At 38.6% G+C, this 144179-nt stretch overlaps 3 protein-coding genes across 4 annotated transcripts; all 3 read left to right on the top strand.

Moving 5' to 3' along the window:
- The first annotated feature begins 8964 nt into the window (after positions 1-8964).
- Positions 8965-21898, top strand: LIN7C (lin-7 homolog C, crumbs cell polarity complex component). The gene is made up of 5 exons (XM_062494375.1): positions 8965-9006; positions 14038-14156; positions 15262-15333; positions 15682-15891; positions 18364-21898. The coding sequence occupies exons 1-5, from the start codon at positions 8970-8972 to the stop codon at positions 18517-18519; spliced, it is 594 nt and encodes a 197-aa protein (XP_062350359.1). The 5' UTR covers positions 8965-8969; the 3' UTR covers positions 18520-21898.
- A 12434-nt stretch (positions 21899-34332) lies between these two features.
- On the top strand, positions 34333-104725 carry LGR4 (leucine rich repeat containing G protein-coupled receptor 4). Of its 2 annotated transcripts, XM_062494280.1 has the most exons (18): positions 34333-34935; positions 66039-66110; positions 80084-80155; positions 81589-81660; positions 90942-91157; positions 91806-91877; positions 93286-93354; positions 93940-94011; positions 94097-94168; positions 94825-94893; positions 95311-95382; positions 96492-96557; positions 97175-97246; positions 98127-98198; positions 98490-98615; positions 99762-99889; positions 100443-100517; positions 103449-104725. In XM_062494280.1, exons 1-18 carry the CDS (start codon positions 34751-34753, stop codon positions 104723-104725), a joined length of 2859 nt encoding a protein of 952 aa, XP_062350264.1. In that variant the 5' UTR covers positions 34333-34750. The 2 variants fall into 2 exon arrangements, with proteins under 2 accessions (XP_062350264.1, XP_062350267.1); XM_062494283.1 differs by lacking the exon at positions 66039-66110.
- Positions 104726-113008: 8283 nt separating this feature from the next.
- Positions 113009-131560, top strand: CCDC34 (coiled-coil domain containing 34). The gene is made up of 6 exons (XM_062494413.1): positions 113009-113312; positions 116694-116826; positions 119107-119214; positions 129125-129283; positions 129749-129890; positions 131087-131560. The coding sequence occupies exons 1-6, from the start codon at positions 113146-113148 to the stop codon at positions 131296-131298; spliced, it is 921 nt and encodes a 306-aa protein (XP_062350397.1). The 5' UTR covers positions 113009-113145; the 3' UTR covers positions 131299-131560.
- The last annotated feature ends 12619 nt before the right edge of the window (positions 131561-144179 follow it).

Here is a 144179-nt window from a genome sequence, read left to right as displayed (position 1 = left end):
TTTAAACAGAACCTTGCTGGGGTGCTTCCATTCTGCTCTCCCCTCCATTCTACCCCTCTTGGCAGGTGCTTATGGTTGCAGATTTGGGGAATCAGGGTGGAATAGGTCTCAAGCATGCCAACTGCATTCCATCCAGGGAGTAGCAGCTGTCTTCTACCCTGTAATTCCCGTACTGCTGTAACTCCTGTTAGGATGTGAATATAACTTCCAGTTTCCTCTAACTTTACCCCTAGCCATCTTTCCACACATTTCCTGGCTCTCCAGTTCACGAAAAATCTCATAGTGGGGGTTACAGAGTCCCAGCTGGTGCAGTGTTGTTGCTGGCACACTGCTGTGGTAGCAATTGGTGCCTGCTGTTCTTCAACCCTCAACAATGTCACAGCAGAACTCTCTCTCTGAGAGACCATGCAAGGTATCCATTCAGCTTCTAATTTCCTCTGTCTACACAGCAGCTATCCCAAGAGCCCAGCAATGCCCTTCTAGGTCCTTGAAATACCCTCTCTTTAGATAATCTATGCCAAGGATGCAAAGAGCTTCTGGGCCAGTCACAATGGAGTGTTTTGGGATGTGGATGCAGTGCTGCCCTCCTATCCTTACCCTCAGGAGCTACCTTTGTGAGTCCATTAAGAATCATATCCAGTCTGTGGAGGAAACAGGGGGAAATGATTTTCTCCAGCCTTTTACCCCCTTGTCTTCCTTCATGCCTGTTACAACAGCTTTTGAGACTTGAATTCCCTTTCCATGGATGTTAAGGAAAGCATATTCTTGTTCCTAAATCTTCCAGGTCTCCTCAGTGGGGTCCACACCATGTTTAGAGCCTTGAAAGAGATTTCTAGGGAGATTTCCAAGAGTAGATAGACATGAGTGGCATGGAATGTGGAAATGGGTCATATTTTGAAGGATTATTCTGTTCCAATGGTTTGAAAGTTCACCCCTGAACAACTACACGATCCTGTTGAAGTGATAAAATATATGAAGGAAAAATTCTGTGGCAGTTCCAGAGAGGTGAAAAGTTCTGCAAGGTGCTAAGCCCTGGCTACTCCTTATCAGACACTGCCTGATACTAGGAGGAGGAGGAGGAGGAGGATGAGGAGGAGGAGGAGGAAGAGGAAGAAGAAGAAGAGGAAGAAGAAGAAGAGGAAGAGGAAGAGGAAGAGGAAGAGGAAGAGGAAGAGGAAGAGGAAAGGGCAACAGGCACCATGACCGTTCAAACTGCAGCTGAACCACAGGAACAACCTCTGCCAGTAGCAGCTGCACCTATACAGGCAAAGAAATCAAAGACCAAATCAGTGCCTAGTGGGGGACGACGAGGAAACAAGGCCCTCGGAAAAGGCAGGGCCAGGAATAATTCTGATTCCTATCCCCAGGTGAACTGCAAGATATGCAAAAAAAGATTTCAGCTGCCAGTCCATTGAGACCCCGGTGACCTGGCTGCTCCAATGCTGGGATATCACAACCCAAAATATGCAAGTAGATGGTAGCCAAGCAGCTGGGATCCCTGTCCTGGGATGCAGGCATTGACAAGAGGATTGGGAAGAGGACAGAAACTTTCTGAAGGTGGCTCCTGTCAAGGGTGAGGGAAAGCCATCCTCAAAAAGATGGTCTAGTAGTGTGCCCAAGCAGGTGGAATGCCATGGAGAAAGGTACCCCGTAGCTGAGACAATTAGCTGTGCTGGAGGCCATCTGTAGGGACTCAATGATGAGCAGTCCCCTGTGCATCCAGATGAGGTTCAGTGTACACAATCCACGTGGCAGAAGTTTGTAGGGAGCACGCCATCGCTGTACACCAACTCATGGGCATTGATGATAATGAAAGCACAACAAACAGTGCTGACTCTGGCAATATGAAGATGATTTTTGCCCTCCCTATCTGCACCTTGGCTGTGGAAAGACAAGCCCGTGGACAGATTTGAAAGACTCAAGCACAGTAGAGAAGAATGCCCCACCAATACAGACCAGAGTCTCTGCTCCTGGGAGGTAGCACCCCCTGCTCGAGGGGGAGGGTACACACCAAGAGGTAACCTGTGGATTTACCTGCCTGACCATGGAGAAGAAAGGGGGTGGAAAACCTGTCTCTGCCCTAGCAGCACAGGTATGTGATTTGAGACAAGGGACAATCACTGCAAGAAATTCTTCAAGGATAAATGCAGCTCCAGTTTCCATGGGGCAAGTCCTCTGGTCCTCAGACAGAATAAAAGGGCTGATGTTACTTCTGATCCTCTTGAAAGGATGCCCAGTTCATGTCTACAAGAAGTGAGCAATGAGTGCTATGACCAGAACTAGAGACCCTGCCTCCAGGCAGGTGGGGAAAAGGGAAATCAGATCTGTTGGACTGTGTGGGTCCCATGGTCTGGCAACTCAGACCCACAAGAGCATAAGGCTTTAGTTGACACCTGTGGGAACAGTGTCACAAGAGGCCATCAAGATACCTATGGGCAGAATCCATCTCTGTTTCTGGGGTGACAGGGGGGTCCCAACAGCTGCCTGTACTGGAAGTTGAAGTGATCCTGATTGGGAGTGAATGGCAAAATACTCCATTGCCCTTGATGTCATCATGTCATAAACTGATATTCCACAGTACAGCAACAAGGCAATCCTGATCCTTCCCCCTGCTCATAAAAAGAGCACCATGATGGGAACATACTGTACATATGGAAACATGTACAGGGTGAGGTACCACAGCCACAAGAACAGATCAAGAGACACTGTGACCAGTGGCTCCAGACTTAATACAGCAAATGCTTAGATTAAACTTGTTTCCAGCCTGCTCCGGGCAGACCTATTGTCATCTCAAACCTTTGTGACTCAGGTTGGGTTCCAATCAATGCTATAGTGGCTTACAAACTGTACTCCCCAATTTTGTGCCTCCACCAAGATTCTCCTAAACCACACATCACTTACTTACTTCTTCCCCTCCACCCTCTTCCCCATCCCTCTCCACTCCAGCAGGTTGGAGAATTGGAGGAACAAAAGGCAAAGATCACTGGTTGAGATAAAAAAGAATTTACTAGAAACAGCAATGAGATAAGAAAATGAACAGTAACAGCAGCAATATTAATAATAAAAGTATATAAAAGAGAGAGTGCAGAGCTCAACCTGACCAAAGCTACATCACCCAAATTACTCCCTCCGTTCAGGACCAGCATCACCCCACCACTCTGTCCAATATGCTTACTCCATGGGAAGTAATGTCTTTCTTTTAAGAAGCAAGAGAAAGGGAATCCCTTTTTCCTGCCCTGACAATGACAGGGTGGGTGTTGACTAATATCTGGGCTTTGGCCACATCTGCTCCTGCTGATCTGGGCCTAAACCAGGAATAGTACCAGAAAAAGAATCTATTAGGTCTGGCAACATAAAGGCTACTATGTGTTATAAAGCGCTGAAATTATGATATGCAGACAATGGTTGTCTAATACATAGTAAAAATATTTTCCTACAATTATTATTTTTTAGTGTGATTTTTTTTTTTTGTGAGTGTGATAATCAAGATCTGGAAAGTTTTCCTTATGTCTCTTTATGAAAGGCTTTATGGATATTGAAATTATATTTTAGCAGGAAACATCATCCCACTATGAACTACTTCCTTGCAAGGTGTAGTTCAATAGAAAAGAAACTTTGGAACCCATTGCTAACTCACATTTGTATTTGTGCAGGACATACACACTGAATTTGCAGCTTCCACCCCTTTCCCACTCAGAAAGCTCTGACAATTTCAAGTAGGAAGTAGAGCATAATGCAGAGGCAGTTTCTCTTTTCATCAGCCTTCCCAGAGGCTGGGGTTTTTTCACTGGAAGCATCATTGCTTCCAGTGATGACAGTAGAAAGAGATTCAGCATGTTTATAGACTCCTAACAAAAGGCTATTCTGCTAAATCTATTTTGAATGGCTTCAGTTCAACACTAATTCTTTTTTAAAGTAAACTCAAAACTTTAAGGTTCAAATAACTTTTCATAAAGTAAAATATAGTATTTTTTTGAGTTGCCATGTTTCCACGCTGCTTTGTCTTGTAGGTTGCTTTAACAAGACATTAAGCAAACCATGTGAAAGATAGGCAAATGTTGCTAATACAATATGAACTTACCTCTGTGACTCTACAGAAAGACAGAACTTACAAACAGTCCTTTCAAAAACATTCCTATTCCATTCAAGGTGAAATGAAACAGTCCCTGAAATTCACCACTTAATACAATGTCATTCCCTAAATAATTTCAATTTTGTACCAAGGAAAATGTGCTTATAAGTGAGAACTGTGTCAGATTAATTATTGTATTATGGCTTGCATATGGAAAATGGCAAGCTCTGTAAAATTTTTGTTGGAAAGTAGATTTTGGTTCTTTATGGAATTCTATACTATTTGATAATAATATTAATGTATAATAATATATAATAGTATCCTGTTTTGTAAATAGAAACTTGCTCTCCTTTAAAACTTAATAGTGAAGTGGTTCCTGCAGATCTTTACTACAGTGTGTATTCACTACATCATAGAGTAAGGTATGTCTCACAGAATCAACATAATTACAGAATCAGCTAAGTTGGAAAGACCTTGGAGGTGATGCATTGAGTCTCACATGTATGAGGTCTTTCATAGATATTGTTTATTTTATTAAAAAAGAATATTTGCAAGATCAACTATTTTCCTCTGAAACAAAGCAGATGCATTCGATTATTTCTGAGTATTAACTGTAATTAGCACCTAGATGCATCACTGATTTCACAGTTTGACTTTGCTGCTTCTGCCAGTCATGTCATCAGTAAACAGCATTTGCATCTATAGAAAAGGGAAGGGTTTGACACTGGCAAGATTTAACAAATGTAACATGCAGAGCTCTCTATATATCTGCTACATGCTCTCACATTCAACGGAAGCGGCTAGAAAAATTCAGACACAACTCAGTCAATTTTTTTGTGGAAAAAATAATTTTCATGGAGAGTAGGTGACAGTTATAAAATGTTGAACTCTTTCTACATGTTAATCAATCAGTGTGAGAGAGATTTATCAAAATGCATATTCTGTAACAAGTAACAGAGCAAAAAATATTTTCTGCCATATGAAGACAGAAAAAAATTGCTAGTATCTGCATGACCAAAAGGTACCAAGTCTTATAGATACAAACACCTGAACTTTGACAGGGACAATAGCAATCAGTCACAGTGTGTGGCTCAAGCTCAATCGTGAAACTCAAGCTGGTCTAGGTCAGTGAATCAAAGTATTGCTAAAATTGAAAATACTAATTCAATGGTTAATGATTTAAAGAGATTAGATTCAGCTGTATTGATGTAATAAACTTCTATCAACATCACAGTCCCGAGGAAAAGAGGTGTCTTGATAACCTAAAAATCAAATTTGCACTCTCTTCTCTGACATGAATCATAAATAAAAGTCCTGTCGTGGTTAATTCAGCCTTTCAGGTTTTCTGAGGAGACATTGTTCTTCATGGACAGTAAAGAGTTCTCTAGATTGGTTTTTTAAACACATATTCTGATACCCATTACTAGTCTTCTTTTTTTTTTTTTTTTTTTTTTCACATTGGTGTACTGTGTTACAAAATTGCCATTTCTTCCTGAGAGGTAACTGGGCACATACATACCTTCTACAGCAATTACCTAGGTAATTATTTAAGTAATAACATAAATAAAATTCCTTTTGGACTTAATGCTTGCCTAAAAATGTTGAAAGCACTTTGAATGCATGTGAAAACACATATGTAAATACATGATTTTTACTATCTGTGCATTAAATACCTACTAATTCAAGAGATGCATCCCCCACCCTTTGGGAATAATTTCTGAGAACTTTTTTTCTTCCAAGCACTTTCCAAAATAGGGATTTTCTGACCAAAATGGCACAAAGGGTTTGTCATGTTAATCTGTCAGCATCCATTTATGGACTGAATTTTTCTTAAGAAAAATATAGCATGATACAGACACAGCAGTTCATTCTCTTCCAGTGCATTAAGATCGACTTGTGACTTACACAGTGGCTATCTCTTTAAGTACATTTTTTATTATTATTTGAAGATAAAAACCACACTAAAATACTTCTGCCATAGCAGTGCCTACCTTTGTAACTTAAGACACCGCTGGAAAAATCAGGCAGTCCTGTAAAAATGCAGCAGCATGCTTAAATGTTACCTCAGAAAGGAAAAAGCAAGTGGGTATGCATGGCTTTTTCTTTTTCTGTATAATGTGCATCCCTATTTTTCTTCCCTCCACTGTGGTCCTGCACTGGCATTCCACTTCTTCGACTGGAATTTGAAGCCTGTCTCCTGCTATTACATTATCAATATTCTTCACAAATCACAACCTAGAAACCCAAACTTTGTTCTGGTTTGGGTTCTTTGGTTTGTTTTGCTGTTTTTTTTTTTCCTGCAGGTATAAATCAGTGCAAATTGCTGGAGTGATACAGTTTAAGTTGGAGAGTGCTATCAAGTAGACAGTGGCAGCATTACTTAAAATTTGCTTTTCAGACTTTCTTATTCTTGTAATGTTATTGTCCAGTTTGCTGGGTGTACAGGAAATTTAAAGCAGCCACTTTAACTTCTGAATCTTTAGTCTTTACTGAAGTCAGAATAATGGCACTTTAAAGATATGGTTAAACATGTATTGTTTTATATATCCTTTGGAAAAGTTTAGGATTTATGAAATATTGCTGAACACTCATTTTTCTCCATAGGCTAATCTGTCCAAAGTCTGAGCAGGTTATTCAAACTTTCAGTCACTTCTAACAGAATGGTACTTCCTGCATCACTGATAGAAACATCTGGATTTTATTCCAGAAGCATTCTACAATTCCGGCTGCTAAAACATTTCTTCTTGTCGGAAACTAGTCTATGAAGATTTAATTTTGTTCACCTGCAAAATTCCATTTGTATGACCTTTTCATTGAAATGCACATACAGCAGCCCTCAAACTGAGAGGAACTGACATTAAAATAAATCACAGAAAGAAGTGAGTACATCACTGCCACACTGGCAGACACATTGAGACCTGTTGAGAACTATTCTCTTTCAAAGCAAAAAAATACAAAATGCAGGCAAAATCAAAGCCAAATGGGAAGAGTTATACTCTCAGAATAAATTAAGAGCATATAAATACATGTTCTGAAGTAGTCTCCTATTCTTTTCCAGAAGAAACTCACACATTAACTATGTCATGCTTGTACTTGCAGTGATTTAATACAGATGGCAAATTCAATACATTACCCCCACAAAGAGATTAAGCTGGTGCCAAACAGGAAATATAAAGCACATCTCGTATTTCACACATGCAGAACAGTATTTATATGTGTGTATAAATTTATAGATATAAAAATGCATCTATTAGACATAATAAATATACTGTTCACCATGTATTATTAGATTATTTAATATTCTTAATATCTATATTATTATGTTTATTATATAACATTGTAATAGATAATCCAAAACATTAAGTATAATAATCACAGCATAACATAATATTTGAGGTTGAAGGGGCAACTGGGGATCATCCAAGACCTGCATCAAAACAGGATGACCTAGAATAGGTTTACACAGGAACTTGTCCAAGTGTCTTTTGGATATCTCCAGAAGGAGACTCCATAACTTCCCTGGGCAGCCTGTTGCAGTGCTCTGCCACCCTTAACATAAAGAAGTTCTTCCTCATGTTGAGGTGGAACTTTCTGTGGTTTAGTTTATGGCCATTGCTCCTTGCCTGGTCACTGGGCACCACTGAAAGATCTGGCAGCACTCTCTTCACACCTGCATTATCTATATGCATTGATGAGATCACCTTCCAGTCTTCCCTAGACTTAACAGGCCCAGCTCCCACAGTCTTTCCTCACAACAGCTGCTCCAGACCCCTACACTTGCTTCATTAGGCTTCTCTCTGCCCAACTCTCCAGCCCATCGAGGTCCCCCTGAATGGAGCACAGCCTTCAGGTGTATCAGCCACTCCCCCCCGTTCTGTATCATCAGCAAACTTGTTTAAGGTGATTCTATCCCTTCATCCAGGGATTGATAAACAATCCCTGGACTGTTTATCCATTGATAAACAATTATCAGGCCATTGATGAACAGGCTGGCTGGACCCAGAACTGATCCCTGGGGAACTCTGCTGAGTACAGGCTCCAACTGGATTCTGCTCCACCGATCACGACCCCCTGAGCTCTGCCCTTCAGCCAGGTCTTGATCTGCCTCACTGTGCATTCCTCTAACCCACGTTTCCTCAACTACGAGGATGGCATGGGGAGACAGTGTTGTGTGCAGAAAATCACGTTGTGAAAAGCCAGTGTCCACAGAAGAGTCCTGCGACTTCACTGGAATAAATAGAGAGACCTGGTGGACGTAGTTGCCTGTAGGGCTCTCTCTCCCTTTATTTGAATGAAGTTACAGGACTCTTCCGTCTCCTTTGTGGACACTGGCTTTTCACGGAGTGTGAAAATGTGAGTAAACGTCTTACGTTTTCTGACACGGCAAGTCAAAAATCTTGCTGATGTCAGGCAGACATTTCTATCTACGTGAGCACGCGTATGTACATATATTTAACATTATCTACACATTTAACATATGCATATATTCCATCTCCAGAGGCACTCCGGGTGCACAGAAAGACCTGCCCTCGCAATGTGGTGTTTTTAGCATGTAAATAGTCCTCAGTCACGGTAACGGATGGGGGGAAAAAAACGGAGAGGGTATTTTTTGCTGGAATTCCCATCACGATATGTGCATCGCAGAGTCCAGAGGAACGATGTTCCGGTACGCTGACCGGCAGTCAGGCAGCAGCTGGCTTCCACCGTCAGTGCTGCTGCGGACACGCAGGCTTAGAGCCGTGCCCTGCACGCCCCGGCCGAGGTGCAGGTACGGGTACGAGCCCCGGCCCCGTTCGTCACGGCCGGGCCACTGCACCGCCTCGCGCCGAGCACTTCCGGCGGCTCTGCGTCACTTCCGGCGGCGCTGCGTCACTTCCGCCGGGCCGGGCAGGACGAGATGGCGGCGCTGGGCGAGCCCGTGCGGCTGGAGCGAGGTGAGCGCGGCTGGGGCGGGCGCTCCTGCCCCTCTCTGCTGTGGGTGGGCAGGCAGCGGCGCTGGAGACCCTGGCCCGGCCCCCGTAGCGCAGCCGCAGCCTGTCCCGAGCCACCGGCCGGCCACCCCCGTTGCCCGGCCCGTCACGAGACCGCGGGGCGGCGGCAGCAGTAGCCGTGCCGTTCTTCCCTTGCCGTCCTCCTGGCCTGCCGCCGGAGCTGAGCCGCTCTCCGCCGGGCGCAGTCGCAGCTGATTTGAACTGCTGATTTGAATTGAAGAAGCTTCCGCCGCTTCTGGCTCTTTCCAGCGTATCGGTGGACCGACCTCTTTCGGCTTTGCTTTATGCAGCCCCCGGAGGTTTTTCTCGTGTTTCAATTTGGGGCTAAGTTTCCGTGGGTGCACTCGCCTGAGGCTTTCTGTAGCTGCGTGTGCTCTGCCTTCAGTGCTGTTAAACGCTTCAGACAGCTCTTATTCAGCCTGTAGGCTCTTGGTTTCTGTTTCTCTCATGGGAAAACTTCATCTTGAACAGGGCAGAATTCTGAAATCAGTTAGTCGTATGTTAAGAATAATAATTTACTTCTTTTATAGAAGGCAGCTGATGCAGGGGTCCCTCTACACCTGTTCGTGATTGTCCTCTATTACCCTCTCATGTTTATGTTTTCACCCCATTTTTCCAGTAGGTAGTCTTGATTTGTATTGTTAATACATGCAGTGTATAACTGAAATTAAGAGCAAAACAGATAAAATATAGAATCTAGTTGGGTATTTTTGTGTAGTATGTTTGTGACATTTATCCACAATTTTTAAGAAACAATTACAATTTTCCTTCAGTGTGAACATATAGTACTGTGTAAGGTCCACAGAAGCTTATGTAAGAATATAGATGATTGGTTTGTTGGTATGTGTTTAGGACAGTAGGGATTGGAAGATTAAATTTACATGGGAAATGATTATTCATAATTAGAAATCGTGTTTGAAAAGGAAAACAAGTAGGTGAAGTATAGGTGATTGAACAATCTGACTTTTCTCACTGCCATTCCTACTAGACCACCACTTTTGCTTGCGGTGCTAGATGTATTTTTGTAGGTGTATAACAAACTGTACCTACCCACTTTATTTTTCTGGTGCTATCACATTACCTACTGAAGAATTCAGTTTTTCTTTTTTTTTTTGCTAGTCCCGCTTCCCATTCCACAAGGGAACCACTTGTAATGTGTGAGTTGGCTTGTAAATAGTGAGTTATGTAAGGTCTTTGCTTCACACTGTGCAGCTCATCTACTCTCTACTCCAATTAGGGCAGCTGCTTCAGCAGTGGATTAGTGGCTTGGAAAGTCTGCAGACTTAAGACTCAGGTCCTATCCTTCACCTCTTTACCCTGCCACTGTGCTCTGTCTGTGAAAACAAACAAATCTGCAGTTATTTAGGGATCAACTGAACAAAAGAGCTATTTGGTCTTCAGGCATATTGGTCTTTTTAAAGAAAGTAGAAAAAGAGAGCATCTTATAATGGACCTACAAAAGCAAGAGCCTTATTTACAGGAATAAGTAACTTAATGGTGTGGGGTTGACTACACATAACCTGATGATGATTAGCTTGAAGTGGACGCCACTAAAGTTGGCATATAGCATAAAAAAAGAGAAAAAACTGTAGAAAATTAACTGATTAAAAATCATTACCTTATGCCTACCACCAGGGCAACTGGAAATTCTTGTCTTTTTTTCTCCAAGCTGAGTTGCAAACACCACCAACCAAATTCTCTAGAGGGCAGGAATGAAACAGCAGCTAACATTTCAGTTATTCTTGCAGTTTAGTGGTGACATGTGCTAACATACATCTCTACATACATCTTAGGAATCTGGAATACTTGAGCATAAGCAGTGGAGGTGGTTAATCAGGAGTATCTATGAGGAAGCTGTGGGTTTTTCTCTTTCTGTGTTTTGGTTACGCATGCTTGGAGTGGTAGCATCTTGCTGGCTTTTTCCCCCCACATTATTTTAGATTAAATGTTTATTTTTTTTTCAGGATTTCTTATCTAGTATCCATGATCACAAAAAATTATTTGTGAAGAACGGACAGTTTGGTATAAAAAGGAAGAAAAAGTGGAAAGAAAAGCAGTTTTTCCATTATGCATGGATTCGTTTTTACAGTTAGTTTTATGGGTTGGGTTTCTTTAATTGTGCACCTCTGGAGTTATATCTACATCAATCCTTATTGAAATCCCTCCTTGGAGCACTTCTGTACTATTCATTTTGGTCTCTGGTGCTGAACAGTTGGCTAAGCTAGAATGTTTACGTTGTGAGGAAGACAGCTTTCAGCTGATCATATTCCAGCTAGTAATTCAGGAGGAAGCAAATTATATCAACACAGTAGTCAACAAGCTGTTCTTGAAAAATGGAAGGTGTATTTTGCCTCTTATTCCCTAAAGCAATATTGCTGGGATAAGATTGAATATTCAGCTTTTGACTTAGAGTGTGCAATGCAGTTCAGTAGAAGAAAGTTGTGTTCAGTTGCATTTCCACACTGGCATAATGGGATCCTCTCAATAACATACAACAAAACAACTGCTGGGAACAAAGTGTCCTGCTGACCAGATCTATTGTCTCTATCTACCTGAGTAAGAAGTGTGGTGTGATAAAATATCTACTGAGTACTGAGGATATAACTTTCATGCTGTGTCTGACTGCTCTGGGTTTTTACTTTATAGAAATAGTTTGGTCCTTTGATCTGAAAACATTTTTTTATTAAAGTGCTTTAGCTTCATCTAAAATGAATCCAGTTCAGTGTATCCCACTTTTTGACAAGCTGATTCTGTGTTTTTAGTCTGTAGTTAATGAACGACACAGCTGGTTCCCAAACAAACCAGTTTTACCTTAGTGTAAAAAGTACTATGTCATTAAATTTTGTCTGTTAAGAGAGACAGGTAGGAAGCGTATCTAATTTAATGACAAAACATGAAGGTGAACAAAGAGAAATGATCACATGCAATTCTGGTGTGTTAATTTCTACAATTCCATTATTGTACCTGTACATTGCTGTTAGCATTTAAGATGTCTTGCAGTATCCTAATCAAACTGGTAACAAGTTTGTACACCTTACATCTTAACATGGTTCATAGACCATGGGCTCAGGAATGGCTATGTGGAACTGTAGTCTTTATGTGCATGCAATAATCATTTGTCTGAAAACATCTGCAAGTATTTAAATGATAACAGTGTATTTATAGATTTGCTGGATGTTTCTCATTAATACACGATGTGTTGTTGGATTGGAAGTGCTACATTTGCCTTTTGATCATACTACTTCAAGTTGGTCAGTGGGCTACTTCATTAATTTAGTACTACATGAATCAGTACTGCTGTTGCTGAACACAAGGGTTACTTAGAATGTTGGTGATTTGGCATCATCTAGAATGTCTACTTTCCTCAACTATTTTGAATTTTAAATAAAATACGAAATATGTGTTAGGAAATAAATGTATTTTTTTTAATTTTGCAGTTATACTAATAGCAAATATACATGCCTGTGTAAAATGTGTTCTCTCTACAGCATGGGATTATTTGTAGGTAATTTAGGATTTGATATTGCTTTGCTTTAGATAACTGATGCTGGTAAAGCTTGGAAATATTTGCCAGAAAACACCAAGTTCTAATGGCACGTGGAAATGTTAGCTATCATCAGAAGTAACTTGAGTCTCATGGCTGTAGTACTTGACTGTTTTTCCATGAAGGATTTGTTTCCAGTCCATGGATGACCAGTCTGTGTGATTAAGGTATACCTTGTTTAATCAACTGCATGACCTGGTCTCAATCTAGTAGTTTGTAAGATGTGTCTTATAATTCATGTGAGTGGACAGTACATTGCCATGGGCTGTGTCTTGCCAGTGCACTTCACCCTAATTTCAGAACGTGCACCCCACTACCTTTTCATCCTGTTACATAAGTACTCTCTTTTTACAGTTACATTTTACAAGTTCATGGCTATTGCATGTCCTCTGTGCTGATGTGGTACCGTTGAGTAGATGTGCATTCACATGAAAAATGAGTACCTAGAGGTTAATTACAGAAAAAAGGAAGTAATGCATTTGGGACATAGCAGTAACCCAGCCTTCATCCTGTTCTAAAATGATCTGTGCATTATTATTATATAGTAGATTAATCACTGCTTTTTTGTCTTTGTGATAATGAAAGTAATCCTTTCTATCTGCTTTTCTAAGAGACTGTTCTAGTTCTGTTCAGGAACTTCTGTGTTTCACTTATGTAACAGTTTGGAAATACAAGCGAGGGATGTGAATGTGTTCTGCTCTTCTGGGACTGGCCAGAGAATGTCACATTGCGTTTGATGGCAACCTCGAGTCATACTGGTCTGGACTCAAATCCTTCATGGAGTTCAGTCTCACAAAACAGCAATTATGATAAAACAGGCAATGTGAACTCTTAGGAACAAATTTCAAGGAATTGAAAGAGGTTTGTTGTTCAGGATTCTAGACTGTGGTGATACTGTCTCTCAGCTGAGACTATCAAAATGAGTTCTGTTGCTTTTATAAGCACTTGAGGAGGGAAAAGAAACAGGCCAGATAGTTCTCAGCCCTCTTCTTTGGGAAGTATTGAGTTTACCTTATTGAACTAATTTTTGACTATAAAAGGAATGTTAGCGTATTTGATAGTATTATAGCTGGTGTTAACAAAATGCTACCTGTAGAGTATTATGAAGTATACACTACCAATATTTCAGTCCTTTGAGGAAAAATTGGATTGTCTGTGCAACATGCATATCTCAGTGATAGCTCCAGATATGTTACAGGGTTGCTGCCATGGTTGATTTGCAACAGGCTGAAAGTACAGTGTTTTATTGTAGCAGTTTGTAAATACATCATTTTATGGGTAATGAAACTTAAAGCATAGTTTTAAAGTGTATGCAAGTACACACATACAGACTGCTCCATTAACTTAATTTTAAAAAAAGCACCCCCCAAAGACACCTTGAGATTTCTCAGGCATTCCTCATTACGAGTGCTTTATTTTTTTTTTTGTAGACATCTGCAGAGCAATTGAATTGCTGGAGAAATTACAGAGAAGTGGAGAAGTGCCACCACAAAAGCTTCAAGCATTGCAAAGGGTCCTTCAAAGTGAATTCTGTAATGCTGTAAGAGAGGTAAGTTAACTTGCTGTAAGCAGTTACCTTCAATTAAAGACCAGCATGATTTACTTTTTCCTTTTTGTGCTCGGTGCAGTAAGCTGATTTTGAACTTCACAGAGCTGTATTTAATTTACAGAGCTTAATAGAACAAGCCTTATTTTTAAGTGATTTCAAAATAAAATCATTTGGGATACCATAGGTGTATAAAATAATGGCTTAGTAGCAAATCACTGCTTAAAGGTTATTTTGAGAGTCTGTCCTTACTGGGAGCTAACAGGATGATATCCACTTGGTATGTAAGAATAAACAAAGTACCAGTTGCCTATGTTATTTTTAAGTCAAATCCATGCCATCTTTAGGTGAAGTCTTGTGCCACCTCATCTTCATTCCAGGTATTCTTTTGGAGACTTTAAGGTGATTGGATGTGCCTTGCTATTGCTGTTGCTTATGCTAATACTGATGATAACAGCTGGAATGATTTTTAAAAAAAATCTGTTTGTAGACACAGGTGTCATCTTGATGTTTTCATTGTTTTGAGGACTCTGTACTTACTGCTTAGCAAGCACAAATAGTTGGCAGGGAGATGAGAAGATGTGGGTTAGCCTTCAGTGCAATCACCTCCTTAGCATTACTATTCTTATTGTCTCTGTGTCCTCGATCCTATTTTTTCTTAAGATATGCAATTAATTGCTGAAGTTGAAGAAAAATTTGGGAGTTTGCAGGGAGGGATGGGTTGTCAGCAAAGCCTTGAAGAGCTGCCCTGAAGTGTTTCTGCATGAATCCATATTGAAGAGTTCCAGCTTGAATCAAGCAAGAGGAAATAGTCATCATGCCTTGAGTCAGGTGTGCATACCTAGCCATAAGCATTTCCAAAGTCCTGGTGAAGTCTAAATACTATGGAAGGAGGGAAGACTTAGGCTGAGACTGAGCAATAAAGATGCAGACAGTTTTGGTTCTTCATAGAATGTTAGATTGCCTGTTCCCCTTGTGAATCAGGAAGTAACATTAGAGGTGTGTACTTCTAATTCACACAGTTTTGAGTTGCACATGATATTTTGTAACATTACCTAAGCAGAAAAATATCTATTTTTCTCATACTGAAACTGTTTTGTCTCTAAAGGTGTATGAACACGTGTATGAAACTGTGGATATCAGCAGTAGCCCAGAGGTTAGAGCTAATGCAACAGCAAAGGTAAAAGACAAATTACAATTTGCAAAAAAATACAGTAGTTCATTACTTCAGAAGCAGAAAATTATATAAAATTCAGAAGGATATTGTCTAGATGTCTGATAAAATGGATAAGCTTGACAGTTTATTAAAAGGTATAACAAGAGGCTTTTTTAAATTTCTTTCATTTCAGTTTTATTCTCGGAGTTCTGAATTTTTCATAATAGTGTTGGTATGTAGGGAATTAATTGTCTCATTTGTCTTTGGAATTAAGTAACTTAGAGATAAAATACATTTTCAGTCTGCTCACCGTGTCTAGCTGAAGGGACTGTATTTAATTTCTTATAAATGAGAAAGTCCTGCTTTTCACAGGCCACAGTAGCTGCATTTGCTGCTAGTGAAGGTCATTCTCATCCCAGAGTGGTTGAACTACCCAAAACTGAAGAAGGTCTTGGCTTCAACATTATGGGAGGCAAAGAGCAAAATTCTCCAATTTATATCTCTCGAATTATCCCTGGAGGTATAGCTGACAGACATGGAGGCCTGAAACGTGGAGACCAGCTGCTATCTGTAAATGGAGTGGTAGGAACTGGTTTTCTCTTTTCTTTATGTAGCAGTAACTGCTTGTTTACACTTGAGGGAGCACAGAGAACACACATGGTACAAGCTCGTTTTGTCTTCTAATCTTGGCAAAATATTTCTTTTTGTCCTCACAAAACAAATTTGCTTAGGTTTCTGTAGTGTTTTGTGCATTGAGAGTTTTAGGATTATGCTTTGGTTGTCTGTTTCAAAAAGGAACTGTACTATCTATACCAGTATTTCGGATTCTGAGGGGTTATATAAATGTAATCAAAGAATTTTGTAGAATACAAACTGCCTTCCTTTTTCATCCAAGTTTCATGATGCAGATTTTTTCTAATAGTTTTCTGCACCTTCTAAAGTAGATAGTAAATTATGCCATGTTGCTTTTGGCTGACCAGATTCTCATTTTTTCCAGTAAAAATGCTACTGCATTTTGAAGGCTGTAATGAAATGGAACTACAAGGTGATCTTACCTTGTGTGGTACTTTTTCCTTCCACTTAACTATACTGAGCTTCAGAAGCAGACTTTTTACTGTATTTTAAGAAATATATGTCTAAAGTGTTGTTTTGGAATTTTTTTAAGTAAGTATCCTCTTCTGAAGAACTAAAAATACAGAAAGTAAAACAAAGGGAGGCTGGAAAGAAAAAGCTACGGGCAGGGTTTGACTTGAGATAGATTTCAGTCAAATGCATGTAAATATCTCCCAACTACTTGCTTTTATTTACAGAGAGAGGATCTATGCAAGCTTAAAATTAATATTTTTATGCTTACATCTGTAAGACTTAGGGTCAAACTAGATTCTGGGGGTTTTTGACTCATGAAAGAAATAGTGACTGGGTACAGATACTGGGTATCTGTATCTGGGTATCTGGCTGGCACAAATCTCTGACATACTTGGCTCCTGACTATTACCTGGGAGTCCAGCTGTCCTTTCCCAGAGACACAAGAGAAATCATAGCTGTAGTGATGCAACTGTCCTTGCCTTAGCCTTTTGTTATTAGGAAACATTGAGAGACTGGTGCAGAACTGTCTTCAGATGAGTCCTTACTCACCCACAGACTCTTAAGACAGCAGAGCCACCACTCCACCCAGAGCTGAACCTGATCATCAGGCAGTTGGTACAGCTAACAATGACTCTTACATGTGCATGCACATATGTAAATATATACATATACATTGTAAGAATATAGCAGTGCATAAATTGCTGTTAAGAATGCTAATGTAGTCTCAGAGAAATCATTCTTGTCTGGTATTTACAGATGGAATCCTGTCATCATAATACATGACAGGCATTTTCTTGTCATTGTAATTTGTGCTTCAGTACTAATAATAAAGAATGCCACTGCCGAGACTGCAGTGAATATGACTGAAAAACAAGTTTATTTTTTTTCAGGTTGGAGATCTTGAGTGTACTCCAGAATTTTAGGCATTTTGGTATAATTAATCAGAACTCTACAAACCTTTTATTACTAGTTTTGAACTGAACAGCCTACACATCCACTTGAATAACAAAAATTAAAACATTCAAATGTATGTGTTGTCTACGTCTAATAGAAAAGAAATAACTTGGGGTTTTTTTAACTGTTGTTTTTCTTTCTGTAAGTAACTTTATAGTTACGGGGAAATCCCTCCAATCAACAGGTACATCACCTGCCTTCTAGCTTCTAATAGCACCAGTAGGAGGTAGGCTTGGAGTAGTCCCATCCTTGTGTTTAACTGGGAGAAATAAGTTTTGCTGATAAAATATATGCTGTCCAGGAATGTATAATTGGATGCAGTTTTTGAGAACTGTTGCTTAAAAATTGTAATTAGATGAATCTAATATCATTCTAAGAAATTCTGAGAGTTTTTTCAGTAAAGCATTTTTATTCTGGTCTTCCTGAGCTGGGTTAGGCTATTGATAATCAGTTTAGAGGAAATGAACTTGAATGTCTTGGGTTTACTGGGAGACATGTGTAGCACTAAGATAAACAGCACATTTCATGTTAGTTGCTCCATTGCAAGCATCCAGTATTCCCTGTTTTGCCTTGTTGTGATGCAAGGTAACATCAAGCAGGCAGCTATCTTGCAGTTGTCTCTGGCAATTTATTAAGCAAATTGAGGGCGACTACTAAATTTAAAATGGATGCAAAAGGAGAAAAATAATGTTAAATTTGAAGTACATATTCTCCTGAAGCTTTTGATTTTTTAAGTGTAATTTCATAATTGACTAAAGTTGTCATTGCAGAATTTAATTGTTCAGCATAAATCTAAACAAGATTTTTGCACTATTCTTTTACTAATACTAATTAGCATTTTTTATCATCACTTCTCTTGGTTTGTTGAAACACAAGTCCTGAAACTGCGTCTTGACTAGAGTACATATAAATAAATACATAAACATACTTGTTTATATAGAATTGTACAAAAAAATGAAAAAAACTGCTTTCAGTTTATGTCTTTACTAATACAAAATGGTCTCTACTTCACAGAGTGTTGAAGGTGAACACCACGAAAAGGCAGTGGAACTGCTGAAGGCAGCTCAAGGAAAGGTTAAATTAGTTGTGCGATACACACCAAAAGTCCTTGAAGAAATGGAGTCAAGATTTGAAAAAATGAGATCAGCAAAACGAAGGCAGCAAAATTAACACTGTGTGCAATAACTTAAAGTGAATTCCTTTTGCATTTTATAGTTTCTTTGTGACTCAGTTGATCCAATGCCTGTCGTAAGACCCTGTCCTTTTCATAGAATCCTGGAACAATTGAGGTTGGAGGGACTAGATGTAGTCCATTCCCCATTACCCAGCTCAGATGAGGACCAGCTAGAGCAGGTTTCTCAGGAGTGTGACAAGATGGCTTATTAGACATCTCTAAGGATGGACACTCCAGAAGATCTCTGGACAGTCTGTTCTAGTGTTTTGCTCTCCCTTACACTATGAAGATCCATTTCTATGTTTAAGTAGAGCTTCTGGTATTTCTATTTGCACCCACTTCCTCTTGTCCAGTCACCAGATTTACTGGGAAGAGTTAGGCTCTTCCTTTATTCCTCCCTTTCAGGCATTTACACAGGTTGGTAAGATCACCTGAGCCTTCTCCAGGTAAGAGAGACAATCCCAGTTCTTCCAACTTCTTGTCTGTAAGATACTCCAATCACTTAATCACCGTCGTGGCCCTTAATTGGATTCACTCTTGTATGCCCATTTCTGTATTGGTCTGGGGCCAGAACTAGACCCAGCATTTGAGTTGTGTCTCACGAGGACTGAGCAGAGGGGAAGAATCCCCTCCCTCAGCTTGCTGGCAGTGCTCTTTTCAGTGTAGACCAGGAGACTGTTGAGCTTCTTTGCTGCAAGGGCACGTGGTGGCTCATGGCTTGCTACTGTTCTCTGCAAGGCTGCTTTGCAGCTGGTCAGTCCCCCAGTCTGTACTGGAGGATGAGGTTATTCGCCCCAGGGTAGACTTTGCACTTTTCTTTGTTGAAATTTGAGACTTGTTTGCCCATTTCATCAGCCTGCTGAGGTCCCTTTGAATGGTTTGCTGAGAGTGTGATCTGTCCCATCCCTGGGTTGTTAGTAAATACATGCAAGATTGTGGACCCCAGTGTGGGCCCTGGGGTGAATTGATAGTGACTGGCATCTGGACATTTTGCCACTGATCACAACAATCCTCAGCAGTTCAGCCAGTTTCAAAATGTGTTCAGTCTTCTTGTGCTTCACAGTTTAGGAGGAATGTGTAGGTTTAGAATGGCCTAAAATGTCCTGGGAAAGCATATATGGTGAATTCTATTGATTTTTTTAATAAGTCTTGTGTCAGTCTTTCAAGCAAGAAAGTGAATTTACAGATTTTTCAAAGGCATTTAATAACATATAGTTGTACACTCAGCATCTTTTTTTTTCCTGCTTTCTTTTGACATTAGTTAGCATAGAGTCTGCCAGGAGTTTTGCTAACTGACTTTTGGAAAACAAAACAAAACAAAACAAAAAAAAAAAAAAAAAAAAAAAAAAAAAAAAAAAAAATTTCTTATATAACAGTATTTTGGCACTTTTCTTAAGAATATGTTGTATGTCAACTACAAAATGTAATCACAATCTACCGCGTACCTGATAACAATACCAGATTTTGTAATGTTTTTGGTAAGTACATTTTTTTTTACATTTCTGCTAAATTATAATTCACTACTCTGGAAATTTTATTACCTCTCCTGTAAATAATTTACAGTTGGTGTTCTTATGTAATGATGTTGTAATAGCCAACATTTACAAATTTGCAACAATCATTCCTGTAATTTACATTATTTTGTACTAATTTTTAAGCAGTTACAGGGAAAAACATGATTGCTGTTCTGGATTGACTCTAGATATATTTTTGTATTGAGAAACAGAAGATATATAAATGCAGTGCAAAAGAATCCCAGATGTTTCCCTGACTTTCTGCTGTGTAAAAGAAATATTCACCTTAATTGTCATATCATTCTTGTCTTTCCGGTATCTTGTATTTTAGTCTTGTTTGCATATTGAATGTATTGGTTCTGGAATTTTAAGTACCTAAATTACTGATTGTTATTGTTCTAAGACTAAAATGTTCTGAGTCTTATGTGCCAGGTTACTGTGACGTTGAACTTGTTTGGGGCTTTATTACTGACTGCTTTTGACTTGGGGGATTCTTGTTTGTACTACAGAAGTACTACATCATGATAGCCAAGTAAGGACATCTCCATCTGTAAACAATTACTGTTTTATCTCTTGTATTCTTGATGGTGGCATGGATTCTGTGTGTACCAGTTAGAAGATTTCTGGACAGCGATCCACTTTTTGGAATCTACCAGGTTTGATGCTGTACTTACGTAGTTTAGGGTTTGGGCTTGGTTTGGGTTTTTTTTAAGTTTCACCTTTTGAAGAATTAACTTCATTGTCTACTGGGTATCAGTTCACTTGTATGGCAGCTATGAGTACATCCTAACTGACTATTAGTAATTTGATTTTTAGAGGCTTAAAACTGAAAAGTACAGTTTTTGCAACGTGGCTAATCCCTAGTCTTATTTCACATGAACCAATATGTGAAAGAAAGGAAAAGGTTAGTAATCTAAATATGACATCTTGAAGCTTGTGCTTTGTCAGTTGATCTGTTTGGGAAAAGAAAGTGGTTCCTATGGGCAAGTGAGAAATGTGATTGCTTTCTGCATGTTTGTAAGCATGATAAGCCTGCAAAGAGAAGTTTGGGAGATACTGGTAATTTGAAAATGCAGTATAAATATTTATCAGTTAGATGACATTGAGCACTGAATTGCATGGTTGGTTTTATGTCATAGGCCTCTTTTAGAAGGCCTCATGTTACTGATACAACCGTGTTGTTGAATTGTATATTTTTATGAAACACCTAATGTTTAAAGTATTGAGACCAAAATCACTAGTTAGACCAATTGTGGATGTATTTTAATTTAATTGTTAATTAGTAGAGATATGTTATAGAGCCATATATAAATATATATATTACAGAAAGGTATGGATACAAGATAGGAATGTTCATTTTACAAACTGTATCCTTTGTATTACTGAGCAAGAAGTGTGTTTTGTTACTCTAATGAAATATTTACTGCAGCTAGAGCTGCTAAATGCAGTAGCATTTTCATTCTGAATTGTAGCATTTGGTTATGGTTTGTCAACTACTATAAAATGTGGTGAAGTATATCTAGGTATATAAATAGTACGTGTAGAATTTGATGATTTTTTTTTAAATTGCAGTAACAAAAAATCAATAACTATCAACTAATTAATAATAGTCTTTGATACTATGAGAACCCTTTAATAATAAGGAAAGGGTCAATTAAAAATACTCCAAGAAACTTGATCTCTGTTACTACTGAGCAGTGCCTGTACTGTGTTAATATGCAGTCCCTACACACTACTCATACTTGGGTATAGAAACAAATTAAGAAGAGGTATAATTTCTGCAAGTAACTTCTGCATCTGATGCTGCTGTGAAGAATCTTTGAGTTTTATCAACAGAAAAATAAAAATTCAGTTTCACACATGTGTTTGTGAGTTTTTCTTCCGACTTTCCATTTTGAGTACAGCTTACAGACTGCTTTAACTGGCTGTTTATCGTCTCTAGGGCATAATGTAAACACCTGCATGTGTGTGGGCATCCAAAGAGAGAAAATTCAAATCTGTGATTAGTTCATCTCCTGGTTGCTTTTGAATCTCCCCTTTTCTACTCAGTGTTTTGTGATTTGCTGGGGAAAAAGAGTGCTATGAAGTTCAACCTATAATAGCTTTAACTTTTTGCGTTTTTGAGAAGTCTGCTGCATGAACTCAAAGATGCATATTATTCTGAGTCAGATATTGTCTTTTAGTTATTTAAATCAAGTATCTCATGCTGAGTCAGATATTTAATTGTTTGAATCGAGCATCTCATGTAAGGTGATGCTGAATTTCTGTAAGTCCTTCAAAGGACAACTTGTAAGGTTGTTAGCAAAATGTTTCTGGAGTTACAAACTGAGAGTAACATAGGAGAAAATGCTTCTGTTTTGAATGTAAAATAAGTTGAGGCTCTGTTGATTTTTTTTTTTTTAATTTAAGTAGGATGGACTGTGAATTGAAAACACATGGAGAAATATGTGAAAGTTTGATGTAGATGATGGTCTTGGTTTGAAAGACAGGTGCCTGCTAAGAAAGGCAGAAGCCTCTCTTGAAATGGACAGTGTAAACCCCCTCCCTCCAAATTATTATAATTTTGAAGTTAAGGAGCTCTCAGGCAAAAATATGGGAATAGAAATAACAGTTCTTTACTAGGAAAAATTAAAAGTACAGTAATACAAAACAACCAAACACTGCCAGAGTCACAATATAACCTGACACCCCATCAGTCAAGTCAGGGTGTTGGAGCAGTCCCATTAAATGGTGGCTGCATCCTCCTGCAGTGACAGATGTGGTTCTGTTGGAGCAGTGCTCCTGCAGAAGGTGCAGTTTTCCTCCAGAGGTCCAGTGATGATGTAGAAGGGTCTGGTTTTCCTCTGGAACCCAGTGGATAAGGCTGCTGTGATGTCCCAAATCTCAGATTTTATCTAGGTAGGAAATGCTTGGCTCCTCCCCCGGGGTGGAGCATCTCCCGATGGGATGATGGAATTTTATCAGTCATGCAGTGAGACTAAATGGCCCATTAACAGGAGATACCTCCCTGGAGGAAGGATGGGTCCTGGAAAAGATAAAGAACACTGCCCACCTGGTTTCAACAGATGGTGATAGAATACATACTGCTGCTTACATCCTGCATTGCAACCCAAGACAATGATAGGTAACACTTGAAATAAAAACACATTTTCAGTTTTATTTTAATATCAAATAGTCTCCATGAGCTGTCTTATGACACTGAAGTAAGTCAAAAAGCAAAGTTGGAATTGAACTGGTAAAAGGAAAGGACAAGACCATGGTTGGTAGAAAAACATAGGAATTACAGGGAAATTACAGATATGGTGCAGTTTGAGTTTCTGTGATTCTTTGTCTTCCAAAATCCAGATGAGAAGCTGGTTTCAGGGCAAAGTCTGGGTTGCAGTGTTCACTTTTACAGAGGAATTGCTCTAGCTGGGACAGTCTAAGATGGCACGCTCAACAAAAGACATCTGAGATTCAGAAGTGGGCCTCAGGATAAAATTGATTGCTAGTTCTAAGTGTTAAAAAAACCCAGTAAAACTGCCCTTTAAAATTAAGTGAAAAATAAAAATGTGAAGTTTTGATGTGTTACTGTTTCCTGTTATTTTACAGACACGACAGGTTTTGAGTGACAAAATCATGAAAAGTAAAACAAGCTCTGTATCCCTCACCTTTGATGGCTTTGTGTGGTTGTTTGGGATTTTAGGGGGTAGGGGTGAGTAAATTGGGCATTTTATTGGTAACCAAAGGTTTAAAATAAGTCTGCACAGACATATGCTAATAATTTCTTTCCCACTCAAGTAAGAAATCTGAAAAAATGTTGTCACACATTGCAAGGCTTAAGAAACTGCATCTATTAATTCCAAACTGAGCAATCCTCAGATCTCTGTGACTTTTGTATCTGTTTAATTGTATCATTTGATATATTGATAAAGCTTGTCTAACAAATGGCTTCTGTTAATATAAAAGATGGATACCTTCTGATTTTACTGGATGTATGTGTTCAGTCTTTTAAAGCCTTACATGGAAATGGAGCCCTGTGGAGAAATACATTGAAATATTGAAACATGAAATGGAGTTATTTTCTCCATCTAGAGTGACCTTCCATGCCATGTTCTCCTCCTCACCACCCACAATTTTTTAAAATAGAATATTTTTATTTTCCTGTCTGGTTGATCTCATTTGATAGAATAGAATGCAAACATGGTTCTAAGTGTTACTTAGGGTTTTGTGTGAAGTTACTGAATTTTTTTTCCCATCATAACCTGTTTTAGGCACTCAGATGTACATTCTTTCATGTTTCTTTCTGATTTCTCCCTGGCTTTCTAGAAGATAGATCTGTAGAGGGGGGGAAATTTAAACAACTTAAGTACCTCCCTCCCAACCCCACCAACAAGTTATCTTCCTGAACAATGCAAGATTGAGTCATTTAATTCTAAAAGTAAGTAAAACCTCCTGTACCTGGTTCTTAGCTAATCGCAGCTCTGCTTCTCTGCCTGAGCAGTACAGTAGCAATGTCTGAATAAAATCTCATCAGTGCTGGACACTAGATGGCTAACAGCAGTCAGACCTTCCACCTACTTCAAGTGGCTGTAAGCAAAAGGCAAAAGTTAGGAAATTACTGCACTCCTGACGTTGCAGTAGTGTATAGAAGTCCTGGGTTTGAATTTGAGTTGGAAAATGCCCACTGTTCACTGACCATGTATTACCTTCCATTCTTGTAAATGACAGTGAAATACAACAGTCTACTTTGCCTTCCCCTGACATTACAAAAATATGGAAAACAAGGGTCAGAGCAGCCAAGCAGTGTCAGAAAGAGTAATTAAAATGCATATGTAACAGACATTAAGAGCCATCTGAGGCTCAGGCATTTTTAGACTTTTCCTTATTGCAGAATGCTAAACTGGATTGTTGTGGACCTGCACTGTGCACCTTAGGCATTGATCATAATTAGACACGCTGATGCTTTAAGTTTAAGCTTTTCTATTTTTCAGATTCTGTACTGCATTGGTGCGTGACTCTGAACTTCATAGAAAGTGTTAGCAAGTTCTCTTCACAGTTTAGTTAGACAAAACAATCCTTTTCCAATCTGAGAATAGAGGACACTGTTGCAGCTTCAGTAAAAAGTATAAAAGTATAAAACCAGCAAATTGAAAAGAGCAGTCTGGGAGGATGGGACTTCATAACCTGAAGCTGTAATTAGACAATTAACCCAAATATGTAAACGGACCAAAACCTGTAAAAGTGTGAAAACTCATGACAGGTCTTCTATCTAGGGCAGAGCCATGGCCAGGCTCTTGTACTACCCAAGGTGGATCCTTTGAAGGCCTTTTGATGAATACCTACTTTATTCCTTTAACACTGTCTAGCCTCTGTTCCAGGTAGTCTCTTTAGGCATCAATACAATGAAACTAAAGCGAATAATAATTTTGGTGTTTTGAGGATTTTTCTGCAAAATCCTCATAGAGGGTTTTTAGAGCAGTCCACAATCTCCCCTAATCCTCTAAGAACTGGGATCCTGTTCCATTTTGCAAAAATAGAATAAATAGTTTGTCTCCAGAAGGCCTCAATCTATGGCTAAGAAATTTTAATTTTTGTAGCTGGCATCATAAAGATGTGTGATTTCATTTGAGGCTTTTTTTTTTTTCCTTCAAGAAGTACAAAAGTGAACTGTCCCTCAGCATGAGCAGACAGCTTAAGATGCAAAACTCTTGGTGTATTTATTAAAACTTGGGGATTTTTTGGCAGGCTCCTGACTGTAACCTTACTGAAACTGAAAGCCTACAGTAACCATGGGTTTTTCCAGTCATTTCTATGATAAATGTGGAGTACCTAAGAAGTTGTATTAGTCTTGCTGCTTCACAAAAGTATTACAGAATCACAGAATCAATTATGGTGGAAAAGACTTCTGAGATTGAGTCCAACCTACGACCATACACCACCTTGTCAACCAGACCCTGGCACTGAGTGCCACATCCAGTCCTCCCTTAAATACCTGCAGGGACAGCGATTCCACCAGCTCCCAGGGCAGCCCATTCCAATGCCCAGCGTCCCCTTCTGTAAGAAATTCTTCCTTGTGTCCGACCTGAACCTCCCCTGGTGCATCTCAGGACTGTTCTTGTCCTGTTGTTGGCTGCCTGGGAGAAAAGACAAGGCTGATAGCTGGCTGCAGCCTGTTCCAGAGAGCTGCCGAGAGCGTTAAGGTCAGCCGTGAGCCTCCTCTTGTCCAGGCTGAGCAGCCCCAGTTCCCTCACTCCCTCCTCATAAGTCATGGCCCTTCATGAGCTTTGCTGCTCTTGTCCAGACCCACTCCAGCACCTCCATGGTCCTGAATTAAGGGGCCCAGAACTGACAATGGGGAAAATTCCACAGAGAGAAAAGGGAAAACCAACCCCCAACATATGGCTAATAAAATTTACTTGCTTTGCTATTCTCTTAGCTATAGGTCATTATGGTTTCTTAGCAATGGGTGGGACAAAGTTCCATGAGAGAAAGAAACAAAGGAAAAAATCCTAAACCCCAAGACTTGGTACCTGATAGATGAACTTGATGATAAATCCTAATCAGTTAATGTGCTTCCCCTTTTTTTTCCCCAAGATACAAACTGATTAAAATAAAGCTGGGATTCCTCACTTACTCCAGTAAGAAGGACTCTGCCAAAGTATATTGAGTCAGTTGCCTTTTAATTATAATGGGTATTCAAAAGTAGAATTTAAGGTCAATTCTACTGAAACTATGGCACCCATATATTAGTAATGTACTTCTTCAAAATATGAGTAAAATACAAAATATTAATAAAAATACAAATTTTTGCTCTGCTGCAGCATTTGAGAAACAAAGAACAGCATAACGTGTTAGGCAGTGCTGAGGAATCGTCTACTATAACAAAGCAAACACAACACTTCCATTTACCTTTAAAGCTCCTTGTATGGGAAGAAATTAGTTTCATGCAGTGACCTCGTAATTTCAGAGAACATGCCCAAAAAAAGCTATCTGGCATAGGTGCAACACGATTTAAAATCAGTGCATTGTATCCAGAATGTTTGTTGTCTAATTTATACTAATAGAAAATTCTACCCCAAACTTATGAGGTGTGCATCCTCCCAGCCTTCATCATGATATTAAAAAGAAACAATTTGTTATCACTACACTGAAAATTGTTCATTTCTGTTATAGATGGGTAGAATGATGATTGGCTCTCGCAATTAAGAGATTAATATAGTGTGTATGTGTGTGTGTGTGTGTGTTACAGGAAGTTTTGTTGAGATTTGAAGTTGATGTGTAAGAAATGTGCCATTTTGTGGCGTGCCTCTGGATGCAGCTAAGCACACAGCGCTGTCCCTTTTTCCTTATTCAGTCCCTATGTTGTGCTGTTGAGACTTAATAAACCTTTAAAATTTTAAAGTGAGTGGTCACTTTTACAATTACTAAATTATTACATTATGATCAATTGTTTCCTTATAAGATCTGCATTTCTTCATGTGTATTTCTTTTTCCATAGCATCTGAAGTTTACTCCTTTACATGACTTGGTCTCCACTATAAATCTTTAAAATAGGGTTTAAATAGAATTCAGAGCTATGTACTCCTTAAGATGGTGCTCTGTATTTCACCCTTGAAACACTGCCTTGTTTATGTTTTCAATCCCTGCTGTATGTCTTGCCTTCAATTTTATACTGGTCAGCATTTTCGTGACTTTAAAAATGTGATTCTTACTTTTTCCCATGGAAGATCTCAGGGAAAAGGACATTGACAGGGTGGGAGCTGTTCTGGGTGGCTAAGCCCACTCTAGATGTGCTGGAGAGCCCCTTTCTGCGCCGGCTCACTCCCCATTCAAAGTGCTCTCTACTACTTCTGATTTGGCCACGTATGGTGTTGCCTTTTCATGCATTGACGCAATGGCCAGGCTTGGCTTTGAAATGCTCAGCTTTATTCTTGCAGGTTGTCTCCCTGTGTAGGTCTTAGTGGCTCTGTCTTCACTAAATTCCACGTATTTCTTTATAACTCCTTTCCTGTGAAGTATTTGTTCCGCATATATAAACTGCTCCTGGTCACGAGCTGATTTTGTTTCGGTTACCCTTTGATTTGTCCTAATGTTTAAAGTATTTCACTCTAGAATGTCTGTTGAAAGTCCTTATTGTGCTGTGTTTCTAATGAATATTCCATAGAAGAAAATTTATCTTTGCCTGCATTTTAGCACCAAGCATTCCAATTTCTTTCAGAAGAGGGAGGGTCCACTAACTTTGTCTAATTCTAAAATATGTTGGGTTACTGGAAAATGCCTACAAAGTAAAATGATGCTCAAATCGAAACCAGAAGGCAAGTGGTCAGAAGAGAGGAGAGATGCACAGTGTCTGCCCCACTGCGGTGTTCTGCCAAAGGCCTGCAGTTTGGGCTTGGTGTGGCTAGGGGTTTCATCTGAAAGTGGGAGAAGCTTGGATTCTGACCAGGGAAGTGACTGAGTAACTGCCACAGGTTGCACAGAGAAGCTGTGGCTGCCCCAGCCCTGGAATGGTTCAAGGCCAGGCTGGATGAGGCTTGGAGCAACTTGGTCTAGTAGAAGGTGTCCCTGCTCATGGCTGGGAGATTGGAAGTGGATGATTTTTAAGGTTCCTTCCAATCCAAACCATTCCATGATCAGGTCGCCCATTGCTGCTCTGGGTTTGCTGGGTGTGGGAAGCCCAGGCAGGTGCACAAGAAGCAGGGACTTGATGCTTTCTGCCTCATGCCTGCTTTCATACAGTGAGACAGAAATGTTTTGTACTGACTGCTTACAGTGGAATGCCTCTAAAAGTTGCAAAATATTAATTAAAGCCTGTTCTTTTATTACAAAAACTTTCTAGCTAGAATACAGACTGACATGAATATTGGACTAAACCCTGAATTTAATTTCCAGTAATTTTGTCCTAAATTGCTTTTTAATTCCTGTATGGCTACCTAATTTCAGCTGATGACTGGGTTAGAGTGACAAGATAAAATTAATTTGTTGTTATGCTATTATGGTGTCCCTCTTTTTTCAAGGGGAACACATAGTACTGGAGTTAACTCCAGAGTTAATTCTAGATAGCAGGAGACCTGGCACATCTAGGCTGAAAAACTCAAACAAACAAACAAAAAAAACACCAAAAAAAACAAAACCAAACAAACAAAACACCAAGCAACCCTCCACATACACTTTTGTGAGCTGTCCTTTCTTTCTGGCTTTGCTCTATCCAGTTTACAGAAGGTGTTGGAATAAACTGCCTGCAGTCATTCTCTTTTAGCTATGCTACAACATCTCATTTCTACTTGCAGCCCAGTTCACGGCATTTCAGAGGCATCTTTTGGAAAAATCAAGCAAGGATATCATCACCAGGCCAAACTGCAAAATACATTATACTCTGGATCATCTAGGTAATGCATACACAGGAACAGTGGTAGAGACACTGTACCTTTGGGAGTTAAGCATTGTTTACATATAAAGGTAATATTTAATCAATAGCAATTTTAAAATTAATTTTCTTTCAGGTTTCTATTTAGCATTTAACTTGTATATATATTTTTTCCTTCACTCTCCATGTGCTGTTACTAAACTATGGATCTTAGTGGTCTTGCTTTTCCTCAACAGTTTTTCTTGGTTTCCAGAGGCATAAAGTAGACATAGGGAATTAAGTTTTCTGGACAAACTTTTGACCCTACCACAATGATTTTATTCCAACCACTTTCCTGAAGTTTTAAATAATTTCTGTATTTTTGCTATACCAAGGTTTGAATCTTTAGCTTCATTTTCTTAACAAAGCTTTGAACTTGGCTGAGCCTTCCTTCTGTCACTTGTTTCCTGAAGTGACTTTCAGTTCTTCTTCAACTGAATAAAAGTTTCAGCCTTTTCTGTGGGAAGAAGTATAATTCCATTTTAAAGAGAACTTGCTTTGTCAGTGCAGATATTCCAGACTGTTCTTTTTCCACACAGCAGCTCTATGTCACGTTCTCCAGCATAACTTTAATTTCCCTGTGTCGTGGTTCAACCCCAGCCAGCAACCAGCCAAACCCAGCACACCATGTAACTAGAATCCAAATGTTAATTGAATTTCCCAGCAGTATGGGGCTAAATAACAGCAGCAGTGGCTTTTGCACATGATGCTTCTTCACAGTAAGCTTTGGATGAATCCTTCAGGTCCATTTTTAGCCTGTTGGAGTGTAAAGCTTATTTTTGCCACTAGACAGAGGTAAAATTTAAAGCTGTTTTAAGCAGCATACATTTCTGTGTTTGTATATGCATACTAAACTGGATCTGGGCAATCCTTAGGGAGGGGAACAACCCTTGGGGCACATCCTGTCACATTAGCATTTCTGATGTAGGATAATTTGGATGTGTGAAACCATCCAGTGGTGATGGAAACCAGGGATGAAACAGCTCACCTAACACACTGACTTACCCCAATTTATAAATTAAAACCTCCATGCAAAATGCATATTTTTTCTTTAAAGTCTAATAAATTCATAAAAGAAAGCAAAGTTTTTTGTCATGGCTATGATCTTTACACTCCCATTCACCTACCATCCTCACATGGCACACTCTAACATCAAGGAATTCTGATGCTCCAGTCTACCTTCACTTTGTATTTATTTTTGTGTCCATGCTTCAGGTCTTAATCTCCATATTCTTCCACATCAAACTCCCATTAAATCCAAATGAATTCATGTCTCTGAAGTGGGATTTTTGTCAGAAGTGGGTACGTTACTGGACAACGTGGCAATAGGAGAAAAAATCCAATGTCCATACTTCTGTATTTTCCCCCTATATCTCAAGCTTTCCTAATGCCTTTTCATCAAATGTCTGATGAAAGTTTCAAAACCATATGCCTATACATCAGGCACTAAATCCTGAAGATCTTATGCAGTAATAGATCATTTTATGGTGCTTCCCGTTTTCCCTGAAGAACAGAGAATAATTTCTCCACACCTCAACCAAAATGAGCTAGTTTTATCTATTTTTTTAAATGACTTGATAGTTTGACCCTCATCTTCTTCACCTCGTTTGAAGCACACCTCAGGATTTTTCTCTCTTTTACAATTTGATGTTTTTTTAAAATCAAATAAGCTAATTGCTGCCTTATGTTGTATTTTGGGGAATGCTTCTTGGAATCTGTGATATTAAGGATTACTTCACTAGACTAGATTTTCAAACTATGGTAATTTCAAAATCCACAGTATAATTTTTAGATAAATAGGTCATTTAGTAGAATATGGCTACATTTTTTCAGCTTAAAAACATCTTAGCATGTAGATCTTTGTTACATAAAGAAGCCAGAAAATGTTAGGGTTTTATTTTTAAAGGAAAATAAAATTAATAAATGCCTGCAAGCAGGTGTCTGCCTAAGCAGAAAGAGAAGGAAATGGGAGTTGTTGATGGAGAGGGGAGAGCAGTGATCTGTCAGTACTAGCAAGGGAGAGGCAGAGGCTGAAAAACTAAGAAAAGTATTAATTTGCCAGGACAAGTTATGGACTAACTGGAAACAGCAAAACAGTACTGATGGCTCGATAAGAAGGGGAAGTGGATTGCTCCTAGGACAGGAGTTTCAAATATGAAGACTTCAGAGAGCTGCACTAAGGAAAAGAAATCTGAAGTGATGCTGGTAAACGAAACAGAAAGATTGGAATCAGGGAAGGATTTAGAGGAAAAGCTAGACGATTCCAGTGTTTTAAAGCATGCAGAAAAAAAAATAGCTCTGCTAGTCTCCTTTTACTAGGGTCCTTTTGTCCAGAGGACTTCTGGGGGCATTATAGGGTACCACTGCTGCCGTACAAAGTAATCCATGCTACTATTTGTCTTCCAAAATCCAAGCAGGCGCTGAGGGCCATTTCTGCTCCCATTATCTTTGGCTAGTGAAGTGAGACTATTTGCAGAGTGAATGTAACTGCTTTGTTATTTTTCTTTGCCAGTAGTAGAAAGAAAAGGTCATTTTTTTCTTATGGGGATTGGTTTGGATCTGTTTTGTTGAAGTAAGTTGTGAGAACTCCTTTAAATTTTTTTCCCCTTCTATTCTGGTTGCTGGTCCTCCACTGCTATCCCTGAGCACAGGCATGCAAAGTGACATGAATGCATGGTGTCTTTGACCCTGACATTTCTTAGAACAACATGGCTGTGACAACAGCATTTCTCTGCCAAGATCAGCTGGGGAGGACAAAAGATAACCATATGTGTCTGTACTTTTATGGCAAAATTTTAGCATACATTGGTAGATTCAATTTTGAGAACTTCATACTTCTCACAAGGTACAGGACAAGCACATAGCCCGTTATTAAAATGACCTTACTTTTTCACTGATAAGTGATCTTCATAAAAAATCAGTGCATCAGGAGCAGGATTCCTAAATGCAAGAAAATAACAATTTTTTTGCAACAAGATAAAATAATGTTAACACTTTTAGAAGGGAGTTAAAAGTTGAAAAATGATGAGGAGGAATGTAGGAGATGGAGGTGGTGGTGGCTGGAGGATCTGTATTTCCAGGGTTCTCACTGTGCACTCTCTACTTTCCTGGGCACAGATGATTTTAAATCTTCAGGTCTCCACTATGTACATGCTTGATTTTTAATTTTCACCAAGTGACCATTTTTAGGCAGACACTTTTGCTTTTTTCTCCCCATTTCAGTCACCTCAAGATTTAGCATAGACCTCAGCCCCGCGTGGGGAGTCCTCTGGGATGTCAGCAGTCCTTGGAAGGTGAAGTGTAAGGTATGAGCTCAACTCCCAGCTGACCAGCAGATGATCAGAACACCAGCGCCAGGCCAGGGTTGCTGTGAACACTCTCTCTTCACTGTGTGTCTGCTGGAAGCAGGCCTGCCTCATCCCCGACCTCTTTGCCTTACCACATATTTGCAGGTATTTAGAATTTCTAATACGCAATTGCAGGAGCTTGGAGTAACTGCCACCAAGCCATGTGACACCCTCGCACAGCTGCTTTTCCTTTGGATTAAGGGTACAGTTACCCCTGCCAACCGGCTCCTGGCTTTAGGGAGGTTTGGTGGAGCTCTGTCTATACACGGCAGTGAGGTTTATCCCATCTCCTGCTGCTGCAGAGGGAGGTTGACAGCCACGGAGCACTTCGTGTGCTTCTCCATCACTTACCTACAGAATGGGCCTGCCTACCTATGTAGGTCTGTAGTGCGGGCGTTTGTGGGGTTTAGGTTGGGCTGCAGACACCAGCCTGGGTGTGACTCAAGCTGTGCAGCTGGGCAGGCAACTCCCCAGGCAAGCTCAGAGCATCCCAAGGAAACGTAGAATAGGTGGTATGGGTGTGCACCAGGAAAGGATCCGGTGACTTTGCTGTGCTTTCTTCAGCCAGGGCTGTTGTCTCAGAGCCTCCTACGAGGTCTGGAGCAGAGTGGGCCAACAGTGAGAGGTCTCAGCTGGTTACCCAAGTACTGCTGTGACATCCCAGTAAGATGTGGTGACTGCGTGGAGCATGGTGCATGAGTGAGCTAAGCTAAGGCAGCAGCCTTATTCCTGGTGGTGGCTGCAGGTTAGAAGCATCCAAAAGAAAGCATTAAAAAAAATCAGATGATGGAGAGCATTAACAACAAGGATAGATAGGGTTTCAGTTTCGTTTAGTACTCTTTTTAAGGTAGTCGGGAGTAAAGGACCCAGACTAGCACAGGTTTGCTTTTGATGTGTATGTTGTATAAAAGCCAGGTACCACGGCAGTGTTTTGTGTGGGAAGGAAACAGCTTCTTTCAAAGCAAACCGGTTTTGAGAAGAGCTCGTGCTGCACTCACGGCTGCTTTGGGAACAGGAGTGTGAAATGCTTTTGTGTCCCTGAGGCAGAAGGACGGCATGGCCTCCCGAGCTCATTCCCAGGGGACGGATGTGTCGCGCCAGCTGGAATCCTCTAGTACCGGACCCCGAACGGGGTTGCCTTTATCTCCTCCCGCTGCATTGTTGCGGCCTTGTTGGGACCGGCGCCCGCCGGCTGCGAGGGGATGCGGGCCCAGGCGCAATGCCGCGGCTGGGAATGGTGTCCTAAGGTCACCATGCGGCACCGCCCTCATTCACACGCCAGCCCGGCCCCGGTCCCGCGGCCGCTCGGCTCATTCGGTCCCGTTTCCGCGGGCACCGGGACGAGGGTCCCGAGGGTCCCGAGGGTCCCGGGGGTCCCGGGGGTCCAGGCGCCGGCCGGGGAGCGGCCGCGGGGGCGCGGACAAGAAGGGGGCCGTGCCGCCCCGGCCCCGCCCCTTGCGCCCATTGGTTGCGGTCGAGCTTAATTTTGCATGTTCCCTGCCCCCCGCCGGCTCTGCGCCAATGGGGGCCCGGGCGCGGCTGTCTCATTAGCATGCGCACCTCTGCCCTGGGCGCGGAGCGGCGCGGCTGCGGGACCGGGGTGGGGAGGGCAGGGCCGGGTGCTGCGAGCGGAGCCGCGGCTGCCGAGGGACCGGAGCGCACGGCCCGGCACCGCCACGGCCGCCCCTCGCGCTGCCTGCGGAGCTGAGATGAGCGGTGGCGAGCAGCGCTGCGGGCTGTGCAAGGGGCAGGCGGGGGGCGGAGGGCTGACTTCCCGCTAAGGCAGCCCCAAAGCCGCGCCGTACGGAGAAGCCTCTTTATTTTTTTTTTTTTTTTTTCTTTTGGTCGTTGTTTTTGGTGGATTTTTATACGTTTTCCCGGCAGCCGGCCAGACTCGGTACGCGGAGGGCGCCAGCGGAGAGCCGCAGGCCGAGCCTAGCCGGGCCGGGGGGGGGCTGGGCGGTCGGCGAGGTCGGCGATGCGGTGTCTCGCTCTGCTTGGCCTCGTCGTCTGGGGCCTGGGGAGCTGGGCCGGACACAGCGGCGGAGCGTCCCCCCCGCCCTGCCCGGCCCCTTGCAGCTGCGACGGCGACCGCGGCGTGGACTGCTCCGGTCGGGGGCTTGCGGCCGTGCCTCCGGGACTCAGCGCCTTCACGCACGCCCTGTGAGTTCGGGGCGCAGGCCAGGCTGGGGGCGGGCGGGCAGGTAGCCGCGGCGGGTTCCCCCTCTCAGTGGCGTGTACGTGGTTGTTGTGGCCGCGGGTCTGACGCGGCCGACTCCGGGGCCGCCGCGCTCCCCCGGCCGAGCTCGCGGTGGGGCCTCCGGGCCGCACGCAGGGCCCGGCGCCGCCGGGGCAGGTGAGCTTGGCAGGGCCTGAGGCGGCACCCCGGGGCTCCGGTGGGAGGACGTGAGCCGGCCGACCCCGAAGGGATCGGCCTCGGCGGTTTAAAAGGCTGGGAGGATGCTGCTCGGGTCCTGTGGCGGCGAAAGGGGAGGTCTCGGGGGTTCGGTGGGGCCCAAGCCAGTGCCGGTGCCGCCCTGAGCCGGGGGGGAGCTGCTGTCCTCACGTGTGTGTGCGCCTCGGAGTGCTGTCCTCGCCCTGAATCGCCTTTCTCCGTAGTTCTTCGCTAGAAACCGATTGCTGGGCTAGCCAGTTTCCTCACAAAGGTTAAGGCGTTTTCAGTCCGATGAACGCGTAAGTCTGGTTAAATACTCCTTTATAAAATCTCCGCTGTGCCAAAGCACGGGGAAACCTTGGAAAAAAACAGCATAACGAAGCATCGAAAGTTCATTGAGTTTTGTTCGGGAATGAAGATAAACATAAACTCTTAAGACATTTTTTATCCCGTATTCTATAATAAGGTTGTAAAGCAGGCAGAAACTTGTAGATCGTGTGTGGGGTTTTGGTAACTTTAATAATAAAATTTTAATTGAGGAATGAGCGCTGTTCTGTAGAGACATGACCGAGGAGGGATTTGCAGCTTTCAATACGTTAGCTTTGCTAATCCACAAACCTGTTAAGTTTCACAATAAAACCTGTCAGTCTTGCCCCACTTCTCAGCGCAGATTTCACAGGGTGGAGCAAGGTCTAGTATGGGCCAGTGGTCAAGTCTGGTATTACTAAAGCTTTGCCGTGTTTACAACATATAATACAGCACGCTATAGCAAATGATGGTACATAGTTTAAGATCGGTATTGAATTGCTGTTTTGTCAGAATACAACCATGGTGTGTGCCTTCGAAAATTGCTCTTCTTTTTGTTTTCCTACAGTTAATATGCAAAGTGTATTCTTAGTTACTGGGTGTTTAGTTTACTGAGGAGCTTAACAATTTCTCCTACATATTTGGATTGGTTCTTTTAGTTGCTCAGGCTGGGTGCAGAAAGATTACTGGGCCTTTTTTCTTGTGTAGTGTTTGATGAATAGTAGAAGTTGCAGGTCTCAGTTCTTACCTGTGTTTAAATATTTTGTTCCTATTTTTGTGCTTACAAGGTGTTAAGTGGGACCTCACTTTGTGTTGTTTTTCCTGTGGCACAAATGGTGGTTTCTGAATGTTTGGGTTAGAGAGTTAGACGCTGCCATCGTGAATCCTTGGACTTAATGTTAAAGAGTGTTCTCTTTCCTCCAGAGATAAAAAAGGGAAGTTAAAATTAATCAAGTGCTTGGAGTCTCTTTGGTAGAGGCTGCATTTAAGCGTAAGATTTTGTGGCTTCTGTATTGTCTGGCTGTCATATAAAATGGACTGGTACATCCCTGAGTGTCTGCAGCGTGACATAAGTTGTCTGATGGGCACAATTTGCCATAGCCAACACCCATTAGAGATGAGACTACCAAAGAGTTTCAGTTTATAAGTTTCTCTTTACAGTGCAGGTAAATTTCACACAGCCAATGTGATACTTATGGCAAAAGTGAGAGGAGATCTGCACAGCTCCAGTGTATTTTGGAATGAGTTTTTGTAGGTTTTGATTTTATGCTCTTTGAACTTGAGAAGAATCCGTCTGATGCTGTGGCAGTGGAGGATACTCTTGATCCCCGTTTGTGTATAGTTCCTGCTTCCTTATTTACAGAAGGAGAAAAAATGGATGACTTCTTGGTACTTTTGGGCTTAACTAGTCTCTTGTGTAGGGAGGCTGCTAGAAGTTTATGGTATGTAGAAGACAGTTTTGGAGGCAATAAAAAACTCAGTTCTAGCCTGCTTGAACTGGGCAGTGTATAGTTTTGCCAGAGATGCTGAGCTGGTTAGTGTGGAAGAAGACAAGAAAATAAAATCACACCCCTGCATGACGCGTTTGTCTCATGGAAAAGCACCTTAGCTATGTGAAGAAAGGAAAACTTTCCTGTGCTCTATGTCAGGCACCTTAGTGATGTCAGGAAAGCCCCTTAGCATTGCTGCAGGGCTAGTTTTTGATTATAGCCATGGTAGCAGAGAGCCTGTAGCCTGCAGATGGCTGAAAGAGTGTTACAGGTGATGTTCTGTGACACTAAAGCAAAGGTATGCCTAGATTTTTGCGTTGGCCATGATAGAGCAACAAAAGAAAAGTTGTTCACAATTAATGTTGGCAGAGAATGAGCTCCAAGGCAGTTGAGAATTATGGAAGGGACCCGGCATATCATTTTTACTAGTTCTGTTTTTTTAATTTCTTTGTATTAAATCGAATCTTTCAGCCTAGCTTCTCAGGTGCTGCCATGAATGGTCAGGCAGGGGTTTCTGTAGAGCCTTAAAGGCATATCCTTAGAGAATACCCTTCACATTCCTTATTTCTGTTTATTCAGCTCTTGACTGATCCCCCGCTCGTTTCTTGCTTGCTGTGGTGGTTTGAAAGCACGGAGAGAGGGGCTGGTGTGTTAGTGGGGGGTTATATGATTACCAAAGTATGGTGAAGTCTCTTGAGGATAATTCTGTCAGACCGAGCAGCTTGAAAAGATGGAGTCACTACTTTTGAGTCATTGGTGAACTTTGAGAGGTGATATTTGAATAAAGCTGTCCCAACTGCAGACATCTCAGTGAAGAGATTTTTGGGAGATGTACAAATGCTCAGAAAAGACAGGTGACAGCACTCAGTCGGAGCTTTCTGAGGGGATGGGATGGATGGGGAGGAACTCAGAGAGAGTTGGGATGACATGACCAAGGATAATTGCTTGATACTTCTACTGTAGGCGACTGTTCTGTCTAATTTAGGTAGGTGTTCATGTAACTCTTAATTACCATCTGCCAGTTTTTCTGTTTATGAAGAATCAGTTTGCTTGGTTGCAAAATAACTGTCATCTGTGCAAGTGGTGCTAAAATGCACAAATGGTTTTTGTTTGGGTTTTTTTTTCAATGCTGTGTGCTCCTGATTTTTGCTGTGATGTTTCATGTGCCATGTTCTAAGAAACTTCATGCTAGTGACTGGAAATTGTGGTAAGGCATGCATGTGCTTGTACTTCTCATGGATGTCAGTTTGAGAACTGAAATTCCAGTTTGGAGGATTTAATATTTGTGTGAGTCTCGTGCAGAAGAGTAAAAGCAACTAATTGTAGATAATTACTTTTGGAGAGATCCTCGTGGGCTGACAACCATGAGGAAGATAGTCCCTTTTCAGTGTCTGCTGTTATATTTTAGGCACTTGAAATAAGAAAACAATACAGATAGTTTTCACTCTAGTGGTTCTTGCATGTATTTTTAGGGTAGGGCCCCTTGCTTTAATTTTTCTTTCTTTGAGTTGTGAAAGGTGGAGGGGGGGAGCTTAGGAGCTTTGGCTGACCTAGACCAGGGGATAGACTGTCAGGATGAAATTGTCATCTTGATCTTTTGGATTTTTTTGCTCATTTAACCTAATAGTGCTGTATTTCTGTGTGCTGTTATGCACTAGCTGTATGAGGTCAGGATGTGGCAGTTGAAATCTTTTTTTCAGTCGTTTTTAACTACAGGTTGCTTCAGCTGTCACAGGGTTGGCAGTGTGTGTTTTGGTATACGTGCTGTCTAGAAGTACCTACATGCTCTCACGGCTGAGTGAGATGCCTTGCTCTATTTATGTATAAATGGCAAAATGATGTGGTTCTGTTTGGATTGAGCAGAGCTTCCCCCCCTTTTTTTTTTGATTTTTATCTATCCCTGTTATTTTTTTTTTGTAGAATGGTGATAAAATGTAGTAGGGAGGTGTGAGGTGTCTTCTGATATACCTGGTACAAAGATAGAGATATTTGGTGTACTGCTGTGGTCAATCTTAGTATAGTAAGGATTGGGCTGAAGTTTATTAATGATGTCTGGTGGAGTTGTTATGAAAAGTGAAGATGTCCAGATGTGACCTTGAGTCTGGAAAATTTAGTATAACTGCTGTCTCTCCTGAGACAGAAAAGCCTTATCTAATTAGAAGTTTGAAGGTGTTACAGGTAAACTATTCAGTTTTTCACTTGCCTGTGCTACATACTGGTGATGTGATGGCAATTAGTGATTCCATACTTCTTTTAGAAAGACATGGTCATGTCACTTCAATTTGAATATTCCTGTAAGTCAGCAGAAATGGTGTTATATTTGTACAGGCCCATGAAATACCACAGACAGGAGGAGTATTTCAGTTTGCTGAACATGCAGTGATTCCAGCAAAAGTCTTTCCAGCATATATCACCCAAGGATTGTAGTCTTTACCTTCATTTTAAACTGGCCAATTTTTCTGTCAGTCTTGTAAAGAAAGTAGATGCTTTTAGGTAGTGTACATAAAATGTAGTGGTTCATGTTTCAGAGTTGGTATCAAATTTTGTGTTTTCCTCTTTACCTTTTATCCCTCCCTCCAAAATCTCCAATATCCCACCATAGCATGTAATTCTCAGGTATTTGGCATTTATTTTGTACACTGAGCTCATTTATATCAGCAATATGTAATTTCTTGTTTGATGCTTACTAGCAGAGGCTTCTTAGTGTGATTTTTTGGGGACTAAATACTAAGATCAGTCTGCAGCATGTAAAAAAGTTGGACTTCAGAGTAAGCAACTTTATTCTAGTAAATAATTACCATTTTAGTTCTTGAGAGGAATTTGCTAGTAACTATCTACTTGAGAGGGAAATATGGAGGCTGTAATAAAAGGACTAAAAAACAAAACAAAAAAAACCTCCTGGAAGGATCTTTGTTTTGTATTCTACATCTAAGCCAGCAATTTTTGCAGAACACAAGCTCTTATTTACCCGGAGAAAATTACTGGCCTAGATTTCCAAAGGGCTGAGCACCCCATCACATTTTAGAGAGCATGGTAGCTGTGGGGCCCTGGGAGTATCTCTGAATGTCAGAGATAGTCCTCTCAGCCACTCTTGTGCATCTCCTAAAAGCTTGCTTGCAAAGATGAGCCTCTTGTTTGGAACGGGTGGGAGCTGATGTTCTGTTTATGTTTCAGGGGATTTGCTAACAGCCCAGGTTTGCCTGGCCCTTGTTTTACCAAAAAGCAAGGGAGTGAAATGGATGGGACTGCTTTGCTTCAGCAAGGCTGCATGAAACTTCATCACCAGCAGTTACTCTGCTAAGGGGTGAATGTGTTTCAGATGGCAGCTCTGTGCTGCCAAACTGTGGTTTTGGGTCTCTTTAGGGAAGAAGCAGAAAGTCGAAAATAGCTTGAGTAAGAATTAGAGAGATCTGTATGGTCCTATAAATAGGAGACGAAGGTAGGAGAAGGTACATAAGAGGAGAAGCAGCCATTCCCTGTTTGAGGAAACTTGTAAATTGAAGCAGCAGAGTTTTAAATGTTGCATGACCTTTGTTTACAGAGATACCAATAGTATGTCGTGGATTAGAGGTCCCTGGCCATCTTCTCCACCTCGTAGATTCACCTTCTGCTTCAACAGTGACCCAGGATTTTGCTGCAGAGAAATACTCTTCTGTAGTTTATCATATCTGCCTTTCAGGTACTGTTGCAGTTTCTGATAAGCTGTTCTCAAACTTTGGCTTGAAAAGAGATTTCTGGTCATGTGGTGTTGGTTCTCAATGCACTCACACCACTAGCTTGCCCTGCACAACCCTGGAAGTAGCTATTGATATTTCCTTTGCTGATAGGTGGGCAACTGGTTCCATTGATGCAGAATTGAATGCAGTGATGGTTGTCACAGGAGCTCACATAAAGAGGAAGATCTTGATGTTACTGTATAAATACTGTTCTCACTATAAATATGTCTGGGAGATTTTCTTTCAGAATCAGGCCCAGATTTATTTTTTTCCAGATAAAGCTGGTATGTCCAAATTTGAAACATTCAGTAGATATAAGGGTACCTGGAAAGTATAATTAAGTAAAAGTTTATGTTCCTGTCAGTGAGTTTCACTGGAGTTGCAAGTCTCCAATATTTTCAAATCGTATGTCACTTGTTTAAAAATATATACTTAGCAGAACCCATTTTATTTTACTCTTGAATTTTTTAACTGTTACAGGCTTGTGACAAGGTCAGCACTTTCCACTTCCCAGGAACATACTCCTGTTGCTGAAAGATTAAGGGAAATCTGTATTTCAGCTTCACCTTGAATTTGAAGGCACAATGATATTATGTATCTCTTACAAAACCACAGAGACGACTGTAGCGATCTCAAAAATAACAGTTTAAAGTTGGTGTCTGAAAACTGCTGTTGAATTTGAATGGATAATAGCAAACTGGTGGCATTATGCACAGTGTCAGCCAATATGGTAACATGTTTTAAAAAATACAGATAGCTATTTTTGAACAGGTGATGTTGATATATATTACCTGGTGGACTGTGGTCTGATGTGTGTGAGGGGTATGTTTGATTTTGGGAAATAAGAATATCACTTCAGGAGTTTTTATCAGCCTCTTTACCTTCCTGTGTTTTTTTTTTGTTGGGTTTTTTTTTTTTGGGGGGGGGGGGTTAATATTTGGTATTTGCTGAGTTAAAAGGAAGTAATATTTTTCCTTGGTGGCCAGTTTAGTCATGCAGTGTTTTGGAGTTAGTAAAACTTTGGCTACGTTTTGAACTTTTTTCTTTTTTAACCTACTAAAAGGTATACTATTAAATATATTTTGTTTGATTTGATGTCTTCTCAAAAGAGCAATGGTCTCCATAGCATGGCAGAAATGAACATTAATTCCTTAGGTGTCCTTTGTGTGCTTTTTGCATACGTATCTGATGAGTGCAATTCAGTAAGGATACATATAAAGTCATGAGTGTGTGGAAGATAAGAATGATATCTTCTTCATAATTGGAAAAAGTTTCTCATGCTTCTCAAGTCATAGCAGTTTTAAGTGTATTCAGATGTTTGTTGGTATAATGTCAGATAACGCTAAAACATTTAAGATTTTTTGCTGAAATGTGATGTTTAGTGTGCATCAGTATTGAGGTTTTTTGTTGATGTTCAAATCTAATATCGATAAATACATTTAATTAAAAATATTTGTTTATAACTTGTTCACCTTTAGGTAATTGAGACAGTGGTTAGTGACTTTTGACAACTCAGTCTCAAGAGTTTGCAGAGTAAAGATAAACTTGAAGTAATTTCTGAGTCAGAATTTTTTTTAATTTTTCATCTAAAATCAAAATTAAAATGATGAAAGTTAAAGTTCTCCTTAGGACTAGGACATACGTTGCAAAAACTAGGAACACCATCCCTTTATTTCAAATGTAGTAACTAATTCCTGCATGCTTTGTGTTAAAAAAGGAGGAGGAGCCTCAGATCATTATGGTTTGGAAGACGGGATTGAAGTTGCACAGAAGGTTCTGTCTTTGGGGCAGATTCCAGGAGAGCACATGCGAATTATGTACTGTGGAAAAAACCACCAAAATGAAGAAAAATCCAGAGTCAGGTGAAGTTGTTGAGACGACTGTGGAGGGCACCCTCAGAAGTCAGGTCCTTGGGGAGCAAACAGCTGTCTTTCCAGCTGTCATTTGAGCATTTTCTTACTGAAATATGAAGGCTTTTTTTGTTTGGTTGTTTCCTTTTTTTTTTTTCTTTTAAAGTGATGTGATTCCTCCTTTTCTCTCTCCAACCAGTTGTAGTGAAATGCTAGACCTTGCAAGGACTTCTTTCACCCTAAAACTTTTAAGCAAATATGTCTGGACTTTTAAACGATTACATGATTAGTAGTGAATCATAAATGAATGTGCAGTTTCAGAGGTACGCAGGGAAGGCCTAAACCGGTTTTATTTAGCTTAATAATGCTACAGATGTAGTGGTATATTTTGTAAGGTTGCTCTCCAAAAATGTGCTTTAATTTGGGAGTTTTGCCATTGCCTTCTTGACATCTGCATACAGATTAATAGCCTGACCCAGTGCCCCAGTGGGGAGAGCAGCATGGCTGTGCTTTCAATAGGCGTGTCACTAACAATGAAAACATACAGACTATTTCACTCCCATCTTTAAAAGTGATGTATAGGACTGTAAGGGCAGGGGGCTGGGGGCTTCAGACTTCAAGGCTGATTGGTAAGCTAACCATAAGGTTTGCTGTGAGCAATCAGAATGTTTTTGCTGAAGCTGTTGTGCTTTGCCTGGCACTGTGTTGTGGTGGCACAAGAACCCCAGATGGAGAACCATGCTGTTTTGACATTGCAGTAATGCAATGTATTGCAAAAGTATTGCAGAGACCATGCAGTACAGTTCACCGTGGTTGGGTTTCATTCTTTTGTATGTGATACTATACAGTGTTTTTTCTCAATCATTTGGGAACTGTGGTGGTTAGTATTTGGTTTTCAGTAGATGCAAAAGACATGAGCACAGGTATGGGTCCTGCTGGGATGTACCTGGGGGTTGGTTTCTCCTGTGTCCATTGCTTCCCCTTTCACAGCACAAAATGGCACCTGCTGTTCCCTGCTATCCAAACAGGGCATGGCAGTGTGTTAACTTGTAAAGTGGGAATTTGTTTTTCCTTCACTCAGGGCTTTAGGATTGTGGCAAAAAGGCAGAACAGTTTGCTCCTTTTGCTGGAGGACGAGATGGTGCAAGTCAGGAAAGAATATTTGGGGAAGCTTGCTGCTCCTTGACTGGCAGGAGTGTGTAGCATCAGTTCTTTCTTTGTTACTAGAATTTGATATCTGGGATAAACTGACTGTCCTTTTTTAAACTTTGGCTCATGTAATTATGAAAATAACTCTTACTTGAGAAGTTTCTTTGCTGTTTTCTAAATGTTCCTCCAGATTAGTAGCAGATGTAATTTGTTGATCTGGATAAGTGAGGAGACTGAAACCTGTGACTTTGGAGTGCAGGCCTCTCTCTGCAGTGGGTCATTCTGTCTGGAAGCATGCATGGTGTTTTTCACGTGGCAGAACTGGTTGATGTGACCTTCACTCCACTTGTGCACGTAGAAGCTGTGAAGAGGTTGTCATTTTTTTCAGGTACCATGGTTGGAAGCCCTAGAAATATATTGTTTTTTTTTTTTTTAACTAGGGGAAACCTTTCTGAGACTGGGGAACATGTCTGTAGTAGTGCTCTTAGCAGTTCTGTGAGCTGCTCCTGCAAATTAGGAGCCCTTCAACCTACTGAAAGGAGTCCTGCAGTGTTTGGAGGATAGTTGCCGGACTTACTTGTTTTTTAAGGGAATATTGCAAAGCCATTGTCAGCAGCAACCTACATATTTCTTGTTCATCTCCTTTTAGTTTCTCTCAAGTACCTGAGACATGAAATGCTCATCATGCTGCGTGTTCTCCTGGGGTCTTGGTGGCCTTCCTGGAATTAGCTGGGGAGAGAAAAGGAAATGGTCTTTTTTTGTAAAGAGTCCTACTCTGAGAATATAGTTACTGATGATTTGGGCTGCACAGGATTCTGCCTTTTGGTGATGTTTTGCTGCTGTTGGTTTTAACATTTGGGTTTAAAAAAAAACAAACAATGGAAGTGGAAGGGCTAATATTGACCAAACTGTTAATATTTTACAGAAGCTAGTGAGAGTCTTGCTGGGTGTAGAAAATCCATATCTTCTGCAAGGGCAAATCTGCTGTCTCTGTGTTACTATTGCTAAGTGTTTACTGGAGTCATTATATCTCTTCAATATCAGGTCAGTCATTTATTTAGAATTTACTTGCTCTTGCTTGACATTTTTTTCAAAAATTTCAGCTAGCTTGTTTACATGTTGTTTTTCTTTAACCTGCTTACTGCAAAGGCAGATCTCTAGTTTTCAGACCAAAAACGTACAGTATCTCAATGTGCAAGAGGATTAAGCAGGAATTTAATTTGTTTTAGGATAATAAGTGGCAGTTGTTTACTTCTTCAGCAGAATACTTTGCAGTATTGCAGCAAGACCGGTTTTTCCTCCTTAAAACTCTTCAACTCTCCTAAGCAACTACGCCAGTAAAGCAAGTCTGTGTATTCAAAAAATATGAAAACAATAATATCTCTGAAATCCTGTTTAAGAATAGGACTTGCTTGCACTGTGATTGTATCTTCACTTGCACACAATAATTTTTTTTCCCCTAATAGCATGAATGGGAGAAATTCTATAACAAACATCAGATAAATATTCAAATACCCTTGGTATTTGTCTCACCAGATATACTCCTGATGTCCTTCAGGCAAAGTACATCACCTGGTCTAGGTTCATTCAGTGCCATCAGGAACAGAGAATAGGGGAATAATAATGTAAACAGAAAAAAAATGTCCCTCATGCCATTTTTCTTTGAATTTGCCTCAGTGAATTAGGTGCCCAGTCTGATTTATTTTATTATAGAAAGGTCAAGGTTGATATTGTTGGCCACTTTACTGTGCAAATTGACTTTCCCACCAGTTTGTCCTTTGACATCTTCAATGGGAATAGGCAGCTTCTGTTTCATCTCTGGCCTCCAAATGCCCATCACTTTAGAGGTACTGGAGAAACTGAGGATTCTGCAGTGTTTATGATATATGTACATATTTCAGAAAAATCCACTTCTTCCAAAAGACGATGCATTAGTTGCATTGTGCTGTTACTGAGAAAAATAACAAGAATTATGTAGTGCCTACTGTCATCCCATGTGCTAAGTAAGTTTTAATTGTTGGTGCCTTCCTTGAACTGTCAAATTGAAAAGTAGTTTCTTAAGAGAACTTATGACTCTCAGTGTGAATCAACAGGCAAAGTGTAGAGGTAGTTTTGCCTGTGATCATTTTCAGTCTTACAAGTCTTTTGCATCTCTAATTTAAAGAAAGAAAAACTACTGAATAGTAGCACCCAGCCTTGGGATTTGAGCCCTGCTCACATTTGTGTTGAAGTAGAAGCTTTATGTAGTTAGTGGTGAATTCTGTGTAGCTCTACTGTACATCAGTGGGAATCAGTGTACATCAGTGCAGGAATGTAGAGATATCTGGCTTAGCAACTTAATCTAAGGGCTTTGCTAAGAGTTAAGAGTGACTTAGAAGATTTTAAAGTTTGGTAAAGGAGGCAGGTTCTTGCAGCAGAACAGTGCTAGCAGATGGTTCTTTTGAGGCAGCAGATATCTTAACTATTAATATCTGCAAAACTATTGGGAAAGCCTTAAAATCTGTCAGTGTTAGAGATGTTGCTTAACTTTTGGGCCCTCATACAAATAGCCTTAAAAGGGATTACTTCTTAAACCTATCATTATGAAATAGTTCTTTGGTTTTGGTCTCCCTGCTGTGCATAGGATATTATAAATACAGGATATTGCTCCGTATTTGCTTTGTATTTTAAAAGAAGTTAACACATAGTGTAATTTCAGGGAATATATCCAGATCACCCAAGAAGCTTCAGCAAATAATCACTGCCTGTGCAGTTAAAAACACAAACAGGCCCTATTGTGCTGCCATCTTTTCAGCACCAGTGCACTGCTGGTGTCTTGGAAAGGCTCTGTTCTCCAGGTGTGCAGCTCCGAAGGAAGAGATTCAGTTACAGCCTTTCTTCACCAGCTTTTCAGGGCAAATAGCTTTCATTAAGCTCACACAATAGCCCAAGGCTTTTGGGGAAGGACTAGGCTGGAAACTCAGCACACTTACTGCCATATGTTGCATGCATTTAAACAAGCTGGTGAATGAATCACAAGAGGCATCTTAAACATTGAAAATCTTGGTCGTATTTTCAGCTTTTTTAGCTGTGGAGAGACTAATGAGCAATAAGTAAGCTGTGTTGAATCCAGGATTGCAGAATGCAGTTTAACTGCTTTAGGTTTCAGCACACTCATTTAATTATTGGGTTACTGAAGGTTTTCTCTGCTGTGGGGAGTATGTGTGTAAGGGAAAATGTGAATGTTTATACAAAGAACTGTGAATGATGTTTGGGGATATTGCCTTCATGTTGCCTACATAATCCCACTTTATATTATTATATAATATATATAATTAATATATATTTGCATAAATATATTTTTATATACGCTGCCTTAATTTCTTTTCAAGAAGACTGTAGATAGGTCTTGCTATCACTTAAGCTAAATTAATTATTTTATCGTTCACTTCCCCATGTGATTTAACACACACAAGTTTAGTTATTCTTTTCTGGCCTAGGGAGAGATTTCCTTCCAATAATTACCTTTACTGCCCTTTGCTCTTCTGCACATGAAGTTGTTTGGAGAAACATAGTTGCTTGGTAAGCAACTCCAAACAAGGCAGTGCCTGGAGCCGTCGTGGAAACATAAATTATACCTTTTAAATATCATGTTAGTTCAGTTTGCAGAAAGTAAACTACCAGATGTACTGAATTAGCAAGCTCTAAACATTTCTCCCTTAACAAAAGGCCCTATGAGTTCAGCAGGAAAGCACCAGTTCACACTGTCCTTCAATACTCTATTGGGGCAGTACAGGTACAAAGGAAAAGACATTCAAGTTACCTAATAACATCCATTAGTTCAACCATTTCTTTCAACGGGCAGCTGTTCAGTCATACAGTATTAAAATGTATTTATAAGATGAATGTGATGCAGTGCTGCCAGACAGATTGCTCTTATGGTAGCAGAGAAATCCATATTTAAACTTGTGGAAATTTCACAGGATTATATTGTTCTGTTTGCCTTCCTTGATGACCTACTTGACACATAGTATGGATGAAAGAAAAAATACAAATAGTGAAAATACAAATAGTAAAGACCAGCAGGGATAAAGTGCATACATTCTTTGTTTAAACAGTTTTTACTTGAATTCAGTAGTACTTAGAAGAGAGAATTTCTTGAACTGCGTGGTACAGAATTGGTTCTAAAAGCTGTTTCATTTGCAACATTTATTAATCTATATATTGTAAAAAATACAGTCTGATATGTCTGGGATGGGTTGCTTCACTCTACTGTGTTTACTATAAATTGTTCTTGTACCTAACTATTTTGTGGTAAATATAATGAAAAGTAGCATAAGGTTCCATTTGTCTTGAACCTTTGAATATCTAGTGTTCTTATTAATAAGCTGGAGTAATTATTTAACCCTACTGTTAATGACAGTAAGTATTTGTAAAGTTGACTGTCATTGTGTATGTGGAAAAAATTAACTGTTTTAACTTGAGAAAGCTATGCATATTTTAAAATAAAATTTTCTTCTTCATTATACTCTGGTGTTTGTTCAAAAACAGACAAAAAGTGATCATGTTTTGAGTGTTTCCTCACCCCTTCCCCTAAGGTAGTCTCTTAAGCCTCTAGTCTGACCACCTGTCCCTCAACTAAAATTTAAAATAAATCACTGCATCTGCTTTACACTTTTCAGAGTGGGTAGTGATATAAAATATATTCCTATTTATTGTGGAATCTGACATTGAAATAACGCTCTGCAATTACATTTGTTGCATTAAAGATAGTTTGCCAGTTTCAATAGTAACCTTTTCATGCTATAAACTTTCAGGGCATTAGTTTATTTTTTTAATAGTATCTTCATAGTCTTGCTGATGATAAATTGGAAAAATGGGTGTGTTAATGGAAGTAAATTATTAAATTGGTAATGAGGAAACAGGTTGTCAATAGTTTAAAGGTGTCTGTGTTAGGAGCAGGTTTCAAGCTACATGGCAAGTTTTACTGGCCCAGGTTTACTGATCCAGTAAAATTCATAGTCTTTTAAGGTAGAAGGAACCAGATTTCTTCAAAACAAGCAAGAACAAGATCATGTTATTAATGGAGCTTGGGAAGGATACATTTTGTCCACCTTGTATCCATTATAAGTTGTCTTAATCTGCATTTACATTTGTTAGTGGCCTTTAGGTAAGACCTAGAGTATATTTCCTTACCTATAGAATAGCTATGATAATGTAAAATGTGCCCATGTTTGTCATGTGGAGATAACCAAGGAGACAAGTGTTCATAAACCAAATTTTTTTGTTGGAGTTAATCTGTAAAATCCATATTGCTGGGAAAATACACGTACTATCCCTATCTATAAGCAAGCTAGAAATAGATGCAGATTACTTGATTGCCTCTGTAGGTTGCTTGCTTTTCAATCACACATGAATTAGATGGGTTTATATAAAATTGATTCTGTGTACATGATCATAGTTGACAAGCCTTAATCTCTGTTACAAAGCGTGTGGACCTTCCAGTTAACGTGGTAGGTCTTTGTTTTTCATGTGAGTACTTGGAAATTTCTGTTTGCATTAAGGAAGTTGTTTTTTTCCTTGACAATTTAGTGATTAAAATCTGTTCTGTTTTAAATAGGTGTAGTCATTTAAATACTGAGAACAAAGTTAAACTGAAGAGATAACCATTTAAAAAAAAATCACTAGTAATAAGTGCTTCCTTGACCTCCTTTTTTATAGTTGCAAGTGATGGCTATCAGTGCTTTTTGGTAGAGGGTTTCTGTGAAACATTTCATATGTTTGTATGCATTTTACTTAAAAATCAGAAAATATGCTAAGTTTTTATTGGCTTATATTGTTGGGTCAGCAATAGTAAATATTACTAACTTTATTCATGTTAGGGCAGAATCCAGAAGTCCAGAGCTGTCCTACTAAATTTGATTAGCACAACTATCCAGTTTGGGATGCAATTCCTAACCAGTAGTCATGCTTGTGAGTTCCTCCAATGTCTGAGTAGTTTTGGGGCGTTTGTTTGGTTTAATCTTTTTTTCCCACAGAATTGTTGGGGTTGGAGGGACCTCTGGAGATCATCCAGTCTAACCCCCCTGCCAGGGCAGGGTCACCTGGAGCAGGTGACACAGGTATGCATCCAGATGGGGTTTGAATGTCTCCAGAGGGGGACTCAGTGGCTTCCCTGGGCAGCCTCTAATAGTGCTCTGCCACCCTCAGTGTCAAGAAGTACTTCCTCATGTTGCTACCTCAATGAAACTTCTGTGTTTTAGTTTATGGCCATATTTGCTTGGTTTGGTTAGTTGTTTTTGTTTGTTTGAGGGGCTGTTTTTTGGTTGTTGTTTGACTGGGGGGAGTGTTTGTTTTTTTGCCAGCAGCAGACTAGACACTGAGCCATGCAACTAGTGAGTGGCAAAGCCTCACCCTCATGTGGGCCTTGGGTTGCACAGGATGGATGGAGTCTTCTCATGCTTTTTTATATTTTATTGCAATGGGATAGTCTCACATTATGTTGTAGTTTTATCGGATATTCTAGCAATATTTTTATCAGCTTGATACAAATTTGGATTATAGCTGATGTATTGGATGTACTTAGGATGAGCTTTCATGCTTGGTTTTAGAATGTAAATTACTTTTCTTGCTCTTTGCTGCTAGAGAAGAGTTCCTCCTGAACTGCTGTGGCAAATAATCGCAGAAATTGTCAATAATGTAACAGAACTTGAGTGCAAATTCCTCCTTTTTCAATATTCAACTTTAAGGTCAGTGATAGGAGACATTCTGATCAAGGCTTGCAAATAGGCTTTCCCAAAATATGTGCTTGGAGTTAGGCCTTCAAATCAAGCCATGCAGACATTGCTGTGGTTTTTTCCTCCTTATTATTTTGTGTAGTTACATTATGTTTTCTTGTCGGAGGAGGAAGCAGGAACACCATGCTGGACAGGTGGTCATGTATTATTCATTGTGGCCTTAGTTCTGTGCTCTAAGGTAAGACTAGAAAGAGATTTTGCTGTATAATACCTCAGTAGGCCATCTTATCTTTCAAAAGCAAAATTGCTGAGTACCATTTGATTTACCATTGCTGGAAGGAAAGTTGCTTCTTTGATTATGTGAACAGAATTACAAGCAGGTGACTCTCAGGTGTATTTTTTTAAAATACAAAAGGATATTTTATTATTATTAAAAAAAAAGTCTATGTTGGTTTATACCCAATTGCATTTTCATAAAGTCATAGAATGGTTTGTACTGGAAGGGACTAAAGATCACCTAGTTTCAACCCCCCTGCCATGGGCAGGGACACCTTTCACTAGACCATGTTGCTTAGACTGCCATCCAGCCCTTGAACAAGGGGTGTTCCAGGGATGAGGCACACACACCTTCTCTGGGGGACTTGTTCCAGTGTCTCACCACCCTTACACTGATGAATGTCTTCCTACTGTCTTTCAGTTTGATGCCATTCCCCATTGTTGTGCCACTATATGCTCTTATAAAAAGTCTTTCTCCATTTCTTTTTTTAGGCTCCCTTCAGGTGTTGGGAGGCTGCAATTAGGTCATACCAAAGCCTTCTCTTTTCCAAGCTGAAAAATCCCAGGTTTTGCCTAGACACAGTGTTCTTTATAGCGTGTGGTACTTGTTAAAAAGTGCCTTCCTGATACATAGGTGGTGTAGAGAGGATTTTAAAATACTGCTTTTTGCATTTGCTCAGATTGGTGTTTGTGTTACAAATGTTTTTGTCTTTTCTTGATGTTTTGAGGATTTCTGTCAATTGCAAAAAGGCTATTCCAGTTTTCTTTCAGGGGAGAAGGTGTTTGAGAGATTACCAGAACCTTAGCCTGTGATTCTTTGATGTGAAAAATATCCTCTGATAATGATTCTGGTGTTTTTTGGCTGGACTGGCTCCCGAGGGGAAGCTGCTTGTATTCACAGGATAATGGAGTAAGGCAGCAGCAAGCTGGAGGGCTTGAACCGTGGCTGGGCAGGTGATGGCTTTAAGTGGTGCTTGTACCTGGTGATCCCTACCCACCCCTCAGCCCTTCACCACGTGCATTGGATGCTTCCCGAAAAACAGTGACCACATTAGTCTGCTGCTTCGACTGGTTTGGAGTGGGAAGGGATTAGATGATTAGGTTTCCTCCAGTCAGCCTGCATCTATGAGGATGATACTTCAGTGGTATTTTCTTAAAACTGTTTTGTGTTTGAGGCTCAAATATTACAAATTTCTCTAGCATTTCTGTCTGAGAGAATCTGCCTACACTGCTGAAAATAAGATGTAATCCTCAAATGTCCTGTTTAATATGCAGTCATCAGTATTTATATCAGTTTGGTCCTAAACAGTGGAGTGCAGATTATTTTTATTGTATTAAATGCAAGTAGATATTTAATTGTATGAGAGGCCAGTTACGTAGCAGGGTTTATACTTTAGCCTTCACCAGCTCTGTTTTCAGACAATGCTGATGTGTCATGTGCAGTGTCAGTGGTACCCGGTTCTTTCTCAGCTGTCTGCTTCAGGATGACCAGGGCTGTTTCATCATGTGTTGTTCCACATGCTTTCATTTTGGGAGCTGCTGTCTTGTGATAGGTTTGAGTGAGCTGTTGCAGATAGGCTAGTTTTATGGCTACCTGTATTTAGCAAGGGATACATATACAGCAAAGAATGAGCTTAGTAAGCTTGAGCTTCTTAAATACTGATGATAATATTTAAAAGCTAAAATATAACAGTATTTCAGTTGTGAATACGTGGAAATTGTGTGTACTGCTTAATGTCTTTCAGAAATCCCTGTTACTTTTCTTCTTCCAATACAAGAAAACAGGCGTGTGATGCTTCATTGAAAGAAGCCTGTAGGGGTGCTTTGTGAGGGACTTAATTAAGGGCTTTGAAAGACTAAACAAAAGGAAAAAGAAAATGCTACAGGGTTATTGTTATTCCAGCCCATTGGCTCAGAGAGCTGACCATCCATTGGTGCCTTCTATCCTTTTGGGAGCTGAATGACACTTTTGTTCATGGTTAACAGAGGTGAAAGAAGCCAATTATTGGCTGTCTTTTCCACAGGGCAGCTGCAGAGGGATTTCACTGCAGGCAAATATGGACTTTTCTACCACAAGGATGGTTGCGATGACAGTTATTTTTGTGTAATTGTATGAAAGAAAACAGATCTTTTTTTTTTGCCTTCCAGTGACTTGTCTAGATGTTTATTGAAAACTACTGTGAATATGCTGGCAGGGAATGGGAACGTGCGAGGGATTGGATTCCCCATGCGAACAGTGTACTCAACTTTTTCTATGAGTGTGTGAATGAGGTTTTTAAAATCTATTTTTCTTCTCTTACTTTCTTTTTTACCTTGAAATTGCAGTTGATTTTTAACTGTAGAGTTTTTCTAGTTGGTGTACAGTGTGCATTTAACTCTCTTATGGCTTGCCAGCTCAGGCTGTGCTGGCTCCTTTGTTTGCAGTAATGATAGAGGGACAACCTCTTCAGGTTAGTGGGAAGACAGCCCTACAACAGCAAAACACATCAGCATACCATTAAGGACTCCAGAAAGTGTCTCTGTGCCTGAAATCCGTCACCCCTTCTCCCACATCTCTTACTTCTATAATTAAGTCCAGTCAATTATAACAATCTTTTTCCCACACTCTTTCTTCTATAATTAAGAATTGTATTCTTTTCCCTGCAAATTATCTTTGTTTCAGTAGTTGTAGTTTAAATGTGTAAAGAGACTCAGTTGACTAAGAACCAGGGTCTCTGACTATTGGAATTCTGGAGAAGTCTCCTCCAGTTAGGGGAAAATTTTGAGCGAGGGCCAATGTCTCAGAGTTGATCCATCTTCATTATACTAGAAGATTAATTGTCATGTTAGCTGCTCACTAGGCTTATCAGTTGTTGAGGTGGGCTGTATGTGGTAGCCTCTTTGCATTTAGGCATAGTTCATGGTAATACTATTAAACAAAAGGACAAAGGTGGTGTTCCTCATTTTATGTGGCTTTCTGCTGCAGGTCAGAGGAGAAGTCTGCCTTTTGTCCTCAGACCTTTGGAAGTGGAAATGATGAATTCCTCCTTCATCTCGTGGTGAATGAACAGGAGTTTTTATGCTTTCATTTGGTTTTTCTTCATCCAGACCGATTATTTTCCTTCAGAGATTTTTTTATTTTATTTTTTTTTTGAATGACCTATTACTTGCAGACAGGACTGCTCCTGCCAGATTCTACTGCATTGCTAACCCACATTGATTGAAGTTAGTTGCACCCCCATGGGCTTCGCATAGTGCAGGCAGCATTGTCTGAGGCTCTTGAACCCTTAGAGGATGTGACTTTGAGGCACTTGTCATTTGTGGGCCAGTGTCAGTTGTAGGGCTGTGCCTCTGCCAAATTCCTGAGGACGAGAGATGTGTACATGTGTGGGGCTGTGCAGTGGTCTGCATAATGCCAGCAGCAATTGGCAGTGATCAGGGTGACTCTCCTGGGTCTGGAGCCTGTCTGAGGGAATGGGCAAGCAGCCTGGCTCTCAGGGAAGTAACCAAGAAAGTTACGTGTATTTTCACATGGCAGAAAGCATACATGAATTTGGCTTCCTGAAATGAAATAATTAGCTGTGTGATAAGTCAGATAATAACAACAACATAATTCCTGGTACTTTGTATGAGAAGAAATAAAATTGGGTTTGAATACTCCCTTGATGTCCCTTGTTCAGTCCTGTACTATTGAAATGGAAGCTGAACCTGTAGCTCTTCTCTAAGAGTGTCCTGGCAGATAATTTTGGCAGCTTTCAGTTTAATTCATGACTAAGGTTCACTGGAAGCTAAGGTGGATGCTTAACCCATGTCTTCATATGTATCTATAAAGAACTTGGACACTGATTTCAAATTAAAAAAAAAAAAAAAGAAATGTAGATGAAACCATCACAACTCTACAGATCAGGAAGGCTGATGAGGCTCTTTGGATTCTTGTATTCAGCCACAATCCTTGTCAAGAGGCAGCAACTATGCCATTTGTTGAAGGTACAGTTTCCTGAGAGAAACACAAGGGTTGTGTGTCAGCACACATGAACTCTGCCACATGGGGAACTTTAGGCAGACTTTAATCCTTTATATATCATGAAGTAGAAATTACTCGTGTTAAAATGCTATGCAGTAATTGATGACCAAAAATTTTCAAAACTGGCTGTACATCCTATCAAAATTGGTTGTTCTTTATCACCTTATTTAAGATACCTTGAAAATTGCTACAAAATTTCATTTTGTTCTTAAACGGCCCTTCCAGGTGCTGCCATGAAGTCTATTTTGGCACTAGGAAGTTGTACTATGTGCTTTTAGTTTTCCCACAGTGTAGATATTTTGAGTGCTTTTTGCCAGAAACAGTTTTTAGTTACATCCAAGTTCCATGTTATATGTGATTGAAAAAAAAAAATCTTAAATGCTGAAGTTGTTGTATATAGGTTTGGACTAAGCATGACATTCAGCTTCACTGACATTTGGCTTCATTTTATCAGAGGCTGTGTCCATTCACAAATATTGTTTTGCTCTTTTTTTTATTTTTAGCCTTCTAAAAATGTAGGTCTTTCCCAGACTTTTGAGGCTCTGGTTGCTTTCTAAACATTGGGTGTGACAGACTAGAAGACCGAAATAAACCAGAAGAAAGTCAATAAAATTCAAAGTACTTAGAGTTACTAAAGTTGGCATTCTTATGAAATTAGATTTATAGCTGTTTATGTTCTCTTTTTGCAGAAGAACAAAAACACACAGTGAAACTGCAACAGAATATTTTTATATGAACATGTGTATGAATCAATATTGCTTTTTTATCAGTCAACAGATTTTAGGCTGTTTCTGGACAGCTCAGACACATGGAGCCTTAGCCTCCTACCTCACAGAGCTGCAGAAATATTCTCCCTTTGACCCCCGGACTTGGGAAGGAAAGCAGCCTGTCTAAAGCCATGAAATAGGTCTCTGCTGGAGCAGGGCAAGGCGCTGAGCCTCGCCAGGTCTGTGTCCGGAGGTGTAACTGGGAGTTTACAGTGTGAAACATTTGTTGTTTTAAATACAGGGTTGCTAGGTGGAGAGGGATGTAATGTCCTTGGAGTCCAAAGGGTGAGTGTGACTCCCGACGCTCCTATTAAGGCAGTTTAAGTTTTATGGAATTGCCCTTGAAGTTATTAAATGGAATGAAATGTGCCTTGTAGGTGTTGGTGGTTATGCAGCAGAAACCTGAGACTAGAGCGGCGTGGCAGGGGGGGGGAACGGGATGTGAACCAGATATCATTAAACTGGTTGGGTTACATACTTGGGTGATGTTCTTGGTGTTTCAGCAATGGTTGTTCACGGAGGTTTTTGATAAGGGAAAAGTGCTTGAGAACTTCCTAAGTAGTAATGAACAAATCTGTGGCTTCATCATGTGTGAAGTGTTGGAGTTTTGCAGTATGTTTTAACTTCAAGCACACGTATGTATTAAACCTGGAACTGGCGACTCAGTAAAGGAAAATCAGTTAGAGTTGTCTAAAAATTACATTGCTAACCTCAGTGACTGATGATTCAGTATGATTCCATTATGGTAAAGAGCAGTTGATGCAGCTGGCAATGCTACCCTATTTTAACTTAGCTGCAGGTATAGTGTTAAACTTCATTTACTTAAAACATAACAAATACCCTTCCGTAAAAAGGTTTTCTGGTGTTGATTTTATTACCACCATGAGCTACATGTGATATTTTTTGTTCTTGTGAAGTTCCCAGTGTCTTGTTCAGTGCTTTTCTCTCCTACTGCTATAGGAGCCTGCTGCTCCATAAAAGACAGCTAGCACCACCTGATTACAAAAATAAAAAAAAAAGGCACAGAAATACGCCACCAGAGTATAGTTGGTTGAACTCTTAAGTGTGTCACCTGTTGCTGCATTCCCCTTCTCCCTACTTGTGGAGACCTAGGGGTTAAAAGAAATAGAAATATTACTGCTTTCCTTTACTGACTTTTACAAATAATCTCAAGTCTTGCCAAAAATAATGGTTGTAGTATATGATTTTTAGATGCATATATCTTGAGCTAGGATGATCTTACTTTGTATAAGTTATTTTAAAAATGTCTCAAGTCAGAGGGTAGCTGTGATGTAACCATGCTGGAAGCTTTCTTATCAGGATGATAGCAGGACATGCAAACTGGTTACAGATGAGGGATTTGCATCATCTGAGTTCCCACCTGGTTTGGTCCATGGGTCTCTTTGTGGTCTTACTGATTATTCACATGTTGTGATTGATACTCACAGAGAAGTACCTTGGTACAGACTTGCCCTCAGATTGCTTGATTAATGTGCCTGTCACATGGTTTGATTTTTTTTTTTTTTTTTTTTTGTACTCAGTTCCCTGGCATTGCTGTATTCTATAGAGTAAATAATTATGAAACTGTGAATTTTACTCTCTGCTATAAATAATCTCCAACTGTGTAAATCTCCATGTAAAAGAAATACTCCTGCACTGCAAGACATTTTGTTTCCTCCTCCAGTTTACAGTAAGCCCTTCCTTTTAGGTTGTAATCTGCACCCAAAATGTAGCTCTTAAAAATTGATGAGCATGTTAATTTTCACTATATTCCTATTCTGGGATGGGATCACTTTCATGATAATGCAGTGGAATTTTTTTCTAGGTTAATTCCCTACCATGTATCAACATAAGCCATAAAAAGTATGTGTGATAGCTTAATGGCCGGCCTGCAGTGACTCAAATACCAGTTCAAAATAGGGCTTTGCATACAGGTATTAATCTCTCTAAGATCTTGATGATGGCTTGATTGGCACATGAATAGGGTACATCAGAGCTAGTTACTGTGTCTGATAGAAAGCTAAAACACCACGTTGGAAGGAAAAAAAAAATAGGTTGATGTGACACACGTGAAGGAGGAGGCAGGAGAAATAACTTAGATACAGTGGGAGAAAGGGAGATTTTACTTCTCTTGCAGGAACAGGCCTGCCTGAAGTTTGCAAGTTTTTGGTTGCTGCCAGCAAAAATGTTGTAGGTCCTGCTTCAGCAAAATGCTAAAAGCTTACTGGAATCTACGGGATTTATATGCTGCTTTAAAAAAAAAAAATAAAGGGCTCTGTGTACCACTATTTACTAAAACTTTTGATAATCAAAATCTTCTTTAATAGCCAGGGTCAGTGGGTGGTCTGAAGTTTGATTATTTCCTTGAAAAAAATCAGGTGAAGTGCTTAACCCCCAAGTGAGCTGTAACCTAGCTTCCAGTTACAGCCTCAGAAAAATGAGTGGAAATGTTGCATATAAGTTAGAGCATAATTTCTTTCTGCTGCTACTAAATGGAGAGAACCTACATGTCTAACAAACAAATTGTCAGAACATTCTCCTGTCATGTTTTCCTGCTAAACAAACAAAAGGGCGGGGGAAGAAGGGTAATTAATTGGTTTTGGAAGGGACCTGATGGGTAGTAGCTGGGCACAGAACATGGGAGCAGCCTTGGTCAGCTGGAGTGGGCTTCAGGCTCTGTTGGTGAGTTTGGACAGCTTACTTCACATACCTCTGCATAGTTGTTTTCCTTGCCATGCTGTTTGTTTAGTGCATTTAGGCAGCAAGCTCCTCTAGGTACTGAGTGTGTGTTTGTACAGTGCCAGCCCATTGACGTGTTGAACCGAGCCCTTGGCTTCTCGTTGCAATACAAACAACAGATGGATAAGGCCTTGTGCTCATTAGTGAGATAGCATGGGCACTTAGGAAATGGCAAGTGTATTTACTGGGTGGGAATGCAACCTGTGTCTTACCTAGCCAGTCACAGCAGATACTGACTAAGGCTTTGAATATTTGGGTTATTTCCTTTCTTGTAAGAGTGTTTTCCTGGAAGAATTAGAAAATGAAGCATGCTTGTAGGTGAAAAAATATCGTGTCTCATAGGCTTTCTGTTACTCCAGAATGGACTGTGAGTGCAGAAGAGGTTTCTGTGCTTTTAAGTTTTGGAGGTCTCTGTGAACATGTCAGAGGCAGTAGAAGCATGCTTAAGATTGCTGGGGAAAGATAGAATAACAAGACAAAATATCTCTATTAATGCAAAAGGTTTAAAATCTTCCCTTAACAGCTTTGTGTGTAGGTATCAGGAGGAAAAAACATGCTGGGACATGGCAGTAAAGACTGAAGATAAGGGGTGGTTAATACTGCAGAGTTCTGGCTGTTGGAATACCCAGTGGGCCCTTCCCACTGGAAAATGGGCACTGGTAGTTGTGACTGTCAGAAATGGAGAGAATGCAAACATTAAATACAATGCCAGTCTGACAATGGGGTCCTATAACCACAGAAATGTTAGCTAATAGTATAGGTGCTATTCTATTATACTACAACTTTCAGTAATAGTTTGGTAGTATAAAAAGGTAAGAAATAAATTCCTCAGCATGTTATTTAAACTTTATTTTGAACTCAGACATCATTGCAAGCTCAAACACTGTCCAAGTGTAGGTTCCTCTGTAAACATCATCGTTGCCTGGTATTTGTTTTCTTCCTATTCACGATTTCTCACTGTTGGGATTGGCATGTCTGCATGTAATGTATATCCTTGGATTTTAGCTGCACTCTTTGGATTCATAGCACAGACAGTTACCATTCCAAGCAGTAGTTGTGATGTGGTGCTTCTGGAAGAGAATTGTTTGCTTCTTGTCATCAGGAAGATACAATAAAACAAAACTCTACTACTAAATTTGTTTCTTTTCAGTTTAATTGAAAATTTCTTGCCCATGCTCTAGGCTTTCTGTGCTTTCATTATATGATGAATACAATTAAGATATGGGACAGTATTGACGCAAATTCATTTATTCTGTCCCTTCAGTGGTTTTATCACTATCCTCAAGGAACTGGCTAAATGGGAAAGAAGATTTAAACCAGGGATGTAATTCAATTCCCTCTCTCTTATGAGATTGGCTGCTGAGGGGTGTGATTTGGATGAAAATCACATTCGTTTTCATCATGTGAACATGTTCCTATGAAGAGTTGGGCACTGAATGTATTTCTTAAAGACTGTAGCATTGCAATATAAGTTAGTATTAGTCTAACCTTGAGTTTCTCTGATTTCTTGGCTCCAGTGTCTCTGCCTCTCCTGCTGCCACAACACCAGGAAGTTCTCTTGGTTAACACAGATAGGACCTGGACAAAACTTGAAGTAATGACTATTGCCATGCAGTTGTATAACCGGTCCTTTTTGTTTGTTTGTGCGTTTTTTGTTCTTGTTGAGTTTTTAGTTTTGTTTCTGGTAATTGGTGAAGAGCTGTTGGTCTTGTATGCTAAGAATGTATGTTGCTTTGTCTTTATCCTCACCAGTGTTAATATAATCTGGTCATTATCCATGTTATCAGTGGTCCAAATGGTAACAGATGGCTGATTTTTTGCTGGGTACTTCACAGTACCATGTTGAGGTGCATTTGCAATGTCCTGGCTTATTTAATGTAGTCTCTAAAAATAAAAATCGGCTCAGCTTTTCCTAGGAGTACCTAGTACTACTGAAACTAGATCATGGTTGCTACCTGGGGAATTTTATATAAGATTAAGACCTATTACCTAATGGTTTTGTACAAGTAGGTAGGAGGGCTTTATTCAAATATAGACAGCTCTGCCTAAGTAATTTTCTACATGTTATAATTAAATAACTCAGTGGCAGATGGCCCAGACATTTGAAAAGACTGAACGGAGCCTGCAGTATTACATGCTATTATCTATCAACAAACAGGTTAAGCTTGCTCAGAGGCAGTATTTTATAGGAATTTAAAGGTGCCTTGTTGAAACATGATCTTCTTTCCTTCAACCAACACTCCCCTCTCTTTTTCTATCTCACTCCTTCCCTTTCTCTTTTATTTTCTAAACCTGACAAAGTCAAAAAGCAGATAGCTCTTAATAAAGTACTGGGAAGCACAGGAATGGGGTGTATTTTGATCGTACTTGTTTTAAACAGCCAATCTCAATTTTGTTTTGTTGAGATTAAATTTTACTTTTCTGTAGCTAGGTATTTAATGGTTTATTTGGCTTAAGACCATTTTTACAAGGTGGTGTGTTTTAGGTCATTAGCATGTATTTGGATACAGTGCATGAATGTGGTGGGAAGATGTGTGATCCCAGTTCGGTGCAGATCCAAGTGTTGAGAGAGGAGACTGTGGTCCCTTTTTGTTGTTGCAGCTTTTCTTATGCATGAATTTCTGTCCCACTCTTCCCTTTCCATCATCTATTCATCTGTTCTTTCTATTCAGAGTCGTGCTCTGGCAATTGGTAAGAGAGAAATCTAACAAGGGTCAGGCTCCTTTATGGCAGAGGCAGTACTTTAAAATGATAGAGAGGCTACCTGTGCCTGCAGGAGACACTATAGCATGCTGTGCATTGCATCTAATTCTCTTTTGTGTGATGCCACTTATGAAAGCTGTGATTGAAGCCACTGTTCCAAGATGAGAGTTTCTGTTCTTAAAGTATGAGACAATCAGTAAGTTGCCATCCAAGAGACAAAGTATTCCTGCTCATCCTGAAGCCTGGGGATGTTTGACTTTGGTTAGTGGTAAAATCAACAATCCTTGGAAAAAAAAAATAAACTCCAAATAACTGAAACCTCACATCAGGAACTGGAATTCTTGAAGGAGTATAATAAAAAGTTTGAGCGTTGTGTTTTCTAGTTCAGTTTTCTGAAGTCTCCACAGCTGATTGATTTAAAAGTGATTAAATATCTGGCATTATGCAAATGAGATGTGGTGCTGTGTGTTTTTTACTGCATCCAGCAAAGCTGCTTTCCTCTTCTAAGGAAAATGGACGCAGCAGCTTTAAATGGAGACAACCCAAATGTTTCATACTCACAAGAAGACAGAAATCTCATTTGATGCCCGTTTTCAGCAGAGGGGGGTTTTCATTGCTTTTACTATCGTTGCCAGTCAGTATAAGTATTTGTAATGACTTTAAGGTGTTTCTGTGTTAGATGAAAGCAGGAAACTTTGCTAAACTGAGCTGCAAATGGATATTCAAGTAGTTGTCAGAATAAGTGAAAAGATCTACTTGAGCAGGCTGGAGACAGCAGATGAGTGCTGGAGTGTCAGGGCTTGACTTTCCACGCTTTGCCTGCAAAAATTAATCTCTGCATTACCTGGGATGGCGAATTAACATTTACAGTTACAAGCTACTAATTTCAGTTATTTTTATTCTTTTCTGTAGTACCTTCTTTGGAAGAAGGGCGAAGTTGTGGCAGAGTGTAATAAGTCTTATTTATTTTTCAAAACTGCAGCCACGGCACTGTAGGAGGGAGTGCCATTGTGTTTGTTTTGTTACATCTCTCCTACCTGAAATGGTGAAACTAATTGCAATTATAAGGCTGTGATTCATGTTATCCCCCAAGATTCAGCCTCTTACTAAAGAGGTTACCACCTTTGGCAGGTCATATTTTAGTTTCAATGCCAGTTTCTTGGCCATCATTTTAGTTTCAATGGGACTTCTTGCCCCATCGTGCCCTCCAGTGTTTCCAGGAATGGGGCATCTGCCACGTTTGTCTTGGTTAGTGTTGGTGAATGAGTGAAGAGTTAGCCTGGCTGTTTAGTACAGATGAACCTAGCTAAGGACTACCTGCTGAAAGGTCTGCCCTGGTTTCTCCTTATTCCTTATGTATCTGCAGTGTAAACCCGTGGCATTACCATAATCTTATATCTCTTAGAGCTGTTGTGTCTGTTTTGCACTTTCTGGGGAAAACGTCCCAAATAGAAATGTGGGTCTGAACTGAATGTTAAGTCAGAGGTGTAGTTTGCTGGACTGACAGCCCATACTGAGAGCTTGCTGGAAGAACAAGAAAACTGTTGTAAGCCTTTTAGATACTGAGTCTGAGCTTCAGTTTGCCCGTAAAATTTAGGAAAAACGTGTGGAGGTTTTGGTGTTTTGTTTGTTGGGAGTTCTGTGTGCACATGTGTTTGATGGCAATTCAAAGATTTGCAGGTGTTGTGCTGTTTTCAGGGAGCTTATATCTGGATGTAATAACCCAATCCATTTTAGGTCTTCCAGCTTAGTCCTGTTGAAAAGGGGCTTTAGGCAACTGCTGATATGTTCCTCCTGTTGCACAATAGCATCATTCTTATGAACACTACTAGAGGTTGGCATAGAAATATTAATATTCTTTTATTCATTCTTAGGAACATTTTTAGTATATTAGCTCCCTAAATGGTTTCTGGGATTATAGATCTGAGGGATTTTTAGTAGAGAAACAGGTGGTGTATGACAGCTTCTCAGTGGAGATTTCTTCCACATGTCCAGGGGCATACTAATACTTTTCTTTATTAAACAGATGGCCTTCTTGATACTGTGTGGACTGATCCCCCCCTTTTTTTTATTATTTTTTTTTTGTTGTTTTAAAGTTCAGAAGTGGTAAAATGACTATTTCTAAAATACAGTAGAAACTTAGCAAGGGCTGTTTTTGTTTAGGACTTTGGTTTTGGGGATTATTTGTCATTATTTTGTCATAGTATATTGTGCTCCACAGTTTTTGTTGCAGTTCTTCTATTAATTATGTGTTATGAAGAGCATCTTCCCAAATTAACTTGGTAAACCTTATAGAGACCGCTTATTAAGTAATCTAATTTTAGTGTCAAGGGTGTTCTAATATTGTTTGTAAATTCTTGCTCATGAAGTACTTAGTATTTTATTACCAGCGTACAGTGCCTGTGAACCCATTCTCTAAGGAGACTCTGCAGAGTGAAGTGAAAAGAAAAAAATATTTTATATATATACATGTTAATATGTATGTATCAGCAAAGCTGCTTTTCCATAATGTTCTTAATTAAACAAGAACTGTTTTAAGACTTGTATGATGATCATTAGGAAACTTTCAGAGTTGGTGCTCTGATATTCCCAAAATTTTGCAAATCGGTGCTATAGAGATTGACTTACTTAGTAAGAGTTGCTATCACATGTAGTGAAGGCAAATGCAGATACTTTGTAAAAATTTCAGCTTTTTAGTAAGGCATCATGATAAGCAGTCCCTGAAGATTCACATGATAAAGACAATTTGCAGTTTATATTTGTCTGGTTTTGTCACAAATTCAGCTTTGCTGAAAATAGATTTCAGTAGAATTTGAGGATATTGATGATGGTTCTTTAAGTCCTCATTATTAAGGTGATCTGTTTCACGCTTGCATCCAAAGAATCTACTTCCCAAATTAATATTGTAGAGCCTAACACTTGAAGCTGCAGGTAAAAAGAAACACTTATAGTTAACTTCAGATCCAGAGAAAGCCAAAATTGCTTTGAATTTGGATGTCAGCCATTCTACATGTCTGCATGGTTTCCATTGACTTTATTAAGGATTGTGTAGGGCACTTCTGAAATTGGGCATTTATAGCTCTGGAAGTGTCAAGGCTATTGATTTCAGGTGGATGTGATTTCCTTACCTCAGCTGTCAAAAAGAGCTGCCATGTGGTGCAACAAATGTGGATGCAGCCAGAATCTTTGCCAAAGTGATATGTAAGCATTCATACAGTGCTTTCTGGTGCTATGTACCGTTGACTTGTTTTTACTACCACTATTTATTGTGGTGCATATGACAGTAAGGTTTTATACCACCTGGACAGTTTCTTGAGAGCTGTGATTTTCTTGCACAGGTTACTGTTTCTTAAGATTAGGATCTCCACTCTCTTCTTACTCTTCTGCCCTATTCATAAATGTTTCCCAGCTGGTAATAAAGTGAATTTGCAGTCCTCTAGAAAGGAGAAGACATGCCTGGATGTGTGAAATGTGTGTATTTATGACAGTGAAAAATGTGTGAGAGTAGAAGTTGCAGTCTCACATGGAGCAGACAGATGACAGTCTTGTACCTGATACATTTATTTACTTTCCTGCACAAGAAGAAAAAAGTCCTCAACAGTAACATTGAGCTGTGACCAGGCTACTGCCAAGGCACCTCAAGGCATGCAGGCTGTAGAGTCTGGGGATAAAGGATCTCGAGTTCGGCTCGTTCTGGAGCTTACTGAAGGGAGTCTTTTGTACCACAGTGGATTTTTTTGGGTTCTTATCACAGGTGGATTTGTTTTGTATATGCTGAACTTTATTTTCATGTCACTGCCCTTGAATTAGATTAGTATAAGATTAGCAGCTGCTGAGGAGTAGCTTTCTTAGTTTATGCTGGGAAATGAGAAATGAAGTTTCTGCATTGTTGTTCAATTAACGTTTGTTTTAGAGGACTGTTTAATTAACGCTTATTTTAGAGCAATGGTTGCCTCTAGATTTAGTGCAAGAGTGCAGTTTTGACACTGGAAGTGCCTGAGGGTCTCTGCTGCACAGGGGGTTCTGCAGATCAGTTGCCAGTTACTTGTTAATGTCATGGAGGAGCTTTAGTGGTACTTGGCCATTACTGAGATAAAAGGAGAGTTTGGCTTTGTTTGCTTTTTTAATCTGAATTATGCAGGGAGGTGGCATATAGACACTAGAGAACAGCATGTGGAAGACAGCAAGCAGGAAAGGCTCTACTAACAAGTGTTACTCAATTGCTTATTAACTGAATACTAAAAAAAACCCAAACCAGCAACCAAGTGGAAAGTAAGAACTTGGATTATGTCATGAATTGTTACGCAGTTAGTTTAATTATCAAACCAAATTGTTTTCATGCTGCTTCTATTCACACTGAGTAATAACTTGCTTTAGGACTGGATTATCTCTGATCATTGTGTAGGTGTGAACTGAGGTGGTGTCACCAAGTTTGCCACTTAGTCCTGCTTTGTAAAGAAAAAAAGCTGATCAGGTCCGCATACCTATCATGTAAGCACTTGCTGCCAGCTTCCCTCTGCTCATGGATTGAGAATGAAATCTGCTTAAAACTATTACCTCGAGGACTATATAGGTTTTGAAGAAGGAAAACAAAACAAAAAAATCTGTGGTAGAGCTAGGAGGTGTTTCTGCTCTTCCTGCCAGTTGTTCCAGAAGCCTTGCTTGCCAGAAGCTATTTATTAAGTCCTAACGCATGTATTTTTTTTTTAAAGACACTGTGGGATGAAAATTTGCGTGGTGGGTGGTCACAACATTTTTTTTTCATATGCTTGTGGTTTTAGAGTAGTCTTAATATGAGTTAAAACTGTAAGTTGGTAAAAATTAGTACTGGAGATAACACTACTGTAGAGCCTCCATGCATTCCTTCCCTGTAGTTTCACAGTAATTATTTTTGTTTAGAGGTGTTGGAAAACTTTATTTTGTCAACTTCCCATTTTACAGGTCTTTGCTGCAACCTGATTATCAAATTACAGTGACTTGAAAGTTTAGCATGCAAATTTCTAAAACGATACATTACTGTGTGATACTAGAATAGTGTGTTTTGGTTTTTTTTCTGTTACCATACTATTTCATGAGGCTTTCTTTTTCTTATACTTTTCACAGGGTGTAAAAATCCTTTCCTAGTTAATGATAAATCTGTATTTGTTCTTTTCCAGAGATATCAGCATGAATAACATCACAAGACTACCAGAAGATGCCTTCAAGAACTTTCCCTACTTGGAAGAGCTGTAAGTATTTTACACATGTTAAAGTTTTGCTGCAATATCATATGGCTGTATAAAGTGGGAGGTGGGTGGAGAAACACTGTTAAGTGGAACTGTGGACAGAAAAAGCAATTATACTTTAAAAATGTAATCTTGTACATGTTTGGAAACCAGGACAGTAAATGCTAATTACAAGGGACTTTCTACAGTAATTATTTTAATCGTGGCTAGAGTGATGACACATACTACTTACAGTGTTATCCAGAGATAACACAAGAGTTGTGTAATTGCCATTATTTCTGAAGGAGCTGCAGTATAGCTGTTGCATAAGTTCCATAAAATAGGTGTTGCTTCATTGACTGAGTGGCTGACTTCCGTTGTCCTTGTAGGCTGCAGATGCAAGGCTCACAAGCCCATCCTGACCTATATCAGAAGTTGTGTGGTACAGGGCTGCTTTTTTCTCAATTTCTCGGGCAGATTTTTTTTTTTTTCCCACTTCCCACCTCCCTTTTGTTCTACTCTCATTTTAGCTTTCTTTTTTTTTTTTTTTTTATGTTTTACTTAATTGATACTTGGATTTCTGAATCTTCAGTCTCATGTGCTCAGTATTTTGCTGAATTCTTCACTAAGATGCATTTGCGAAGCTGAAGCATGCTTTCAGCAGCATAGTCCTTAATTAGGTTGGGTTTCAGAGTCAGTAAACAGGGAGGCAGGTTTGACATTCACTTTATTGCTTTAAGTACTGTTATGTGACAAGCACTTTCTGTACCTTATAGTTTCCTTATCAGTGAAGAGAGGGTAAGGGTAATGGTTCAACCTTTTCAAGAGAGCTTTGAGAACTTCCAGTACTAAGCAATAAAAAAGACAAAACCCCTGCAATTTGCTTTGCCTCTTATATTTTCAGTGACAAAGTAGGATTTCTCCAAGAGCATTTTGTGACCTTGGCAAGACTAGGACTGTGAATGCCACATTGAGAGGTTTTTCAGTAAATCACATTAGGGGAAGAACAGCTCCTTTCCCCAGAGAGACCACCCTTATGAGCTAGAGAAGTGTTCTGACTTTACCAATGAGGAAACAAGCAAAGAATGAGAACCATTTGTAGAGGGCAAAAGGATAAATCAACCCTGTAGTGAAACTGCAGATTAAGCCATGAGCCCTTTGATTCTGGTTATCTATTATAACCAGTACAACCACCACACCTCATTAGAACAAAGGTACTGAGAAATTGGTAGGAGATGGATTGCTTGCTTCTGAAGAAAGACTTGGATTCCTGAAAGCTTCTTTGCACCTCAGCCTCACTGGTTGCTCTAATAAGGTGTTTCACCTCACCTTAGAATTTTGATCTCTCTTATATCCTGATAATGTAGCAGCAACCATTACTAATGCACTTAAATAACTCCATTTTACCTAGTTCTTAAATAATTTTGACTCAGATCAGTACAACTGTGAAGTGCAGTTAAGTTGATTTATGTCAGATAAATTGTGTGAGATATTTAATGATTAACAGGTTCTGGTTTATTCCCTCTGATTTTGGGTATTGCTTAAGTCTGTGATACAGTCAAGAATGCTTTATGAAAAGAAAAGGTTTTCAGATGGTGCATTTGTGTTGACAGATGCAGAAATTTACAGAATTTAAGGCTCTATGGCATGAATAGTCAATTGGGAAAAGAAAAGTGGCCTAGGAAGGCTTGGTTGGCTTCAGAATGTATGCTAGCCAATATTCCATATGTGCTTTATAACATGTGCTTCTGTATGGCTATATGTTTTGTTAGACTACATTTGTAACCCCCCTTTTTTTTATTTTAGTTCTTCATAGGCATATTTCACACCAGAAGTTGAAAAGCCAAAGCAGTTCTGTTTATCCAACTTAGATGACTGTGGGAGACTTCAGTTTTTTTTCTCTGAAAAGTAATTAAGCAATAAAACCTAATGGGTGGATGTGCATATTGTGTAACTTTATGAACCTTGAGGTGTGTCAGGAGATAAAGAGGAAAGACAGAGCCTTCAGCCATCATCTGTTGTGCTGATTGTCTAAGAGCCATTTGCTATATGTACCTCATTGTCCCCCTAAATTCCAGGTTTTCAGTTTGAAAAAAAAAAAAATACAGGCTAGCCTTAAGCTCAGGATTATACATGAACACCAATAAACTTTAAGTCATTCTTAGCATGCTTACTTGGTGTGCTAGAACAACTTCTGGGGGAAAAAAACCCAAAACAAAAACACAAGTCAACTCTAAATTCCTTTGTTTCCGTTCAAGTTATTAAATGGGAATATAATAAAGTAGATTCAAACAAAAGCAGCTTTCCTCCTTAATAGAAATGATCAGCACCAGATATGACACTTTTTTGCGTAGTTCTCCCTTTTCCTCTAGGGGATGGGGTACAAAATATTGAATTCTTTTTTTTTTTTTTTTTTTTTTTTTTTTGCTGGTTATGAACAGGAACACCTGAACTCTCACACTTCTTACTGTACAACCACAGTTTTTCCTTTCTGTGATTGTCAAAGTTTCTTCCTGGATTTTATTTGTAGTTGAACAGATCCAAATTCTGACTGCTGAGCCCTTGCAAAGTTGCTTTTTCAGCACACAAAACTGGGATTTAGTGTCCATGCCAAAGAAAAATAATTTTAAGAAAACACTTAAAGTGATGTTGGAATCTGTGCTAGAAGTGACTTTTCATTGAGAAGTTCTCCCAAGAATTACACTAAAGAAAATGAAAATCCCACAAACTAATGGGAATGCAGTAACCAACTACAGCAGCATGCAGTCTAGTTGGTCTCCATAAAGGAGACAGCCCCAGACACCTTTAGCTTCACACCATGCCATAGCCCTGCCATTGTCAAATGCTGTGTTCGATTAGCCCTTGGCAGAGTTTGCTAATCAGTGTTGCAAAATAGTATCATAAAATTTAATTGAATGGAAAGGAGAGACAATTGGAATGTATTACTTAGGCAACTGAGTTGCATGTATGAAGAGGCTGAGATAAAAAAGTGTGGTAGGAGCTGTTTGAAATGGGGGTTGTAATTGCTTCAGTGAAATTATTTGGTAGTCTGCAAAGATTTCAGAGGATCATATTCCAAATCCTAAAATGAACACTAGTGGAAGAAGCAGAATACCAGATTTGGAAAAACTGGCTGCTCAATTCATGAGTGCCTTCTGTGCCAACAAAGAGGAGGCAACTTGGGTGCTTCAGTTATGCATCCCAGGCTGTTTTTAGATTTTTGGATCATCCAAGACACCTGCACCAGATTTACAGGTCTGACACAGATGGGGAACCAGTGGGTGCTGTGAATGGCAATTTTGGGACCAGATGGAAGAGGATATCTGAAAGGGCACTAAATGGCCATGTTTGCACAACTGACTCCCCAGCAAAGAATCAAATTTGCAGGAATAATCTGGGATCTTGTAACTTTGAGATAATGTCCTATTGGAGTATTAATCACAGGTACAAACAAAGGGATTTTGACTTGTCCATGGGCAGAATCTGACCATTGGGTTGAGTGCTCTGTGTACCCTCATTCACAGCCTTGTCATACATGTTACTGTATAGCACACTTCCCATATGTCAGAAGGATTCTAGCACTATAAATGTTATAAAAATTCTTCATGTCTGTGTAACTGATACCCATCTGGAAGTAATTTGCAAACTATTGAAATGGCAATGGTCACGAGCCAGGGAGAAGCAGACCACCAAGGGTTTTGCCTTAGCAGCTAATGATGTGTATTCTTCAGAAAATGCTAATGTAAATATGCTGCAGCCTTAAACATGATATGGAAACTAAAAATTCTTGAAGAACTTGGCCATGATTTTCTAACCACACCTAAAGTAATTTTAGAAAGCTAGAAGAGGAAAATATAACAAGATAATGCAGTGTTTTTAGAAAGTAGAAACCATCTTTCAGTGTGAATTTTTGACTAGAATATCCATGTTATGTTACGTTTTGATGGCCTTTTTAAAAGGTGGCAGTCGTGTCCGATATGTAAAGTTATCTAAAGTACTTTGAAGGATTTTACACTCTATTTGTGAATGATTTGCTAGATTAATTAAAAAAGGCAGTCTCTTATTGAGGAAGGCAAAATCAAAATAATTTTTATTCTTGGCCAGTTTTCTAGTCTGTCTTCAGAAACTTGAACCACTCCAATAAGGCAGAAGTATCTTAGACCTAATGACCTTTTAAGCTTGTTTTGATTTCCACTCTTAACCTTTTAGAATGTTGTAATCTTATTTGCCCTGCACTCATGGGCAAAATTTAGATGATAAGCTTTAAGCTGTCTGGCTGCTGGTCTGTGTGAGAAGCAGAGGACTGCAGTGTGTTCCATGTCTGTCTGTAGGTTAGTTGTGACAGAAAGGTGTGACTGTCCAAGGAGAGCACAGGTCATTTCCCAACCAGTCAGCCTTAGGGTGGGGCCCTGACCTTCTCCACTGAGGGTTAGAGAGGGTGCTTTCCACTCTGACTGGTGGGTATAAAAACCATATCACACCCAGTAATACTGCAAGGAAAGTAATCCTTCCTGAAAGCACCAACAGACACAAGTGCTTGATTAGCTTCCAGATGCGTACTGATACCAAGATCTGTTGTGTTTTTGGTTTTTTTCTCATACATGATATGAAATAAGTCTCTCTCCTGTGATGCTACCTTCAGATGCTGTTCATTTTATCTGGCAAGGGCAAAAGGTTCTTACTAAATGGCTGGGAAGATAAAGTAATAAAATAAAGAGTTAAATCAGTAAAAGTGTTCTCTTTCCTGAAACACAATGTTAGTCTGCTTTTTGAGACACAAATAAACAGTGAACAAGAGACCACACATGTGCAACTAATTTTTGCAAGAAAATAAATGGTGTGACTGAGTATTTGCTTGACTATTTAATTACATCCATGTTGATTACAAGTCTTAAGAGGTCTCGCTTAAATATCCCCTCACCTCCCTTCCCTGGCCGGAGTCTCTGATCATGGTTTTTAATTGACAGAGTATTGTTTAGGAACATAAAGAATAATTAAAATGCATACTAGCAGTGAAAATGAGGTGGGGTTTTGCCATAAGGTTGTAATCACAAAGTATGTGCAAGGGACCTGTCTAGAGTTATTTTTCCTGTTGACTGCAGCTGAAGATGACCACCTGGCTGAAATGCCACAGCTGCTTGTTTTTGTAGTATCTGTTTCAGTGTGTAATTTAGATGGTACACTTCCTCCTAATTTCTCCATCAGCACCAAGTTGTATTATCCTTGAGCAGGGAGAGGGAGTATTGTGTATTTTTTATTACCTGAATTTTATGAATAAGACATCTTGGAGTTATGCCAAGGCTGGCATAGGATGCTGTGTCTTTCCTCACCTGGCTCTGGAGCACTTGATGGAAAGACTTGCCTTGTCCTTCATGCTAGATCTTAAAACAGCAGTATTTTCAAGGTAGTATGTGAATACTGATGAGATGGTGCAATTTTTCTCTCATTCATATATGTGAAAAATCCCAAGGTTTATAGTTAGAAACTGGAGATGAAGGACTTTTTTTGAGTGGAAAAGATAAGAATGAATCTTCATGTTGTCCTGATGCCTTGTGTTAACATATGATAACTAAAAACTGTGGTTAAACATCCTCTTGTAAAACAGGCTGGCACAGTTGGAAACATTACTGCCCCATGTCCATTCATTCAGCCCCACCAGGAGACTCTGAGGAAGGGGCAGAGGTCTTCAGCTCCTTTTTTACAAAGTAGCCAGTGTAGATACCAGCTGTTGGTTCCTCAAAAATAGCAATATCACGTAGGGTCGGAAGCTAATGAGTGCCCTTCATCGATCTGTCAGCTCTGAATATTTGAACAGCTGGAGGAGGTGATTTCCTTAGTTGATCCAGCCTGAATTCCAAGAGGTAAAACTTTAATGAAAAAAATGCAAGGGGTAGGTTTCTCATGTGGTAGCAAGTTAAAAGCCTAACAACTTGACCAGCCAGCTCACATTATTGCCTTGTGTGCACTGGAGCTTTAGAAAGTCATCAGCGTGTTGTAACTTGCACCTTCAAATTCTAGTCAAGACAAACCTTTAGGCAAAGACTCCCAAGTAGAATTAACCACAGTCAGCTAAGATATTTTTAAACATCACTTACTTGGTCTGCGTTAAATGCTAAATGATGTTTCAAAACATGTTGGCCAACCTGTGTTTAATTAGTGTTTTCTTATCTCTGTGAGTCCTAAATCAATTTGATTCTGGATGAGTTTTAGTCATGCTGATACAAGAATATTTCTGCAGCTTAGAAGGTTTTTATTCTGCTTGACAGCTGCATGTTTTTTCCTGTTTGTGGGGATAGATGCTAGTAGGTTGAGTAAATTCCATTGTTTTTTAGAAGATGAGAAAGTGTTGGTTTTTTTTTTTTCTTTCCCGTTTCTGTTTCTACATGTTAGTTTCCAAAGTTGACAGTCCCAGGACTGGTTATTCTGCTGCAAGTACTTTTAGAGGACAACAAAACCTTTTCTTTATCTGTCAGATTTTTGAGTTTTGGTGTTCTGCTCACATGCACACACACAGAAGCTGGCTTAGCTAAATGGCCTGAAGGCTGGGCTTTCCAGTGTTACACTTCAAGACCAGTCTTAAAGCCTTATAATGCTGCCAGATTGGGTCTGTCTGAAGGTATAAACCAGATAAGAAACTTCTGGAGGCTGAGCAGTAACTTGAGAAGCTCTTAAGCTGAGTCTCTCCAAGTACAGGTCTCCAAATGGTGCTTGTACCATGCAGTCCTCCCTTCTTTCAGTTTCAGAAATTGGAGTGTGGAACAAAAGATGTATGTGTGTGAGTGATCAGGTAGCCAATTCAAGGCTGGGGTCTCAAGAGTCATCACAGGAGCTGTATGAAAACCTTAGACAAAAAAAAGGAAAATAAATAAATCCTGTATATTGAAGGCAAATGCCTTATCCTCTGAGAAAGTAATTGAATATATGGCATCATCATAGTTTCATAGTATGATGCTGTATGTTACCATAAGAAGATGTGATGTCATTCTTTTCCCTCCTTTCCTGCCCTCTGCTTGGATGTTTGTATTCTTGTATATTTTGTTAGTAGAAAGGTATGCTTGGCTAATTACCCTTGGCAGATATCCTGGCACAGAAATAGTAACCAGACTCCTATAAAGTTCTTTTTCCTGCCCTTCTTATATAAAAGTAAAATTCTAGATGATTCTGTTAAAATATTTTTTATTCCAGCTTGAAAAAAATCTAACAGTCAACCTAAACTGAGTCAAAGAATCATACTGAAAATTATCTCCATTTCTTTAAGGTTGTTGTGAAGGTGTCAGCAGAAACTGGGTCTTACATTTATCCAGTATGCATCTGGATTGGTCAGAAAACCAATAACAGAAGTTTAATTGCCAAATATATGTAGACTTCTTCCTGGTTTTGCACTGTCACTTGCTAGATGTGCACTCATTTAAAGATTCTGTGCCTAGATAGCCAGTAAATGCCAGGACAAGAGAAAAGGCCGTGTAACAAACCAAAACAACTTTGAGGATTTACTGTAACAGCAACAGTTTTTTTCACCCTCTCATGTCTCACCATTAACATATTTCCCGGTCTTGGAAACTGTCTGAGCATCCAAGTACCACTATCTGCTGAAAGCACAAATCTGTAGTTAATTGAGTAGTTTCATCCCAGCTGATCAAAACCAAACTTGGTGGCTTGCATCTCTGTGTCTCTGCTGTGCAGACTAGGTAAGTGAATTGCATTATTACCTGAGTGTTTAGATAGCTATGAGGAGAAAGGTCTATCTGGCCTATGGTAAAGCAAAGTTAGCACAACATAGTACAAGATACGGAAAGGCAAGTAGGGAGAAGAGAATGTATTTTATAAAATATAGTCTGCATTTTGCTTTGGAGGTGAGAGGAATCAAAATTATTTTCTGTAGCAACTCAGCTTTTCTGTTGTAGAATAGGTGTTAACCAGTTTAAAAGGCAGTATGGTATTGTTGCTTATGTTTATGACATACATACATGTCCATGTTAAAAAATTTATACGAACTTCTGAGAATTTTTTGCTGCAGAATACTAGTTGAGATTACAAAGATTGTTTGTTTCAACAACTCATAGTGTATAATAATTTATTTTTGTTACAATATTTCTTTTGGTGCATGTGTTGTAGCCTATGGGTTCTACTTTGAGGTCTTGCCCAAATACAGATACTGCTTGAAAACGAAAGGATAGAGCATATTTTGCATGGTTTTAAGTGCTTCCTTTCCTGAAAATCCATTTTAATTTATTTTCCTGTTTTTGGTAGTCCATGAAAGGTGTTACCATAGAGCATATTTTGTCTTGTGGTAGATGCTGGTGACGCTTGCTGGCAATTTAACCCTAGAGCTTAGGAACAAGCTTTAGACTTTTTAAGCAGTTGGTTTAGTTTACTTAGATATTTTAACTTTTTAGACCAGAAATGCATGTTGAAAACAAGCAATTATCTTAAAGCTCAGTATAACTTTGAGAAAGCTGTAAATGCTGGAAAGGGAAAGATGACAAGAAGTGGAGTTGATGCAGTTTTAGTGCTGTTGTAGTTACTCTGCTCTTTCTTCAGCCATGATGCGTCTTGGTGTAGGTACACACAATTTTATAAATAATGGTTGAGGTTGCATAATGCTAAAACTACTGCAAGAAAAGGAGGAGACAAATGCATTTTCTATTAGCAGCAGCAAAATGAAGTATCCATTCAGTTTTGTTAAATTGGTGGGGAGGAATTTGGAGTAACCTGTAGGCAATAGATTGCTTTCCCAGCAATTCAGCAGGCTGCAGCTGACAGAAGTCCCAAAGGGGCTGTTTGCTACTCACAGATAAGCAAAGCTGAGTTTAGTCTGGAGACATAGCTTCCATTTACCAGCTCCTCCATTTCTGGAGCTGCCCATCTTGAGTGGGAGCTGTCTCCACAGGTGTGTACCCTCACCAGGCAGGGCATCTACCCCTGCACAAGGGATTCAGAGAAACCCTGTATTTTCCTGCAAATGACTGTACCTCTCCTGTAGTGCTTTAAACTTTGATTAATAAATTGTTGCACATAAATAGGCATCAGCTGTTAAGAAAAACAGATTTATGTTCAAGACCGACTGCTGTTTTGGCACTGATGGAAACTAAAGCTCTTTTCTGGAGGAAACACTTGATGGACATCATGGATTAAATTATCTGTGAGACATTTTCAAAGATTACTTCTGTTGTGGGAGAACTTCAAGTAAAATTCAAGTTTGTATTTGGAAAACACAGAGAACCTAGAAGGGGTGGAAGTTAGGGACAGGCATGTAAAAACAGCAGAATAGTTCAGTGTAAGACAGCACAAAGCGTAGAGTTTGCAAAAATACAGGTGGAGAAGCAGTGTAATGTTTTCCAATAGGATGGAAATAGGTAGGTAAAAGTTGGATAGTTAAAAGTGGATGTTGGCCAGGCAGAGGAGCAGTGATGGATATTGAGGGCTCAGGCTTGACCAAACCTTGAAATAGGAGTCTTGGGTCTTGCCACAAAGCAGCTAACGTAGAAGTAAAAATAATAAATTGGGTGTTTTGTTATGACATATCAGGATTGTAGTCTGTGTCAGTATACAAATTTGATCTGTGGAAAAAGTAGCCAATATATATATACAGATATATGTGTGTGTTTATGTGTATATATGTGTATGTGTATATATATGTATGTATGTATGTAATCAGAGACAAGATAAAGAAAAGGTGTAAAGGAGCATTCCACCAAGAGGAAAAGAAAAAACCAACCCAAATTCCACAGAGAAAGCCTTTTACTGTATGAGCATAAGACCTTCAGATGGACAGAAGGAGATTAAACTCTTTGCTCAAGTTCTCTATTAAGGTAACTACTATCTGGGATGCAAGACAAGGAGAGAGGTTTCCAAGAAGTTTTATTGCATCCTGTCACAATAAGAGTGATGGTTTTAATTGTTACAGGCAAAAATGTATCCTTGGAACACCCTCCCTGACTTTTGGAAGCAGCACCAGTGATTAACTTGGCTTGGTTAACATGAAGCTGGGTTGCCAGACTCATAATTGCAAAAGTTTTAATTTCCCAAAAGAGAGAAAACAGTATTAGCTGCAATTTCAGTGCAAGAAACTAGACTTGCTGTGTATTCTGGGAGTGAGACACCACAAAACTAGTCTTCAACTATATTGTATCCTGATGTCTGTAATAACAGCAAGGCATCCTCCACATCTGGAGATTATTTACTGTGTCACTTTAAATAATGATCACAGGGCATTGCTCACCTCTCTATGACAGGCTAGCAGAAGTATTTTGTTCTCCACATGCCTTACTCTGTTATCCTGCTATGCTGAAATTGATTCTGTAAATTTGAATTTGTCCAAATTCATCATTAAAACACTTAATATTTATTTTTAAAGTAAAAATAGAAGACTACAACATTCAATGCTAAGCAATTGCAGGAAAGATACCTGCTGTGGCCATACATTACAGCTGTGACTCCACTGGAGCAACCTCCAGGGTTTAACTCAGATGCACTGATGCTAGATACCTGCAGTCCTTGGTAAAGTCTCCAGACAAGGGGAGTCGGGATTGAGGTAGCAGAAAAACTCATGGTCAGCGTGACACGTTTGCATCCCACTTCAGATGATGCCTGCTGCTGTGTTTGTGCCTTGAGAAGTAAGAGATAGCAAATAAAGTTTTTTTTGTGGCCTTATAGCATGGCAGGACACTTTACGATTGTTTAAATTTCTACTGTCTTTGTGGGTGAATCTCTTTTGCAGCCCCCAGTGCCTTTTGGAGAAAGAGCTCTAATTAATGGTGATGTACCTTGGTTTAGTGGCAACAGATGGACTTTCAGACTAGGTCTCTGTAACCATTTCCACTCAGAATGAAGGGAAGGATAGGTGCTCAGTCCTTGATAGTATGTAGGGCTGCCTTAAGGTGCTGCTTTGTGGCAATGTGAAGTTGTCCCACCATAGAGCACAAATTTCCAGAGCTGCTCTCAAACAGGATAGTGAGTCTTGCTGCCAGGAGATGAAAGTTGTATCTTTTCTGTTGTGTTAGAGTTTTGCCCTTGGTAAAACTGATTTCCCTTAGCCCATTAACCATGTGCATTAGAGAGAGAAACAGAGATGCTTTAAATTTATTTAATAATAAATACTTTTAAGACGTCCTGAAAGAAGGTAACATGGAAAACCTGACTGGATGATTTCAATGACATCCGGATTTATAATGCTGTATGTGTGCTATATTGTATGCTATAAAATTTTCAGTTGTCTCTTTAAAACGAACCTGGTTATGTAAAGAGAAACATTTTGATCCTTCCTGCTGCTGCTTGGGAAAAGTGTTGAGAGCAGTGTGTGTGATGCACTGATCTTTGCCTGCTTAAGAGCTGCAGTTGGAACCTCCTCGTGAGCAGCTCCCCAGGGCTAGGATGTGAATGATAAATGTATATTTGGCAAGCTGATTAGCAAAGCCTTTCCACACTTCCTGGAACGCTGCCAGATAGTGGAGAAATGGAAATGTAATTGATCACAAAGCTTGGGTTTTTTTCTGTTGGTTGGAAAAAGGCTGAAGAAGCAGGAGTTGCCTTGAGGGAAGCAAAGTCCTACTATTTGAAGTCAGACAAGTTTTGCTCTGGCTCAGCTGTAATTTGTTTCCAGTGTTCCTTATGTGCTGTTAGTGACGTTCAGATTGAGGGATATTATTCAACTGTATTTAGTGTAGCTTTTTAAAAGCTAAAGTAAAAATCCTCAGTCTCTTTGGGGAAGGGAACAGATGCCTGACAAGCCTCACACGCACCAGATTAGTGGGGAACCTTGGCTGAGCTGCAGCCAGAGCTGCCTGACAAAGTTACCAGGGCTGCCACTCATTGAATTGTGTTATATGTAATCATAGCAATGTTTGTATGCAAAATGATTAGGTGCTACAGCCTCAGCTGAATTTTGTTTGATTTAAGGATTTGTATTATGCTGTTTCAAACACATTTTAACATAAACATGTTTTCCAGATTACTGGCTCTCTGCTGTAGAGATCCAGCATGTTTCAGCAGTATTTCTTTCTGTTTACAGTGAACTTCTTAAGAAATTACTAGAAAGAAGGATGTGAAATATTGCAAACCTCCCTCCACATCCCCCCCAGATAAGTTAATCAAGTTGATTTGGACAGCTACTGACAACAAAATGAATTTTAGGGGAATGTTTAGTTGTCATCTGGAAACTTCCATTAATGTTAAAAATTCTAAGTATTTGAAAAATCATGTCCCAGCTCTAGAATTCTGAGGTTGCTTGCAGACAGGAGATTTCAAGAATAAGTATACATAGATTCTTCATATTTTTCTTCTAGTTTCAGTGCTGTTTGATTATACTAAAGCCATGCAGACAAACTTTTCTCAGCAGTCAGTAGATGTGGGTTTTTTTAAAATATGCTTGTAGTGATGTCAGGACCATAGCAATTGGGGTGTATGTAAAAATACCAGGACTAAAAACCAACGTCTACCTTAACAAGCAGGAGGAACAGTTTTCTAAGAACAAGTCAGATCTTCTGCTGTCATCTACTTGTTCATGAAGGTGTTCTTGTCTTCCTCTCCCTTGGTTTATAAATATAAACATCAGCATTTGAGAAATGGGTTTAATAAAGATAACTAGTATCCTCTCTATCAGGCAACATTTTATTAAGTCACTAATTCTGTTGCCAGCAGATTTATGTAAGCATTAAGTGCTTTGGTGATCTCTTTTATGTACTTAGAGAAGAAGATAAAAATGTAATAACATTGCTATGTTCTGGCAAGCTGATACTTTAGACATTGCTCTTGTTATTTCCTTTGTTTCCATCTTTGAAATAATATTTTCCCTTTTATGTCTGGCTTGCTTCACAGTGCCTTGTAACAGTGGAGGTGGGGTTTGATATTCTATAACCTTTTTTAAAGCACATTGAATGTTTTTTTAATTATTAACACTTATTGGACTGTACATAGTATTTCCACAGATCATTTCATTGCCCAACCTTGTTCAACATTGCTTTTGCTTAGCTTGGATATGAAACCCAAGTCTAAAAGCAAATACTTTGGCTGAAACTTTTGCATCTTTTGTCAGTTATGGATTACCAGGTGTTTTGCATTATTGTCTTTGTCCTTGATAAAGTACAGCTATTAGCAGCTCAGCCAAGGCTGGAATGCACAGATCTGCTGGTCAGGGGAGAGGTAAAACCTTGACAAAAATAAAAGAGTGGGGGAAAGAGGAATGAGTTGTTGGAAGCAGCTGTTTTGACTGCTGTTTCTGCTTTCCTGCTTTGTATTCTGCAGCATCTTCTGTCTTTATTCCTTTTAATATCATGGTGAATTTCATAATTTACTCTGTGCTAATGTCTAGCAGTCCAAATTTGAAACCATCAGCATTTTGAGAGAGTGTGTATGGCTGAGAATCCTGTTCTATTTCTCCCTGCCCCAAAAGAGTTCCCTTTCTTGAAAAGTTCTTCCAAATAGCTGACCAAAAAGATGAAATATTACCAATATTATGTCTTGGTCATATTCAGCACGTGTCCTGTCAACTGTCAGCACTGGGTGAACATACCACTTGCTGGTGAATATTGTTTTCATATTTGGGATTTCATATTCTCATAGAGACTTGTGCTGCTTTGCTGTTAGCATCTAGCTGGTTTTCACTTTGTACTTCCTTGAGAAACTGCTGTATATATTAAAAACATGTGGGTACCAGCACATGTGTTTCAGTGGAGCAATGCTGAAAGCCAGAGGATTGTGTTGGTAAATGCACTTTTGAACCTAGCACCATAAGAAGGTTCTTCATCATTCCAGGGTGTGTTTTTTCTAGCATGCTTGCAAAAGGATATCCACAAGGCTGAGTGATGCATCCTCATTGTTAAAAATGTGGTATAAGTAAAATAAATGTTACAAACTTGGAAGATTGTTAATATAGCATAATTGAATGCAAAATGCATAATTGTTTGCAGGATTTGATATAGGAGTGATTTTCCCTGTTAGATGGCTGTAGAAGTGTACTGTATTTTGTGACTGAAATTATTATTGCAATCTTTTTCCAGGCGACTGGCTGGCAATGACCTTACTTTTATCCATCCAAAGGCCTTGTCCGGGTTGAAAGAACTCAAAGTTCTGTAAGTAATTGGTTTTAAAGTTTTCACAGCTAGCTGTATGCTTTCTTAGTGCACAGCCAGACTGTTTACTGGTAGGCTGGATGAAATCTTTTTGCCCTCTGTCCTCCTAAAGTATAGCTCTCCTACTCTTTTTTTTCTTTACAAAGCCTGATGGATGTGGTTAAGATGACAGGAGGAACTTGACTAAACTATAATTGCATTTTATTCTTGTTTCTGAAGTATATTTTGTAGCAGAAGAATCAGAGGAAAACTCTTAAAAAGGACATGTAAGCTTTTGTTTGTTTTCCACCCCTTCAGCATACTCTGTCAGGTGCCCTGACATTATCAGGTAGTTCTGTTACTCGGTAGATTTAATATGGTGTTTGAATTATTCCCTATTTGCAATAGAAAAAATTGCTATAGTTTGATGGTTCTCTAGGTGAAAATGGCTTACTATTAAAAAAGCCTTTTATGGCAGTTGTTTTTCCATAGCTAAGGATGAAAACAGTTTTCCATTGTTTAAGGTTTTAAAAAACTGTATTTCAAAACTGTAGCATTTCTGATGATGTAAATACTTCCAAATGCTAGTAGGGTAATAGGTAGTTTATTAAAGAGATATTTTTTAAAAAATAACAGACCTTGAGGTTTTTAAAGAAAAAAACAGACACTATTACCAGGGTACAGATTAGGGAACTTCCCATTTGCAATACTATTTAATATGATATTTTGCAAATTGAGTGCAAAGTGTCAAAGCTCTTGAAGACATATCCATTGCAATACTAACACTGGAGGTGCCTGAAATTCTAGCAATTGGAAAAATGTGGGATGTATCTTAATTTACAGTTAATTGTCTACTTGAATTTTTACCCCAGTATACACCAAAACTGAGTAAGATTTTATAGGGTTATTTGCATTCTCTTTATAAAAGACCTCAAATGACACACATTGTCCTATAAGAGAATTTTGAAGAAACCCACAAGTATATCTTAATTCAGCTTGGCCCAATGGTGCTTTGTTGTGAGTACACTTTTTAAATTTGGTTGTTAATGCACTGTGCATTGATGTGACTTCAGTATAAATTAGAGGTTGTGTGTTTGCTAGCATGCATAAGATAATTCCACAAGAAAACAGTAAAATATCGTCTCTTGTAGCAAATTTGTCCTAGTATTATTTAACCTCTTCAGTGAGTTCCCAAGGAAATTTCAGCATATTGTGTCAGAGCTTGTTCTCTGCAAATTAATGCTGTTAATGAATGAGTTATAAATAAAACTGAAATACGCCACTTTTTTAGTCTCATTGTTGCCTTTGGGTATCTGGTCTTGATGATTCTACGTGCATTTGCATACCCTAGAAATCTGGGAAACCATAACAGGACTTTGGGTTTTTCTATTACCTCTACCTTTGATAAAGATGATTGTCAAATTCTACTTTATTAACACAGTAGATTTTTACAGAACCCTACAGAACAATCAGCTGAAGACTGTACCTAATGAGGCCATCAGAGGATTAAGTGGCTTGCAGTCCTTGTAAGTTGCCTTACTTTGCTTTTGGTTTTGGATTGTTCTCCAAGTTCTGTTTTCAGTCACTGTACACCTTTGCCTCATTCTATAGAGTTACAAAGTATAATAATGTGTATAATAATGCCTGGAGTTTCTGAAAGTGCAATTGCAACTGGAACAAAGTTTCACAATTAAAATTCATGAGGAATTCTATTTATCATCTTTGGTGGAGTGACCCAAATGTAAACTCTTTCAAAACTCAAACACCAGGTGCAAGATTGCAGGGGTGGTGTAGTTGAACTCTAAACCCTCTTGCACATCCTGAGGTATTTAAGCAATTCTTAAATGTGCTGCAAGAATGAATGATGCCCAAATCTTTTGTATTCAGAGCAGGAAAAGGGATTTCTGGGAAGAAGTATTACTCGAGACATGCATAGTATTGGCTTTACAGGAAGGTGTTGAAATCTCACAGACAGTTATGAATACCTCAGTGATTATTGCTAGTTGCACATAAGGTACTTAATGTGTGTTTATACTATCTCATGGCTTATTATGTTTTATAAAGCATTTTAATCAGACCTTAATAGTTAGCTACAGCTCTCTAGGTGGTAGATACCTATCACTGTGAGGAGGAGGAGATGGGAAGGGCCGCAAAATTTTTCCTCCTTCCAGCCTGCCTCCAGAGGGGGGGGGGGGTGGGGGGAAGAGATGTAAATTATCTATTGTCTCTGTGCCAAAGTTCAGGTTTCTTTCAAATAATGGATTTTTGAAAAAAAAAAAAACAAAAAAAACCAAGTTTTGCAAAATAGATTTGCAAACTATTGCACAACTTTTGCAAAGGTATTTTTCGGCTTTTCTTAAGCTTGGATCTTGCCCCTAGTTCTTGTAGTTGCTTGGATATTCCAGTAAGTAGTGAGTTCAACATCCACATTTCACTATTGTTTTAGCATATGCATAGAAGAGAAAATACCTCAGTCTTGGTGCAAATATTACGCATTGTAATGAAAGCCCTTCAAATTGCATGATAAGAATAAACCATTAGTAATAATTTAAAGCAAAACAAAAACATCTTCCTGGCTTCCAGCATTTCTTTGATGCCAAAAAGAGAAACTGCTTTAGTAAAAATGTTTGCTTACAAATCATCCATTTCATTTTCAGTGAACATTCTTTCTTTAGGTACATATTTACAGTATCATTTGTTCTCTAATTAAAGTTTAAAATATTAAATCTCCCATTTCCAGAGATGATAATTTGATGATAATTTTATGTGCAAAAGGGAACAAAATATAAGAGAAAAATAATGTATAAACTAAGCCATCATTTATCATTGTTTTAGAATTCATAATATTGCTTAATGTTTTTTGAAAGATGACTGTTAGAGCTGTTTTTAAAAAAGCAAACCTTTTTTGTTTTGAAAAAAATAGTAGGATGATTATGTAAGATTATGTAATTTAATCATTATAATCACTTAACCAAAGCATCATTACAATTAAGATACAGTAGTAACAATTTAAAATGTGGTGAGATTTCCCTTTCTAGAAGCTTCATTTTTCAAGGGCAAATGATGAACTAGATCAGTTTTTAGGATGGTGAAAAAGGAGGAAATCAGGTTAGTAAGTAGTAGCAAGCTGCTCATTGCTTCTTTTTCTAAGGAAAACTAAATTGAGATTTCCAGATAACTCTTGGAAATACGGTGGGCAAATCCAGTCTGGAAGTCACTGGTATCAGAATCACAAGACAATTCTGAGCTGGAAGGATCAGTGAATCCAGCTCTCTAGTGAATGGTCCACACAGGGATTGAACCCATGGCTTTGGTGTTAGCAGCACCATGCTCTGACCAATTGAGCTGATCTGGGAAGCTCAGGAAGATCTTGTCATGGGCTTTTTTTACTTTCTTCCATCCACTGATGTGATTCAGCCTTTGGTTTGTCCCTCTCTCTTCCTGAGAATGGTAACGGTCTGTGTTACAAGACCACTGTAATTTGTTAGAGTGGACAGGAATTTGAGAATAAATTGGGTTTTGCGACAAGTGTGGTGGGAGATGAAAAGCATTTTTTCTATGCAATTTGTTTTCTTCACCAGAATGCATTTCTATGATGTTAATGAATTTCAGGAAAACGTTGTTACTGTTACTCATTCATAATTATACTGATAATGCATATCCCCTAGTAATGCAGATAGCACCTTGTGGCCAAGGAATATTAGAATGGTCCTCTGAATTTGGTGTCTGAACATGGAGACATAAGTGTCAGCATCCTGCTTTGTATTTAAAAAAAAAAGGAAAAACGTTATTTATTCCCCCCACTAAGTAATTTTTGTGAATTCAAAACTCCCAAGTTGCTGCGAGCTTCTTTTAAAAGAAATAACTCATCTCTTTTATACTATCTCCATCCCAAACCTGCAAATTTAAACATTACTGAACTGTCCTGCTTTTGGCAGTTTCCCAGTTTGCTCTGAAGTATATTGTTCAGGGGTATTTTTTTTCTTGGTGATGGCACAAATTACTTCCTCATGAAACTTCATAGTATATTGATAATAATTTCATTTGAAACACCTTTACAACTGTTTTCTGTCTTAATGTGCTCCAGTTTTTAGCTTCATAGGTATATGGTATGTATTAACAAACTCAGTAAATATACCAGGGTGGAAATAAAGAAGATGGTTATAGGAGCTTCATGATCTGTAGTGTTTATATTACAGCTGATGAGTAGCCAGCCTGGTTCACAATACCAAATGACAACTCTTTCTTTTCTGTTTTAATGGAATGTTTTTTCCCAGCTCTGGCCTCTAAAAGAGAGTTAGAATTGGGTTCTTTATATGGAGGTGAAATTTAAAAAAATTAAGGCATTTTCATGAGTGGAATCTTGCTGTGTAGCACCCCAGAAAAGTTTACCTGGCAGGATGTATGCTCATATTGCAGGATGCTGTGATAGGTGTGACTGTGGGACAGCTCTGCCAAGGGAGAAGCCACTTGTCCATCTTGTGCCTGCCTCTTTTAGTAGCAGAAAAACTTGACAAAGCACTTCAAAAGTGCAAACAATATTCTTGATGCATTTTGATTACTGCAAAGCATCAACAGCATGGTTTTGTTATTACAAACCCATGAAGTGGTGTACTTTGTATTTTAGATCTGGAAATGGTATTGATGAGGTTTCTGGGCAATCCAAGGGTCATACAGAGATCCAGAGATACAGCAGCACAGCAGTGTGCTGCTCAGCAGTGTGTGAAGCTGCTTCCTGGGAATGACCCAGAAGCTATTAAACAAAGTCATTCCTTTAAGTGTCTTGGGATATTTGACTGTGATGACTTATTTTGGTAACACTATTTATTCTGTGCTTTGACCCAGAATTCAGGGATTTGTAAAATGGGTCTGTAAACTGCAGCAATTTTTAGGCTTGCTCTGACTGACCACAGAAACCCAGCTATGTAGGACTAGTAGGAATATTCTAGTACAATTCCCAGTGTGTGACAAATATTGAAACTACACTATTTAAAAAAGACTTTCAGATGCTTTACAAAGGAGAACTTTATTCCACTTGAACAATTAACCCACAAACGTAATTGCCACTCAAATGCAGGAGTCTTTTGAAAACCTGTCAATACCTGCTAGTGTATTGGGCATGATTTATTATAATTGTGGTACAATTGTCCCATCACATGTGGACACTTGTCCACATGCAGGGAATTTTAGAGCATTCTGCAGCAGCAGTTCAAAGCACTGCAGCCTAGCTGTTCTGCTGGATTCCCAAACTGTGGGATTTGAGTATTGCACTGGCATGATCCCAACTGTGATAGCTCCTGCCTTTCTTGTTGTGTGGGTGTTCATCTGATCTGCACAGTTAAGTGTCTTCATGCATGTGATCAGCAGTCATTTTCTGCAGTACCTGGTGGCAGCTCTGGCTCCCTGAACAGCCCGATCTGCTCACAGCAGGATCATAACCAGTTTTTCAGTTTGCTTTCCTATTTTAGGAGGCTGGAGCAGGCTCAAGGCAGAATAAGGCAGGAGGCATGAATGTGCTGAACTGGGATAGGATATTTTCTGGGAATGAGAATCATCTTGGCCCAGGTAGGAAAGACTAGGGTCCTATTGTAATAAATCAGCCAAGACCCCATTTTCTTCATGCAAGAAAAGCCAATTCTTTATTCACACAACTTATTTTATACAATTTTTATGGACCTCGTGTGCGACTCCAATTGGTTGTTTTCTTGCCAATTACTCCTTTGGTTAGTAAAAGGTATTTTACTTGTCTATCAAATTTCTCTATTCTTGGTTAGTTTACATATTTTGTCCACTGATTCTCATGAGACAGATTTCTAGTTTATTGTAGGTGCAAAGGGTTCTCTTACCAGAACAGCTTGTTGTGTTAATTGTTTTCATGCTTAAGATTGTTTTCACAGCAGGCAAATTACTTAGCTGCACACAGAAGTGACAAGCTAGCTATTAATTTAGCAGAGAGCAAGGCCTGATTGATTTTATGAGGTCTTTCTTTTATAATTTACCTACCTGACTGCAACAGGGTCCTAATGTAGAACTGAAAGAAATGCAAGGAGAATCATGCTTTGCAGGGTAAAAATGTATGGCAAAAGCATTGGCAACAGAGAACAGAAGCATATTTCAGTCAGGACACATTTAAAATGTGTTCTGTAGCACATATCAGCTACAGTCGTGCATTTGTAGGATTTTTGTATTTTAGGAAGGATTCCTTACACAGATCAAGTTAATATCGCTATTTATTTAAAAAGTCAAATTCTGCTGGTAATGAGACTGCCCAATTTTAAGCCATAGTCCGTGTTGCTGACTATTTCAGTAACATAAACCAGAAATGCAAAATGTGTCAGAGAGGAAGATTCTTGAATTTGGAGAGAACGATGCAAACATAATCTTATAGCAAAAAAACCACACAGTTCTGTTCTAATTCTGCTATTTTCTTCTTAAAGAGTGCCTTAGGGCTCCTGTTGATAATTTTGTGATTCTGCATTACAGAATTTGGAAGGACAAGATGTGTCTGTAGGGACAATAGTGAAGATGTTCTTCAACAGCAATGACTAGATGATGTTAAGAAGCTTTAAGTGGTTTTATATGTAGTATGCACCCCTAACTGTGGCAGGTGTCTTTTCAGCTAAGCAGCTTTTAGTAGTTTGTCTTCAGAGGTTTTCTAGCTTGCTGCTTTACAGTTATTAAGGGGTTAAAGGACATCAGCCCTTAGATGTAGTCTGTGTTAAGATAGGGGATTAATCAGAGTGGGAATGGAAGAAATAGACACATTTTCTCTTTAACCTGCAAAACCAATACAGATTTAAATACACTGGATATGATTTTATTCCTTGGATGTTTAGAGTTAAGAGTATAGAAGAGCTCTTCTGAGCACATCTAATTGTGCTGAAAAATCTTTAAATCTACTGCTTTGTATACTTCACAAACTTTTTCTATGCCATCTTTACCTTTAGAAGGTGTTCTGGTTTTCTTGAAAGTGAGACAAAAACAAATGTTTTTTGTGAACTTCAGGAATTTCTGGGATTATTGTAGTGCCTTTTTAAACTGTTTGGGCTTGCTTAAGGAATTACTAAATTTAAATTTAATCAGGGAATTATTTAGAAATTGAATGATGAAAAACTTAAATGAAATGGTGAAAGTTAAATAGCATGTAGGCAAAATTAGCTGAATCCTCTGTGGGTACTTTGCAGCAAACTGACCTCTGACTGGTACCATCTTAAGACTTAGATGGAAGAAACAGATATGCTGGCACATCAGACTGAAATAGCTTCAGCCTGTATCATTAGTTCCTGAGGGCTGCTGTAAATCTGTCTTTGAATAAAGCAAAACCTTGTATTGATGTTCTCAACATATAATGCACAGAGAGCCACTGCTTCATGTAGTGAGCAAACTCTCAAGAGTGTTTTAAAGTACCTGTGTTAACATGGGTTATTGCCTCCCATTGAAGCAGGATTTCCAAGGTACCAGGCTTATCAGTACTCAACTTCAAGTCCTAAAAATCTACTCCACTGTTATTGGAGTGATTTCTTTGTAGTTTTTAAAGGAGCACTTTAAAGAGCAATGTTCTTTAAAGATTGCCATTGAGCAGAAGTGGTTTAACACAAGAGCAGGGAGTGATTTGCCTTTTATTAATGTCAGCAGTAAACTCCTGCTGTACAAGGCTGTTAATTAGGCTAATTAGCTAAAAGTTAGGCTGTTAAAATTTCCTAGTCGCTGAAGCCTAGAAGATTGCTTGTGGTCACAGATGGAAGGCTGGTCCTGGAGGCCTCTCAGGTGTTACCTATAGGGGATGCAGGCTGTAGGGTAGTTGCCCTAAGCAGTGTGTGTACATTTGTATGTGTTAGATTTGGAACTTCTGTTTATTTGAACTGAGGTAGGCGTTTTTACTAGTTCTGGTTTCCCTAAAGCAGAGTCAATTGTTGGAAGACGTTGCTATGTGCTGTTTTAACAATATATCAAATACTGATGTAAGAGCTGTTGAACGTTTAGGTTTCTGTCAGCCTCCTGCTCTTTTCTTCTTCTGGACTTGGTGCTTGTGTGAGGAGGGAACATGAGAGGAATAAAAGTGAACTCTTAATTTATAGACTAAAATGTAAAGGTCTCTCACAAGCCAGTGCCTATAAGAAAGCTTTTAGTGGAGTAGCTTCTGAAAGACTAAGATACATGCTGCAAGCTCTAAATTAAAGAATGTATTCGTGTCTTTAAAATATAATGGAAAAAGACAGCCTTTCCACAAGTCCAGTCCAGAAAAAGAATAACCATGGCATTTTAGGCTCTTAGGAGAAATGAAGGAGCACAAAACATTGTGTATGAGGAGGCCAAATAACTTCAAAAATCTCTTTCACTTTCCAAACATCCCTGCTCAATGTTAGTGGTGGGTAGTGGTGTTCTTTCCCCCCATATCTTCCCTGCTGTGGGCTGGAGCAAATAAATACAACAGATTGGATGGCTGTGGACAGTCATCAGTTTAAAGTATGGTTACTTGGGTGCTTGATCCGTCTGTTCTAAGGGACAGAGGCCTTGGCAAAGCAGACTAAAAATTCAGGGTCTGCCATCATCTCCATGACCATCTTTGTTCTCCCTGGCTGAGTTCAGCTTCCTTCCTTGTGTGTCTGTTCACCTCCTTCTTTAAGGATGGGAGAGGAGGAGCAGGATGTGCAGCTTTTTGGTGTGCTTTTGTTTTCCAAAGTCTGCTAGAATAAATGGAATTTAGCAAGGTGCCAGTGGAAGTACAAGTGGACTAGATGTGTAGGCACAGTGGTTGAGGCCTGTCTCTTGAGTATGCTGCTTCTCTTAAAAAAAAACCCAAACCAACCCCTTCCCCCAACATAAAAAAAAAACCTCAGAAAAAAAAATGGGGAAGGGGTAGAGAGAAATTAGAAGATTCAAATATGTTTATTCCATTGGGAAATAATTCTTTGATCTTCAGGAAGCTGTGTAAATTTAGGAAAGAAGAAAGTGGTAATTTTTAGGGTTTTTTTCCGTTTGTTTGTTTGTTTGTTTTTGATGAAGAACAGCTTAAGGCTCTTTTCCTCTCTCCCCCCAGCCTCTGTTTTCTTCCTTTATTATCATCAGACTTGAGTTTCTCTGAAATGTTCTAATCTCCATGCATCCTAACAGCATTCAAATAGAATATCATACACACCTGTCAGACATGGGGCAAATAAGGGGATGCCAGTATGTGAACCATCAGATTGAACTCCTTGACGTACATCCTTAGAGCTGATGACACCTCATGCATCTTAGGAGAGAGCTTTGACTGCAGACAACTTTGTAAACTCCCACTTAATAGTCATAGTATATTTGTTGCTTAATTGGATGTATTTTTTGACTTTTTATTACATGGGAATTCAGCTGATGACTTTTTAAAATAATAATTTGAAATATGCAAACCACGTGCATCACAACAACAAACATCTGTTTTAAGGAAAAAGATTAAGTGTGTTAAATTTGTGATCAGACTTGTCTTCTGCATTAATTCTTAGTCAGGGTTGTGTTCTCCCTTTGAATTTTGCATGCCCTTTAAATGTTGGGATCCAGATCTGTTGTGACTTTGCCAGGGGACAAATACAGTAAAATCACTTGGTCCACACTGCCTGCCCTGAGAAGGACAGAGTGAATGGCTGGAGGAAATTACTTCTGAAACTAACCCAACTAGACTTTCAAGAGCATATCTGATCATGGCTTTAGAAACCAGAGTGCTAATGTAATTCCAGAGCTGTGCTGATTTGTATCTTAATGAGCATCCATGTTAATGGAGGAGGGTGTGTGTGTTCTGTCTGCCTGCATGGCAGCACAATGCATCATGGCTGGTAGAGTCTTTTCAGTTCAGTTGTGCAAGGTGCCTTCTTTTGTGTTTGCAGCAAAGTTCAGCTGTATGTTGACCTAGAGAAGACAGCCTTCAGGTCAGAGGGCCATCAAATATTGCCCAGTGCTCTCTGCTCTGTGCTCTCTCAGACCCATTAAGGTGCATGGACTATGAATGTTTTGCTTATTCCCAGGATATTGTATAACCTCTGGGTCCTAGATATGTCCCCTTGTCCCCTTTTAGTTACTGCAAAAATTAACACTGTTGTGGCTGGAACCAGGACAGTTACTATATCTAATTTTGCAATTGGCATTCATTTAGGGGGAAAGTATGATGGCAAATCCAGTGATGTTCAATAGTTAACAGTGCTGACATGCTATTTTGCATTTTGTTGTGGAGATCGTTAGAAGAGATCAGGTTGCAAGAGAGCAATCAGTTTTAGTTGAGATGTTTTATTTGTTGGGATAATTCATAACTCTGACTTTGTTCATAAACAGCTTTTAATAATCTTGTTCTCTAAAGTAGTTGCTTTGTTACTGGATAGCAGTACCACAAAAAAAGGCATACAACTGTATGTGATGCTATAGACAATGTAGATGCAGGGGTAGTCCATTTACTCAAATGAGTAAATTCCTCTGCAGTCTTAGATATGCTATCAAGGTACTGTTTCAAGGATTTGTTGCAGTGTTAGAAGCTAGGGGTTTTGTGGCAGATGCCTTAGAGAGTTATTAATTCATTTTCATTAGCTGATTATAAGCATATGAATTTGTTCAAAGACGGTATTAAAAATGTTTGTAAAGTTTATTATGATATTTTATTTTATAGGCTCTTCATTTGCCTCAAAAGGGCTTTCATGCCTCTTTCAATTTTGCAGTATTGAATTATTTCAATGAAAGATACATAAGCTTGAAAAAAGACGTTCATGAATAGTAGGACTTCAACTGCTATTTTTGCTGATCTGTAGTTTGTGAGATTGTTACATGAATTCTTTTTGGTTTAATGCAGGCGTTTAGATGCTAACCATATTACTGCCATACCAGAGGACAGTTTTGAGGGTCTTGTGCAGCTGCGTCACCTTTGGTTGGATGACAACAGTTTGACAGAAGTTCCCATCTATCCCCTCAGCAATCTCCCCTCTCTGCAAGCTTTAACACTGGCTCTCAACAAAATAATGCACATTCCTGACTATGCATTTTCAAACCTCTCAAGTCTTGTTGTTCTGTGAGTATTTGTATTTCATACAGCACTTTGCTTTTCTCCTCGCAGTTTTTTTTTAATCTAGGGTGCCACTGAAAATGGTTATTTTGCTATGTTTTAGCTCAGATGATTAGTAACAGCCTACACTGCCAACATGAGATGATACCATGTATGTTAGAGAACCTGCTGAAGGTTTGATAAAGACTTTCTCCTAAACAAAGTCACGTAGGCTATGGGTAGTGAGATTTGATTTCTGACATCTCATTATATAATGAATATTTCAGAACAATAGATATCAGAGAAAGCTTCCAGAGATATTAAATAAGAAGAAAAATGTATCAATTTTATCTGAAACCTGTTTCTTTGTAGTCTTAAAATCTCCATGGAATAATAGGAAAAATTAGTTCGATTTCTGTGTTTGCTATATTTTTTTCACATTTCTGAATAGTGATTGAAGATTTAAAATAGGTTGTCTTGGCTGCAAGCAATCTATTCTTTTTCCGTATGAGGATGAAATACTCTGTCTGGAAGTGAAAAATACTCTTCTGCATAATTCACCACATGCAGTGGGTTTTTTTCCTTAAACTATTTCACTCTCTTGATTTCATAGAAATATGTGATAATTTGTTAACTTACATGAAATCATTCACTTGTTTTGGTTTTGTTTTTCAGACATCTTCATAATAATAAAATAAAAACTATAGGAAAACACTGTTTTGATGGATTGGACAACCTTGAAACCTTGTAAGTATATTTCTTAAAATAGTTTGTGGTCAGTGTTTGTCTCAATCTCATCTTAATCAAGGTTGCCATACAGCTATGATGAAACTTTTGCAAATCAGGTGTATGCACACTGTGCAACACATGCCACTGACACTTAGGTCCAGCTCTGGTTTTGGACCTGAAGGTTTCTATCAGTGCACTGCTCCACCAAAAACTAATTAACTGTGTTGAGAAGCAGGTAAATCTTAGCCTGAGTGAAATGTCACGCTGAATAATGTGGCTCTAATGTTCCTAGCCCGGTCTAGCTGGTGTCTGCTGAGTCAGGTGGATAGATCACAAGTGTTTGAGTGGCCCCATGAGTGATAAGGGACAAATACTTGTTTCTCTGGTTTCCCGTAGGGTTAGATATATATAGGATCCATTGCCAAAGCTGTTGTGTGACAATAGGAGGTTTCTGAGAGGGTCTCAGAGGGCTGGTGCTCCACTGTTCCTCGTCCTAAACCTCCCGAGTGCCTCACTGGCAAGGAATGGCTTTCAGCTGCTTGGGTTACATTTCCCATTTCCCTTCAGCTCACTCAGTGAATGTCTAATAAGCAATATCTCCCTCAGCAGTGTCTTTTTTTTTAATGCTTTGGAGAATGCTAAATAAGTGAAACTAATGAAGGAGGGCAAGGGCAAGCCAGTGACAACATCTGTTAACATGAGAAGCTTGCATGAGTCCAGAAATGCTGTTTACTTCATCTTGTCATCATCCTACAACCTCAGTTAAGTAATGATGTGCTGTGTAAATAGATACAGCTGATATAAGACTCTGAAAATGGGTTTTTTTGCCATTTACAAGGAATCCCTTTTGCAGAGGTGCTGACATTACTGCTAGAGTAGTGACACGTTAACCAAGAATTCAACAGATCCCCATCACCAGTCTGTAATGAAGTTTTTCTGTGCTTCTAATCAGTATTTATAGCTGGTATTGCTGCACAATCTGTTACATAATGGCTTATTTACTGTTTGGTTTATAAAATCTTGACAAAAAGTATTCTTTGTAAGATGATAATAAAGAGTAGTCATTTGTAGCTACTTCTTTTTACATCTTTGAAATCATGGTTCATTTCTGTGTAAATCCTGTTGAAGAAAAATCTGTGAGGTATTGAAAAATACTGAGCTTTGCAGTGAGGAAATACTGTTCGACTTAATAGGAATAATCCTCTGGGTAATATTAAATATCTTGCCTAAGTTATAAAGTTATCTTGCTGGTTATAAAGCATGTAGACCATCAGAAGACTAAATCTAAGGAGAAGTTACTCTATGGTCTAGTTAAGGGAGTTCTGAGAACTTTTTTCTTTCATTGAACTGTCTTACACAAAAATTATTTTGACAATTCATGGCTACTGTTAAAAATTTTATAATTTTCTTGCTTTGTTTCTTCTAGGGATTTAAATTATAATAACATGGTAGAGTTCCCTGAAGCCATAAAAGCACTTCCAAATCTAAAGGAGTTGTGAGTATTACTTACTTATTCTCCCTTTTTGCCACTTTTCTTTCTCCTTTTCATAAATAAAAAGGGAAAAAAAATCCTGGATTTAAGAATGCTTGTCTCACTGTACAGGAGCCTAAATTAGGTCAAATTATGGTATGTGAAGCTATAATTAAAAGAAAATATAGTCATCAGCTAGAGAGGGCATGTGTTTTAAATTATTTTGGAGTTACATAAGCAGGTTATTTATTCAGGAGAGCCATTAGCATAGATCTTAATCTCAAGAGGGTTTTGGCCTCCAGTAGCAGATTAGGTACTCATTGATGGTTTTCTCCTTGTCCCTCCTTAAGAGATGAGTAAGAAAAGTGAAAATAGAGCATCACACTTGGTAAAAATAATTTCGTTCTAATAAATTATTTTCAGTTTAGCTGATGTTTAGTAGACAAAAATAACGCCTTTAAAGTTATTGCTACAGATTTGACTTAGTCCTACTGCAGTCCTTGTTATGGCAGGATTGGGAATTGAGTAGATACAATGAAAATGACTACTGCTTGAATATCCTGGCAGTAGAGTTTTAAATGTTGGGTTTTGCTTTGCTAATATCTTTAGGGGATTTCACAGTAACTACATTTCCATAATTCCTGATGGAGCATTTGCAGGAAACCCCCTTCTAAGAACGATGTAAGTAATTTTCATCCATCCATTTTTAGTCTTTAATGGACAGTGACTGTAAAAACAAACACTAAAACATATTTTCATTTCCCAGACATTTGTATGATAATCCTTTGTCTTTTGTGGGGAACTCAGCATTTCAGAATCTGTCAGATCTGCATTCCCTGTAAGTACCTTCTTAACAATACCGTACAATAAATGGGTATGAAATGTTGTGGCTAAGAACTCTAAATAAATAAATTTTTCTGACTCTCTCTTACATTAGAAGGTTTTTTTCAGTAAGTTAATAAATATTGTTATTGTTGGGAATATCTAGTTTCTTAAGAAGCTCTATTTAATAAGCTCTGCAACTTTTTTTTTTTAATTACCTTTCATAAGATACATAACCCAAGGCCAAATGCTCAGATACTGCAGATTGTTTAACTAAGTATGTCCTTGGTGGTTTTTTGAGCAGGGGTGTATATTGTGAGAATGTTTTGCAGGTTAGTGCATGTATGCTTTTAAAAGATATCACTTCTGGGGGTGATGAATAAGCAAAATGGAGTGAGACTTTGAACTACAAACTGCATTTTTCATAGCACTCTTTCGAGTTTGATGAATTCCAATTGTTTGCTCATGGAGGAGTAATTTATCAATTATAAATTGGTAGCATAAGAAGCAGTGAAAAGATGATCTTTCACACATTATTCAAATGTAAAATTTAAAAGCAGTAAGAATGTGAGAATGTCTCCTTGGTGTAAACATCTCCCTGATAATGAGACTGAATGTCAAAATTCAATTTCATAACAGTTCACAGCTAACTTTCATGGGGATTTTTTTTAGGGTTGTTCGGGGTGCCAGCATGGTGCAGTGGTTTCCTAATTTGACGGGAACCATAAATCTGGAGAGCTTGTAAGTGTCTTTTGCAGAAATAAATTCTTGGGTTTGCCTCTTGTGAAGTAATTGAAATATGATTAGTGGATTTGGAGAGCAACTGCATATGTGTTCTCTTCCAGTCAATAAATGTAATGATACAGTTTCCCTCACTGCGATACCTGGGTGCCACTTAAAGCTTTGGGTTTTTTTAGCAGTAAGGGAAGTTGAGAAAAGCCTATAAAAAAAGCCATTGATACTAACTCCCTCTACCAGAAATGAAAAACAGAAAAATTACCCTCTTCAAAAAAAAAGAAACAAAAACAAGAAAAAGGTTTGGTTGGTGAATCTAGCACCCTGATAGCATTCTATCCTTATATATCCTTGTTAAGCCATCTGTCATAAACAAAACAAGCATTTATATGTGTGGGTTTGTTGTTTTTTTTTTCCCCACAGAACTCTTACAGGGACCAAGATAAGCAGTATTCCTGTTAATTTATGCCAAGAGCAAAAGGTGCTTCGAACTTTGTACGTATACATATTGTGCCTCTCTTCATCAGAATGTTTTGAAAGAAACTGAAATCTAACTTTAATCTAATTTAAAGTGTTGATTTTAATTTTTCATCCTAGTAGTTCTACCAGAGTTGGAAGTGTGGTTTCTTAATTGTTCAAATCAAGATTTTTGATATAATGCCTTACATTCCTTAAACAGAATCCCCTTTACAGGGATATGTTACATTTTTTTCATATGTTATGAGAGATATGTAAGGTGGTGCTGCAGAGATCAGTCTTCAAATTGGTTCTGCCAGCATTCATTTCTAACACAACAGTAGTTGTCTACTTTCAGAGGTTAAAGAAGAGTTTAGTTATAGTGCTTTGACTTTTTGTGTTAATGAACGGAGGAGAGAGCATCAGGAACCAAAAGAAATGGATATGAGAATTAGGAAGAAGATATCAATACAAAGGCTAGACAAAAAAAGCAGTGAAGACGTGTTAAAATTAATACAAAACCACCCAAACTGGTAACTGAAACCATTAGGAGGATGGGAACAAACCATGTTTGCAAGGGATGCATGCAGGAAAATGTGGAAATAAGTAAATCCTGAAAAAGGGAGCAGAAAAATATGTTCTGTTTGATAGAAGAAAAACTGGGGAGGAAAAAAGATGAGGTGGGATTTCTTTTCAAACAGCTATTTACCTTTCAAGTAGAAATTTTAAGATTGTTTGCTTGTTTCTAGTGTTTTTTTGTTGCATTGTTTCACAGAACATTCTGTGCTTTCCTAGCTTTCCTTAAGCAATTACCAGCACACTAAACAAAATTGGCACTAAATTTGTGCTTTACGTACAATTTACCATGTTTATTCTAAAAAAGCAGGTTATGAATACATTTTTTAGATTCTAACTCTCAAAATTCAGGGAGCATGTCCTAAATGTTTTTAGGATATGTGTATACCAAGATGTAGAGTTTACAGTTATGATTGCCTCTGTGATTTTATCTAAACTACTCTTAGTTTTTCATCAGAGTGGTACTAATAGGATGATTTTTCTGTCAGTCTATTTAATAGTGACAAGTGATGAGATGTTTCAAGTAGAAAGGAGTTGAACTAAGCACCCTTCTCCCTTTTTCTGTTTTGAAGGGACTTGTCTTATAACAATATAAAGGACCTCCCAAGTTTTAAGGGCTGCCACACATTGGAAGAAATGTAAGTAGAAATAAGTGCTGTTTATTTTTATAAACTCCTTAGTATTCTGAGTCCACATCTCTAGACTTTTTTGCTTCATGTTTGATTCTAATTTTCAAAAATTAAGGACAGAGAGATAATATGGTGATCTCATATGAGAGGTGTGCTGGACAGACAGTTCAACCACTTGAGCTCTCCTTAATTAGCTAGTGCTTAATTATTCCTGTGGCACAAGAGGCATGAAAGACACATCTTAATCCTGCATTTCATAGTAGTATTGCTGTGCACATAAATTGAATGGTTAGAATATGCTTAAAAGACTCCATGCAGAATGGAGAGTTGTTTTAAATTTCAGTATGACTCTTCAGTGTTCACACAGTGTTATTTTTAGCTTGAAAGTAATTCAGTCCACACTTAATAGTCTCTTCTAAATTAAATGATTTGTGAATTGGGATTGGGCAGAGGTGCCATGGTTGTATTAACATAGCTGATGCAAAGTACTTGACAGTCTGTCTGCATGGGAAAATGAGTAAAATCTAGTCATTGATAAGGCTAAACCCATCCATTAGCAGACACCAAGTTATCCCTTTGTTTGAAATCAGCTAATGAAGTTCTGTTTCTGCTTTTTCCCTTTGCAGCTCCTTACAGCATAATCAAATCCATGAAATTGCAGAGGACACCTTTCAAGGACTATCCTCCCTTCGTGTCCTGTAAGTCCATATATAGCTGCATGCTGAGTAAAACAAGATCATGTTTTTGATTCCCATCTAAACTGATGTCAGGGTTTGGAGTTAAAAATTTGATTGAAGGCAAAATGCCAGCAGCCAGTTTCAGCCCTGTTCCTTCTATACTCCATCTTATTTTTCTAGCCTATAAAAATATTTTAATAAAATAATGAAGTCTAAAAAAGCAGATTTTTTCAGTGGTCCAGTATTTTGCATGGTCACCATTATTATTTCATTATATAGTATTTGTTGGAGACACCCTATCTGTTTTCCTCAGGAGAAGTAGATAAGTAAACAAAATTATCCTCTCCCCTTACAACTCAAGCTATATTAAGTTAGCAGGAAAAACAATCCAGAAATAGACAGGTATTTTAAGAAGAATGTTGTAAGTCATGATGGTCCAGCAAAAGCTGGAGCTGGATTTGAAATCCAGCAAAGCAGATGCTCTTCTGCTTGTTCTTTTATTGTCTTCCCTCATCTCTGCCAGCGTGTCTTGCTGCAGATGCAGTTGTCACCAAAGTGGGTGACAAAGAAAGTGGTCATCCTGGCACCTTCATGCTGGGAACAGGTGATGCCAGAGCCAGCCTCTGCCTTGGGAGCTCAGGTTGTGCTTGTAGTGTCAGAAAGAAAGGGAAAGGGAGCAGGAATGGGAGATGGATTCTACTTCAGTGATGAGGTGAAGCAGGATACAGCTGCATTACCAAGGAATTTGGCTGCTATTGCACCTGGCTGAATGGGAAGAGATAGGGTGTGTTCTACTTTTCTGATAAAGGCATGATACATTTGTCACCTTAGCTTTTTTTCTCAGTACAATGGCTGTAACATTTGGTGAAACTGCTAAAATAATCTTTGGCATTCATTGCAGGGACCTCAGCAGAAATCAGATCCATCAGATCCACAAGGGAGCTTTCATCACTGTTGGAGCTCTTCTTAACCTGTAAGTAGGCTGTTCTGTGCAGTCACCTCCTCTCTCTGTCATTAAACTGCTGAGATAGTAAATATTTTTAGCTTAAAGGTGATGTGCTAATCATTGGTTTAATCTGTTCATCAGAAAGGCTCTTGCTAGCTGAATACATGCAGAGCACGCTCCTTTTGAGTGCCTGCTGCACTGGCAGGCATTTCTAGACCACAACCTCACGTGATAAAATCCTTCCCTACTTTAATGAAATGTATGCCAGAGGATCTTCAAAACTGACTTTTTAACACAGTCTTAATATTCACATTCCAGAGATTTAAGTTTCAATGAGCTCAGTTCAGTTCCAGTTGAAGGATTGAGTGGACTGAATCAGCTTAAACTCACAGGCAATTCTGAGTTGAAAGAAGCCTTGGCAGCAAAGAACTTCGCAAAACTCCGGTATGTTGGTAAATAACACCGCAGAGTGCTTGCAGTACCAATCAGTGTGGTAATAAATGGAGCCAGTGTATAGCACTCATGACAATTGCTCAGGCCTCTGCTGAGTCCTGGAGGATCTCAGTGTTGGTCGATATAAAGGGCATCTGACTGTTCTGGTGTAGAAGCCAGTTGTAGATAATTTTCTTGGGATTTTTAATATTTTTCCTCCACCACTTTTCAGGCAACTTTTTTTCATAAGACTTGAGAGTAGTGCTTTGGGTGGATTTCCATTTGTTACTGAACTGAGCATATCTGTCTTTCACACTGTGGAAAACATGAGCAGACACGCAGGTGTCTCATTACATAATCACCATGCTTTATATATATTTTCTCGGAGGGAAAGGATAAGAATAAAAATAATCATTCAAATGGAAACCTGTAATTGATTTTTATGAGAGATGGATCAGACAGTGATGAACTATTCTCCATTCTACAAAACTCTTTCTGCACATTAAGAAGTAGTCTGATGTTCCTCCTAAATATTTTCAAGAAGAGAATTCAGGATAGTTGATATTGTAGTCCAGAGTGAAAAAAAATTAGATTCTGGTCTGCTATTCCCTCATTGTTTATGTGGTTTCTTTAGAACTCTGTGTGAAGATGTACCTCTTCTCTGCCAGACTAACAGTATGTACCATTTCTGCCAAACACACAAAAAATAGAAATCGTATTTTGGTATCACAGAATGAAGAGTGAAAAGGAAAGATGTAACACAAGGTTGTGGGCATCTGGGAATTAATTTTCTTACAAACAGTTACTCTTTAATTAGCTTACTTAATTAGTTTTCAGTTTCTTTTCTACAGCAATGCCACAGACTAACTCCGATCAGAATTTGGTTTGTATATGGAGTAGAAAGAATAGTAGAGAGCTAAATATCATAACATGATCTTTGTGCTTCTCACTTGTATATATCATGTGTCCTTTATCTTGGTGCAAGAGTTCATTAGAAACGGTTATACCTGATCCAATTTGAAATAGTTTTTATCAGCCATCATGAGAAAAAGATTTGAGTTTACCACTGAAGTGTGCTACTTCAATACTTTTAATAGGTGGTAATCTTAACTTTGGTTATAAAGTTTAATGGTCTTCTTTGTTCTGCCTGTATTTCAGGTCACTCTCTGTACCATATGCTTATCAGTGTTGTGCATTTTGGGGTTGTGATTCTTATCTTAACTCTAATGCTGAAGATTCCAGTCACCAAGATCAAGGTGCCTTGATGGATCATGAGAAGGGTAAATGTTTAATTGTACTTAACCAGCAGTATTGTTTTGTACCAGACTAGAATAACAGTGTGTGTTGCCTTTGAATAAGGGAGTATGAAAAATGTAAGTCTCTACAGGGATACAAAAGCAGTCTCTGAAAGTGCTTAGCAATTGCATACAAATCAGCAGTGCCATGTTCCTTCCAAACATGTGAAAGATATATTGGGCACTGCAAGACTTGCCTGTCTGAAAAAAAAAAACAGTAATGAAAAAGTATTCAAACTGCAAGTATTGCTTCTGTCGTGGTTTTATTGTTCTCAGTGTTTCAGCCTTTCTATTCAGACAGGACTTGTCCTTCCACTGTCTACTTCAGGCCCCATAGATCTTTCCCCAGTGATTAAAGGTGTTGCTTTGTTACAAAGCCTTGTAAGCAGCAACTTCTGCTGAGCACCTGGCCTTATGTGGCAAACCAGAACAACTTTACTTGTCAGAAGGCTCAGGTGTCGGTGAACTACTTCCATCCTAGGCAGCTTCACTGCCATTTCACTTAGTTTTCTTCCTACAACTAACATGTTTTTCACTTTTACAGCTAATGCAGATATTATAAGAAATGCGAAAAATGAGGAATTGGGACAGACTATTATTCACTGTACACCAGCAACAGGTAAATCTTATAATGTGCTTTAGCCACACTGAACTTCAGGCATGGTGTTATGCAAAGAGTGAGTGCAGAATTACATCTTTCATTCCTGGTAGTCATTATGTACACAGAAGATTCAATTCTCCAGTGCTTTTGGTAAAACTTGATTTGATGTCAGTGTTGTTTTGGATGAGCAATCACAAAGATGTGACTCAGCTTTAAACACATAGCCCTTCATTAGAGAACTATGCTATGAAAAATACTGAAATTTCTTTCCATAAGCAGAACAATGAAGACTATAATGCTCATATTTGGAGTCTGCTAATGCACTGCCTTCTATCTAGTTCTGCCTTATTTTTGTTAAGGAGATGTTCATCTGTTTCAGTGGGAGTTCAGCCTGTGCTTTAAAAGCTTCACTCAAACTGCTGTCTTTCATTGGTGGTTTTAATAAAACTTGGTCTTTCCAGGAGAGAGGATAAGGCACATTCATGTGATCTGCTCCCCAGCCCTGCTAGAGCCACGTTAACTGTAAGCAGAGGGCTGTTACACGTAGCTGGAATAGGCAATAGCAATTTTAAACTGCTAATGACCTTGTGCAGTGAATAGTCTTGCTGGCATACCACATTTACTCCAATTCAGGCTTGAACAGTCCAGGAGTGTTGAAAGTGTTTGGTGTTGCAATGAATATTTTCATTCTAGTGTGCTTTGTTTCTGCCCTTCTGTTTCTCTAGCTCAAACTGTAAATTTCTGTACACTGTTCCACTCAGCCCCTGAAGGATTTGCTGTAGTGTCTCTTGCTTTCTTGCCTTTGCCACAGCCTCTCCAGAGGATTCCTTCCATATATCTTGTACCCTTTTGTCTGCATAAACAGGAACATGCAGATGCAGTATGCTTCCAGTGAAGTTACTTCTGGATGAGCAGGAGTTTTCCGAGTCTTATTTCTTTCTCATCTCCTAACTACTATTTTATGTTACGAAAATCTGTTTACCTTTTGAGCTAGCTCTGGCTTTAATATCCATCATATCACAAGGATTTTTTGATCACAGCCAAAAAAAACCCGTAGTCAGAAAGTCAAATACATTAATGTAATTGTACATAATCATAATCTGAACGTTAACTTGTTAAAGGTGCTTATTTGCTTTTGATCTCCTGTTTACAGAATGAGATTTGAGATGGTGGTTACATGGATTAAATTTTTTTAAGTCTTTAGCTCATTCTTTTTGTTCATGCCAGAAATGCTGTATTAGGTCTAAAAGAAAGAGCTTGGTCTACAAGTTCACAATTTGCCTAGTTTTTCACCAGTCCCTCTCATACTAACAAGTTTATATTTCATGCTGCCATCTGGTCATAACGTACTCCACCACATAAGTTGTGAATCACTGCTCAGCCTGTAGATCCACTTTGCCTAAAGAATGAATTGCTGAATAGTGGTGCTCAAGTACGTCAAGTTCACTGAAACATCTTTCTGAGCATGAATTCTTGCCCCCTCCCAGTATGGACTGGAAATACCAGTGTGAGAGGAGGGTAACTTTAAACTCAAAGGATAGCTGTACTTTGGGAGGAAAACAGGAAAGGGTGGAGGCTTTTATTTGTCTAAAGTACAGCTACTAGAAAAATGTCTTCAAATTGATTTTAAAATTTCACAAGTAGGAAGTTGTTTTTGTTTTTAAGTAGATCAGCTTAGCAGGTATTGTGTCACATGAATTTATTGTAAAGTTAATTATTCTGTCATTGATGTTTTACTTGGTAATACCTGCTAAGAACTTTACTCCTGATTTTCTGATAATCCAGTGGGCGCCATTACTTTATGCCCAAAAATGAAGTTTGAGCATTTAAACTGTTTTTTTTTTTTTTTTTTTTTTTTTTGCTTGTCAATCCATTAATTTCTGGAAGTTGCTTTAGGCCTTGGGAGATTTTGGCACTGACATTTAGTCATTCTTGGCAGTGCTGTTCCTGCCCACGTTAGGGATGGGTTGTTCTTACCTTTCCCATGTCTAAAGGAGAGGCATGTGCTGCACAGAGCCAGGGTCACAGGATGAATCCAGCTCAGAAGCTCCAGCCTTTGCAGTTTGGCATTTTCTTCAGCTCCCTGCAGGGAGGGATCCTGAGCTATTGTGCTTAGGACAGTCAGGACAGTGCCTAATGGATATAGGGCAGATAGATATGGATATGGATATTAAATTCTTCTAATTGTTACTTGAAATCAGTAGGATTTCCCCATGGAATAAACAGCAGTTGGGGGATTAGAAGGGTATGCAATAGTAGCTAGCTTTTTTCCTTGTCTTGTCTCCTATTACTTTGTTGGACTTTTTTTATGTCAGCTGTTTCAAGTGGCAAAAGAAGAAAAAAATAATTTTCTCATATGACTTTTCAAGATGACAGTGCCTTTCAGTGGCGAGGCTGGGGGACAGGGCATGTGGTAAATTCCTGTCCCTGTTAAAGCTGATTAAACTGGATTTGCTGTTCTACAGATGTTTCATTGTGACCAAAAGTCACTTCAGAAGGCATGTTTGTGAATAATTTTGTTTGAGAGAACATGTTCCTTCTAAAAAATTCTTTTCTCTTACGAGGGGATTCTGAACATTCACTTTTATATTTTTTTGCCAGCCTTCTTTATGAAATATGAAATCTACATAAAATAAAAAATATTTAGATGCCACTAATAAAAGCTGTTTTGAATAGCTAAAAGGTAAGTTTGTTTTGCTAGCTTGTTTATGCAAAATGTTCTCAAATGACCATTCACTGCAGTAATTATTATTTCAGGCATAATTATTAGTAAATAACTTAAGCAGAATAGTTTACTTTCAACTGACCTATTTAGCAGTTCAGCTGTGTATTCTATTCATGAATTAATGAGGAGTACACTTTTAAGACCTTTTCAAAATCTTGCTTATTAAGGCAGAATTTTTTTCCTAAACTGGTTGTCCTTCTGTTTGTGTTTTTGTTTTCTTCTAGGTGCTTTTAAGCCTTGTGAATATTTATTGGGCAGCTGGATGATTCGCCTTACTGTCTGGTTTATTTTTTTGGTTGCTTTGTTCTTCAACCTGCTTGTCATGTTAACAATATTTGCATCCTGTACTACATTGCCATCTTCCAAACTGTTTATAAGCCTGATTTCTGTCTCTAACTTATTTATGGGAGTTTATACTGGTATTTTAACTTTCTTGGATGCTGTATCTTGGGGAAGATTTGCTGAGTTTGGCATATGGTGGGAGACCGGCAGTGGTTGCAGAATTGCTGGGTTTCTTGCAGTTTTTTCATCAGAAAGTGCCATTTTTTTCCTGATGTTGGCAGCTATTGAACGGAGCTTCTCTGCAAAGGAGTTTATTAAGAAGGGGAAAAGCAATCGCCAAAAACAGTTTCAAATTGCAGCATTTTTTGCTTTCCTTTGTGCTCTTGTAGCGGGATGCTTACCACTTTTTTATGAAGGGGAGTACTCAGCATCACCCCTTTGCTTGCCCTTCCCAACTGGAGAAACACCTTTGTTAGGTTTCACAGTAACTTTAGTGCTACTGAATTCATTGGCATTTTTGCTAATGGCTATTATCTACACTAAACTCTATTGCAACTTGGAAAAAGAGGATCTCTCCGAAAACTCACAGTCCAGCACGATAAAGCATGTTGCTTGGCTAATCTTCACGAACTGCATCTTTTTCTGTCCTGTTGCATTTTTCTCATTTGCACCACTGATCACTGCAATTTCTATCAGCCCTGAAATCATGAAGTCTGTTACTTTGATATTTTTCCCGTTGCCCGCTTGCCTGAATCCAGTCCTGTACGTATTCTTCAACCCAAAGTTCCAGGAAGACTGGAAGCTGCTCAGGCGCCATCTGACCAGGAAGAACGGAGCGGTAGCAATTGCTGTCAGCGCTCAAGGGGACTGCGCGACACGGGATCTTTACTACGACTGCGGCATTTACACCCACTTGCAGGGTAACATTGCCCTGTGCGAGTGTTGCGAGTCGCTCCTTTTATCCAAGCCCGTGCCCTGTAAACATTTAATAAAATCCCACAGCTGTCCTGCGCTGGCAGTGGTGCCTTGCCAGAGGCCAGATGGCTACTGGTCAGACTGTGGCACCCAGTCAGCCCACTCTGACTACGCGGACGAGGACGACTCCTTCGTGTCGGACAGCTCGGACCAAGTGCAGGCCTGTGGCCGTGCGTGTTTCTACCAAAGCAGAGGGTTCCCTTTGGTTCGTTATGCCTACAACATACCAAGAATTAAAGACTGAAAAGGCTTTCTGCCATCAGCTGTTCCAATAAAAGAGTATAACGTTTTGCAGACCGTTGCCTGTTTTGACCTTTCAAGCAGGAAGCACTTTTGTAATCGCTATTTAGTGTCATTTGTAAAGAAGGGAAGTGGGCAGTAACTTCTTGAGCCATACAGTTTTAAAAAATTAAATAAATAAATTGCCCTGACTGTAAATAATTGGTAAACCAAAATTGTTACCCAACATTTTTACTCTTTTCACACAATAGTGGTTTCTTTTATAGCTTTTACGTGCTGATGGTGTGTTTCCACATCATATTGCAGTTGTACTTTGCTTCTTCTGGTGGTGAGGTAAGTTCTGTTGATTTTCTTTTCCCCCTGCAAAAGCACAATATAAAGGATAGCTGTTTAATATTATAGAAATTATTTTTAAATGTGACTTTTTTATAATTAAGCAAAAAAATCTATTGCTAGCTTTGTATAGTATATCCAGCATTGAATCTCAGGATGCATTTTATTGCAGGGCCAAAATAGGGATTAATTCTCCCATACGTAACTGTGACAGCAATATCAGAATACTGTGTTTGTTTCATATTTTAGCTAATGTTCAATTTTAAAAAAAGTTTGTTGCAGTAAAGCACTTGTAATCCGTAATGTTCTGTAGATTTATTGTAATAAGAATATTAACAGCTGTCAGGAATAATAGGATTAAACACATTTTTCCAGTGATGATGCATTATTTCAGGTGAACCGCAGCAAGTTTCTTCAGTATTACGCAGTCAACAAATCATACCATTGGAAGGAATGTTGATGTACTGGGGTGTTAGCAGAGCTCTCACTGTATTACAGCTCATGTCTTTGCAATAAGACTGGCTAATACTCTGCAGCCTGTTGAAAGTTACAGCACTCCAGTAATACCTATGGATAGACTGAGATTTTAGGAAATGGAGGGAAAATGCAAGGCAATTTGGAAGTAAAAAAGAAAGCATTTTCCCAATTACTTTATTGATGGTGAAGTATACTGTGCAAAGTCGCTGATTTTCACATAAATCAGTGCAATCTTTTTAAAGCATTAAAGTTCTGAGGTCCAAATTATTTAAGGACAACCAGTGATCAATTTCTTATATTTAGTTTGAAATATGATCAATACAAAGTTAATAATGTATGATTAAGGAATTATGTAAGGCTTTTGGACAATACACTAGATCAAGAGTAAATACACTGCCATCCCAGTTACTCTGGAGAAATTATTTAGATATAAAGCTAGATTGCTGTTTTGAGAATTAAACTGTATATACTGTTCATACAATGAATTTTTATCTTTGTATTGTAACTTATTTGATAGAACCCATGATGGGAAATGTGGCTTCAGTTCATTTTGTTAATTAAAGCTACCTCCTAAACAATAGTGGCTGCCAGTAGCAGAATGTTTAAAATGTGGTTTATGTACTTTTTTTCATTGTAAATAGACATGGTTGTATATTTTCACTATAATAAAACCAGGATCCTTGTATATCGAAATCATGTAGTTTGTACAAAGTATGGGCGGAATATTTACTGTATGCTGTTAATTTTGTAAGCCAAAATATTCAAGTGTAAAAAGGGAGGAAAACCATCCAAGAGTTGTTAATTCTTATATTTACACTCGCGAATATTAGAGCTGCAATTAGCATGGAATGTTACACTGAAAGCAAATAAAGGGTACGTGAATATGCATGGTTATTTATCTCTGTTTTTCAAAAGTTAAAGCTGAAAATGGTGCACGTGGAGAATTATTTAGCATAAATTATGTCTCATCTGCTCTTGTCTACATGTAGTGAAAATTTCAGGAAAGAATTGCCAGAAAAACAAGAAAGTTGCCTGTTTACAAGTGATTTTGATTTCAAAATAATACTGACTCTCAACATGCAAAAGGTTAAAAACCTTAAGCAAAGTGTTAGCCTTCGTATGAAGCAATCTCTTGATTAAAGTTGTGATGTATTGTGTTTGAGTGGAAATGTTCTGAGTATGTTTTGACTAATCATATAGATTACAATTTTCAGATTGATACTTTATGTTGAAAATTGTTGGGGTTTTTTAAGCCATCATTATATGAGTCACAGCTTGTCCCACATTCCCTCTGTTGGCCAACCTGTCAAAGGTAATAAGAATGCTTCTCAAAAAGGACTGTTAATGGTCAGCTGCCATTTATAATTAGGAGGGAAGGAAATGCAATCATGAAGCTTCCAGAAAGCCTATTGTATTTTCAATGTTCTCGCATACGGATTAACTTCTTCTGTTTTACAAGTGAATCTCCACCCAGAGCTGTTTAAAAAGGTCAGATGTGATCCATATGAAGCTCTAGTATTTCACTGTATCTCAGTATGGTTTTGGAGTTCAGCTACACTAGCCATTAACTCTTCAGTGCAGTCAGCCCAGTGTCTTCCAGCACACACTGGTTCTGTCTGATGCTGGTAGAGGGGAAAGAATATGGGCAGCAGCTACTCAACCCCGCCTTTTAAGAAGTGCACAAAAACCTGCCTCTCTCAACATGACCACGTGCACGACACCCAGAGACGGATCACATAAGGAGAATCCAGACACATCCAGCCACCAGGTGCTTAATGACAACTTCCATTGTGTCTGCTGGTCAAGCTGATCTCAGGCCAGGGCACAGTGAAATGTTCAGATGTTCTCTTCCAGTGAGATTTTGCTGCAATGTCAAAATACACGAGGACAGCTTCCCTTAAAGCTGTTTTATGTTAGCAAGAGGTGGGATTTTTGTTACCTGTGTACCAGTGGCTTTCTGAGCTGTTACCTCAGCAGTCTCTTCAGATAGGTAAAGCTTCCTAAGACTGAAACAAGTGAAACCACAGGTTACACCCTTCCGGGGTGCCCAGAGAAAATAAATCCTCCAATTTTCTAGATTCTAAAGCTAGCTGAAACTGTTCTTACAGTTGCAGTGACATATCTTGCCTCTAGACCTCTCCACAACTGTCGTACTGAGCTCCAGTGCTGGGTTTAGCAGTCAAAAAGGCTTTGCTGTTGACTTTAAATGAAAAACGTAGAATAAGGAGAGCATTTTTTTGTTTTTCTTCCTTACCTTTTGCTGTTAGAAGGAAGCACCTTTTTGCAGAGAGATGGTCATAAATAAAATTACCAAAAGTATTCCTATCTTTCTCCCATTAAGAGTAATTTCCTACAGATTTGTATTAGCCTGCTCTGTGGCAATATGCCGGTGAAAGCTTTTCATTTGAAATGGAGCTTTTTCATTCTCTTACAAAAGTAATGCATGTGCTTTGCAACTTTTTAATCTACATGCCTTTTGCCTTTTTTAATTTCTTTCTTGTAGAATTTATTTATTGATTTACTCATAATTACACAGAGATACTTTCGTAATTCTTTTCACTTGGATTACTAATGCCTTCCATTTCAATTCACAGGGTAATATTTTTAATTAAAAACACAATGCACAGTTTGTTTTATATGTACTCTCAGTAATTTTTAATTACATAAATGCTTTTGATCTTTTCCTGTCAGCATAAGTTTATTTCAGCAGGAGATTTTTTTCAGTATTTTCTTTCACATATTGTACTGTAGAGTCTGATTTAACAATTGGACTTCAGTTGACGATGATTCGGTAAAAAAGGAATGAAATTTGAAATAGGATAATATATCACATATTGCTGTTTTCTGTACCATTGTATACTGAAAGAACTTGGAAGGTGAACGGACGTATTTCATATGTTGCACTTATGGCACTACTCCAATATAAAGTAACATTGTTTAGGTTTTACTTAAGAAATACTAGTTAGCAGTCACTGTGGTGTTTGCTTAGAGGGAACTAATTTTGATTTGAGGATAACAGAATACGAAGTGTCTCACTGGTTTCCAGTAACAAAAGCATAACCTGTGTTCTGAAAATTCCAGCCCAAAAAATGAGCAAGTACATCTGTTACTGACTGATGTTTTAAAAGAGAGAAAGACTTTCTGCAGAACTATAAACTAAAGAAGTGAAGGCTGTTCAAAAGCAGGGCGGCGGTGGTCTCCAACTAACATAAAACAAACGGGTTGAGTGGGAATCTTCTTAGTCATTCACAAAGATGTGATTTTAAATGAAATGTGTTACACAGAGTTCTTGCACATTTCCCCAGATGAGAGAAATTCTCATCTCGAGGCCCTATCCCTTTAAAGCAGATGGTTCCACATCTGCAGTCAGCAGAATCTGGGCTGGGACTAGCAGTGTATACTGCAAGGATGAGCATACATCATACTGTGAAGGAAAGTGAAGCACCAGGACCTCTCAGGTTTCACAGCCTCTAATCAAGCAGAACTATACGTTCAGGCACAAAAATAACCAATAGACAAGTGTAGGCAGTGTTCCTTGAGCTCTGACATGGAGTGGGAGTCAAGTAGTTTTCTCCCTTGCTCCCGTGCCTGCCACACTATTTTTCCTTATGCTGGAAAATCTGAAGACTTAAGAATAACTTGAATTCAACTATACTTGGTTCATATTTTCTACTTTTTTTCAAGGTTGCAAGTAAAATAGTCTTTTCTTCAAGCTTGATGTCTAAGCCTCCCTTTCTCCCAAAATGTAGTAACATTTTTTCCCCATGTGATTATTTTTATGCTTCCATGTTCCTTAATGTCTAGTGGGGAATTAGATGTGACATCTACAAGCAATGTAATCTCATTTACATTAAATCTGGCTAGTATTCATCAAGTTGAACTGAGAAGTTTCCTTCTGCTGGCTCTTGTGTTTTCAGAGACTGAGTTCATCAGATTACAGTTGAACTTCTAAAACAATGCTTTCATAAACAAGAGTTGGCAAATCAAGGTGCTTAGTGATTCACAGTAGTTGATTTGTGTCTAGAATATAAATCTTTTCTATGTCCATTACCTAAGGAATTGCTTTCTTGATAGTTTATGTGTAAAATACTTTCTTTGAAAAACTGTGGCTGGCTATTAGGGAATACTTCTGAGAAATTTGTCACGAGCATCTGGTTGTTCAGACAGGCTGATTGGCATGACCATGCAGACAGAAAGTATAGGTCTGTGAACATATCCTGCTATTTGTACTCTGAATTTTACTCTCTGTTGCTAGATAGCTCTAAGAGCTTATTCTATAGTCTATGACAGTGAGCTAGCACTGAAAGACTGAATATAGTTTTTGTAGTTTCTCTAGTGAGAAATTAGGATAATTTTTCACACTGGTATCAACCATGGGGGTGTGTGTATATATTTATTCACTACATTAAGTTGTTTGCAAACTTCTGTGCTTCATTGTGGCAGTTTGATTTTGCCTATGGGTTTTAGCAGTGTTGACATGTAATTCTTGCCAAGGCAACAGCTTCTGGCATTCAGTTCACAGAATTAAGGTTTTGCTATCCTTGCAACATGTCATTTATCTTGTCAGTCCTTCTGTGACATAGGAGTTGTATACCTGAACCTGCAGGATTGTTGGTATGTTTTTTTTACAAAATTACATTATTTGGCTTCATAGATTTCCTGTGTTAACTAGGGTGCAGTGGCTGTGGAGATGGCTTAACAAATTGGGCAGAATGGTCAGAGGGATAGTAACAATATTGTTTTATGTTTTCACTTCAGACTTGGAATGCTTCTGCTATTCTAGCAGCAATGCTTTAATTTCCCAAAGGGTGAACTGGCTTTTGCTGCCCTCTCTATGGGCAGTCTTGATGCATAAACTCTACTAGCTTGTTCCCATGCTAAGGTTTGTTAATCTGAGTTATTTGCCCAATATCTGCTCCTGCATCCAGAGAAATTCTCCTATTCTGTATAATAGGATAGGAAGGGAATAGACAAGCTCAAATGTTTGTGCTTGGCAAACTTGCTGCTACCTTGCCTTAAGACATCCATTTCATAGTTTCTGGCCATTCCAGGTGATGTAGGCCTGCATTAGAAGTGAGAGATGCCCAGTGCAGTGAATTCCAGAATTCCTCAATTTACTGAGACAACATGGGGCTTTTCATGTTTCCTATTCATTTATGAATAGTTGCCACTTTTCACTGGGAGATGAGCTTTAAGGTCAGGGAAGGTTTTCAAGCCTTCTTGACATATTTTGAAATTACCTTGGTCTGTAGCCTGTTGAAATACTTGAAGTCTTCCTGCTTCCCATGACATGGAGCTTTGCTCATTGTGCTTGGGTAGCCATGGAGTGAACAACTTTTATGCTGCTTTTATTTCTTAGCTGAATGCAGCATGTGTGCAAAAGTTCCTGTAAAACCATAGGTGGTTTGTGTTGAACAAAGCTGAGACATTAGATTGTGTAACTTGTATCCTAAGAATTCAGACTAACTTGAAATTTTCTTCTTCTTGTAACTTTACTTGGCATGAAATCTAGATTCTAGTGATATTCTGTTGTCTCCAATACTTGAATCATCAAGTTCAATTATTTCAAGAGGTGTAGTCTGTTAGATACTGTGGCTAATCATACTTGATTCTTTAAGATCATCAGCTCAACAGTCTGCCACAACTGGATGGAGTTATTTAAGCATCATGAGCATCAATTTGGTGCATTGTGAGGTATTCAATATTCTGGGGGTGCTTAGGTTTATTCAGGCCTTTTTTTGTGTGTTTTTCAGCTTGCTGGAAAACAGTTCTGTATGGATTATCTGGTGATCAGTGATGCAATAACATTTATTTTTTTCTTACAGGAACCATAATGTTATTTCTCCAACCTGTCAAAACTGCAGTTCCTTGTGAAATGGTAAGCCAAATGCAGAAGCTCCACCACTGAAAGGGGGAAATCCCAAATCCCTTATACCTCACCTCTGCCTCTCCCTCTTAGTTTGTGGCTGTGTTTTCCTGTTGCCTGCCTGGTTTTGGCGTCAGCAGCTGTTGGATACATCCCTGAGCTTTAGCTTGCTCAGACCACAAGCTGTGTTTGGCCAAATATTTCTCTACCACTTTACTAAGGTTTTGTGGGTCAGTGAAGGGTCCAGTGATTAAGAGGGAGGGAGAAGTATGTGCTCATGAGAGATGAAGATGCAGCCTGTTTGTCAGAGAAATTACTAATTTGGGTGCCTGTCAATCTGCAGCCCAAGCACCAAACATCCCATCTTAAAATTTTAAAATATGATCGTTTTAGGCATCATTTAGGACTGTTAATGATGGCATTGAGATGTCTCCTGCCTCATAACACTCATTTGTGGTGGTGTCTAGGTGTACATAATGGCTGTATAGATCTGATGACCTTTTTGTATCATTCAGCCACTGAAACTCAGTTTTTATGGCAAATGAATTGCCTCAGATGTCACAATTTGCTTTCCTGGTTAAGACAAAGTATTTTAAATACTGTTTATTACTTTTCAGTTTGCCTATCCAATTAAAGATACATTTCTTGTTAAACTCATCTGAAGAATCTTCACAAGAACAATTAATACAGCAGGCAAATTTACAATTATTTTCAAACTTCTGTATCTCACGTTAATACCAGTAACGCTTCTGCTTAGTCAGTCAGCCACAGCAAAATTACTCAAAATTTTGTAAAAATTTACCAACTGCTGATCAGCAGTTATCCCCTTGGTTGAGGAAATGTGAAGGTAATGAAAAGCTATGGAAATGCAAATGTTTGTTCCTGATCCTGCTTAAGATTTGGCTACAAGAGGGTGGGGTCAGGGTGGCCCGTCATAAGCACTGAAGGGGGACTGTGTTCCTGGGGTGTGAAAACCAAACAGAAAGCTGGCAAAGAACACAGGGGCAAGCAAGGATAGGGATATATAGATATATGATCTATTTATTACAGGTAGCTGTAGACTCAGTGGAGAATTAACTGATAGACAAAGGACACCCTTTTCCTAGCAGAGGTGTATGAAAACCAAGTCTTTAGAACTTTGAGTCAGAAACAAGACAGTAATCGTGAGGACTGAAATGGCATTTTGCAATTTAACTCAAATACAGATTACGACTTGGCCGTTTGAAAATGTTATGATGCCTTTTTGTGATGTGTTGGGATTGTCACCTGCAGATGGGGTTACTGGTTCCCGTTTGCTGGATCGGTACGTGTGCAAAACCGTTGAGGAAGCAAGAACAAACGAGACAGCGAAGAGTTCCTATAGCTGAGCACAGGCGCGTCAGTGACGGCCCTGGAGCTGCGGGGGGCCGGGCAGGCAGTCCCGGGCCTGCGCCTCTCCTGGGCTGGGGTGTTTCCCTCATGTGCTGGGAGGACTCGACTCGCTGCTCAACAGCGCGCCAGGGGCCGCCGATTCCTGCCCGCTCTTTTCCCGGTGTCTTTTCCCGGCGTCTCTCCCCAGCAGGCACTGCCCTCCCCGGACGCAGTAGGCCCGGGCGCTCCCCGCTGGCGGGGGCCGGGGCGGAAGCGCGGCGGGGCGGGGCCCTGTGGGCGGCCGCGGGACACCCGGTTGGCCCTGCCCGGCCCGGCCCGGCCCTGCCCTGCCCTGCCCTGCCGGTAATCGCCGTCGCCTCCCGCCGGTGCCCGGCATCATGAGCGGGAGCGACGAGCCCAACCTCCTCAGCCCGCCGCCCGCTGAGGGCGAGCGGCCCCTCAGCCCCTGCGAAGGCTCGCCGCTCTCCCTCGCGTCCCGCTCCGGCTGCCCGGGCTGTGAGGAAGGGCAGCGGGCGGCGGCCTCTCGGAGCCCGCCATGCCATAGGTAACCCTGCGGCGGCACCGGGCTCGGGGCTGCCCTTCGTGGGTCAGCCGGGCCCCTGCACTCGCTTCCCTCCGCTGCAGAGCTTGGGGACAGAAGATTGCTTTACATAAATACGGGCTTGTTTGCATAGTTATACGCTTCAAGCACTTTGTTCTTGTGGTTTGTTTTTTTTGTTTTTGTTTTTTTTTTTTTTTTCATGCTTTGGAAAGTCTTCTCATGGACACCTGAGTATTTCTATGGGCTTATAAATTGTCTATTAGCAGTTGACCTCAGCCTGATAAAAAGCTACAGTCTTCCCTGCCTTAATTTAAAAGTGCTTGCAGACTAAAGGGTTGTTTTGCATGGTTTATATAGCTGGATCAGGGCCAGGTTTTGTATGTGCGCGTTGAACAGCTCCTGTTCCGGTGGCTTAGTCTTATTCCATTTTAATTATATGCAAGCATAATATGCATTCTTGACAGGAGAATGAACAATTCGTATTCTTCTCTTTAAAGCAGAAGGGGGAAGAGCAGAGAGAGCCTATCCTGTTCTGGAATACAACTTCATGGTGGAAACTTCGCAGACCTGTGCATTGACTGGGGGTGAATGTAACTAGCAAGGCTGAACTGAGCTGAAAGTGCCAGTGCAGTAAAGGAAGGGCAGCAGTTCTTCACGGGGGTGCAGGTTTCCAGCAGGATTCTTATATTTCCATGGAGACCAGTGAAGAATATCTGCCACGCTGAACATTACTTAAAAGCATTTCATGAAAAAGGTGCTAAAAGTCCAATGAAAGAGCGTTCAAATGTAGTCATAAGCTTCAGACTGAAGAGATCAGCCAGTTCATGGTCCCTTTTCTTTCAGTTTTCCTGTTACCTCTCTGTATACTACTTACTAATAAGGAATTTTGTTCATGCACCTTGAAGTTCTGTTGCAGTTTGTTCAAGCTACAACATGTTTCTGCAGCTTCAGAGGCTGTTGGAAACAGCTCCCAACTCTTGGGCCTGTTGCTGCAGTGTTTTCTGGCAGCAATAAGATGCAGCTAAAGACAACCTCGTCTAGGGCTGAGTTGGCAGTCTTATTAAACCGTGGGCAGAATACGTGCTTTGCTGATGCAGACACTGCTTCTGAGTAACACTGCTGCTGTGTTGTACTACTGAGTGCCTACCAAGTGTTCATGTAGCAGTTTCTGTGTATAACTGCCAAGGTCTCAGAAGCATAGTAAAAAAACAAAACACTTTTTATGTAGCCTCCCGTGTATGCATGCGCTCTGAATCCTTTTGGTGGTGTTGTTGCCCTCTTAAAACTACACAAAAATTAGCCGGAGGCAGATCCTCAAAGTGGGAAATGCAACATTTGCAAAAGAGAAAAAGTGAAAACAAGGCTTTGTTAATGGTGATAGGCATTTTCATACTTTGTGGATCCAGTGCCAGGGAGGGCATGACTGGTGGCTGCAATGCATATCAAAAAAGACTGGGTTCTGGTGCAGTTGGAGAACTTTAGATAGAGTACTGAAGTGTTTCTCCCAACAGGTCTTAATACTGAGCTTGTCTTTTCCTCTGTTTAAGCTTCATTTACTGTTATTTCTTATTTCTCTAGAGTAAGTTTTTAATCTATTACTCTGAATAACTTTTTTGAGAAGTTGACAGTTTGCATTTCATGAGTACTGACAGAAGAAAAGACATAATAAATATTATTTTTCTTAATTTATTAATTCTCCTAGTACTTTTTCTAAGGTCGGTTTAATTTGCCAGTCATGTTTGCCATAACACAAATCACACAAAGCAAAAGAATGTATTGAGGAAGTATCCCTCCCAAAATGTCAAAGCTGTACAAAGTTAAGGGGTTTTTTTTCTGAATGTAAATGTATAATACTTTTATCCTTTAACAAACTTTCAGAAAACTTTGTAAGAAATAAATTTTCTTACAGAATGTGTTATTAGGCATTCTTAAGTGGCATCATCGGTCTGTTAAAATTTTTGGTCTTTATTAATGCTGTAGCATTAAAGCCCTAGAGTGCAGCAGAATGTGTTGGACTGTGCTGCTGCTGTCCCTGTGTTCTCTGTGTGTCAGGATGTCCCAGTCAGTTCTGTTATTCTGCATTTCACAGTGTAAAAGTGGGTTTGTCTGGGGATATAAACCTGTTCCAGGTAGGTTTCTGTGTAAATCAGTTACCCTGACTTGACCAGCAAACAGTCCTGTTAGCACAAACACATATGAGTAAAACAACAGGGAAAAGTAGGACAAAACTCTGTAGGACTGACATTGTCTCCAAATGCTTTCTAACACAGAAATGTATTCCAAAGATGACAGAAAATGTGCAGAAAATTGAGTATTGGAGTACTGCTGTGTCCTGTTAATGTGTTGTACTTTAATACTGATAAAATCCAGATATCTTACATTTTAAAAACTGATTTCTGGAGCATTAGCATAATATGCTTGTTGGATGCTTCTTCTGTAGCTCAGATTCAGCAAACAGAATTCTTCACTGTAGTGAAGTATCTATGTAGGTAGGTATTTCCAGAGCCTGTACATCCATGTGAAATAGTAAAGTGAAGTCTAGTTTCATTGCTTTGTTCTCAAGAAAAAATTCTATGGCAGAAGAAATTTTTTAAAGAAATCCTTTGGCATGTTTTCACATTTTGCTGACTTGGACCCTGATATACTGTGTTACTTATGAAATAGTACGTGTACAGAATATTTTAAAAGGTATTTCTGACCTGGGGCTAGGATTGCTGCATTATTCATGAGTAAAGAAGCTATGAGTGATGTAAGACATCCTATTAAATGTCTAATAGAATCTTGTATAATACCATCAAGTATTGTAAGCTAGCTGTATTTCTTAAGCACATTTCCTGTGATAGTGTTAAGGTGGAAAACTTACTGGATTGAATGGATGGGTTCCTAATGAAAGGATTGTAATGCTGAGGTTGCTTGATGCCATGAATCCACTTGTGTAAGATTTGAACAAATAATATTCTTGCTTTTGCTTTGCTTTTGCTAAAGACCACTTGATACATGGAGTTTCTTGTGAGGAAGAACAGGATGTTAATACTAAATCTGTTTTTCCTTGGCTTCCATGGAAAGTGACGCTTTGATGTTAGGAGCATTCTTTTTGTTTAGTTCCTAAAAGGTAGTGTTTTAATCTGTTCCACGGTTTAGAATCACTAACAGGCTAGAATTTATTAAGTAAAATGTAGACTGTAAGGGGGATTGTCAGAGGTGCGTTATAAATGCCATTTATCCATTAGGGAGACTACTGAGCAAGTAGAAAAAATATGTCATTGTTGTCACATTATGCCATGTAAGAAAAGCACTTTTTCAAGACGGTAACACTGTTTAACTTTTCAGTCAAATACAGTATAGATAATATTCTCTTATGTTTCTTGGTTTTTTTTAATTCAGGAGGTCTGAATGCTCTGAAATAGCAGGGGGAAGAAAAGTGTCACTTTTGAAAGATGACCTTTCACCATGGGAAGAATGGTACATTAGCAAAGAGAAGGAGTTGCGTGCCCGCTTACAAGCTAGAGCTGCAGAGGTGATTACATCCAGTTATTTTGATTCTAGGTCTAATAGAAGATAGCAAATTTAGCATTTTCTTTTCCTTGGTTGTAGAAACATGAGTAGTTGCGGGGTTTTTTAGTGTCTTAGGCCTCCTTAGTGTTTGTGTTTGTCAGTGCTGCCATGATTCATGTTCCGTGCATTTTCTTTTGCTACATGTTATGCTTCATTGAACTGGTGCTGTATAATATTTTGTTTATCCAGCTGTCAGGTAATGGTTCAATGTTAGAAGATTAAAACATTTAGATAATTACTACCTTGATTTTCATTTTGGTTATATATGCCTGCATGTAGGTTGTAGAAGAAAATGGGGTGTGTGCTGATTGTAAGTATGCCAAGCTGCTTGGTTGGTTTTGAGGCACAGTGTTGTTATCCACCTAGCACATAATTTTACAACTATTTGGTGTCCTTTCCTAGGATAGGGATCCCTGGTACAGAATTTTTGTCCCTCATTCTGTCTTTTGCCCCCTTGCATATGAACAATTCTTGAGAACCAGGGCTGGTATACAATTAAGTGAGAGGACTCTGTGTTTTCTTGATTGCAGTTCAACTACAGTTGCACTTACAATTTTTAAATTATACTCTTGTTGATAATAAAATGGGAAGTATTAGTGATTAGACGAGTCACATCAAAATTAGATAATTTCTTGCTTTAGTTACTGATTAACTATTTGACATTGAATGTTTTCCTAGCCTTTCTATGATTATCTGTAAAGTGAATATAGCATACAGCTGTTTTATGTGGGCTATCTCATGTTGTTTATAAAACACTTACCACTGGAAGGTTCAGGAACAGAATTTTACAGGTCAGCTGTGCTCCAAAGTAGTTTGTTAAATTTGAGGAATATGCTTTGATCCGTTAATCTCCCTCCATGACTTCCCATTTATATTCTGGATTGGTAATGGAAATGTAAGCAGATATCTCTCAGCTAAGTAGTAAGAACAGTCATAGAACAAGCATTACTTAAAGCTGTGTAGAAAATAGTCACATCTTAGTATGTGAGATTTTGAAAACATTAGAACTTAAACTGCAGCAAGACAGTGTGAAAAGCTTGTATTTGGGGGGAAATACAATTAACTTTTTTTTTAGGATGCCAGAAGAGAATGAAATATGTGATATTTGTATTAAAAAAATATTGCTATGTTTACATTTTATAAAGTGTTCTAAACTGATATCCTGAGAAACAACTCTGTAGTCCCAGATCTTTTGCTGACTTGAGCACTGAGTCTGCCCTGAATGTCAGAAATGTGGATAAACATTTAGAGTGGAATTAGGTTGGGTCTTCTAAGGTGCTTACAGTGCCATCAGCTTTTACAGAAACCAAGATCCCTTCAGTACAGGTGTCTTGGAACTCAAGAGATGTTATTTGCTGTAACTTTGCCTCAGTACAGCAACAACTGCATTTTCAAGCTATGTCTGTATTGTGGGTGTTTGAGCTTTCTGTAAGCTTTCTATTGCTGTCTAACTAAACTGAAATTCAGTGTCCTAAGAAAAGGGGGTTCTCTGTGAAACTGATTGCAGTGTAGGGACCATAAAATCAGTTTCATGGAAATAATTCCATCTGTCTGTGTTTGAAGGTATGAGTTTTCATTGAAAATTAGAATTTTGTGTTAATGCTACTGTTGGAGAAGCTAGACATCTCAAATTGTCTCCTTAGTTATGTTTTTTCTTTATTAACTTCACTGAAGAGATACAAATGATTGCATATATACTGTATGTCATATAAATATCCTTAGAATTTTCTTCTCTCATCCTCAAGATTAAACACTCGTTTCAAAATCTGCTAGAATCTACAACAGTTTTGGCTTTTAATAAGCCTCGGGTTAAGCCCTAGAGCTCTAGTAGTTCTGGTACTACAAATCACCAGTGAATAGTATTTCACTTAGTTTTTGATACCTTCCACAGTGCAGAGCTGTACACAGTGTAAATTTTAAATATTACAGGAAAGTACTGCTGAAAATTAATAAGAGTCTGCTGACTAAAAATGCATTTCAATAAACTGAGGAGTGATTTGATATGTTTAATTGCTTCCAAAGCCTAATTAAAATATGTATTTCCAGTTAATATCCTAAAAATTATACATTTTCATTGATTGTATTTCATAGTATTTCTGTGTTGAATGCCATTCTTCTCCAAAATACAATGACGGAAAAATACCAAAATGTAATGCTTGCATTGTTTTATATGCAGCAGTGTTGCCAGTATTGCTGTAAATGGTCACCACAGATTTGAAATGTATACTTTTTCTGTAATTAGGAAATGAATAAACAGCTTGAGAAAATGAAGGAAAATCAAGAATATGAAAGAAGAAAAAGGATAGCTGAAGAGAAACACAAGGAATGGGTCCAAAAAAAAAGAGAAGAGGTAAATGTTGCTTTGGCTGGAAATATTCTAGTACATGCCATGCTTGAGTAAACCTATGTAAAATTTGCTGAGTATGTTTAGACATCCATGTTTTCAGTTTTCTGAGTAAATGGCTGCTTTATTTGAAAATTATAAAAACATGCCAACACAGCTACACATTTTTTCAAGACTGATTTTTTTCTTTTTTTTCCTGCAAGGTACAAAGGGATTTGTTTTCTGAGTAGTCAGATAACTGACAATGGGTGTGCATCTTGTGCAGTTACCTTCTGCTGATTATATGTTCAGCCCCTGGGAGTTCATGGGAATATGTGTTCATCACCTTATGATCTGTAGCAAGTCCAGCTGTTTACTGTTCTACACTTCTGTTTATGAATAAAATCAGATGAAAATTAACTAAAATCATCACAATAGCACTAGCTGAGATGGATGGGCAGACCTCATACATTTGTTTTCACAATTTTAGATCTCCTTGAGATTCAGCCTAGAACCACAAGAATAACATATATTTGGACTGAACCTAATTAATCTTAGTCTTAATGCTCGTTGGATAATTGGCAGAAACCCACTGCAGAACTGATCCTGCTCTATTAATTTATTATTATTTATATTCCTAAATTACACAGGAAAAAGTAGATTTATTACTCAGCACATACAGTTTCATTTTCCTCTTCCAAAATGAAATGAAAATTAATTCTGAGTGTGTTTAACTATTCATTGGCTTGAAGGAGTTGGTCTGCCTTTTAAAATGGTTCCAGTTCAAAACCAGAATTTTTCTTTTTGTTTCCTCCTCGCTACCCCTCCCACCTCCTTCAACTTCCCTAAATTTCTACTTATTTGGAATTTCCTTGGAATTTTGTGGATTTACTGATTAGTAATTTATATTCTGTTATCAGTGGGATTAGGAGGTCTTTTTTATGGTAGTCACACCAGTTCAGAGGACAGGAGAAAAAACATGCTTGTGTCTGGATTTAACCACATTATGTTTTGGAAGCATAGGGTTATCCTTAGAGCATGTCCCAAGTGTTTAGAAAAGTAAGCTGATTTTCATATAAATCAGATGATTGATTTGCTGGTCTTTCCTATAAACCCCACTCAAATCAAGGATAAACTGAATTTAAAAACTTAGCTGTCCACAGGATATTAACATTTGTGCTGTGTAGACTGTCTCACTTCAAGTTTCCACAAGATTATTTGTGGATCTGGACACAGACTAAAGGATAAATATGTCAATTTAGTGACTGAGGTGTTTAAAGTTGCACCAAGATTTCACCTGCATTTAAGGTAAGAGTCATGAGCACTTACAGTTGATATAATTTTCATGGGGAACGTGTATATATCTCCTGTTTGGAAAACACTTTATTTCCTCATAGAAGTATCAAAAGATGCTTCTTGAGGCAAAACTTGCAGGTTTTTTTACTGAAATTTGCCTTAAGCACTCACCTTTTTCAAACTCAGTTACTGATTCTGAGCCCTGTGTGTAGAGTGCAGAAAATGCTTTATTTGGCAAGAAGCAGTACTTTCAGGGATCTTTCCTCTGTAATCTCCACAAGTGCTTTTCTATTTCTCAGTGCTGTACTGATAGACAATGTAATGAACACTTAAGCATACATGAAACTTCTTCCTTCATTTTGAGCGTCCAGCACCAGAAGACACTGCTGGAAGGGTCTTTATACTGTGAATGTGAGAGACATTTATTTCAAAAATAAAATGTTTGTGTATGCATTAAAGAATTCCGGTTTCCTGTATGTCAAGCCAGTATTCTTGCATGGCAGTTTTAGTTGTGATGCTCTCTCTGACTTAAATATAGTTAAATATAGTCCTTACGGTGAGGTTAGGAAGCAAAGCTTGAATACTGTTTTTGTTCACTATTTGTTTTTGATATCATTTAGCATAGATTAAAAATTACATGCTCTTAGAGTTTTCTTATGCTTTGAATCATTTTACATAAATTATTTTTGAAAGTAAAGGAGTCCTAGCTATTTAGTATTCTTCTATGTAAATCGCTTTTGTGGTTCTTAAAGGTTGTAAATGAACTAGAAGTAATATTTTGAAATATGAGCCAACAAAGAACATTGTGTAAGCCATGAAATATGTTTATACAAATATTTGTTAATGGCAAATTTTTCAGCTCACTAGGAATTAAAAACTTAATAAAATCATTTTTTAGGCACTGTCTTGGATCTAATAATGCCTTTGCAATCTTCAGTAAGATACTGGGTCTCTCCTGGACAAAAATAGTCTTACTTTCTCTCCCTCTTAAAGTTGAGCTATTCGTTGGCAAGCAGTAAATTGTCTGTTGACTTTTAGCAAGTATCAATTGAAATATTTTAACCCTAAAATACCTCTAAGCATGCTTCTGACTGCAGAAAAAAATGAACATAACATGATTTTTTATGTAACTAAAACTTTTATTTCTGAGTTACTGTTAGATTTATTGATAAAAATGAAGTGGCTATGGTTATAAATGCTGACCAAGTAAGTTTGGTGTTCAGTTCCTGTTTTATGTGAACTTCGATCCTGTAATGAAGTCTCTTTCATTCCTATCATCGTGGGATTGAACACTTCAATAAGGTACCTGTAATTGTGGAATTACTAATTAAAATCAAAGTACTGGTTTCAAATCAAAGTATGAAAAGCTTTTGAGAAATGCATTGTGAATGCATAAATTGTGAAGAGCCTAAATAAATTGTAAACTGCCCTACTGCTTAATTCTTAAACATTGTCATCACAGTCAGAATATTTTAGGAATTATTGCTGAATAAAATATTAGGATTAAAGGTCAGGCCTGATGACAGCAGCTTTTTGATCACATATTAAAAAATCAGCTCTGTTGCAGTGCACACTATCTTCCACAATCTAATGTGGTATCTTCAAATCATACTTAATCCACCTTTACTGACTCTGCAAAGCTGCTTCATTTTTACAATGTCAGTAGAACATGAACTTAACAATATCTAGAGTATTCAATTTATATGTATACAAGTGTGTACATATAAATATTTTATTATATATTGTTGGGGGTTAGCCCCAGGAGGCAGCTGAGACCTCATTTGCTCTGGCTGTGCCCCCTCCCAAGTCTTTGTGCACCCCCACACTAAACACTGCTGGGAGGGGATGAGAAACAGAAATGATCTTGAAGCTTTGTAAGCACTGCTTTGTGATAACTTGTGTTATCAGCAAACTTATTTTGTTCACAAATCCAAACGTAGCACAACAGGAGCTGCTATGAAGAAAATTAACTCCATCCAAACCAAAACCCATTACATGTTTTATGCATATGTTTGCAACAGTAACAGAAATACTCAAAGAGGAATACTTGCATTCCAAAATGACTGTAATTCTGAAACTCATTTTGTTAACATCCTTGTGTTTCGTCTTTGCACTTAGTTCTTTATGCTGTAATAATGTGATACCTAGCAAAGTTGTAAGAGCACAAGTAGTAAAGTTACAGTTTTCCATTGGAAAAACCAGTTATTCTAATACCAATCTAAAATTGACTCTAGCATTTCTACTGCTTTCTGCATTGTTGAATGAAGAATAAGGTGACACTTTTTTTTCCCTTAAAAATAGATATGACCAAGCAGGCATAACAAATAGAATTTGCATGTTCAGTGGTTTATATTATTCTTTTCTTTTCAAGAAGTCCCCTTTAGTTACTGAAAACCATTATTTTTAATGGAAACTAGATACAGGATGGAAAAGTTCTGTTTGAATGCTTTTTCATTGAAAATTTTGTTCTTACCATTTACTGTGCTGTTGGCTGACAGTCTTTATGAGAAGCAAAAAGCAGTAAAAAGTACATGAAAGCCTAGAACCAATACATTGTGTAGCAATGAATGACAATGCTCTTGGAGCAGACTTCTCTTTTTGGTGTGCTAATTCCTCCCAGAAAAGACACCTAGATGCCAACTCTTACACCAAAGACTTTTTATTTAATGTGTATTTTGTCTCAGCACGGTTAATACAAAGCACAGATTGTTCAACAGCTTGAGCATGACTTTAAAGTTCAAAAGCTATGCTTGCTCATGCTCTCTTTCTTTCATGCAATGAGCTGTTAATGATTTTGTGAGGAATAGTACCACTACCACAGAAGAGGTGAGAATCCTGTCATCTCAGCCTGCAGCTTGGGGAGATGTTAGCTGGAATCTCCTCAGGCAGAAATGTAATGAAATCCAGATCTTCCCTGGCTCAGATTAATGTTCTTATAGCTGAAGTGTTGTTGAGTCAGAGATCAGGTTGCTAATGTTTTTGCTGACAGTTTTGACTTGAAAGAGATACTAAGATGTCCACTTTCATTAAGACTGAACCCTTTCAAGAAGTGTGTTTGTGAGGGAAACTTCTAGTAGAAACGCTTTCCAATTGTGAGAACCAACTGCATTTAAGAATTAATATTTTCTGTTTACATACCTAAGTCTGTCTTTACATATCTGGTTTTTTTTGTGAGTCTTTTCTTGGCTTAATTTCTTAAGGATATATATATAATATTGTGGGTCTTTTACTCTCTGGACATAAATTTTTTCTGTGATGTCATGCATGATCAATGCCATGGTTGTAATTTTAGGTTGCACCTGAATCTTAATTACTTTTAGATTTCTGTAAGTAGAATGAACTAAATTCTCATGGTGAGTGTTAGAATGAGTTTTAGACAGAGTTTTGGAAGAGGAATTCAGTGTGACAGATGAATGAGTGCTCATGTATTTCAGCAGTATTCATGGGGTCCACATTCTTCTGAAGATCCCGAGAGTGTTCCAGGAACAAAGTACACTAAAACTTTATGCTTGTCACATACATTGAGTCCCCACAAGAAATGAGCACTGTCTGGGAGAAAGGTCCAGTAATTCTCCAGTTCCCAGACTGCAGTTGAGTCTGCAGTGACTGTGTGAACTTCAGCAGTAAATTGATACAAACCAGCTTGTCAAGAGACATCTGCAGCTCCAACATTTGTTGACCTCCTTTCTAGCCTCTTGTTGTTTTCACATGGAAATTCTGGAGAGATTAAAGAAGTATTTGTGTGGGCTAGGCTTGGTCACCGAGTTGTGTTATAGGGCAAAATTGGAAATACAATTACAGTTGTCTGAAATGACCCTGATTTCCAAAACTGCTAAAAGTGGTTGATGTCCATGATTATTATGAGGATAAACAAGTACACTTGGATGTGTGTTCTGATGCTGGCAATGTGAGCTTTTCCTGTATTTTGCCATCAGTCAGCATTAACTGATGTTAGAATATGCTAGCTAACATGTCAGCAAACAGCTGTGAAGTAGAACATTTAAACAGTGTAAAGAAAACTGTTGTGACATTCTGCAGACCATAAGATGGAAAGGATTGCTTTGAGAAGTACCTTAAAAGTATCAATCATATCATTAGTTTCTGGAAATATTTCTACTCAGTGAGTCTACATAGAAAATGCAGAACATAAAGCACCTCTGCACTTTATGCATTCCAACTTCTCATTTAGTCATTGATGTGAAAATACAGAGATGTATATTTTATTAGTTTTCTTCCAGTTGGATATAATGCTTCTGTTTCAAAAGCACTTAGGGATTCTTTTCCTGTGTGGAAAATTATTTAATATTTCTACCTTCTGTCAGGAAGGAAGTGTGGCGCTTCTTCAAATTTTAAAATCCTTTGCCCATTCACCATATACATGTAGGTCTGATTTTTCTTGAAAAGTTAGTAATTAGTACTGAGTAAGACACATGCTGTGAACAGAGTCACCATCACTGCTTTGTGGGACAGATGGATTTCTGTTGGGTGGGGCATTTCCAATTGCTGACCTAACCCAGACTTCATTAGGTTCTGAGACTTGATAGAATGACAGCACAGAGCAGTGAACCTTCAGGGTAGATTTGTATCCTTTCTCTTTAATTATGTGCTTGGGTAGGGTGGCAGGAGAGCAAGCCTTTCTTGCAATGAGTAATTGGATGTTTTAGAATCAATACCTTGATTTATGTAATACCCGCATTCATATTTTAGTGTATGTAAATTTACTAGGGGTTTAGTGAATAGATTGTGACTGTTTTGAACATAAGATCAAAGAGAATTTTTGAAACCCAATCTAAACAACACCAAGCATAAATAATTTCTTCCCTCAAATATACATGGAAGGAAAGTAAAAGAAGGAGTGAAGAACACGTACATTAATACACACGCTCATAGCATTTCTGATAGACTTCTGTAAAATGAGGATGGGAGTAAAGCTAGGAAGGCTGGTCAGGTTGACAAAAGCTTGACGTAAAACAGGTTACTAAAGCAGCTGGGAATGTGTTGTGCACTAACTTTATGAAGGAAGATCTGTTTTGATTGTGACAGAAAGCGGAAGCATTTCTGATTTGTCTGCAGAAAAATTCTGGGCAGTGTAAAGTCTGCAATTCTGCAGGGAGTCTCCCTGTCCTAAGGATGTCTCACTGGAAGTAAAACTTAGCAATAGTTGTGGCTTTCATGGTAGTGTGTACGTATTGTTTACATAGGACCTAATTTACCTTTGAATCAGCCTAGGTAGGAGTTTGACGTGATCACTAGAGTCTTCAACTAGCTCTTTTAGAACACCAGCAGCCATGCCAAGGTGTGTGGAACAGCTCCAGGATAAATTCACCAGGAGCTGAACTTCAGATCTGCAGCTCTACAGTGGGATTAGCTTTACCAGCATCAGGGAGAAAAGTAAAACAGTCGGTGGATGCTCTCCACCTGATATTCCAGAAGGTCTTTGAATGCAGAGATTCAGAAGCAGAAGAGGAGAGCAGTTCTGCAGCAGTTTATATTCAGGCCAAAACCGGTGGGTGGGTACAAGCAGCCTCCCAATGGGATAACCTTCGGGGAGGAGTGAGCGGAGTTGTTTACCGAGCCAGTTCCAGTGGGAGTGAAGGGGAGGAGAAAGGGGTGTGGTTTATTTCGGGGTGGATTAATTTAGGGAGAAACCCACATGGAACTGCGTAGGGAGGGCTTCGGAAGCAGCCCTTACAAGAGAGCACAGATTGCTGAACAGAACGTGAAAGCTGGGATAACACAAACACTAGTAGTAGCTGAAGTCATCTATGTATTGTGATTTAAGATACATAATTTAAGAAGCTTTCCTGCCTTTCTTTTATAGTATTTAGAAAGATTTTTAGTCTATTTTCTGCTTATAATTGTTTTCCATTATGGAATCATTCCCCTAGGTATGGAAGTAGCCCAGTTTTTCTCAGTTTTCTCCAATATTTATTTTCATATCTTTTATACAATACGATCCTTAACTAAAGACTGTAGTTTTGGATGATCCTTAGTTTTGTAACTTGCTTTCATGTACGTCTGAGGAAAGTCAGCAAAAAACAAAATCTGTGAAATATTTGTAAGCCACCTTCTCCCATAGTTTAACTCAGGTTTCACATATATCTCTCAGCTACATGAATGCTTTTTGTGTACCCCAGACAATCATTGTCTCAAAGCTGGAGTTGTTAACACATTTGGGAAGTGCTTAGTAATGAAGAGACAGAGAAGCAGCTCTGAATAAAAGAGATTGGGATGAATTTTAGATGAAGATGGAGGGAAAGCTTAGACAATTGGTTGTTTGGGCTCTTTTGGGAAGGTAATATTTGAATAACTTGCCAAAAATACGTTATTTTTCCTTTTCAACATTTTAAAATATGGAAGTGTTTGTTTCATGTTAAGAAAGATCTAGTTTCCATGCTTTATTAGCATAAAAGTATTTCAGAATCTCAACTTTTTGTAGTTCCCAGAATGCAATGTATTTTTTCATTAGTGTTGTTTGTGAATAATTTTATCACATGTACAGGCCTCACTGTTTTGAAGTCATATTATTGAGACCAATTGTTTTATAATTATGTGTAGTTTTACATTCCGGAATATGCACTGAAATTGGAGTGTATTCATGCTTGCCCATTTTACCTGCACTGCAAAACAGATTATGCTGTTGTTTGCTAGAATGTATTAGAAGTGAAATTGAAAAAACCACACTAAACAACAAAAAATCGAGGAGAAAATAGAGATAAAACTCTAGTTGCAATTGTTTTGTGAAATTGTGTGCACTGGGTACAGTTGTCAAATAAGAATATTTGACAAGAGTATAGCAGAGCAGTACTACTGAAAGTATCCTTATAATTTTAGGTGAAGAAACATCCACCTTGGAGATTATGGTAGACAGAGCTAATAAAGCATAGCTTGTAAAAGCAGATGGGTGGGGTGCCATGGGGGGAAATTTCCACAGTGTGTTGTTTAGCTGCTGATGTTAAAATTGTAGTAATGCTTCTGATGTTGGCAAGCAGAACAGGACACACTAACTCAAGCAGTTCTGTAAACTGGCTTCTTTCCTGGCAGAAATGAGGTAAGTGTGTTGCAGAGCAGTATAAGCTGAAGTTTTTATTCTCTATGTGCTACTTTGTTGGATTGTTGGTAGTTTTAGTATAGGGAGACAAGCACTGAACCAGCAGGCTTCCTGTTTAGACCAGACTGAAGGAATTGTGGTGGTCCCCAGCTGCAGTATTGTGGTTTCTGCTTCATTATGCATAATTGGATTTTCCATAAGTGCAGTAAACCTGGGAAGAAGATGGGGGAGGGACACTCAGGGAGAGCTCTAGTTTTCTGTCTTCTTGTTCTTTTAATGGGGAAAATGGTAATATATAGTGGTAAAATGGGAATAGGAATATGTTTCTCTTTTTCTTGAGAATGTGTTTTTTTTTCCTATATTTCATTTATTTATTATACTTTGCATCTGTAGTTCTAGGCATTTGATACCTGTACTGCCAACTGTAATAATTCTGAGTCAGTATAAGTTCTTGCTGAATTACGTATCTCCTTTGTTCAAGAGAACTGTGCAGGGAAGTGTATAAGTAGAAGATTTCTTAAAAAAAAAGAACTTTTTTTTTTTCTTCTTCTTCAACAGCTCTTTTCTGTTAAGAGGAAATTGGTCTTAAATCTTTTTCCTTTCCTCCAGGTCATGTGCACAGCTTGTCTGGTAGATTTTTGCTTCTGCATGTGTATACAGTTGCTTCAGAGCTGAGTTAAGCAGAAATAGTATCACATCAGCAGATTCCAGACACTTCATAAAGGTTACAGGGAACAGAAATGAGAGCTATTGTTACTCTTCAATTGAAAATACCTCTCTTCTCCAGATCAAGAAATGGACAGTTGGTACATGATTGTTTGCTTAGATAAAGATCCTCAGAACATTGTTGTTTGATACACACACACTGAAAAGATGTAGAAGTGAACGACAGCTCTGGTGTATTCTGTCATCCTAATCATACAGGCAGCAATTTCAGTTCACACTCAGGTTACCATTTTGCCTACCCTAGAATAGGCTTTCTCATTTTCCCTTTCATAGTTTGAACAGGGCAAATATGCAGATAGATTTATTGAAATAGTTCTTATGTGAATAAACTAAAGAGTGTAAAAAAACTTCAGAGAATGCCACAAAACATGAACTGGATTTTTATGTGAGCTTTTGTTTTTTCCCCTATAAATTTATGTTTAAGTGTGCTGAACAATCTGCATGTCTTTATGACTCTTAGAAGGAGACAGTTTACCCGACTTCCCTTTGGAGCTGTAGTTTGCTCTAGATTCACTGACAAGAAAAGCTAACACACCATTGTTGAGGTTTGCAACATGTATTTCATTCCCAGTGTCTGAAGTATCTGAAGTGTTTAAAAGATCTGAATAAATAAAACAGAGTAGTAAACTTGAGGAGACCTGAAAGTGAATTTTTTATCATCTTTTTTGACAAGTTTATTTGTCTATCATACCTGGAATCTAGCAATGAATAGGTTCTGACTTCAGAGAGCTTACAGTATCACATACTTTTTCAGGTTTATGGTAATTCTCTTTGTGTAATAAAATTAACTGTATTTCTCAGAAGAATCACTCATTAAAGTATACTAAAAATTCCTGTTCTGTTTCTTTGGTATGTTTCACGTAGGAAAGAAGAGAAAGGAAACGAAAGTTGAGCAAAGAAATGGTGGAAAAGGCTACAAGGGAACTAGAAAAAATACAGTTACAAGAAAAGGCTGACATAAAATATAAAGAGTGGTTAAAGAAGAAGAGAGCTGAAGAGGCAGAAAAGAAGAAAAAAGAGAAGGTAATAATAAACTAATTGTTTATTTGGATGGAGTTACTTAATCAGTACCTTATTACAGGTTAATAATTGATACATTTAAATCTTAAATTGCATATATTGACATCAAATGGCAGTGTTGTACATGAAGAAAACTCTTTCAAGAGTTGAAATGTTAGTTCATTAAAGACACTGTGGTATGGTCAGCAAACTAAGATGCATATTAACCTATTTTTGTTAATAGCCTTTGATCTTTTCTTAGGAAAACTGGAGAAACATGGAGGTTGGGGGTTTGTTGTTTTTTGTTTTTTTTTTCCAAACTTAAACCAAAAAAAGGCATCTTTTCCATTGTTAGGAAATGGTGCTTGTATTTGAAGAAATATTTGGAATGTATTCAGCAGTCTGGAAATCTGCAAAAAATTATTTACTATTTTCTGTATGTGGTACAGAGCTTTGTCTAGGAGTACCTTAATTTTCTTTTATTTTTAGGAAAAAGAAAAAGAACAGGAGGCTGAGCTACAGGAGAAGAGAACAAGATCAGAGAAAATCTTTAAGGAATGGCTGCGAAATGCTAGAAATAAACCACAACCTGCTTTAAATGGTTATGGTTTCCCACATGGGAAGTCTACAGGTTTGTACATACATTACACAGATATGTAGTGACTTCGGTTTGAGGTTACTTCCTTTTAATAATTGAATGTGAAATGAAGGCTGTTTAAGACATCCATCTAGTATCTAATTTTGACACATGGGAATGATTGCTTATACTATGGTATAAGTCAGGGAAACAGATTGAGACCTTTTGTGTATTTTTCTTAGCCTTTTTTGTATTCGGGAGGAAAATTACATTATTTGAGGTAATTACGTGGCATACCAAATTATGATTTCATCTGATTTTTTTTTAGCACCAGGCATAGGAATCACTACAGTAAATCACTCAGTCCAGTGAAGCAAATTATTTATGTCAGCATGCTTGTAAAGTTAGTTTTTGTTGTTACAGAAGGCGTGTGTCACCTTAGCACACCTGAATCCCCCTTAGAAAAGAGGTGGGGTTTTTATACACAGGAACAATTAGAAGCTGACAGAAGTCCTGTCTTTAAAAGGAGACAGGGGCATCAAGCTGTATTCTGAGCTAAAATTTCCTTTCTATTTCACTTTTCACCTGCATCACACCTCCTTGGCTTCTGTAGTCCTAGTCCTTTTTTTGTTTGAAAACATGTTATATTTCTGTGCAACCAAAATAATTGCTTCTGTTTGACTTTGCAACAGGAGTAGTTTTGAGACCAAAATTCTAGTCTCTGAATGTTTAAGAAACATGTATAAAGCAGGTGAACAACCTTTACTCTTCTGCTTACCTTTATTTGTAAATAGTGCTGTATGTTGCCTTGATGTTTTGGTTGGACCTGCATTACATTCTGACAGCTGCAATCGTTTCTTTAAATGATTTTTGAAAAAATATTTGCCTACTCACACGTGTGATGCAGTATAATGTATTACAAACTTTGAAGTGTATCCATCATGTGGTTGGGTAAAACAAAGTAGCCAATTTGTAGACATTTACAGTTCTTAAGAGCACAAAGGGCTGAGCATTCAACCTGTTTATTATTTTAAGTAGAGGTGAAGAATATGCCAGTTACAGTTTAAAAAACAAAAAGGTGGAATATTTATTATTTTTTGGGTCGCTTAAATTTTGTGATGTGCCTGTGCTGTCTTTCTCTGAAGACGTTGTGTTGTGTTTAGTCCAGATAATTATTACAACTGCTTGCATTGGAAAACTTGTAGTGTAAATATTCCTTCTTAGTTCTGTTTATTTTCTAAATGTTTTAGGAAGTGATAGAAATTTGTATCCAGCTCCAGCATATTGTAATCCCATTCCTTGGAAACCAGTACATGTGCCTCCCCCAAAGGAAGACAGTGTTCTTACCATGAAGAAGAGTAAGAGACCTGTATCCTGTCAGCCACATGCATCTTTACCAATGGTGATTTCTAAGCACAAAAGTAACCCTTGTGTTGGATCCCTGTGCAGAAAGAAGTTATAGTCCAGAATAAATGTTCTTACAATCTTGAGCAAACTGGGCCATAAATGTGAAGTTCTGTGTAGTTATAGGTCCAAAGCAAATTGCTTTGTGCCCTTTTTTCCCCCATTTTTGTGAGCAAGTTTTGTGTTTACTGCTAGTTGACCAATTGGGCTTTTTATGTTTTTTCTATATTGCATTTTAATTAAAAAAAAAAAAAAAGGGAAAGATAGATTGTAATGGGACTGTACCTCAATACCAATAAAATACACAAAATTGTTTCTTCCTTTCCTCTCTCGTTGTTTAAGTTCTTTTGTATATGTAATTATTCTTTTGGACAACAGTATTAACTAGATTATTTTAAAGATGCTATTTGTAATAAATTTTAAAACAATTCTTGTCTTAATGTGGAAGGAATTCAAGGCCTGCATCAGTTCCAGGGTTATCATGTCACTGAGATTACAGAGATATAGTGAGATAGCTTACATCACTGGAGTACTGCAACGAATGGATGCAGGTTCTTTAGGGAAACTCAGGTGGACCTGATATGCACAAACCAGGGAGAGCTGGTCAGGGATGTGAAGTTTGGGGCTAGTAATGACATATGTGAGTCTGTGGGATTTGGTAGGGTGCACCTGAGAATGCTGAGGAAGTGGAAAACGTCATTGCAAGGGTACTCTCAATTATCTTTGAGAGGTCTGGTGGTAAGGGGAGGTTCCTGAGAGCTAGAATAAAGTGAATGCCCACCCAGTCTTCAAGAAGGGTGTATATACAGAACTACAGGCCAGTAGTCAACCTCACCTCAGCCACCTTAGACAGATGGTGAATGTGGCCAGTGCAGCCAATAGCCTCCTGGGCTGCATGAGGAAGAACATTGCCCAACAAAGGGAAGCAGTCTGTCACTTGTACCATAACTACTTGAGACCACATTTGGAGTGCTGTGGCCATTCCTGGGCATGCCAGGGAAAGATTGACATTGATGTTCTGGAGCAAGCTCAGTGAAGGGCCACAGAGATGGTTAAAGGCTTGCAGCATCTGACAGACAGAAGCTGGGAGAGCTGTGACTGTCCAGCATGAAGGGGAGAAAGTTCAGTAATGTCTGAGCAATATCTGTAAATACCTGATGGATGGAGAGAGAGCAGACCCTTCCCAGTAGTGACCAGTGAGAGAAGAGGGCAGTGAGTGCAAATTAAAGTACAGGAAATTCCATTTAAACATGGGGCAAAAATTTTTCTAGGGAGAGTCATCGAATGCTGGAACAAATTGCCCCGTGATGTAGAGTTTCTGTTCTTGGATATACTCAAAACTTGACTGGACATAGCCCTGAGAAACCTTCTCCAGTTTGCCCTCTTTTGAACGACAGAGTTGGATTAGATGATTTCTAGAGGTCCATTCCAATCTCAACCATTCTGTTACTAATGGTGAAAAGGGAAAAAAAAACAGAAAAGAAGATGTATTTTTCCTGTTGTAGTTGTATCACTTTGAGAAATACCTTGTTATCCTTTAAAAGTTACAGTATTAAAAAGTATATTGCATATTATAAAATTTATGTGGTAAAAAGCCACACTTAAGTCACATTCTGGAATGCGAATGTTCTGTTGGTTTTAGTCTTAATAGTGTATTTTAATTTCTTCAGAGCAAGTTGTGGAAAATACTAAACTATCTCATGTCAAGTTTATACTTAATACATTACTTGTACCATTACTTTAAGTGACTCGGTCAACAATACATGTCTGTTCTTTCTAGATATTGGCAAATACTAACAAGACTGCAAACACCTTACAGTTGCACTAATAGATTATTTGGTTTGTGTTTGCATTTAGACTTTCACAAAGTCTTAATTTTACTGTACTTATTTAGGAGAAGTCTGGAGTCTACAAAATACACAGAACATCAAACTGTGTTTCTTGTTTCTGTTAAGTAGAAGCACACAGAAATCTGTGCATTATTTTTGGGATGTAGAATTCTGTGTCCATCTTTTTCTGTAAGGACCTCTGAATAGATGGGTATGAAACTAGTGGATTAATGGATTAGTTAATCTCACCATCTCATTTTACCATGTGGAAATCTCTAATCAGACTCAGAAGTTTCAGAATTATGTAAGCTATGTGAAGCTTGCGAGTGTTTAAGATGAAGGGACAGTATTTTACTGTAATGCAAAATATGAATTCTGGATTATTTTACAGAGATTTCTTGGGACTCTGATTAAGTTGAAAAGTCATATACTATTTTAGTGTCTTCTCTAACACATTCTCTAAATGTTTCTACCAGTAAGGTGTGCTGACATAATTATTTGAGTGTATATTCATGACTTTGTATTTCTTTTCACATTTATTTGCTTGTAGTGAAATAAAATGAACTAGTGGGCTTACTTACTTACCCCTAAAATAGAAGCTTTCAGATGAGGCCCTTGCTGTGTCTTATCCATAGCATTGTAAAGACAGTTCTGTCTAAACTAAATTACAAAAAAAAAGGTTAAGACAAGATAGCTGCTGAATGCATATATTGGCCTGAATTCCATCCACATAATTATTTTGCCAAAGAGGAGAAGTAATGAATTTGAATTGTTTCCAAAAAGATATCAACTACACAATAAAATGGGCTGGCCATGTAGCATGATTTTAGATTGTGTGCTACAGAAGGCTTTAATTTTACGCTGTTGTGGGCATGTACTTTACACCATTCTTTCTCAGTTGTTAGAAGATTAAATAAACCTTGACACTTTTTTTTGCATAAAGACCATTCCGTATTCTTTTATTAAAGTCTCTCCTGGATTTCTCTGCTCACAAAATTTCACAGTAGATCAAGTTATGGAGTCTCAAGTTGTTCACTGGAACAAATACAAGATCTTGCATCTTGATGCCTATGCTGCTAACATAACATGAGGCTTAAGCTTGGATTTTTTTCATCCCCATGCTTTTGCAGAACTTCTAACAGTTCATAGACCACTTCAGAATAATGTCTGTTGCATCCTTGTAGGATTCATAGCTTTTCCCACTTCTCCATGTGTTGATCATAAATAGAATGCCCCTCTCAACCTCATTTTGAAGGATTACATCTCCTGTGAGCTTCTGGGTTTGCAAATTACTCTGTAGGTGCTCCATAAAGACGTTCCAGTAACTGATAGCAGATCTTAATGCAGTTGTTTCAGGGTTGAAAGTCTACATGCAGTAAAGTGGATCAAAAGTGCTAAAGAGTTAATAATGAGTAAGGGGTCACTATGATTGTAGAGAGCCTTGGTTCATAGGAAATAGTCTGGTTAATGTAGCACAATGCAACTCTACTGTTGGAAGTTTTGTTATTAATTCTGGTGTGGAGCCAAGGCTTCACCTGAACTAAATAACCAATAACATCAGATTATAATCATGCCCTTGTGAGTGTAATGTTTAGTTGTAAAACTAATTCCTTAATATATCCTTTAAAAAGTAAAATGAAAGAACACTCACAACTTGTGATATTATTTTCACTATTTATATTTATGTGAGTAAATATGGAAGACTTCAGCCTTTATTGCTATGGTCAAAGGTGAGTGTTCCCTAGTGCTGTTACCTGGGCAATATCAGGAGCTATGTTAAAATTCAATACCAAAAAGGAAATCTAATCACCCTGATCTAGTAAAGCATATGAATACTTGGTTAAGTTGAAATGTGTTAAGGAGATCATTGATAAAGAAGGGCTAAAGCACTCATGCCATCTGAGATTTGAGGCCTCTGACCTAAAGCTTGTTCAGTTAACAAAGCCTCCATTTCATATGTAGGGTGATGCTCCTGTTTTTATATGTACAGCTCATTTTGCAATGGTGTCTTAGACGATTCTCTAAAACTGCAGTTAAGTGAGGCAATTTTTTGGAAAATGTGAAGGTTTTCTTCTTAGGTATATGGACTTAAATATTTGGTCCAGCTTACTGACTGAAACACAAATCGCAAGTATTTAATTCACAGACCAATATGGATTTACAGAAAAATGTTAGGGCAGTTTGGAAAGTGATATACCTGAAGCTCATAAAACCTGTTGAACTATGCTGTGGACAGATGCAAGGTTGCATGAAATTATATTTCAGTTATGTTGATGCTAATGATATCTTTACAAAGGACTCAGACTTCAGTGTCTTTCCCAGGACTTACTACTAAAATTATTTCAGTATTACTAGCACTAAACAATGGAAAGTACCTTAACCCAGCTTGATAAATATGAAAATAATTGCTTTTGTGTGTAGGTCCTGTGGAAGATGGGTCATTGACTTTTACAAGTAATCTGTTTAAACACTGCAAGATTTTGTTTTGGGATTAAGGCAATAAGTTGATAAGAAGTCATCCAGCAATGCCAAGATGTTAATAGATGCTAGAATGTTTCCTCTTTAACTTGAGTCTGACTAAAACAATATTTTATTGTTCTATTATTTATTATTATAGAGTACCACCATATGTGGTTGTACAGGTGTGAAATTTTTAATGTGTAGATCCTTTTTGGTAAGTGTTGTTCAGGGAAAACTCTTCAGTTTCCTCTTTATGTTAATACATCCATCTTTACATACCAGTTCCTGAAAGATACGTAGAATACCCAGGAGGAAAGCAAGATGACTGTGGTATGTCTGAGCTTGAAGAGCCCTTCAGAGATACTGGTATAAATACACATCAGCCTTCCTTAACAAAATTGTGATCAAGGTGTGCGTCCAAGGAATTGCCATGTTGTTCTTGCTAAGGCATTAGTTTAAAGGGCTAATGCCAATGATTTGATTTCCACAGATCAGAAGTGGAAATCCTCTCCTGGTTGGGATATCTGTTCCGGGTTGAGCATAGCTCACCATACCCTGAGTTAGGCAGTGGCAGATATACAGGACGTGTGCATTGGATCTGGCTGAGCTGGAGTTCATTTCCCCAGAGCAGTCCTCACCCTGCTTTGCAGTGCTAGCTAGAAAGGTGTTGGTAACAAAATTGCAAGAGCAGTTTCCATACCAGATGGATCTGCCAGGATGCAGGAAACAAAAGATGAAAGGTGGATGGATGGCAGGTGAGGCTGCAGCTGTGTCTGGGCACAATATGATACCTCTGCTGCATTATTTATTTCACATGATACCAAAATTTATGCAGTCTTGAACTGGGAAGAGTGAGTTACTGTGCCCATCTAGCACTTTCTCCTATGCCCCTCTGTGCATGATTTGTTAGAGGTGTGCCAAGCCAAATGTGCTTGACAACAGCTTGAAGTACCCTCCTCAGTAGAATCTGGACAGTCATTTTTATTAAGCTAAGTACAAAAGCTGCTGCACTGATACAGGTTTGAACATTAAAGTTTTTGTCTGGTACTTGTTTGTAATTTTCCAGCCCATTGCAGTTGACAAAAGCTGTATGAAACTTCCTTGTAAGTACTTCAAATAGCTTTCAGACCTTAGTTTTGTTTCATAGCCAAATTGTTTTACTTCTCGGGAAGGAAAGCAGGAGGGTAAAACTAGAGGCATTCTTGGTGTAGGGAAAGTTAGCAAGGAATGTATTTTCATACTGGTTTAATCAGGTAGGAATAAAAAAAATGCTACAGAAAATGTAATCTGAAGAAACTCTAGGATTTAGGTGCTGCTGTTGATTTTTTCTCTTTCTTTTTTTTAAGTGTGTTTTTATGCTGTTGTTGTTACTGATTTATTTGTATAATTCATGTTTAAATGCTGACCAGGGAACTATGTTTGCTTTCATGTTAAGCTGAACAGCTTTAAAAATTGAAAATGTTTTATGCCATCTCCTGAATGTAAAGGATGTGCTGATCATGTTTCATGAGATTCCAACACAAACAGATCTTGGAAAACAAATCTCCATACTTTTTTTGTTATTTCAGGTGGTCTGGGTGTGTTTTTCATATGTAAAATTGTTAGGGTCCTTCTAAGACTGCTTCAGAGGTATAAGATTTCAGGATTAAAATGCTTAAACAGGAGTAAGGACAATACGATTCAAATTTATGCCTTTTAAAACTATTGAACATTGCCACTTACCTTTAAACCTTTGAGACTTTTAAAGCATATTCATCTTGTAAAGCAGTTCAAATGGTTGGTACAGTTACTGAAAATGTTAATCTACTTCATGTCTAGTTAAGTTAGACCATTGATTTGTTATTCATTTACTGCCCTTGTCAATAAATTCACAGAATTTGACCTCTCTCCTCTTGAAACATTTGACACTCCTCTTGAAATGGCTGTGGTTTTTCCAAAATAGCTTGCAGGTAATAGTAATTCTAGAGCCTATGATATGTGAGTTTCAGTCTCTAATCCAAGAACTTTTACTTATATGCAAAAATAAAATACTTGCACAGAAGGACTAAACAGCTTGAGTAATATGTTCTCTCACCTGAGCACCCATGGGAGAAATGAATGAAATTAACAAGTGGACTATTGAGAAATAGTCTTCTGATTTTTTTTTTCCCAGAAGGTCTGTGAAAAATATTTTAATCGTATTTATGATTTTAAAAAATTGTATGTCAAATGCTGCGTGAACAATACTGTAGTCTTTTGCTCTCTATGGGAAGTTTTAGGTTGGGTTTGGATGCAGTTTGAATGATATTTCAGGGAAAGGACTGAGGTGGGAAAATGTGCTTCCTCTGCTGATACTGAAACCCTTATTATTTTTACAACTATGTCCATTAGTATCTGAGTTAAGCTTTTGCTGCACAAAGCTGTTTGGCAGGATGTGAATGTGTGGATGGTAACTCATGTTTGTGCACTGCAACTTGTGTTTCCCTCTGTACTCAACAAGAGGCTAGCTAGGAAGAGAAACATTTAATCAGCATTTTGACTTTACAAGTATTGCAATACTGTGCTACTATCTCCTTTTAATTTTGCATGTATTCGATTGGAAATTTTGTGTAAGTAATCCTATACAAGGAGGATTTGCAATCTAGACTTTGTAGACCATATCACTGTAAGCAAAAGACACACCTCATGAGATGATGATATGATCTACAAAATCTATCTGGGGATTGGCTTGTTAATACTACGAAACATTTTCATTCTGTTTTATCTTGGGACTTTTTCATGAGTAGAAGCATATATGAAACAATGTTTTTATTTGCATAAAGATTTAATATATACTTCTGTCATAGTCTTAATATAATGTGTGTTTTTAAATGTATGAAAAACATTTGGCTAAGTTTTAGCATTGCATCAGTTTCTTAACACAAAAGGGAAGCAAATTGAATAATGAGCTTTTGAATCATGTTCTCAAAAAAGAATTCTTGTCTAGCTGTGTATAGAATTACACAGTATGGTCTTTAATTAACATTGAGACAATATATAATGGGTGAAGAATGTGGCCTTGTAATGAAATCAAAGAACTTCATTTAGAATTCAGGAGTTATATATCTGAATCTTTCCTAGATCAAGGACATGTTAAGTAACTTCTCTCTGCCAAAGTTATAGCATGTCTGAAAGATGCTAGCTTTCATAAATTAGCACTTTTGATTGCCAGGTGAAAAACACATAGGAAATAGGGTGCAGAAGGCTGGGTTACACTGCATAGCTGAGTGATATTGGAGACTTCCAATTATCTGGTTTTTTGGTAATGGCTGGCATGTAAAGGAGTACTTGAACTACACCAGTGATACATCACTATAAAAGGCACTGTCTCAAGCAAATGCAATTAAATACTATCTGGGAGCCAGATCATGACATGTTTTCCATGACTTTGTTTTAATTTTGTTTCTTACTTTGCTGCCATGTTGTTGTTGATTATGATTAAAGGCATGCTCTTCCAGACTACTAAATCCACTTTGGAAATGTGAATTTTTAAAAATAATACAATAAGAACTTACTGGTAGAGCATAAACCAAGTTCAAACAATGTCTGTAACTAACATTAAAAGGTAGAAGTGATTGCACTTTCAAAGACAAAACCCCAGCAAAACCTTGGCAGTAAATTATATCTAATTGTGTGTGTGCAATACCACACAAATAAATATTATGTACAGAGAAATTACTACTTAGTGAAAGTTTCCCTCTCTATTCCCAGTTATAAAAGGTAACTTTTAGATTACTTTTCTGCACTTTAAGTCTGCCCCTCAGTAGTAGGGTAGTAGTAGATTCCCTTCGTAGCTTTCTGGGGAATCAAAAACAAAAACCATAAGACAAAAAAGCAACAGCAGCTCAACCAATCTGATATGAAACCTTGACTCACTGCATCTTGAGGCATGGTTTATAACCCAGCTTTCTGGATAAACAAGTTCTCCCTGTTGCTGGAGAAGGGAGGGTAGAGATGAGTGTCTGTGTCATAGATTTCAAATGTAGCTTGGTTTGTAACATCAAGCACTGGTTGCAGTGCTCTGTACTTTCAAGAGTGGTTTTAAAGGCTGGTTTTTTTCTCAGTTAATAAGTTTATGATATGTGTCCAACCAGGTAATTTTTGAGCAATTACTCAGCAGTGTAAATCTGATAAGCCTTTCCTAAAATTTCTCTCAAGTAATTGGAGGCAAAGGAAAAATGGAAGTTACTTGTGTTCGCTTTGATCTCACCTAACTTCAGACCTCTACCTTGTAAACTACTCCCACTATGTTGTTTTATATTTTTGAGTACATATTGGCATGCTTGGAGTGCAGCAATGGTCTTTGAGAAAGGCAGATTATACTGTAGAAGTGTGTGGTTTTTTTCCATGGTGTGCAGCTACTCTTTTGGAGGGAATCTACTGTATAGGGATCTGCTGCTTCATCAGATCTACATGTCCAACCTGTGCCTTCTCAGCCCACAGCTTTTCTAGCATGAGCTGTGTCTTGAGATGAACTGTGTCTATTATTAGTCACTGTTCCAACTTTATTCTGAGTCTTATGTTTGGTATTTTTTCCTTACAATCCCGGATTGGATCCCACTTTCATTAAAAACAAGCAAACAACAAAATCTCAAGATGCTGTGAAAATTAAGAAAGTCTATTGTTGATTTGTAAACTAGAGTTCTAGCAATTTACTGCGAATCAACTCATGCATGTTGTGCTTTTTGGTAAGCAACACTACTGGCCAATCAAAACTAAATTTCTATTTGTTTGGGTTCCAGTTCCTCCCAGACATAAGTTACCCCTGTCTGTCAGATTTTAGTTGTTAGTGTCTCATAGTTAACTTAATTCACAGTCAGATGGAGAAAACTGAGAAGCAGGTCTTAGAAGCTAAAAGGACAGATTTTGTCTATATGGTTATGTAGGTTTTGGGTAGGACAGAAGAGTCACTAGGAGCATGAATATCCTTAGTTCTTGGGGAGTTTCCAGAATCACTTAAGGAGGACCAAAATAGATCATAAATCAATGGACAGTATGGGTTGTGCATCTAGCATCATTGTCTGTGGCAATGAAAGTATCATGACAAAGAAAAGCTAAAAATAATACTCCTAAATTTTTACTCCGTTAAATTAAACTCCCTGCAAATTGTCTGGAAGATGATTTTTGTGGAGAAACCTGTGTGAGACTTCTGAAACTTGGGCAGTTGCGACAATGATGAGGTAGGTAGCTGATGATGTGCATAAGTTTTCAGAGTACAGTGTAGTAATGATACTGCAGTATTGGATATTGTGAAAAAACCCCAGAATCTTCTAAATTAAATCTGATTAATGTACTTTTAAAATCTATTCTTTCATTACAGAGGAATATCCAGTATATAACCTTTGATTTTGTGTTCGCTATGCCTCTAGCTTGCTTAACTCTGTTTTCTTCTGCCTTCCAGAAGCTGTGCAAACTCCTTTTAAAATACAGACATTGCAATGAGTGAAATGCTTAGAAATTTATGAGAAATTCTGGTTGAGGTGTTTCTGGCTGGATTGTAATACAAGAGATTTGTAAAAAAAAGTAATTTGATATGTAAAAATAACTAATGATGGAATCCTAATCAATGTGAGGAGGAAAACTCTCTTAGATAACTGAAGTCAGTGTGAACTCAAGATTTATGGCATTTTCATGCTTTTCAATATAAAATTTTCTCACGACATCACTAAAAGTAAAGTTTACATACCAAGAAATCTGAAAATACCAAGTCAAACAAAATTAATTAAAACCTAAGCAGACTCCTATACCAAGAATGTCTGGCCAGCAAAACAGCCAGCCAATGGGTAATGCAAGGTCTACCTACATGTCACCAGAGAGGGAAAGTACATATTTTTCCCCTGAAGTTCTTTGAAGTAAAAAATAAACCCTTGTACTATTGCTCCTATTTTAAAGAATATATTTTTCTTAGTGAAAGATGGGGAAAAAAATACAGATGTGGTGTATATACAGTATATGCTATTTATTGTGTAAAAAAGTTAATACTATTTTTTTAGGTTGAAAAAAAAAATTGATAAAATTACATCAATCAGGGAATCTGACCTAAATGTTCAGTTTCAAGGAATTTGAACATTTCTTATGATTTCTGAACCTTGCAACTTAAACTGAACCTGTTACAATACATTGATCTATTTATTTTTACCCTCCAATTTTTTGTTGTGATCATCTGACAATTTCAACTTCAGCTTCAAGGAGAACATTTCTGTTTCTTAAACATTGTTTGTGTGTTGGTGTAACATCTTTCCTATGTATTTTTTCCACACGTTTTCCTGGCAGAATATGCAGGGATCTGCTCTGAACAAATGTTCTTTATTTTTTGAGCACCAAGAAGCAGTTCTGATGTATTTGAAGCTGACGATGGCAAATTTTTTGAACTGTGTTTGCCAGGGCCATAGGGAAAATAATTAGTTTGATCTTTTTATTGATCAGGAATTAAGTCATTCCAGGTTTTTGTTATACTTTATGTAAACAAAGTTGTGGAAAGCTTGTGTTTCCTTTCAAAATGATGGTTTACACATCTTGTGCCATGTGATTAATCCCAATTTCTGAACTGTAATTTAAATACACATGGCCTGTAGTGATAAGTATGTCAGGTATGTGTTTAATGAGTAGGACTTAATGCCAGATCTGCACTGTTGACAAAACCAGTATACATGATTTCTCTGAGTTCGTGTTGTTCTAGGTCTTTACTAAAGCAAGAACCTGATAAAAGACCAGAGCATTGCAATGAGTTCCCATACCAGGTAGGTTTTGATGCACAGTCGTTTCTTTCCCTGGGAACTGTAAGAATTGTAAATGTACAGTGAAAAAAAAAAATCATGTGATAATAATTAACCTGCAGCAATGACCCCATAGACTTCTTATTCTCATAACTAAACCAAACACTGCTTAGTGTACGTAACATGTAGTAATTCTACTTGCAATATATGTTTCAATCACTAGATGTCTTAGTCTTCTGTAATATTCTGGGCATGGCATGATGTCTTGAAAAAGTCTTGAAAAAAGAACTGCAGACACAACATAACTGGATTCTTCAATACTTTTTAAATCATAACTAACAAACCTCCCATTCCCCCCGCCCCTGCATTTAAGAACCTTCTCTGGATTTAGGTATCTAAAATGTGCATTCCTTGTTGCCTTCTGTGATGAGGATATAATTATACCCTCTGGCACTATTTTTTCTTTTTAAGAAGGGATGGGCACTTTTGTATCTGAAAGCAATTCTGTCGAACAAAACAATCCTAGCATCAATTAAAGCTCTGTGATGTTTCTCCAGTTATTGACTCAGTAGAAAATAATGTTATTGTTCCCATTAACCTTAGTTTTGTACAATATGGAGTTGTTCAACTTGATTTAAATAATTAAAATACTGTGAAGCAAAAAACTGAAAGAAAATATCACTTAATCAGTGCATTAGGCAAATGGCAAGGAGTTTGGCTGTAAAGACATTTTCAATTTATTCTGTTTAGATTAAAATTATGATAGCAATGAATGAGATTTTTCTGTCATTTAGTTGAATTCTGGGACATGATGCATCTCAAGGTTCTCTTGTAGCTGGAAACTCATTCTCCTTAAGTCCTTTGGAATGCAAATGTTTCATCTTTGGGACACAACACACCTCATACCTGCAAGGTTTTCTCTCCTGGAGTTGACTTCTTAACTTCCTAATATTCCTGTTTATCTCCTATTTCTCCTCCACCAGGTAAGTCTTGATAGCACAAGCAGGTTACAGAAAGGTAAGGGAATAAAAGGATTCTTCTCCTTGTGTCACTAGACCAATATAAGGAAGGGGTACAACAATTAACATGCAGTCAATTCTGAGATATCAACTAGTTTGGCATGGTCTTAACTACATATATAATCAATACTGTTGTGGTTATACTGTTGTGGAATCCTTTTGATTCCTATTTCAGGGAAGTATTATGCTTCCTGTAGATATTACGTATAAAGTTTTGTGTTGTATATGTGCTTTAAAAAACTTTTCCAAATTTCTTCAGATTGAGGAGGCAACTTTTAAACACTACAGAGGGTTCCTTTCACCAGTTGCTTAAATTTCAGTCTGTATGTTTTAATTCTAATAAAAGCAAAAAGAGAGCTTATATTTAATTACATTGTTAGAGGCTTGATTTTCACAAAATATTTCATAAAGTGTTGTGGAAAGACTAAACTGCTCTGGAAAGCAGGAATTTGACCTTTTCTTTATATTGCTGAATATTTATGACTGGCAAAAATATTTACAAAAGAGCTAATCTGCACATTTTAAAGAGGTTCCAAAAAGTAAAAGCAGCTGAAGAGAGCAGTTCAATGTCTGGCAGAAGATCTGGCTGTATTTTCTGTATCGATATACATGTGAAATACAAGAATTTATATTCTATGTGTTAAGTCTATGTGGTGAAAATTAAATGTCAGATTCCATGTCTTAATTTTTACATGTGTCATTAGACTACAAATATTCAAGCTCCATTAAAAAAAAAAAAAAACCAAAGTCGAACACATTAATGCAGTCATTAGTTGTTGTCTTGGGGTGGTTTTCTATTCCCTGCTCATCTTCTCTATGCCCAAAAATGGTTGTTGTAGCATTAAGGTGGGTGAAGGGGAGGGGGGAGCTTTGGGGCTTTTCCAAAGCTTCACTCCC

Source organism: Cinclus cinclus, chromosome 6 (assembly GCF_963662255.1).
Source record: "Cinclus cinclus chromosome 6, bCinCin1.1, whole genome shotgun sequence".
In the NCBI taxonomy this organism is placed as follows: domain Eukaryota; kingdom Metazoa; phylum Chordata; class Aves; order Passeriformes; family Cinclidae; genus Cinclus; species Cinclus cinclus.
This window is presented reverse-complemented; position numbering and strand designations above follow the sequence as displayed.

Coding starts and splice junctions, on each gene's coding strand:
- LIN7C (XM_062494375.1), top strand. CDS start 8,970: ATGGCGGCGCTGGGCGAGCCCGTGCGGCTGGAGCGAG. Junction 9,007..14,037: donor GCCCGTGCGGCTGGAGCGAG/GTGAGCGCGGCT, acceptor TTTTTTTTGTAG/ACATCTGCAGAGCAATTGAA. Junction 15,892..18,363: donor TGCTATCTGTAAATGGAGTG/GTAGGAACTGGT, acceptor TCTACTTCACAG/AGTGTTGAAGGTGAACACCA.
- CCDC34 (XM_062494413.1), top strand. CDS start 113,146: ATGAGCGGGAGCGACGAGCCCAACCTCCTCAGCCCGCCGCCCGCTGAG. Junction 116,827..119,106: donor TACAAGCTAGAGCTGCAGAG/GTGATTACATCC, acceptor TTCTGTAATTAG/GAAATGAATAAACAGCTTGA. Junction 119,215..129,124: donor TCCAAAAAAAAAGAGAAGAG/GTAAATGTTGCT, acceptor TGTTTCACGTAG/GAAAGAAGAGAAAGGAAACG.
- LGR4 (XM_062494280.1), top strand. CDS start 34,751: ATGCGGTGTCTCGCTCTGCTTGGCCTCGTCGTCTGGGGCCTGGGGAGC. Junction 91,878..93,285: donor TTGGACAACCTTGAAACCTT/GTAAGTATATTT, acceptor TGTTTCTTCTAG/GGATTTAAATTATAATAACA. Junction 99,890..100,442: donor GGATCATGAGAAGGGTAAAT/GTTTAATTGTAC, acceptor TCACTTTTACAG/CTAATGCAGATATTATAAGA.